The 138,529-nt window shown below is 52.3% G+C and overlaps 7 protein-coding genes, 1 non-coding gene and 1 pseudogene across 16 annotated transcripts; 4 read left to right on the top strand and 5 right to left on the bottom strand.

Moving 5' to 3' along the window:
• Positions 1 to 3,746: 3,746 nt before the first annotated feature.
• Positions 3,747 to 14,772, bottom strand: GSDMB (gasdermin B). The gene is given in 12 exon segments (XM_060291239.1): positions 3,747 to 3,819; positions 3,821 to 3,888; positions 4,325 to 4,397; positions 4,758 to 4,839; positions 5,223 to 5,272; positions 5,377 to 5,455; positions 5,458 to 5,534; positions 6,265 to 6,286; positions 8,236 to 8,322; positions 9,043 to 9,212; positions 11,033 to 11,210; positions 14,535 to 14,772. Coding segments are annotated over 12 exon segments (1,197 nt in total).
• Positions 14,773 to 16,921: 2,149 nt separating this feature from the next.
• ORMDL3 (ORMDL sphingolipid biosynthesis regulator 3) lies at positions 16,922 to 23,446 on the bottom strand. The gene is made up of 4 exons (XM_030839748.2): positions 23,309 to 23,446; positions 19,813 to 20,012; positions 18,947 to 19,098; positions 16,922 to 18,521 (listed from the first exon to the last, which is right to left on the bottom strand). Exons 2-4 carry the CDS (start codon positions 19,984 to 19,986, stop codon positions 18,386 to 18,388), a joined length of 462 nt encoding a protein of 153 aa, XP_030695608.1. The 5' UTR covers positions 19,987 to 20,012; positions 23,309 to 23,446; the 3' UTR covers positions 16,922 to 18,385.
• A 10,388-nt stretch (positions 23,447 to 33,834) lies between these two features.
• LOC115843625 (ribose-5-phosphate isomerase-like) lies at positions 33,835 to 36,622 on the bottom strand (annotated as a pseudogene).
• Positions 36,623 to 38,196: 1,574 nt separating this feature from the next.
• LRRC3C (leucine rich repeat containing 3C) lies at positions 38,197 to 39,063 on the top strand. The gene has a single exon (XM_030839806.2). The coding sequence runs from the start codon at positions 38,197 to 38,199 to the stop codon at positions 39,061 to 39,063; it is 867 nt and encodes a 288-aa protein (XP_030695666.2).
• A 21,196-nt stretch (positions 39,064 to 60,259) lies between these two features.
• PSMD3 (proteasome 26S subunit, non-ATPase 3) lies at positions 60,260 to 73,828 on the top strand. The gene is made up of 12 exons (XM_030840286.3): positions 60,260 to 60,658; positions 63,009 to 63,199; positions 64,841 to 64,978; positions 66,211 to 66,347; positions 67,260 to 67,450; positions 67,622 to 67,725; positions 71,086 to 71,200; positions 71,305 to 71,424; positions 71,567 to 71,670; positions 71,953 to 72,108; positions 73,130 to 73,180; positions 73,366 to 73,828. Exons 1-12 carry the CDS (start codon positions 60,439 to 60,441, stop codon positions 73,441 to 73,443), a joined length of 1,605 nt encoding a protein of 534 aa, XP_030696146.1. The 5' UTR covers positions 60,260 to 60,438; the 3' UTR covers positions 73,444 to 73,828.
• A 5,773-nt stretch (positions 73,829 to 79,601) lies between these two features.
• CSF3 (colony stimulating factor 3) lies at positions 79,602 to 82,845 on the top strand. The gene is made up of 5 exons (XM_030839941.2): positions 79,602 to 80,446; positions 80,560 to 80,714; positions 81,123 to 81,230; positions 81,377 to 81,523; positions 81,863 to 82,845. Exons 1-5 carry the CDS (start codon positions 80,434 to 80,436, stop codon positions 82,025 to 82,027), a joined length of 588 nt encoding a protein of 195 aa, XP_030695801.1. The 5' UTR covers positions 79,602 to 80,433; the 3' UTR covers positions 82,028 to 82,845.
• Positions 82,846 to 84,194: 1,349 nt separating this feature from the next.
• Positions 84,195 to 123,641, bottom strand: MED24 (mediator complex subunit 24). 9 transcript variants are annotated; one of them, XM_060290896.2, is made up of 28 exons: positions 116,890 to 117,094; positions 108,667 to 109,403; positions 108,063 to 108,273; positions 107,892 to 107,974; positions 98,160 to 98,198; positions 97,738 to 97,811; positions 97,141 to 97,373; positions 96,941 to 96,997; positions 95,386 to 95,497; positions 95,084 to 95,234; positions 94,679 to 94,792; positions 94,125 to 94,172; positions 93,634 to 93,716; positions 93,264 to 93,350; positions 92,714 to 92,825; positions 92,109 to 92,251; positions 91,302 to 91,339; positions 90,777 to 90,859; positions 90,255 to 90,433; positions 90,037 to 90,136; positions 89,543 to 89,718; positions 87,430 to 87,694; positions 86,954 to 87,135; positions 86,686 to 86,776; positions 86,276 to 86,375; positions 85,336 to 85,416; positions 84,934 to 85,082; positions 84,195 to 84,772 (listed from the first exon to the last, which is right to left on the bottom strand). In XM_060290896.2, the coding sequence occupies exons 3-28, from the start codon at positions 108,190 to 108,192 to the stop codon at positions 84,656 to 84,658; spliced, it is 3,027 nt and encodes a 1,008-aa protein (XP_060146879.1). In that variant the 5' UTR covers positions 108,193 to 108,273; positions 108,667 to 109,403; positions 116,890 to 117,094; the 3' UTR covers positions 84,195 to 84,655. The 9 variants fall into 9 exon arrangements, with proteins under 9 accessions (XP_060146879.1, XP_060146881.1, XP_060146874.1 ...); XM_060290898.2 differs by lacking the exon at positions 96,941 to 96,997; XM_060290891.2 differs by lacking the exons at positions 84,195 to 84,772; positions 116,890 to 117,094 and adding an exon at positions 123,502 to 123,625 and having other exon boundaries at positions 84,796 to 85,082.
• Positions 90,938 to 91,041, bottom strand: LOC115843831 (small nucleolar RNA SNORD124). Its single transcript, XR_004035890.1, has one exon. It is a non-coding gene; the product is annotated as a small nucleolar RNA SNORD124 (small nucleolar RNA).
• Positions 116,530 to 137,148, top strand: THRA (thyroid hormone receptor alpha). The gene is made up of 9 exons (XM_030839940.3): positions 116,530 to 116,707; positions 127,274 to 127,621; positions 130,447 to 130,514; positions 131,064 to 131,164; positions 133,103 to 133,250; positions 133,861 to 134,066; positions 135,075 to 135,221; positions 135,810 to 136,068; positions 136,664 to 137,148. The coding sequence occupies exons 2-9, from the start codon at positions 127,569 to 127,571 to the stop codon at positions 136,912 to 136,914; spliced, it is 1,233 nt and encodes a 410-aa protein (XP_030695800.1). The 5' UTR covers positions 116,530 to 116,707; positions 127,274 to 127,568; the 3' UTR covers positions 136,915 to 137,148.
• Positions 137,149 to 138,529: the final 1,381 nt, after the last annotated feature.

The raw sequence follows: 138,529 nt of genomic DNA, 5'->3' as shown, positions 1-138,529 counted from the left end.
AGAAGCCCGCACGACACAACGAAAGATCCCGCATGCCTCAAGGAAGATCCTGCATGCCGCAACTAAGACCTGATGCAGGGAATTTCCTGATGGTGCAGTGGTTAAGAATCCGCCTGCTAATGCAGGGGACACGGGTTTGATCCCTGGTCCAGGAAGATCCCACATGCCGTGGAGCAACTAAGCCCGCGAGCCACAACTACTGAGCCTGCACGCCACAACTACTGGAGCCCGCACGCTGCAACTGCTGAGCCTGCGTGCCACAACTACTGAAGCCCACACACCTAGAGCTTGTGCTCCGCAACAAGAGAAGCCATGGCAAGGAGAAGCCTGCACACCACAACGAAGAGTAGCCCCCACTCGCTGCAACTAGAGAAAGCCCACGTGCAGCAACAAAGACCCAACACAGCCAAAAAACAAAATTTTTGTTTTACATCTTTATTGGAGTATAATTGCTTTACAATGGTGTGTTAGTTTCTGCTTTACAACAAAATGAATCAGTTATATATATGCATATGTTCCCATATCTCTTCCCTCTTGCGTCTCCCTCCCTCCCACCCTCCCTATCCCACCCCTCCAGGCGGTCACAAAGCACCGAGTTGATCTCCCTGTGCTGTGCGGCTGCTTCCCACTAGCTATCTACCTTACGTCAAAAAACAAATTTTTAAAAATTAAAGGGCTTCCCTGGTGGCGCAGTGGTTGAGAGTCCGCCTGCCAATGCAGGGGACACGGGTTCGTGCCCTGGTCCGGGAAGATCCCACATGCCGCGGAGCGGCTGGGCCTGTGAGCCATGGCCGCTGGGCCTGCGCGTCCGGAGCCTGTGCTCCGCGGCAGGAGGGGCCACAACAGTGAGAGGCCCGCGTACCACAAAAAATAAAAAAAAAATAAAAAAATAAAAATAAAGACCCAATGCAACCAAAAAAAGAAGAAAAAACCTTTAAAAAATAAATAAAATTAATAAATCAAGAATAAATATAAGAATATCATGTTTAGTTGTAATAAAAACTAGAACTGTTAATATGGGTGTCTCAAGGAAGTGGGACTAGGTTATAGGGTTCAGGGGTTTGAAAGGAAACTTTTACTTAATTTGTTTATATTCTTCTGTACTGTTCAAATATGTCCTCATGTGCACATATTATGTTTTTAAAGTTTTTATTGAGCTAAAAACTCACAGTAAAGTGTGCAGATCTTAAGTGTTTAGCTTAATAAATGTTTACACATGTAAACATGGTTACACATCCATGTAACCACTATCCAGATCAAGATATAAAATATGTCCAGTGCCCCAGAAAATTCCCTCATGCCCCTTGCCAGGCAATACTGCACCCACTGAGATAACCACTATTTTTTTTCTTTTTTTTTTGGCTGCACTGGGTCTTAGTTGTGGCAGGCAGGCTCCTTAGTTGCGGCTCGAGGGCTCCTTAGTTACGGCATGTGGACTCCTTATTTGTGGCATGTGAACTCTTGGCTGCAGCATGCATGTGGGATCTAGTTCCCTGACCAGGGATCAAACCCGGGCCCCCAGCATTGGGAGCACAGAGTCTTAACTACTGTGCCACCAGGGAAGCCCCAGAGATAACCACTATTCTGACATCTACCACCATCATGTAGTTTTGCTTGTTTTTCACTTCATTTACATGGAGTTATATACTGTGTGTTTTTTTAAGACTTTTATTGATGTATTGAATATAATACACTTACAGTAACATATACTGATCTTAAATGTTAGCTCAGTGAATCTTGATATATTTCCAGCCAGAAGATTCCCTCATGCCCCTTCCCAGTCACTACTGTCCCCACTAAGATAACCACTATTGTGACTTTCTACCCCTATTGCTTGGTTTTGCCTGTTCTTGGGCCTCATATAAATGGAATCATACAGTATTGTGGTGGCCATGGAGGGTACCACCCAGATTTTCTTTAGGAGAACCTGCTGTGGGAAGCAGAGTTGACCAAGAACCTCTAGCCTACCCCGCTGTAGATCTGTCTTCTGAGCCCCAGCTCCCCGGGGCTACATCCAGCCAAAAGCTGAGTATGAGGTACTGGAGCCTGGCCCTTCTGCCTGATGGGGAGCCCTCCGGCAGACCACCTTTGCTCGGGTCGGCTTGGCTGAGACCCTCAGACTGTGCTGCCACCCGAGACCCTTCCTACTGAGTCCTTCCCTCCTCCTCTCCATTCCCAAGTTTTAGACCTTCATTGTGATTTGAAGGTTTGCCATGCCGATTCCTGCTCCCTCCCTTTATTCTTCATGGGCTTTCCCCCTATTAAGTCCCTTGCATATCTGATTCCATTTTGGCACCTACTTCTCGGAAGACCCATGTGTTTTTGTGTTGGCTTCACTGGCTCAGCATTCTGTCTGTGAGAACCATCCATGTTGTTATGTGTAGCAGTAATTTGTTCCCTTTTATTGCATAAGTGTACCTCAATATATGTATCCATACTAATATTATTGGACATTTGAATAGTTTTCAGCTTAGGGCTCTTATTTTAACGTTTCTGTACATGCAATCTTATGGTGAACACGTGCATTCATTTCTCTTGGGTATATGCCAAGGAAGTGGAGTTGCTGAGTCATAGGTATATGTTTAGCTTTAGTAGATACTGGTAAACAGTTTTCCAAAGTGGTGGACCAAGCTACCCTCTGACAGCACTTATGAGAGTTCCTGTTGCATATAATATTTTTACAAATTTAAATGTAAAAGTGACTAGTTCAAAAGATAGATACAAAACAAATGTATGCTATAGCATTCCTAGTTTAATGTTTAAGTTACCATTTTTAAAACTGCTCCATAGAAAAAATGTTCACATACCCCAAAATGTTAATAGTGGTTATATTAAAGGGAGAAGGGAGATCACGGGGTACCTTTACCTTTGACTTTGAGAAATATCTGAAATGCTTTACAACAAATATATATTTCTTTTGCTTTTAATTACATTGTCTTGAAAAATGTTACATAGAACTAAAAGGCTTATGATGAAAACCAGCAGTCTCCTCCTACACTCCTACGCATCCCTCAGTCCCATGCCTCCTAGCTTGCACTCCTATAATTGCTTCCTTGCTTCCAAAGATGTGTTGAAATCCCTTATCTGCTGCCTAATTCTCTTTATTCTTGTGGGTTTCTATCTTTTCCATCGCTTTATTGTCATTTAGTGAGATTTCAAGAGGGAGAGGAAATTAATATGATCAATCTGCCACTTTTAATCATACAATCCAGGCTGATTTTTGGACATTATCATGGTGAATGGGATGTATCAAAAAATAGCGGCTTGTTTTAAAGACATCATTCTGGTGATTGGGAATAGGGATGGTGAGAATGGACTGGGGAGGGGAGCACCCAGAGGCTTGTGGGGAGAATGTTAAAGAGCTGACAGGAGGGACTTCCCTGGTGGCGCAGTGGTTAAGAATCCGCCTGCCAATGCAGGGGACACGGGTTCGAGCCCTGGTCTGGAAAGATCCCACATGCCGCAGAGCAACTAAGCCCGTGTGCCACAACTACTGAGCCTGCGCCCTAGAGCCCGCGAGCCACAACTACTGAGCCCATGTGCCACAACTACTGAAGCCTGCACGTCTAGAGCCCGTGCTTCGCAACAAGAGAAGCCACTGCAGTGAGAAGCTCGCGCACCGCAACTAAGAGTAGCCCCCGCTCGCCCCAACTAAAGAAAGCCCGCGCACAGCAACGAAGACCCAACGTAGCCAAAAATAAATAATAAATAAATAAAGTTATTTTTAAAAAAGAGCTGACACGGTATTAGGAAGACACAGAGGTAGAATTCTCACCCAGCTGCAGCAGGATGGAGACAACAACGTAGAGGGCACAGAGTCCGTGCCTCAGGGTCACAGCCCACGTCACGGGGCTGCTCACCCTGGTTCTGCTCCAGGATAGGCTCCACCTGGAAGGAAACCCACCAGACTGTAAAATCTAGAAACAAGGAAATATGCCAGAAATGGCAAATATTTGGCCGCACTCCTTCATCCTGAGCCCATGGCAGACGTAGCAATCCACCACGGCACTCTTGCCTGGAGACCCTCAAACTCTCAACATAGTGACAGGCGCTGCTGATCCGTCACGATGGGGCCAGCTGCCCTCCTGGGACTAACAGTTCTCCAACCCCCTTTCTTGCCCATAGGCAAGCAACAGAGCCTAAAAAGCCCATCCTAAATTGTCCTGGAAACTATATATCCGGGGAATTGCCACAAACCAGCTGCATAGACAGCTGGCAGAGGACTATGAAGTAGGAAGGGACTGGTCACTGGGACTTCTGGATCCTTGAGAGCACAGGCATTCACTTCCACTAGGACCTGGGCCCTCAGCCCAAGCTGTCTTACCTTGTCCTTCAAAAGGGGCAGGGTCCCCTTAACTAGGGCCTCAGCAACAAGCTGCCCCTCCTCAGACAGCTCAGGGGGCAAAAAGGAGGGTGGCTGGTAGAGAGGCGAGGCACATAGTGGGACGGGACTTCACTGTCTGGTGAGAGCTGGGACAAGCATCAGAAGTTCCAGAGAGCCCCAAGGAGCGCTAGATGGAGGGTCTTCCAAAGGGCTCCTGCTTTCCTCTTAGCCTGCAGGAGGTCGTAGGGGAAGAGGAGGCTGTCCCTCAATCCCTGGCCTGGGAAAGATGGCTAGTGTCTGAAGTGGGAAGTTCTATGCCTCACAAAATGTAAAAGGCAGTGTATACCCCCTTCCTCCCAAGATTTGATTCCCCACAGGCCCCTCTGCTCAGCATTTCCTCCACACCAGCTTACATCCAAACCCCTCCTCACCCATCAAGTCATCCAAGAAATCCGAAATGGCTCCTGTGTGCTCCTCTATCAAGATCCCAGCAGCGTATATACAATGGAATATTACTCAGCCATAAAAAGGAACGAAATTGGGTCATTTGTAGAGACGTGGATGGACCTAGAGACTGTCATACAGAGTGAAGTAAGTCAGAAAGAGAAAAACAAATATCGTATATTAACGCATAAATGTGGAATCTAGAAAAATGGTACAGATGAACGTGTTTGCAAGGCAGAAATCGAGACACAGATGTAGAGAACAAACATATGGACACCAAGAGGGGAAAGCGGGGGGGGGGGGGATGAATTGGGAGATCGGGATTGACATGTATACACTAATATGTATAAAGTAGATAACCAATAAGAAACCGCTGTATAAAAAAAAATAAAATTCATTGTTTCAAAAAAAAAAAAAAGATTCCAGCAGCGTTAAAAAGGCTGCATGACAGAACCTGCTGGGCCTTCCATCTGTAGCTCCCCGGAGCGCCGGACCTCAGACACCTAGGACCAGGAGATGGGGGAGATAAGCCCAGTCCCATTATAGCAGGTTGTCTCCCCACTGGCTCCTCCCTCTCTCTGCCCCAGTTCTTCCTTGGGCCTCTTATTCTTCGCTCTAGATCCTGCAGCTCTTCATCCTTGCTGAGGCACTTGGTGAAGCAGCTTAGCACCTCTTTTCGCTCCTCAGATTCTGGAGGACTCGCACCATGTCCTGCATCCTCTCCTTCACGCTTGGGAAATCCTCCAAACTCAAGGACTTCCCAGTAGAGGCAGAAATTAAGAACCCCACCCACCTAGCCTAGCAATCTCCATTACCAAGGCCCCCGAGACCCCATTCTTTATCTATCTTTCTTCTGGAGACCACCTCTCTGTATACTCCCTTCTTCTACTCTTTTCCTGTTAAAGCATCCTTCTTCCCAGACGCCCACCAGCATTGCCTCCCGCTGACCCCACTTCCACCTCCCCAACTCACCCTCAGTCTTATACCAACCCCCAATTCTTCTCCATCTGCAGGAAATCAAAGCTTATGTCGTCCTTTCCATTCAAAGTGCAAGCTTTGGGCCCCAGCAGGAGTACTGAGGATTTAGAGGAAGTTAGAGCAGTGGTTCTCAGCCTTGACTGTGCATGAGAATCCCCTGGGGAGTGCCCAGACCCGATGCCCAGACCAGGCCACACCCCCAGATCACTTAAGTCAGAATTTCTAGAGGTGGGACTCAGGTATCACTACTTTTAAAGTTCCCCCCAGGTGATGTCTACAACCCATGAGAATCACTGTGTTTAGAGGAGACAGATGCACTCTCCAGACTGAAGTTGAAACCTGCTTTGGGCACTGTCCTACCCTTCTCCTCCCAACGAGCTCCACTGCCACACACACATATGCACACACACTCACACACACTCAGCTGCCCCACCTGAGCTGCACTTCTTGAGGGCAGAGGGCTCAAGAGTGAGGAGTGTAGCTACCCTGAACACAGCTGGCTTCCATCCTTACCTAACCAAGATGAACCGCCATCTTTCTCTGCAGAGGAAGAATAATCTCAGAGAGTTTTCAGGTCACCTCCACCCACCTGCAGACCTTCTTGTCCCAGTGGTGGAAGTTTTCAATTCTGGACTCTGAGCCCTCACTGCCCATGCCAGGGAGCCTGCATCCTCATCATTGTGTGTAAATGACAAAGCACTATATTTACAGACCCCTTCCTACACCCTCAGAGATAGGCAGGCATAGGATTATGCCTGGATGATTGAAGGAGAAATGGAAGCCCAGAGAGGGCCGCTCAGCAAATCTGGATCAGGGCAGGAACTGGAATCTATCCCCTGACTCCTCTGTTATGGCACTGTAGTCTCTTTTGAGCTAGCAAGACCTTGCCAGGACTGAAACTGAAACTTTTACAACTTCCAGAAATTTTTCTTGAATTTTCTGCTCCATCTAGACTTCTCGCTACTCCTTCACAAGGCCTTTTAGGTAGTAACAACCCTTATTGGATTCAGGGAAAGACTCTGAAATTCCAGAGGAAGCCACATTCAGAATCATAGGGATCTCCTGGTCTAATCCTAGTTTTTTTCTTTTGCGGTACGCGGGCCTCTCACCGTTGTGGCCTCTCCCGTTGCGAAGCACAGGCTCCGGACGCGCAGGCTCAGCGGCCATGGCTCACGGGCCCAGCTGCTCCGTGGCATGTGGGATCTTCCCAGACCAGGGCACGAACCCGTGTCCCCTGCATCGGCAGGCGGACTCTCAACCACTGCGCCACCAGGGAAACCCCCTAGTTCATTTTAACGTCAGCATAACCATGGCTCAGGAGGCTGTAGAGCTAGTGAGCGGCAGAGCCAGGACTAGGCCCTGAGACCGTCTGACTCCTAGTCCAGTGCTCCTTTCAGTTCTAGTGCTATTGTGTGAGAACTGGCCAGACAATTCAAGTGTGCTTCCTAGGCCAGTAACCCTTCAGTAAGGGCTGTGAGCCCAGGATCCAGCACACTGACCTGCACAGAGCAAGTCAAAGTTGGCGGAGCCTGGAAACCCTAGGTCAACATGCAATCCAACCTACTTCTCCAACAGGCAGATTTTTCTCCTGCCTTTACCACAGTTCCCACCTGGGTGCATCCTATTACATTCTTAGCACTAAGAACTCTATAATCCCAGGCCATTTGTTATCCTCTTTTTAAAAATAGTATCCTTGCCCATTCTGGAATGATGAACAGGAGGCCCAGAAGCTCACTCACCTTCTGGAAAGGATTTTTCTTTTCTGCCCGAGAAAACCTAATACCTAAACCAGTTTGTAAAAAGAGAAAGAGAGAAAGACCAGTTATCAAAAAGCTCCGTTCTGGGACTTCCCTGGTGGCACAGTGGTTAAGAATCCACCTGCCAATGCAGGGGACACGGGTTCGTAACACTGGTCCGGGAGGATCCCACCTGCCGCAGAGCAACTAAGCCCCGTGCACCACAACTACTGAGCCTGCGCTCTAGAGCCACGAGCCACAACTACTGGGGCCCCCATGCCTAGAGCCTGTGCTCTGTAATAAGAAGCTCACGCACCGCAACGAAGAGCAGCCCCCGCTCTCAGCAACTAGAGAGGGCCCGCGTGCAGCAATGAAGACCCAATGCAGCCAAAAATAATTTTAAAAATTAAATTAAAAAATAAAAAATTGATTTTAAAAAAGAAAGCTCAGTTCTCTCTCTGTAAGGTCCTCTTTCTCCCCAACCTTCCCACCCTGCCCTCCAACAGAAAAAAAAATACTGGGAGAGAGATGGGAGTTAAGGGAAGAATTAGTGTCATGCTGGGGCAAACCCTGGGTCAGTGGTGTCTGAGCAAGGACCCTTCATCACCCTTCTTCTCATTCCCTGGAACTTCCCCCCACCTTCCAGCTCACCAGGGCCCCTCCAGGCTGACACAGATCCCAGCTGAATCAACCCCCACCCTACTCATGTGTTCAGGCTCCCCCATCCACCCCGCCCCACCAGGCCTTGCTTACCCATACTTTCTGCGTTGGGGAAGACTAGCTGCTTTACTCGATAGCCCAGGACCTTCTGAGGGGTGATGCTCACTTCCGTTTGGTGCTAGGAAAAAGGAGCTCAGGTTGATTGATCCCTAAGTGCTTGACATAGTTATCTTGCCTGATCTCCCAAACAATCCTGGGAGGTAATTTTTATCCTCATTTTACAGATGAGAGAACCGAGGCTCTGAGAGGGTCAGCAGATGAGCCCGTTTCACAGCAGTAGAGCTGAAATTTGAACGGGCATCTGACCCCAAAACTCATGTTGTTTCCACTTCATTCAACAAATATTTATGGGGAATTCCCTGGCCATCCAGTGGTTAGGACCTGGCGCTTTCACTGCCAGGGGCCCGGGTTCGATCCCTGGTCAGAGAACTAAGATCCTGCAAGCCGCGTGGCGTGGCCAAAAAAAAAAAAAATTATAGAGGACAAAACATGCCCGTTTTGTTCCAGGCATCGTGGCTCCTGCCCTCCTGCCTCCTGGAAAGGGAGGAAGGCAACGAACAATCAAAAAACACCCGAGTAACTATGAACCGTGGGAAGCGCTATGAAGCAAATGAAGACAGAGCACCACTAGAGAGTAACAGGGGAGAGGCTGAGTGATGCCACACAGACTTTTTTGGGGCAAGAGGAGAAGTCGTAAGAAGGCCAAGGAGCAGGCAAGACTGCTCAGAGAGGTCTAAAGGAAGAGCTGAAGAGTGCGGCGGCTGGGCTGGCAGCCCCTGACCTGCAGTGGGTGAGCCGAGCTGGCTCTCCCACAGTCCCCACCTCCCAGGATCCTAATCTTGTGTTCATGTCGGAGGCCAAAACATTTCATCGGGTCCCAAAAAATATATTGCTTTTCACTTTTCAGGATTACAGTCTTTGTCGTCTTCAGAGTTTCCGTCACTAGATAAAGGTCTTCTCTCATTGCCTGGATTGATTGGAACATAGGGGTCAGTTTCCTCTTCAGCTTTCTGGAGGGAGTAAAGGGGCAATGAGAGGGGCCCCACCTCCCAGGGACATTTCTCCCTCTCCAGCAGCTCGTTTCTATTTGAGATTAAGTGCCTCTGAGGCCGGAAGACCACAGCACCCCTGTCCCAGTTCACTTTACCCACCGTGGGCGGGAACGGGGTGCAAATGGGAAGAGAACCCGCTAGCATTTCTGAAAGATTACAGTGTACCAGCGCTGTGAGATACTTCACGCGTCATTTCATTTAACCCTCACTGCCCCACTATGATGTAGGCAGAATTGCATCCATTTTTCATATGACGAAATTGAGGCTTAGAGACAGGTCGTGAATGGTTCAAGTTCACACAGCTAATAAGTGTATAACTGGGATACAAACCCCAGTCTGTATGAGTCCAAAGCTTGTGCCCTTCCCACGGCACTGCGATAGGTATCTGCCCAGTCCACAATACCCGCTTCTCTGAGAAGGGGCTCCAGCTCCCTGCACTGGTCTCTGGGGCCTGGTTGAATTGTCCACCCTTGGGGGTCCATGAGGCATCTCTGATTCCATAAAGAAATTCATTTGGTGACTTAAAACAGCCTGATGGGGGACTTCCCTGGTGGTCCAGCAGTTAAGACTCCACGCTCCCAATGCAGGGGGCCTGGGTTCAATCCCTGGTCAGGGAACTAGATCCCGCATGCATGCCGCAACTAAGACCCCAAGCAGCCAAATATAAATGTATGTATAAACCTCCCTCCCTCCCTACCTGATGGAACTTCTGGTATTTGCAACCAAAAGACCCCCAAGAAAGTCCTACATCCTTGCCTGAGCAGATGTTCCTCTACCTACCCTCCCCCAACAACTCTATTTACACATTCCACATAGCTTCACTCTAGAAACAACAGGCATGCTAGAAAAATGGAGTTCCCTCAGAAAAACTGCAGAAGCCCCCTCCCCAGCAATACCATGGTGGGTAGGGGTAGATCAAAGGACCAGTACAATTTCACTGCAAGGCTTTCAGTTTTTAATTAAAAAGGAAAAACAAAAGGCATCCACCGTGCTCAGGGAGGGCTAGCCCAGCAGAGTGGTGGGGCCCCTTCCCCCGACCCATCCACACTTTCCAACAATTGCAGCTAGGGAAGAAGACACCAATACCGACCACAACATGACTGCCGAGGAGGAAGGCTGGTGATATCCCTCTAAGTCCCTTGGAAGGACCATGCCCTCAGCTATCAGAACTTCTGTGGCACTTGATTGGTGCCACCCTGGTGGGGTGGGCCGGTGGTACTTCCTGTGCAGGAAATGTTCGACGGGGGTGCTTTGATTTCATTGGGCTTCACTTCAGCTCTCTTACCAAGTACTTACCATGTGCTGGGGATAAACAGAGAGGTTAGTAAAGTCAGTCCCTGGTCACAAGTTGTTCTGAGTGCAGTGAGGGGAGGGAACATGGAAACCACTGGCTTGCCGCAAGGCAGAGTGAAACAGGCACAAAACACAGATTTGAGCAGCACAGTATAGGAAAACAGAGGAGAGTGTGGCCTCTTGAAACCAGCCAGTTTTGGTCCAAGCCCAAGTAATCAATCACCCCGGAGGACAGCAGGGAAATGAGTGAATTGAGGACCTCAGAAGAAGGGCTCCTGGAGGCTGATCCTGGAAGAATGAGAAGGCTTCCTGAGGGTGGAGAAGAGGAGGGCATGCTTGAGTGAAGGAGTGGGGCGGGGAGAGCTGGGAGTAGGGAGTGGGAGGCTGCACCAGCCAGGGGCCCCCCACCTCAGATGCCCTTGGTGCCCAAAATGGGCTTCTCCCTCTCTCCCTCCCTCCCCCTTGCTGCCCGCAACCAGCCTCACTTGTTCTTAAGGGAATCCAGGAATTTCTGGAGTATCCAGGTCTTTGATAACTCGATGCCCTGCTCTGGGGACCTGGAGAATGTTATTCCCACGTCAAGTGTTTTTTCTTTGGGTAATTTCACTGTCAAACTTCCCTTTGAGTCTACGCTGTCCATAACTTGGGACTTAACCTTTTGACCTGGAAAGAGAAAGGTAAACGTCACATTGAGGCTGACCCCAAAAGATCTCTCTCTAGAAACAAACACACCATTGTAAAGCAATTATACCCCAATAAAGATGTTAAAAAAAAAAAAAAAGATCTCTCTCTAGAAAATCCTCCCTGGTGCACCCCGTCCTGGGCTCCCCTCCACGATCCCCTTCCCTTCTGAGGAATTCTTCCAGTTGTGGCTCTCCAGCCAATGCTGTTCTCACCAGAAGTCATCATGCCTGGAGCCCACTCTGCCACCTTCTTACCAAATGACCTTGGATAAGTCACATCACCTCTGAATCTGTTTCCTCATCTATAGAAGGAGAATTTTTTTTTTTTTTTGGCTACGGCCTGCGGCATGTGGGACCTTAGTTCCCCGACCAGGGATCGAACCCATGACCCCTGCAATGGAAGCTCGTTGTCTTAACCACTGCACCACCAGGGAAGTCTCTATAGAAGGAGAAATATTAATAGTACCTACTTCCCGTGCTTGAGGAAATTAATAAACTAATGCAGTTAAGCACTTAACAAAGTGCCTGGCACACATACTAAATGTTCAGTAAATGTGAGCTAGTCCTATATAACTATTTGAGAGGCTGAAATGAGACAAGGAAAAGTAAAGTGAAAGAATTAGGAGGCCCTGAACTTTAGGAAATAAAAGTTAAGCAGAGTTCAGTCTCTGTGTTTGTGTGCACTGTGCATGTGTAAAGTGAGGCAAGTCTGGAAAGTTGCCCACCCAAGTGGACTCTGCCCGGCCTTGCATAAGGGCGTGGACTCCAAGTCAGTTGCTGCCCTGGAGTTAGTGGAGCATATGTGGAGATGCTGCCAGGCTGAGTGCCCTTCTCTCAGACCTCCCAGTTCTGAGCCTACAGAGCAGGGAGAACTTCTACTGCTGGATTTGGGGGGCAGGGCCAGATTTACAGAGAAGAAATGCATTTTGAAACTGGTGGAAATATGACAGACCTAGAAATAGTGCCTGAAATCAGTCCTGTGTGTGGGACGCTAATGTCTCAGGGCCCAATTGTTTCTTGAGTAACGTAAAAGTTCGTGGGTACTTTATCAGAGAGAAAGAAAAATCAAACCTTATGCACACAAAGAATACAGTATGGGGGAATTCCCTGGCGGTCCAGTTGTTAGGACTCTGGGCTTCCACTGCAGGGGGCATGGGTTCAATCCTTGGGTCAGGGAACTAAGATCCTGCAAGCCACACGGTGTAGCAATCAATCAACCAATCAATAAAACGGTATGGAGGAGGGGCAGGGGGAAAGAGTAACTTGACAGTGGAGAAACCTGACAGGCAGTACCTCAGCCAGCTGACCAAGGTCAACATCAACAGTGATAAGTCATGTTGATAGTACATAACCTTGATATGATGTGATGGGGACAGCACTTTACCTCTGCAGTCTTCCTCCCCCAAACCCATTACCTAGGTCTATCCATAAGAAAAAAATCAGACAAATTCCAATCAGAGGGGTGTCCTACAATATGCCTGACCACTACTGCTCAAAACTGTCAAGGCGGCTTCCCTGGTGGCGCAGTGGTTGAGAGTCCGCCTGCAGATGCAGGGGACACGGGTTCGTGCCCCGGTCCGGGAGGATCCCACATGCCGCGGAGCGGCTGGGCCCGTGAGCCATGGCCGCTGAGCCTGCGCATCCGGAGCCTGTGCCCCGCAACGGGAGAGGCCACAACAGTGAGAGCCCTGCGTACCACACAAAAAAAAAAAAATGTCAAGGCCATCAAAAACAAGGCAAGTCAAAGAGGAGCCAAAGGAGACGTGACAACTACATGTAACATGATGTCCTGGATGGGATCCTGGAACAGAAATGGGACACTAGATAAAAACCAAGGAAATCTGAATAAAGTATGGACTTTAGTTAATTAAAAAAAAAAAAAAAACGATGTACACCATCTAGTTAAAAAAATAATAATCTGTTTGAAAAGGGAGCAGGCCAAGTTGCTGAAAATCAATTTAAATGACCAGTTCACCTCATTCTTAAGGACTTTTTTAGTTTGGTTTCATCTCTCCCTCTGAATTTTTTTATGCAAACAGATAGACTTTCCCTTAAAGCAAGTTAACTGACTTAGTCAAATTTTTTTTTCCATAATTAAACTTGCCCCTGCCCCCTGGGGAGTAAGATGATCATTGCAAAACATTCTAGTCTTGCTTTAAAGTTTTCTTCTGCTTCCAGTGAACTTGTCTTTTTTTTTTTTTTTTGAGAATTAGCTTTTAGTAAATTGACTCTTGGCAATTCTCGTTTCAGAGAATTGACTCAGAGTCTTTGAAAAATACTAATCTGAAAATTTCCCAAAGTCCCTTGCTTACTTAAACCCCACTTGTGGAAAAGCCCACCACCTCAGAGCATTCTGTGCACTGCACTTGGTCACATAACAGCAGTACCAGGCACGTGGCAGGTGCTCTAAAACTATACAGTGGTGGTGTTAGAACTCTTTTCCATCTCTCGGTGAGACCCAAATGGGCTTTGGCAGAGATGTCGGAGCTGTAAAACTCCTCACCATGAGGCGTGAGATGCTGCAATAATTCTCCAAGTGAGGGTTCATCAACACCTATCCTGGGGCTTCTGAAACCCAAGAAACCCCAGGAGTCGCTGAGCTTGGAAGCAGGGGGATGGAACAGACTTCTCTACTGAGGCCTTTGAGCCCTTAAGGGAGCTCTGCTCACCAGCGACTTCCCATTCAGCCATGATCTCCAGGAACAGGAAGGGATAATAATAATAACCGCCACCAGTAGAATGACTGAGGCGAACTTTTATTGAATGCTCCTTCTTGCATGCACTGTGGTAAATGATTTATGTAATTTATCTCTTTTGATTCTTGCAACAGTCTTCTTCAGTTGATAGACGAGGAAACAAACTTAGATGAAACCACTTGTCCAGAGGTCACCCAGCTGGTAAGTGTGGCAGAGCCAGGTTTCGAAGGCAGATGCCCCCAGTTCTAAAGCCTGAGTCCTTTCCTAACCACTAAGCTAACTGCCTCCATTTAATTATCCATTTAAATGATAAACATTATAAACACATGAGAAGACCTCAGCTAATTTAAAAGCGAATTGTTTACAAAGGAAAAAAATAGGAAAGACGACTATTAAAGAAGAGTTTCCAATAAAAATAAACTTCCATTTCCCCTATTCCCTTCTCCCCATGCAGCTCTCCCGTACATTTCTTTAATTGAGGTGTATGGACGTGTACATACAAATACCACGGTTCCTTTTTTGACTGGCTGACCTCATTGATAGCAATGGGGTGTTGACAGTGGGGTAGCGTAGGCGTAGACAAAGTCCCTCACCCACCTCATACGGACCTTGGAGCCCAGGAACCAGCTTATCAAACAGCCCTTCACCCTTGTCCATCTCCAGGATGTCCTACAGGGTGAGGTCTCTCTTATCATATTGGTATCCAAAGAAACGTCTCCTCTCCTTCACCAGATAGAAGCTGTGGAATCTGTCAGCATCAATGAGGCTTCTGACAGCGATCATATCCCCACCAGCGTCCACGTGTTGGACCACAGCTCTTGCAATTTTCTCAAATACCGCGAGCATGGTGCCTGGACCAACTGGGAAAAGGAAGCCCATTGCAGTTTGGGGGAGGGAAATATTAGTTCAGGTTTTGAAATCTTCTACCTTTGGCAGCTTGGGGTCAAGAAAGATCCAAAAGTTCTAGGCCAACCAGAACGGTTTGCCTTCCCTGTTCCCAGAAGGTGTGGTGGTCACTACACACTAAGGTGGGATGGCCATCACAAATGCTGGATTCTCCTCTGCCCCTTGTGGAAACTTTCTGGAGGAAAGCTGGAGTGGTGATTGCCCAGAAGGAAAGCGAGATCTGTTTTCTGCATCTCCCACAGCAGAGTTGCCCCTTGCTCAGAGGGGCCTGATGGGTGGGAAGGTAGGCTCACCATCCCCAGCCAGACCCTCACCAGTGCTGATGAAGAGGACCCAGGAAGAGATGAGGGGCATGACTGCCGGACCTCACATTACCAACCCCAACAGATGACTCGCTTCGCTCTGACCCCTGGGCCACCCCCCCTTTCCTGTTCTGCAAGGCAGTTGGATGTTGCCCCTACCAACCATTTCCCAGTGAGATGGTCATAAACTGGCCTCAGAAGGAAACAAAAGAGAAAAAGTAGTGCTCTACCTTTGTACTCAAGAGTGGCTTGGAGCTAGGTGCTCTGGACAGCCCCCCACCCCCAAGTCCTGTCTCCTCAGTTTCTGGTCAACTTCTGAAGGGTCCCCTTATAATTGGTAAAATAAAATGAGTCCCAAAACCCCGCCTGGGGCATCTCCCTCCACCCACTCTCCCCTTCACCCTCTCCTGGTCTACTTTTGTCTCCGTCTTGCCTGCCCTGCGGGACGCTCCACAGGCCCACCACGGGGCCAGCCTGACACAGCTGCTCCTCCCCCATTTCTGTTCAGCAGCAGCTCTTGTGTCCCCACCACGTTGGACCCTTCGGGCTCTCTTTCCTCCAAATCCTTCTTACTCTTTCCCCTTCCGTCAATCATTCCGCATCTCCTTCCCTTTCTTCAGGCTCCTCTGTCACCCTCCTGAGGCAGATCACCCCTCACAGTCTTCCTGGCCAACTTCCCCTAAGTCCCTTCTGGCTAGCCCAGGCACCTACTCACCCATGCTCCCTTCTCTGCCCCTGCCCCCATCATGGTGGCCAACTCTCCACTCATTCCCCACCTAGGAATTCATCTGGGTATATGGAAAGGCTGTGCCCAGGGCCCACAGTCCATCTCAGGGGCCACCCTCTTTTTTTGTCCTCAGCTACTCACCAAAAATGGAGGTTGAAAGAGTCCCCTCTGTGTAAGATCTCTGCATAGTTCCTGGCCACTGTGTCTCAGGAAATTATAATACGGGAATTGAAAAAAAAAACAAAAAAAACTGGAAAGCTAAGTGCCCCACCTGTCAGGCTTTTAGATAAGCCACATTATAGCTGGGGTGGAGGCAGACAGGCCAAAGGTAAGAAACCAACCCTTCCCTCCTCCTGGACCCAGGGAGCAGGTGGGAGATAGATGATAGACATACACAGATGATATACACAGATGATAGATATACACAGGTGACAGATATACACAGATGACAGATATACAGATGACAGATATACACAGATGACAGATATACACAGATGATAGATATACACAGATGACACTGCACTGAACGCGCTGTAAAGACTCCTCCCTCTCCTGGCCATGTGAGCCTCAGTAAGTCCTATTCCGTCCCACTCACGCTTATGGTGGGGAGAAGGAAGCAGGAAGATTCCTCTGAAGACACAAAGGCCAGGAGGAGATGCAGCCCTCCAAGCCAAGAAAGACAAGTGAAACAGGGCAGGAATTCAGAGGAAAGGACTGGGCACCCCTTGGGGCTCTGCCTTCTACATGAAGCCATTGCTGAACTGACCTCCTCCCTGGCCGTGTCACAAGCTATCCCTCTGCCAGCCCAGCCTGGCTGAAGCCCAGAGGTGTAAGTTCTGTCTGAGGACCAGCCAGGCGAAGTCCCAGAGCAAAATGCTGCTCTCTGGCCGGCTTACTGCCTCTGCCAGTTCCCCGCCAGCCCCTCCAGCTTGCTCTGCTGGAGGCAGCAGGAAAAGCAGAGGTCCCAGGGGCCCTCCCACCATCCAGGCAGAGGGTCAGACTGATGCTCCACACTGCCCCGTCTCCGCCCCCTCCAGGAAGCAGAGGCCAAACTCAGGGGAAATAGGAACACACTGTCCTTTATTTGTGTTTCTCAGAATACTGTACAAAGGGAGTAAAAATCCTATTCACACTTTGCTTAGAAAGATTTTGAGGTCAAAGTTCCTTATGATACGTGGGGCGGGGGTTGGGGGGACCAGGATGCAGAAAACAGGGCCAGTGACGCCACCACCGCCGCTGCCACCGCTCCCTCAGCGCCCTGGCACCCACACCTTCTCAGAAGTAACACGGACCCCAGTCAGGCTGGGGAGGGGAGAAGGCGGCTCCTTCCCGCCCCTGCAGGTCACCCCCTGCGCCTGCCACTGTCCCGCTTGAGAGGGACCATGCGGGACTCTGAAGCCCACCAAACCCCTTTGGAGGTGGCCTGATGGCCCCAAAGGTGCATGCCACACGAGAGGCCCTGCCCCAGCGCAGTCTGCACAAGGAGGTTACCGGGTGAAGGGCTGCAGGAGGGCCCCACCATTCATCATGTCTGTCCCATGTCCCCGCAGCCCTCACACCACTGCAGAGACGGGCGTCAAACTGGACCTGTGCTTACGATGACGCACAGGCCCCTTCCACCCATCTCCACCCCCTCATGCCAACCCCGGAGCTTCAAACCCATAGCCGCCTCCCTTCCCATTACCCCCACCATGCTGTGGGTAAGTGACCCTCCAAGACTGCCCCCTTCCCTGACCACTTCCCAAAGAATGAGGTTGGGTCTGTTCCCCCCACCACCCCGCATCTTACACGAAACCCCGCTGCTCTGCGGCCCCGTTGTTTTCAGTCTCAATTCACCCTCCCCACCCCTGCCCCCAGCCCCCTCCCCACCTCCACCAGGGCCAGAAGGCTGCAGCCCTGGCCCCCCACCTCTGGGACCAGGCCATGCACACTCAGCCCCATCCCCCCACATCTCCTTACCCTCCCCACCCGCACCTAGTACCCTGGGGGGTGCTGTACGGGAGCTGTCTGACTTGAATTAGACAATTCTCTACCCAGAGGGATGAGGCACGCTCACATAACTGCTTTCGTATAGATAAGCACACACTAAGTGTCATCCTAAAGACTTAAGAATTAAAGTGAAACAAACTAGAAGCTGTACCGTTCCCTCTGCCCTGCTCACGGGGGTTAAAGTGCTTTAGCAGGCCAAGGAGGCGCAAGCGAGCAGGGGGCTGCCCTGGCCTCTCGTCCGAACCTCATAGGTCTGTGTTCAGCCCAGGAGCCCAGCCCATTCCAGGAGCACCCCCATGAGGCAAAAGGAAAAGATCAAAAGAATCAGGAGGGGTCAGAGCCCCGGGGGGGGGGGCCCGGGGGGGCCCACCCCAAACTACTTCAAGTCTGCTACTGTGGGAAGTGAGGGGGAAACTAGGGCGCAGAGGCTCAGCCCCCAGCTCCGGCGGTGCCCGGCGGCTCCTTCTGTGTTCAGCGTCGCAGCACGGGCTCCTACCCCTCCCCTGCCATCCCACGCAGGGGAGGGGCTGCACCCTCAGTACTTATTGATTCCAAAAATCCGGACTCCATGGAGCTGCGGCAGCTTGGGGATGAGCACGCTCATCAAGGACACAGTGTTGAGGATGAAATGGATCTGGTCGTACTTGGTGTAGAAGCTGGTGAGGAAGTACCTGGGTGGGGAAGGTGGGGGGCAGGTATAAGACGCTGTTTGGAAGACGCCTTTCTCCCTCACTCCCTGGTCGGGGGAGGCAGATTCCTGACAGCCGAGGAGTTATGGGAAAGACCCCCCCAGAACAGAAGTAGGGTGGCAAGATCTGTGCAGCTAAAGAAGCCCCTGCTGACCCAGTCCCCTTGCTCTACCCCAAGCCCATGGGCCAAACTCACTGGCAGGAAGGAAGCCCCAACCGAGGAAAGACAGGACCAGGGAGGCACAGCCTGAGCCCAGTGTAAGACCCAGGCACACCCCAACCTTCCTTCCCTTGCTCATTCCTATGCCAAGAGCCACAGCTGGCGAGGGGTTTAAGCCTTGCAGGGCCCCAGGGTCCCCCAGGCCTCGGCCTTCCTGCTGGCGTCCCCCTCTCCCTAAGGCACTCACAGCACGATGGGTGTGATGGTCAGGAATTTCCGAGATGCCGTGAACTGCACTCCATAGTCCATCTGCTCCCAGTGGGTTAGCAGCCTCGCCTTGCCCTGGTCTGGGGTCTCAAAGGGGGTCCCCTTCACCGTGTGCAGGAAGATGTACATGCCCTGGAGGGAGGGGCCTTTGTTAGAGGACGCACAAGGCCGAAGGCCCTCCAGCTCAGCTCCTCCGCCCCAGCCACAGACGTGGGCTCCTGGCGATCTGCAGCCCCCTCCGCTGGGCAGGGGGATGCGGGCTGGAGGTCAGGTGGGAGGAGCTGGGAGCCTGGCCAGAAAATAAGGGGACCCACCGGGTGAGAGGGCAGGCCTGGCATGAGGAGAACTCCTGGGGAGGTGTCAGCCACAGAACCAGCATGGAGACGCCACCCTTCCAGCCCAGGGCTAGGCTCCCTGTGCCTGCCAGCTGGCAGGGGGCAAGCAGATGGGAAGGAACGAGGCCCCTGCTTGCCCACCAAAAGAATACCAGGGAGCAAGCAGGCAGCGAGGGAGCAGAGAGGGGCAAGAGGAAAAGATGCTCTGAGATCCTAACTCGGAAAAGAGGCATTTCTGCCCCAGGCTAGGACCTGGGTCCTCTGGACTCTTTAGGGCCCTTAGTTCAGCTCTCCGTGGCCCATCTTCCAGGTCCACAAGTCACCCCATCCTAGAGGTGTGGACCTATCTGCAGATTTTATTCCAATAAAGAGGAGTGGGGCAGAAAGAAGAGGGTGGGGTCCGGGCTCTGCTGACACGTGCCGTCAGCAGGTCACCCTGACGTCTGGCCCAGGTCTGGCGGGCTCCCATCCTCCCCAGCCCCAGCAAAGGCAGGCAGCAACAGGTCCTCACCATGTTGTGGATGAGGTTGGTGAGGGTCCAGACGACGGGGACGCTCACAAAGGGAATGCTGAGCAGCACGACGTGGAGGAGCCCGATGGCCAGCACGTAGGACAGCCAGATGCCACGGCTGTTCATCACCCGCGTGTTGGGGTTCACCTCGCTGTGTGCTGTTCCCACATTCATCCTGCTGCCCCTCTCCTGCCACCGTTCTGCAAACAAGCAGCACAGGTGAGACAGGTCACACCACTTTCCCTGCCCTCTCACACCCTCCAAATCCTGCAGGGAAGGAGGCTCTGCTCTCCCCGAGAACTCCAAGCAGGTCTACCATTTTGATTCTCAAGCGAGGAGGCCAGAGAAAGTCCATGTAGACTTAACTCTATTCATTTCTCACTGCTGGGTTGGGATGAACACCAGGCTGCTCCGCACATAGTCCGATCAGGACAGTGCCCTTCCAGGCACTGGGACTGCCTGGGTGGATAGGTCATCAAGAGGCATGGAGCCCCAGAGTCAAGAAACCACTGCCCATCCCGCAATCTCACCCTCCAGAGGGTCCTCTTCCCACGAAGCCCAGGGGAGGGGAGAAGAGGCCTGTGCCCTTAGAATCACTCGGCATAACCCCTGCTGGACTCCGTCTTGCTGAGGGTCTGATATAAGACACCTCCACCCCTGAGCCCCCCCCCTCCCGTTACAAGGAATAAAAGGAGATGAGAACAGTCAGTAGTGGATAAAATATTTAGGGGGTCATTGCTTCTACCCATCTCCCCTAATTCTCCAATCCTGGGTATGACTGGCAGCGTAGAAAGAGAGGGAAAGGGAAGAAAAGAGAAAACACACTAGAGACGAACTTTGCCCAGACCTGGAAGCTGCCTTCTTGGTGACACAAAACAACCCGTCCAGATGTTTCATCCATTTGGCAGCCACTCAGGCTACCCCTTCGTGATGCCACCCATTTTGCTGCCAAACTACCAGGGCCCTTTTCCCCACCAGAGGAGAGGCAAGGATAGAGAACACAGCCAACACCTACAGCTCCCACGGGTGGCTGGAGCCCACATCAACATACCTCTCCCAGGGACACAAAACCACACCTGTGGCCTCTCTCCTACCCCCCCCCTTTTCTCTCTGCCCACCCATCGTCACCTGGGCCTCCTTTCCCAGCACCTGTTTCCAGGTGTAAGTTAGCACCATGCCTTCCCCTGCCCAGCTCTAAGGGCAGAAGCCCTGCAGCAGGAGGAACCAGGAGGGCTGCCCTTGATGCCCATGAAACAACGCAGCCCAGCTGCATTCCTGGATGCAGGTAAGGAGGGGAACGAGCAGCCCCATGTCCAGAGCTGAGCTGTCCCCAGATCCCTGAGGGCCCTGAGGGCTCTGTGACCAGCAGGAGGTGGGGACAGATGGCACCTTTGTACTGGCTCTCCTCCCTAGCTGAGGGAAGATCCTGCCTGATAAAGACCCTAAGGTCATCACCATGATAACAGCCCCATCTTTCCTGGGGATACAGATGAGGGCATCCTGGAAGTGCCCAGAAGGTCACCTCCCTCACCCTGCTGCAACAAACCCCCTCAGAATCGGTTGCCCTCTATCTCTGGCTAGGATCACAGAGTCTGCAAAGGAGCCGATTCTCAAGAATCAGTTCCCTACTTCCAGGATAATGGGAACAAGTTTCCTCCTTTCAGATGGCTCCAAGCTTAAAGACCTCAGGGGAAATGTGACCCACAACACACTTTCCCAACATACAAACACATGAGATGGTCCAGGGTGCATCCAAAAGTAGCGATGCTCCTGGGACCCACCAGCTCGACCCATCAGGCTGGATCACTGGGCCTAAGAGAAACCCAAGGAACCAGAAAACCAGGAGTGGCTCAGGTGTTTACCTTCCGAGGGCCTTAGGGCTTCAGTTACCCTACCAGAGCTCCTGGGACACCTACTGCACAAAAGCCTCCACCTGGTGGACAGGGTGGTCGGGGAGACTTGGCTAGGAAGTGAGGGCTCTGAAGGACTTCATTACTGACGAAGGAGAGAGAAAGAATTCCCCAAGTTGACCAGACACTGCTGCCCCTCCCCACTTCTCCCTAACCTAGACCCTCAAGGGTGTAGGAGTAGCTAGACCTCTAGTCCTCCCTAGTGTTTTGTCCAGGAGTGCTAAGAGCCTTGCTGAGTTCCAGATCATCCTACACTCCTTTCTGGCTGTATCAGGGCATCCAAAGAAGCCTGATGAGTCTAGGAGGGGCCCAGACCTATGACTTAAATGACACCCTGGGAAGCTTCTTCCTGAAACCTGAACACTAAGTGCCCTGAGAACAAAACATCTCAGGAGCCCACCCCCCCAAAAGAGGCCCCCCCCCAAAAAAGAAAAAAACAGAAGAGGTCAATAAACTAAGAAAAAGACTGGAAGCAAGAAGCACTCTTGAGACTTTTGTGTGACTAAGGGTACATATCACCACTGCTAGTGAAATAAGCAACTCCCCTGGCCCAGAAGGGGAGAAATGGAGAGAAGAAGCTGTTGGAGAGAGAGTAGGCGCACAGCAGCTGAGCCTGAAAAGTTCTGCTGCCACCGCTGGCAGCGGGCAGGTGGCTGCCTGTGTCAGTCCCTGATGTGGTTTCACAACCTGCCTCAAACCAGAGCCTGCAGCAACTTTGTTCTGTTAACTACTTTCTTGCCGGTAACTCTTTCCTACTAATTCCCTCCCTTCCTCTCTGGCTCCGTATACAAATATCTCTGCCTAGCCAGTCTGTCAGACACCTAAGCCGAGGCCACAGTGCCAGCAGCCAGGTGAGCGCTTCCTAATCTCTCCCCCAAGTAAGGGCAGCAAATCTTTCGCCTTCTGGGGTGAGAAGCACAAAGCCTGCAACCTGGACCCCAACGGGGAGTCCCCGGCAGCACGCCACAGTGCCATTTTCATTCCGCCCACCCCACAACCCGCAGGGCCACAGTCGTTCACCTCGCAGCTCCGGCTCTGCCTCCCGGACTCGGGGTGGCGGTGGGAATGGAAAAACGGCGAGTACAGGAGGGAACCCACACTAGCACGGGGAGAGGGTGAAGCGAGGAGGCGGAGTTTTCACTATTGTTGGGGTTTTCTGAGTGGGACTTCAAGCCGAAGTGGGGAGCCTCCGCTCCGTTCCCCAGCCTGGGACCTCGCACTCGGAGCCTGGCCCGGTCCGGAGCCCCACCTCCACCCCCACGCGTTCACCCAGCCCTAGAAGCGAACAAACCTTTATCCCCGAAGCCCAGCCTCTCCCCGCCCCCCACCCCCAGACCGAGCACTCCTCTTCTACGCCCCATCCCGGGCCTCCGCCCGCACTTTCCCCTTTGGGCATCCCTTCGACTGATGCACGCCCCCCCCCGCCCCCCGCTCGGCTGACGCACCCCCTCCACCTCCGCTCACCCTGTCCCGGTCCCCTCCAGCCACGGGCGCCTCCCCAGCAGCCCCCACCTCCTTTCCCGTCCCGCCTCTAGCCCCAGGAGGCTCCCGGTTTGGCCACTCCGAAGCCGCCCGTCCGAACTCACCGTGCGCGGCCGGAGCTCGAGGCCCGGGAGGGGTGCCCGGGGGCGAGGGCCGCGGCTGCTCCAGCAGCTGTAATAAGCCGCGGCGGCAGCCACCCCGCTGGCAGCTCCGGCCGAATCAACGACCCGCGCCGGCCCCCATTACGTCACCGCCCAGCGCCGGCCCGCCCGCCGCCTCCTGGGAGTTGTAGTTTTCTTTTTAACCCCTGCTCCAGCCCAGGCCTCGCTGGGGCCGCACGGAGCTTTCAATAGCAAGAGAAACAAAGATCAGATGGTATCGCTTTGGCGCATGGCAATGCCTGTTTCGGCGTCTGCGCGCTGCTTGTGGGGTTTACTCTTGCCCGATTTTGCTGGCGAGGAAACTTGGAGTTTTAAGTAGCTTGCACAGCCCCTGGCTGGGTCCCCCCAGAAATTCTGACTTCAAGTCAGAGTTTTTCATCTACACCTCGCTGCCTCTGCCCTGGCCCTCCAGAAATCGACTGGCTCAGCCGGTGCTGGGCGCTCCTGGAAGCGGGCTTTTCACAACGTTGCTTAGGATGAGAGTCTGCAGGGCAGAGAACGCAGTCCACAGCCTGTCTGCTCCTCAGTTACACCTGACCCAGGCTGGCCTGGGCCAGGTCCCATCCTCGGCCTCCCCACATTAGAAGTTGGAAGAGGACTTGGGAAGACGACCTGATGAATAGCCAAGACCCTGAGTCCCAGCCCCTGGTCAGATGTTTGGCTTTGGGTGGGAGGCTCTCGGATCTGCACTTTTCACCTCTGCATTCTCTAAAGGCAAGGGCCCAGATTTTCCTGTCAGGTAGACTTAGCAGGCACTGCTTCACCAGCAGTGTCACCCTGGGCAAATAACTTGTCTTAATCTCCAATTCCATGCCTGTGAAAACCTACCTCCGAGGTTGTGGGAATTCAGAAGAATGTATGTATAGCAGCTGTTGCGTGGTAGGAAGCTGTTGCTCTAGGAGGTTGAACTAAACGACTCTTGAGGTCTCCTGGGTCACTCCCACTCTCCATGTCACCAAGAGTGCCTTGTTTGAGGAGTTTCCAATCCCCCGACCCAGGTTCTAAGTCCACTCTATGCACAACAGGGCTGGAATAGCAGGGTCAGGTGATGTCATGACACGCCAATCTGACTGGCTGTAAACACACACTGAAGGTGAGGGGACAAAAAGGAGAATACTGGCCCAGCGAACCTGGGGAGCACTCCTCTTGTGACCTCACCCACCCCTCCCCAAGGGGGCTTCCAGGGAACAGCTGTCACAAAGCAGGAGTGGGGCCCCCAGAGGCACCTAGTGGCCACCAAGCAGGTGGATATCTGAAACACTCAGAGCAGGACAGGCAGCTTCTCGAATATTTCCAGGGACAGTAGCCCAAGAGCACTCAGCCCAAGACCTAAATGGTCACCCCAGAGTCTGAAAAATTTTTGCTGTGTCTTACAGAAGTTCCTACTGGTAGGGAGAGGCCCCTTTCCTTACAGTCAGCCTTGTGAAGAAATAAGCAAAAACTGAGTATTGTCCTTTCCTTAGAAGCCTCCCCAGTATTGAGGCAAAAAAAAAAATCTCTTGGGCTTCCCTGGTGGTGCAGTGGTTGAGAGTTTGCCTGCCGATGCAGGGGACACGGGTTCGTGCCCCGGTCCGGGAAGATCCCACATGCCATGGAGCGGCTGGGCCCGTGAGCCATGGCCGCTGAGCCTGCGCGTCTGGAGCCTGTGCTCTGCAACGGCAGAGGCCACAATAGTGAGGCCCGCGTACAGCAAAAAAAAAAAAAAGTCTCTTATTTTTCCCAAAGTGAGCCTACTTGTCTCCTTCGACTTTTCTCTGGGATTCTTCCGTCTTCCCCGAAGTTGATCAAGCTCTCTGATCTTTGCCAGTTTCCTCACTCTCTGTGAAGTTCAGTGACCCAGACTGGATCCATGTCTCAAATAAGGGTCTGACTAATGCATAGTCTTAACAGAAAGATTATTGGACATGCCATGCCCTATTAATAGCTCCTGTTATCAAGGGTTTGTTGTTTTTTATCTTTCACAACAGGAATGAACAGAGTACTGACTCACTCTAGGTTTGTGGTAAATTGTGGATCACTTTCTGCTTAATTTAGCCTGAGTCCCGGTCATCATCTTTCTCCTCTAGCTCTCTGCCTTCATAATTATCACGTCTTCACCAAACATCCTTCAGCCTTGAATAGGCCTAAGTACTTAGAATGAGTGACAGCACTCTTGTGTGGTGCTGGGCATGCATAACCCCTTGGACAGACACTTGGTGATCTGTGCCAAGAGGCTGAACGATTGTTCAGGCCTCAGAGCCATGATTCCATTTCTGGTAGCATATTCTAAGGAAGTACGTACCATGCACTATGTGCGAAGATCTTTATTCCAACGTTAGTTATAACAATGGAAAACTGAAAGCAACCCAAATGCCCAAGAAAAAAATAATCGTACTATATCCATTCGGTGACATAGTAGGAAGCCATATAATAAGCAGTATAGGAAAATGTTTGCTAAGTTAGATGAAAAGATCAGGATACAAAATAGCATGAGCTGGGAGTTCCCTGGCGGCCCAGTGTTTAGGACTTGGGGCTGTCACTGCCATGGGCCCGGGTTCAATCCCTGGTCAGGGAACTAAGATCCCACAAGCCCTGCCCCACAGGACGGCCAAAAAAATATATATGTATATAGCCTGAGCATTCTCCAGGGGTGCAGTCAGCAAAACAAACACAATTCCCTTATTAACAAATAAATTGGAAGAAAAAAAGGAAAGGGAGAGACTTACACTTAAAAGAAATTAAGCAATCTGTCAACCAAAAACCTTATCTGGGTCCTCATTCAAGCAAACCAACTTTTAAAAATATATATATTTTATTAAATTATTGAGGAAATTTGAACACTAACTATTCAAATTGATGATCTTAATGAAATATACATTTTAAGGCATGATATGGTGCTGTGGTAATTTTTTCAATAAAAAACCTCGGGCTTCCCTGGTGGTGTAGTGGTTAAGAGTCCGCCTGCCAGTGCACGGGACATGGGTTTGAGCCCTGGTCCGGGAAGATCCCACATGCCGCGGAGCAACTAAGCCCGTGAGCCACAACTACTGAGTCCGCGAGCCACAGCTACTGAGCCCGCGTGCCACACTACTGAAGCCCCTGTGCTTAGAGCCCGTGCTCCGCAACAAGGGAAGCCACCACGATGAGCAGCCTGCGCACCACAACGAAGAGCGGCGCCCGCTTGCCACAACTGGAGAGAGCCTGCGCACAGCAGCAAAGACCCAATGCAGTCAAAAATAAAATAAATACATTAAAAAATAATAATAAATAAATAAATAACCTCCTTATCTTTTGGAGATAAATACTAAAATATGTGTGGATGAAATGATATGATGACTGGATTTGCTTCAAAATCATCGGGGCTGGGAATGGGGGAAGGGATTAAAAGAAACAAGTTGGGCCATGAGGTGATAATTATTGAAACTGGGGGAGGGGAACATGAGATTCTGTTTGAAATTGTCCATAATAAGTTTTTATAAACCTGCATATGCATTAACGATTCTGATGAGACAAAATAGAGTAACACTGGTAAGATCCTGGCCCCAGACTGCCAGGGTTCAACTCCCATCTCCTGTAGTTACCAGCTGTGTGACCTTAGGCAAGTCACCGAACCTCTCTGTGCTGCCGTTCCTAAAAATGAAGGATGTTGATGATCATGGTGATACCCACCTCATGTTGTTGTGAAGATTAAATGGGTCATTAAGTGTGAAGCATTTAGAACAATTCCTGGCACACAGTGAGTACTCTATATATGTATCAACTTTTGTTAATCCGTTCCACATTTGAGTGATATTTGAGCATCTACTTTACTAGGCTGTGGAAATTCAATAAAATAAAAACAGATCTTGTGTTAGGATGGAGGGTTTGGGGGTGATCTTTTTCATTCTCTAGTTTCAAACTTTGTGTAATGTGAGATTATTCGTTTTAAATTTTTTATGAAAACTGTTTGTGTTTTTAAAACAGAGTGAGTCACCTTTGCAGGCTCTCCCAGCCCTCTGGGAGCTCCTTAGTCTGCTCAAGTAGACGTGTTCCCAGCCTTGGGGTATTTCCACCTGGCAGGGTGGTGTGGCCTCTGCTTGCCATAGATACACTGTGTGGGCCAAGATAGCAAACACGGGCAGGGTAATAAGCTGGGAGTACATTCCTGGGGTGATGGTAGTGGTGGGAGGTGAGGAGGTGGGGCATCAAGAAACAGAGCCCCTTCTTCTGACCCCTGGGGGAATGAATGGCACCCCTCCATTCTTACCACCTCCTACTCCGCTCCAATTCACTCTTGCTACCCTCCGGCTCCCCCCACCTCACCTCCCCCCTTCCCAAAGGGGAGGTTTTGAGGTCACACCCAGAGCAAGTGCGACGAAGCAAGGAGCTGTTTATTTCGTTGGCAGTTGTTTTTATTTGGGTGGGGGTACCATGGGCGTGTAGTGGCAGCGGAAGGGAGGGGGCAGTGATTCTGAGCAGACAGAGCACTGAGAGCTACCAAGCTGATGAGAAACAGGAGGAGGTGCCGGGACGGGCAGCATCGCCAGTGGGCACTCCGCTCTCCTCCCCTCGCCCAGCCCTGTGGTTAGCTATTTTGGGCTGCAGAGGGAAAGAGTCAAGCCTGCCAGGGCCTCCAGGGCCAGAGCCAAGGCCAGAGAACCAGAACCTCCCTCTGGGAACCAAGAGCAGCCTGTTCTTTAGGAACCCCTCAATCTGCATATTCTCTGATACAGACAATTGAGATTTTCTCTCATGAAATAAAAACAGTTTAGAAAACTGTAAATATTACAGATCAAAAGGGCAATGGATATAAAAACAGTAGCTTCAGGAAAAGCTCCCCTCACATCCTTCCAGTCGCATTACTACCCTTAGCAGGCCTCACCTCTTTAGAAATTCTGGGCGGTCACTGCCCCAGATCAGCTTCCTCCTCTTCCTAACACAGCTCCTCCTTCAGTGACAATCACAGCCAACATTATGAGCGTTTGCTGTGTTCCAGGCACTGGGCAAAGGCTTTTACGTACATAAGCTCTCTTAATCTTTAAAACGGCCCTGCAAAGTAAGTATTTTTATTATCTCCACTTTACAAATGAGGAAACTGCCGTACAGTGAGTTTAAATATTTTGCCGAGGGTCACACAACTAGGAGTGGCATTTCTCCCAAAAGTCAATCCTGGACACAAACACACTCCTCCAACCATGAGTCCCTCATGTTTCCACAGGTGCCCCGTAAAGACTTCTCTCCCGGGCTTCCCTGGTGGCGCAGTGGTTGAGAGTCTGCCTGCTAATGCAGGGGACACGGGTTCGAGCCCTGGTCTGGGAGGATCCCACATGCCACGGAGCAACTGGGCCCGTGAGCCACAACTAGTGAGCCTGTGCGTCTGGAGCCTGGGCTCCGCAACAAGAGAGGCCGCGATAGTGAGAGGCCCGCACACCGCGATAAAGAGTGGCCCCCGCTCGCCCCAACTAGAGAAAGCCCTCACGCAGAATGGAAGACCCAACACAGTCAAAAATAAAAAAAAATAAGTAAATAAATAAATAATATTAAAAAAAAAAAAAAGACTTCTCTCCTATACTGAGGGTGCTGTATTTAAGTTACCTTTTACACATCCGCTTCCCCTGGAGGCTGCCTGCTTCATATTTCTTACTCATATTTGCACTTCCTGCATATACTGAGTCCTCAGTGAACATTAGCTGAGGGAGGTAATAGACCCATACATCCCAAACTACAGTCACACCAAGCCCCTAACCATTCTCAGAACACACCTTACTCTTTCTTGCTCGTGTCTCAGCCTACAATGCCTTCGTCCATCTGGTAGACTCCTACTTGTCCCGCAAGGCCACCCCTCACCTGTCACCTTCTCTGTGAAGCCTTCCCCAACTGTCCAAACAGAATCCACTGCTTCTCCTCTAGGCTCCTCCGACGCCTGCAAACACCTCAACTAGAGCCCACCCTAGGCTATCAGGGGGCTGTGTTTGTGCTCACATCCATCTTCACCATTGTCTGGGGGCTGTTCTACTTCTCTCTGCATCCCCAAGGCCTAAGGAGCCCAGGAGGTGTGCGTTGAACAAATGAGAGAGTACATCGGAGGATGGGAGCAGGAGATGTATACACCCTTGTCAGTTTCCGCGAGGAACAGGAATGGCAGAGGCCTTTGCTGCCCCTCCAGCCCACACTGCCTAGGAGACTGGCGTTAGATGGGTCCCTGGCTGACATGATGGATAAAGTAGCCAGCCCTCCTGCTTTCCTTTTGACCCCCTTCTACCCATGCTGGATCTGGGAGCTTCCAACATCAGGCAGATAGGGTCCTAGAAGCCTGCTGAACTTCCTTCCAAGGTCACATCTTTGGGGCATGGAGTTACTCCCCTTGGAGGAAGGAGTTGTGACTCAGTCGGCCCAGGGTGGGGGCCTGAAGGACCTACTTTCTGGGACCCTGAACTTGGGAGCCAGGCCCTGACGTGCCTCAACCTCTTCCCTGTCCCACCATCATAGACACATTGAACATCAGGCTGGCAGGGATCTCAGAGGCCATGAGGTCCAGAGAACCGAAGGCCCAAGGGGATTGGGAAGGGATGTGCCCAGTGACACAAATGTCTGATGATCTTGGGCTCCTCCAGGCATAGCTCCTTCAGTCCCATGCTCTGGCGTCCACCCAGGCCCTCATCACCTCCCACCTGGACTGTTGCAGTAACTGGTCTCATCACCTCCCACCTGGACTGACCCCTGGGGGATCAGTCACCTGCATATGCCCTCATCACCTCCCACCTGGACTGTTGCAGTAACTGGTCCCTCTTCCACCAATACATCCCTCACAGAGCCAGCAACGTGATCCAAATATCAAAGGTAATTTTAAAACCCTTCAATCGGGCTTCCCTGGTGGCGCAGAACCCATGCTCCGCAACGGGAGAAGCCACTGCAGTGAGAAGCCTGCACGCAGCAACAAAGACCCAATGCAGTCAAAAATAAATAAATAAATTTATTAAAAAAAAATAACCGTCAATCCATCAGCCATAGAACCAAGTCCTAAATCTTACATGGTGTATAAGACCACAGGGATCTGGTCCCTTTCCACTTTAACTGCAGCCTTTGACACCACCCCTTCTGCTCTACTGTCTAGGAGAAGCCAAGCCTTCTTGTGCTCCCTTGACCCTGCACATACTCTGCTGCTTCACCTGATGAACCGAGCCTTAAAGACCCAGCTCAAATGCTACTCCTTGGTAAAGCCTTCCCTAACATCCTGGAAAAGTTAGTGTATCAGGTAGGAATGCTCTCAGTTAAAAGCAACAGAAAACCCAAGCAAAGGAATTTTTGTGACCCTAGGTTGCCATCAGAATCTCTTAAGGATCTTTAAAAAGTCCCATCACTGTACACATGCCAGATCAATTTAATCAGAATCTCTGAGGTGGACCCAGGCATCCGTAATTTTCAAAACCTCCCACATTCGAATGTGCGGCCAAGTTGAGAAGCACTGAAAGAAGCAGGAGATTATTTTTCTCACATAGTGAGTCCAGAGGTGGGCAGCTGCCTGTGTCGGTTGAGCGGCTCAGCAATATCCAGGCCGATGTCTCAGTGATACGCTTCACCTTTCCTTTTGGCTTTGCTGCCTCGAGGTCACAAAAGACTGTGGTTGACCCTTCATGTTCAAAGCCTAAAGAAAGCTGTACAGAGAAGGGGAGGGCCCAAACCACCCTCTTTTATGAGCAAATCAAAGACTGTCCTAGAAACCCCTTTAGCAGACTTCTGTTTAGACGTCATTGATCACAGTGGACCACGCCCAGCTGCCAAGGTGTCTGGGAAAGTGGACGAGATTTCTGACAAACTGAGAGGACCAGTCAGCTCTGTCATGAGGGTCGGAGCACATCGCTACTCCCAAAACACTGTGTGTTATCAAGGAAGGAGCTTAGGAATGGATACTGAAGGGTGGCAGAAGACACCACCCCAGGGGCTTCCCTGGCTGTGCAGTGGTTAAGAAGCCGCCTGCCAATGCAGGGGACACGGGTTCGAGCCCTGGTCGGGGAAGATCCCATACCCCGTGGAGCAACTAAACCCGTGCGCTACAACTACTGCAAGCCCATGTACCTAGAGCCCGTGCTCCACAACAAGAGAAGCCACTGCAGTGAGAAGCCCACGCGCAGCAACAAAGAGTAGCCCCCGCTCGCCGTAACTAGAGAAAAGCCCACGCGCAGCAACGAAGACCCAACACAGCCAAAAATAAAATAAATTTATAAAAAAAAAATACACCACCTCAAAATATGCCACTTGGGCTTAAGGATTATTTTGAGCAGATGCAAGAAGAGCATTCTAATCTCCCCTTTTCTTTCAGAAAACAGGAGACCAAACTCCCATGTGAAAGATGCCCTCCCTGTATGGGGAGAAAAGAAACGTTCTTCAATGGAGAATCAAAGCCAAGAGAATTCTGTACAAACAGGCCTTGTTAAAATAGTTTTTCCCTTCCTTTAAGCTCCCCGTATATTTTAGTCACTTCGCTACAATCACTGCTCTTTATTCAACCTAGTATAAAAGTATTAATGTTTTGCCACTTCCCTAGGTCTCCATTTCCTTATGAGGGCTCCCGTGTCATTAATATAAATTTTTTAAAAAAATTTTTAATTGAAGTATAGTTGATTTTTTTTTTTTTTTTTTGGCCGCACCACACACCTTGCAGCATCTTAGTTCCCCGACCAGGGATGGAACCCGCGGCCCCCTGCAGTGGAAACGCAGAGTCCTAACCACTGGACCGCCAGGGAAGCCCCATTGAAGTCAAGTTGATTTACAGTGTTTCAGGTGCACAGCAAAGTGAATCAGTTACACACACAGTAGGACTTTACAGTAGGACCTTGTTGTTTATCTTTTTTGTATATAGTAGTGCGTATCTGTTAATCCCAAATCCCCAATTTATCCCTCCCCCTCCAAGACATAGAAATGTGTACGCTTTTCTACTGTTCATCTGTTTTATGGTACTTTAATTCCCAAGCCCACCTGAAAAGCCCTAACTGGGTAGAGGTTAAAATGTCGCCCCCCCGTCCCCCAACAACACTAGCAGAGTCTGCCACAGTGACTTAACCTCTCTCTGGGCTTCACAGCTCTGGGCTTCACACATTGGTTCTGGCAGACATCACATTAAAGGCACTGTGCGGACGTGTGTCCACACGTCCACGTCTCCCTCTAGACCGGCAGTTCTTTTTTTTTTATTCTTTCAAAATGGCCCCACACTGTTTTATTTCAGCCCTCAAACAACATAAAGAGGTAACACCTTCTGATGCCATGCAACTAACAATAAAGGAACAAAAAAATATTTTATTTTATTTTTTTATTGGAGTATAATTGCTTTACAATGTTGTGTTGGTTTCTGCTGTGGAACAAAGTGAATCAGCTATATGTATATATATATCCCCTCCCTCTTGGACCTCCCTCCTCCCATCCCACCCCTCTAGGTCATCACAGAACATCGAGCTGATCTCCCTGTGCTATACAGCAGTTTCCCACTAGCTATCTTTTTTACACATGGTAGTGTATATATGTCAATGCTACTCCTTCAATTCATCCCACCCTCACCATCACCCCCTGTGTCCACAAGTCCGTTCTCTACATCTGCATCTCTTTTCCTGCCCCGCAAATATGTTCATCGGTACCATTTTTCTAGGTTCCACATCTATGCGTTAATAGACGATATTTGTTTTTCTCTTTCTGACTTACTGCACTCTGTATGACAGACTCTAGATTCATCCACATCGCTACAAATGACCCAACTTCGTTCCTTTCTATGGCTGAGTAATAAGGGAACGAAAAACATATTAAAAACGCAGTCTTTGAAAGGCTGCTCACAGCAGTAGGTTGGCAGCAGTGGTAAGTATTTCTGGCCAATGGCTTCCAACAAGAGGGGTCTGAACGAACCCCCTCATCTCAGCAAAAGAGCTCCCACACTTTCCCTCGATAGTTTACACACTCTGCGTCACGAGTGCCACGCCACTACACTCACCAGACTTTTGGAGTTCACATCTTTAAACATGTTGTGCATAATCGCAACAAAAACTGAAAACAAAACTGTGGCAGAAAAGTAAACAAATCCAGTGTTTCCAGTAAGGCATCAGGGAATCACTGCTGGCTGCGCCCTTCATTTCACCAGTTTAAAGAAAAGTTTGATTTACGTCTCTCAGCAAACCCAATATTCAGAAGCTTAACCAGCAGCCTCAAGTTAAAAGTTTAAAAGACAGTCCTCCTTTCTTTTGGTAAATGGTTCATATACAACATGAAATCAAGTTCTACTTTATTTAAAAAAACTGAGTATTTTTAACAGCAAAAATATATATGTTTGTTTGTATTTCTCTTTTTTAAAAAGACATTTAATAACAATAAGTCAGAGGACAGGATTTAACCTTCAACCCCCCCCCCCACCCTGCCAAGCTGTCTACATGGCACAGATACTTTAAGGCAAAGGCTCCTGGAGAGGCATGTCCGCCTCGGCGGTGGGATGGGGACGTGAGGGGAACACACTCCGCTCCTGCAGGGCCGCTTTAGAAAGGCTTCTCCCTCATGTTCACCGAGCCGTCCTGCATCCCAGAGTAGACTCTCTCCGCCATGCTGATGAACAGGCCCGTGTCCACCGCACCTGGGATCACTTTGATAGCTGTGTTCCCTTCACTCCATTTGTGGACCCCGTCAAACTTCCAGTCCAGGATAAAATTCCCATTACAGTAAGTCCCCTACGTATGAACCTTCAAGTTGCGAACTTTCAAAGATGCGAACGTGCGTTCACATGTCCAATCACGCAAGTTAGTTCATGTGTCTGGCGTACCTTGTCACATGCGCGCATCCTCTGCAAGTTGTTGTGCTTTTGTGTACTTTACTGTACAGTGCTGTTGCTATGCAACATGAGGAGCTTACTAATGAAGACCTGGTGGAATTGGAGGCCCAGAGAAAGGACAAAGAGAGACAAGAGGAAGAAGTAACTAAAGAACCGAAGAGAGTCGGGATGCAAGAAATGGCAAGGGGATTTTCTTTATCTGAGGAGGTACTGTTAGTTATCGAAGCACAGGACCCGAACGTAGAAAGGTTCACGAAGGTTGCAGCTGCCGTTCAGGATGCAATCCAGTACTACCATGTCATCTATGATGAGAAAAAAAGAGCTACTACCCAGACATCATGGATCATTTTTTCAAGAGGGTAGATAGAATTGAATCCAGCAAGGAATCAGAACCTGTGCCATCCATGTCAGGCGTGAGTGGAATTGCAGCTCGCCCTCCGCCTCCTATTGCTGACGATCCTTCAGCTCTACCATCTCCCACCTCCTCTCCCTCCTCCAGTCAGCAACTCTTCTTGCCTGTTCACTCGATGCAGCCCCTGTATGCCAGCTGTTGTACTGCACTACTGTACTTTTCAAGGTATTGTACTGTAAGATTAAAAATGTTTTCTTTAATTTTTGTGTTTGTTTTTTATGTATTATTTGTATGAAAGTATTATAAACCTATTACAGTACAGTACTATAGAGCCGATTGTGTTCATTGGTACCTAGGCTAACTTTGTTGGACTTATGAACAACTTGGACATATGAATGCGTTCTCAGAACGGAACTCGTTCATATGTAGGGGACTCACTGTTACCCATCACCAAGGGATTTGCCTTGTTGATGGCCATTCGAAGTTCAATCACGCCCCCAAACTTCTGGGTCACAGCTCGGCTCACTGGGACATAGGCCATCGGGATGACCTTGATGGGGGTTCCCCTTGTGCCACTGATTCCCTGAGGTTCTTTGAACCTTTCCTGAAATCGGTGATCACGATGAAGCAACTGGCATTGCCAGCCACGATTTTCTCCTGAGTCAGGAAGCCTCTACTGCCCTTGATGAGATTGAGATCAACATCTACCTCATCAGCACCATCGATGGTGAGGTCAGTCTCTGGGTGTCGGTCCAGGTCACCGAGAGTTCAGCCATACTGCAGGATGAGCTGACGGGCCTGGAAGGAAGTGGGAATACAGACGGGGTTCAGATTCTCTTGTTTCACCCTTTCAGCTATTTGCTGCACTGCGTGGACAACTGTAGAACCATTCCCAATTCCCAGCACTTGGTTATTCCTCACGTGGTTCTCCACCGCTGCACGGCCTGCCAGCTTCTTGGCCTCCTCAGCCTTGGACGTGACGGAGGGGGCCAGGCAGATGCTGTTAGCGTCCCCGCCACCAGTACTTGTCTAGACCGGCAGTTCTTAACTCAGGCTGCACGTTAGAAATAGCTGGGGAGCTTTTTAAAATGCACCAGGGCCTAGACCCCACGCACAGAGATTTTAACAAAATTGGTACAGGTAAACCCAAGCATAACTAATTTTAGAAACTCCCCCAAGTGATTCTAATGTGCAGACTGGGTGAACCACTGGGTTAACCACAGCCATCTGAGACCCTCAGAACAGGGGCTGAATCTTGAGCACAGTACTACTTATAACATGGGGCTCACAGGAAACCCTCACTGAACGAATGGATGAATGAATGAATAGCAGGGAAGAACTTCTGCTCCAATCTTGTCAACCCCCAGTCTGCACTGTGCACCGTCCTGAGTGTGGTTCCTCCCTCCTCTCTGTTCTCCCTTCTCTACTGAGCACTGCACTTAACCACCCTCAATGCACCACGTCCATGAGCCAGCTGGACCCTCCTAGGTGAGCAGACTTCCTACTTCTCCAGCAGCTGCTGTGCTGGAAACCCCAGTCCCACTCTTTCCTGGTAGCTGGCCTAGTCGGAGAAGGAGATAACTCACCTCTCGTGCCTTAGTTAAAGCCCCTGCCCAGTGTGACGTGAGAGCAGTGGGAGGGGTAGGCTTCCACATGCTTCCTCTTCTGCTTTCAGGCCCAATCCCAAAATGGACTCCCAAGTATTCAGTGGCAGAGTGCCTGGCCTAACTAACAAGCAACCACAGACAAAATGTTCACTTCTCCTGTCCAGGTGTAAAAAGTGTGTCTTATCTCATTCCTTGGACAAACGGGAGTCTGAGAAATGACCCTGTTGATGTCACCAGAATGAGTCAGTGGTAAATACATGCCCACAGATAACATCATCCAGTATCCTACCCTCTGATTCTGGCTTCCATCACGCGTCTGAAATTGCTCGTCCAAAGGTCACCTACAGGGCCAGCTTCAGTGGCCTGCGACCTGTGCAGTCCCACAGGGCCTCATGCCCTGCATTCAGAAGGGCCCTGCACCTGGTTTTACGATGTGCTGTTGTTGCCGTCTTGAAATTCTTAACAGTTTTGAACAAAGGAGCCCCACATTTTCATTTTGCACTGGGCCTCACTTCTGTTGTCCGATTCTGGTCACCCATAGTCTCTTACAAAATCCAGCAAGGTTTTCCTTCTCAGAAAGGTCTCCATAGCGTATGACCTCAGGCTCCTTTGTGCAAATCTCTGTGACACCCAGTTTTCTGTTCCCTTCCTTTACATTAAAAAAGGGTGGTGTGATGGGGTGGCATGGCTGCACATGATGGTAGGGATCAAAAGACCCTGGGGAATAAGTCGTACAAGCCCTCCTTGACTCCCGGGCCTGAAGGAGAGTTAACAGTACCAACTTGGGAGCTCAAGGCCCCAGCAAACTAAGAGAATCTCATTCAGCTCCAATCCAGAACAGAAAATCAGCGTGAAAACTTGTAGATGACCGTATTGGACTTCAGAAACCTTGAAGAACCCCTTCCAACTCCTTGAGGGGCCATCTACCAACAGTGCAGAGAACTAATGCAGTGCCCCCTGCCAGGCAAGGAGGTCGGGTACCCTGCGAGGAGCCAGGAGATGAGGTCCTCTGCAGAGAGAGAGACAAGTTTTCCAAGGAAAAGGCTGAGGAAAGTTTGTTCACCATGGGAGACGGTGCACTGTAGGAGGGCAGAAGGGAGGTATGGAGCTGAAGGGAGATGAGTTCAGGAGACAGTGGATGTGAGAGGGGGCCCACCCCAGTTCTGCCCCCCAAGCCTGCCAAGCAGGGTTCCCTCTGCTCAGCCAGGCTCTGGGCAGAGGGCAGAGGTTCTAAGAGGCAGAGTTTCAGCCCCGGCTAGGAAAGGAAGGATGGAGGATAGCATGTCAAGGCCTTGGAAGGGGAGTCTGAGGCAGGGAATGGAATTGGGGCCCAGTCTTCCCAAGGCAGAGCTCATCAGGGTCCGGGATCTGCCCTCTCTTGGCATCGCCTGGCCAGGCCATGGCTCAGGTATCTGACACCTGGGGCCTGGAGTCATATGCCAGGAAACCCAACACTCTTGGGCCCCAGCCCCCAACTTCCAGCAGCTACAAGCGAGCGAGCAAGGCTTCTGGAGGAGGAAGCGGGTCTCCAGAGCCGAGCAGCAGGGAGGCTACTTCCGGGGAGACGGCAGCACAGGAGAAGGCTCTCCCACCAACAGGGGTGAGAGGCTGGGAGGAGGAAGGAGAGGACAGGGGGGAAGAGTGGGGCGGAGAGGACAAAGCCGGGACGGGCAGAGGGGCGGACGTTCCAGGAGAAAGGGTGAATGGGTACAGAAGCTGGGGCCTGAATCACCTAGCCTGCTGGACGCTGCAAAGCCCTGTTGCTGATCGGGCTCTCTGGGGCCTACCTGGCCCACCTGGCAGCCATCCAGGTAGGCTGGCAGGAAAAGCCTGTATTCCAATGAAGGAAATCAATACATGAGCAGAAGCAGACACTGAGAAGCCCCCAGACCCAGAATGACCAGTAGGGCTTTGGACCAAGAGACTTCATAGATTAGCCTTCCAGAATCAAAGAGACCCTAGAAGAGTCTCAGGCCCAGGGGACTCTCTACCCAAAGGGCCCAATAAGGAGTCTTGGACCCCAAAGAAGCAAAAAAGCCACGCAGGCCTGAGAGAGCTCCCAAAGGAGAGGCCCCGGCCCAAAAGGAATCCACAGGGGGACTTCAGGAAGAGAATGCTGGCCGTGGGAATGGAATTCTCTGGACTCATTCTTCATTTACGGGGCTTTTTCTTCCCCAGATCCTACTCCACTCCAGGACTATGCCAATCTGCGGCCATGCTCCCACCAGCTGGTCACCTCCTGTCCCTGCTGCTGGTGATAGGAACAGGGGGGACTGTGCCCAGCCCCCGGCTGTCTCCCCAGGGCTGCTACGTGGCAGAAGAAGCTGGGGAGCGGACATTCCGCTGCAGCCAGGCAGGCCTGAGGGCTGTGCCCACCGGCATCCCTAACGACACCCGCAAGCTCTACCTGGACGCCAACCGGCTGGCGTCCGTGCCGGCTGGGGCCTTCCAGCACCTGCCTGTCCTGGAGGAGCTGGATCTATCCCATAATGTCCTTGCCCACGTCTCAGGGGCCGCTTTCCAGGGCCTGGCGGGCACGCTGCGCCACCTCGACCTCTCTGTCAACCAGCTGGCCTCGGTGCCCGTGGAGGCCTTTGCGGAGCTGCAGATCCAAGTGAACCTGTCTGCCAACCCGTGGCGCTGCGACTGTGCCCTGCAGGAGGTGCTTCGGCGGGTGAGGTTGGCACCAGGCACTGAGACGGGCATCGTCTGTGGCCCGGGAGCCCGATCAGACCTCGTGGGGCAACAGTTCCTGCCGCTGGTCGAGGAGGAAGAGCTGTGTGGGACGGGGCGGGGCGGGGCCCGGCACAGCACCGACGTGGCCCTGCTGGTCACCATGGGGGGCTGGCTGGTGCTGGTGGTGGCTTATCTGGCCCAGTACGTGTGGGAGAACCGGGATGGGACCCGACGTCCCCTCAAGCGGGCCCCCGTGCCGCCTGTGCACTCTGAGGACTCCTCTACCCTCAGCACCGTGGTCTGATGACCAGGGCTACTCTTCCGACCCTGCACCCCACACCCCTGCTCCTATGCCCTCTCCTCTCCTCCCACCCCCTCTGCCTCCTCTGCAGCCCCTTCCCACCCCCCAATTCCACCTCCTTCCTCCTCTGTCTCCCCGAAACACCTGATCTCTCTCACTCCTCCAGCACCATCTTTGGTGCCTGGGAGTTTTGACGCCGACGCTGGGTCTGGGTTGTGCTAGACTCAGAGACCCAGAGCTTCTGAGTCCACAGTGATGGGGGGACCCCAGAACAGAGAACGATGGTAGATGGTCACGTATGCCAACTTGGAGGTAGGAGCAGGCAGCTTGAGAGCGTGGCGGAGGTGATCTCAAAGGCTGCGCCGTATGGATGTTTGAACTGACTCTGCGAGAATGTGGGGGGCTTGGGGCAGAAGAGGGAGGCCCCCAGCTGAAAGACGGTGGACCAAGACGAAGAAGATGTTAAACAACTTCGAACGTCTGAGCAGCGGCAAGACATATCTGGGGGCTGGAGAAGAGGGCGCACAGAGGGGCAAGGGGATGGCGGGACCAAGCTGGCAGTGAGGTCAGAAAGGACCCCGTGGGCTCTTCCTCTCTTCTCCCGCGCCTCTGCCAAAAAGCTCCCCTCCCCGCCCCCTGCCCCATGCTTCTTGCCTCTCTCACAGCCCCAGGCTCTTCTCCCTGTACCTTCTATTGTGACCCCCTGGCTTAGGGCTCCCTGCTTCCTTTTCCAGAGATTCCCTATCTCTCTGCTCTCTCCTTTTTACCCAGAAGGGCTTCCTGAACCCCTTCCCTTGGGGGAGAAGAACTTTCTGCTCTGCCTGAGCTGGGGATGGGTCACTAGAGAGCTGGAAGGGAGGTGGGGAGGTTTCCCATCCCCAGAACATCACTGGACAATCCAATAAAGCCCCTTTATTAATGCCCCGATCTCTTTCTTATCATTCAGTTTGTTGAACACATGTGGCCCCGCAGTGAGGAGAGGGAGGGTGTTGAGACCTTCTCTGCTACCTCCACCACCCCTTTGGTGCGGGTGCTCCCACTGGGCTGCGTGCCAGCTCCTTTCTCCCATGCTACCTCCCAGCTCCTGACACCAGAGCCTGTCTGCCAGGCATGCCAGGGCCTATGCATTAATGATGATGGAATGGAAGAAGGATGGGGAATGGAAGGGGACATGGAGGGAGGACAACAAGGGAGGAGGGAAGGAGGCCAAAGCCCAGGCATCAGTCTCCAGCCTGCTCGGGGTGCACGGGAAGCAAAGGAAGAGGGAGCCGGTACTCTCTTAGCTGTCTGTCCCTTCTCTCAGCGGGAGTCTGAGCAAGGGGTAGGGAGAAACTAGATGTGCCCAAAGTTAGTAAAAGAATTCCTGGGCAGAGGGGGAGGGCAGAGACCAGGTTGGCTGAAGGAGGGGGCCATACGAGACATCCCTATCACCAAATAGGCTTTTCAAGGGACCCAAAGGGGCCAACACTCCCTGTCCCTTGTCCCTGTGAGGGTGATACATCACGTGGCTTCCATGGAGGAAACAGCCACTTTGGGAAAGCTCTTGGAACCCATAGTAGAAACTGAAGATAAGAACCACTGAACCAGGGTTCCACCCAACTTACGGCAGAGCCTGGGGCAGAATAGGCGGCCACTCAAGGAGTGGCAAAGAGGAATCCAGTCACCTCCCCTTGTCCCTCTGACCCATCCTGACTTCCCTGTCTCCTTTCCAGCCCTGCCCCCTCCTCTCTCGATCCCTGAGGCTCTTCCCACCACTCCAACGCTGAGCTTCCTCACCTCATCCAGGAAACCTCAACTTGACTCATCTCAGAAGAACATGGGACAGCCCCCCATCTTCTTTTCTCAGGGGACATGGGCCTCCCTCTTCATTTCCAGAGGTGCTCAGGGATGGAGGAAAGAACTTGGATGTGGGAAGTTTCAGGCTGTACCTTTGACCGTCCACCCAGCCACATCCTGGCCTGGGCCTTAGAATCCTGGCCCCATCCCTATCAAACCCTCCGTCACTCCCTCCCCTGCCACTCTCAGAATCTGTCCCACTCTGCTCACCCACCCCCTTCTGGAATCAGGCTGGGACTCATCTCCCTAGGTTCTGGGAAGTAGATTGTGGAGACCCATGGGGGTGGGAGGGTGGGGGTCGGGTGGGGCACCGTGTCCCTATCGTTGATGCCCATTCCTGGAGGCTCATTCAACTTCCTGTCATCCTGAGCAGCGGAGATAGCATCTTTAAGGTCTGCAGAGAGTGCGTTCCCCTACCGTCATCCCTAACCCCAATGCTCAGAGGTAAGTTCAGGATGGGAAAGGATCCAGGGAGGGAAGCTTTGCTTGGAGCCCGGATCAGGAGGGGTCCTGGAGCCCTGGATAATAAACGTCCCACCAGTTATCATTATGGCTCCCCTCTGGCTCAAATTTCTTTCCCTCTCTGGAGCTAGGACAGGAGGGAAAGGAGAGGGAGGACAAGTGGGGCAGAATATGGGGGGGCAGGGTAGGGAGGTGGCAGACAGATGCTTCACCGGCTCTCCTCCCCAGGGAGAGACCTCTTCGCCCGAGCCAGTTGGGGTCTCTGAGTCAGAACTTGGTGTGAGGGGGGTGTCCAACGCAGTAACTTCGGCTCAGCCCATCACAGGAGACTGGGCAAAGTGGGGCCGCCACAGCCTCAGAGAAGCTCCTGCTAGGACACCAGTTACTGAACCCCTAAGCCCTACCATCAGCACCCTGGCCTCTGGGTTGTTTTTGTCCTCTGGGCAGGCAGGAAGGGGTGACAGAAGTGGTTTCAGCCCCATCCTTATCTCTGCCGGAGACCAGTGATCATAGGACCAGTGTTCCGAGACGCCACGTGGGCCCTGGCAAGGCAGCTGGATGGCCTCGTTTCGGTTGCCTGCTTCTGGACCTTCTGCCTGGTACAGAGGAAAGGGGGACACGTTATGTCAAGACCAACCTCTCCCATCGGGATGTGCTGGAGCCAGGAACAAAGCTGCTTCCCTGGTGGAGCAGTGGGTAAGAATCCGCCTGCCGATGCAGGAGACACGGGTTCGAGCCCTGGTCCAGGAAGATCCCACATGCCGCGGAGCAGCTAAGCCCATGCGCCACAACTACTGAGCCTGTGCTCTAGAGCCTGTGAGCCACAACTGCTGAGCCCGCGTGCTACAATTACTGAAGCCCGTGCGCCTAGAGCCCGTGCTCCGCCACGAGAGAAGCCACTGCAATGAGAAGCCCGCGCACCGCAAAGAAGCGTAGCCCCCGCTCGCCACAACTAGAGAAAGCCCGTGCGCAGCAACGAAGACCCAACACAGCCAAAAAAAAAAAAAAGGCTGCCAGCTACCAAGAGAGCCCAGCCACATGCCTGGTCCAGCTCTGATGCAAGAACCCAGGAAGGCAGATCCTGGCTTGTCATCCATGGGCAGCACCCTGGAGCCGGTGGTCTGTGGGTGGAGGTGGGAGGAGAGGAGAGTCCCTCACTCAGCCCTTCCACCACCAGCTTCTGGAGCAGCAGAGAAAGCAGACGCTGCCCTCAGGGAGCCCCAGTCTGAGGAGGAGAGCTATGACCCTATCTCTCAGGGAACCCCCAGACTAATGGAAGAAATAGGGTCCTTTCTCTTTGGGGAGCTCTGATGCTGGTGAGACCAAGACATCTCCCAGACACAGAGACTGAAGCACGTACAAAGCCTAATTATCTACTAAAGGAAGTGGAGAGAGAACAAACCGAGTACAAGGGAGCTGAGGGAGGCCCTTAAGAAGTAGTGTCCCACCCTTCCTGTCCTGGGCTCCTGTGCAGACATTCCAAGTGCAACCCTGAATGAGGGGTGTCAGTATCAAAACCAGGAGAACCCAGGCAGCTTCTTCCAAGTACCTCCCCCATTAGACTATGGGGAGTTCTAACCAGAAACAGTTTCCTCTCGTTTCTCTGGGGTCCTGTTATCAGTAACCTCGGTTGCCTGTAAGGCATGATTTCCCAAACCAGGAAGGCAGAAAACCAAGCAGACAGAGCAAGGCATCTTAGCTGCCAAAGCGCATGCCACCACAAGTCCACTGGCTCATTCAACAAACATTTATTGAGTTACTACTACATACCAGGTGCTGCAGATTCAAAGATGAGGAAATTGTGGTGCCCATCCTTGGAAGACCTGACAGTTAGTGATGACAGTCCGGGCGACAGAGGTGTGCGCGGGGGCCACGTGAGCCCAAAAGGGGCATCTAAAGCAAAGGTTCAGATACTTTGTTCACAGGAGCACTCACTCAGAACCCATTTATTTCGCCTATGTTTTAAAATCTTATTTTACATAGAGTTCTAATAATCTTGGAACTATGGTTTCCTTGATACAACAGGTTAGAAGCAGTATATTTGAAGTAGGAAAAAAGTTCACTACAGATAGAATAATAGCAGGGAGTATCAACAGCCTGAGAGCAGGGAGAGACCTTCCTAAAAGTATTTTTAAAAACTCAAAAAGCAATGCAGTAGGGCCCTGTAATGTCTTCTTTTTTTAAATTTATTTTATTGAAGTATAGTTGACTTACAATGTTTTGATAGTTTCTGGTGTACAACAAAGTGATTCAGTTATACATGTATATACGTTCTTTTTACTTTTTTAATATTTATTTATTTATTTGGCTGTGCCGGGTCTTAGTTGTGGCACGTGGGATATTTTTAGTTGCAGCATGCAGGATCTTTAGTTGTGGCATGCAAACTCTTAGTTGCGGCATGTAGGATCTAGTTCGCTGACCAGGGATCAAAGCCTGGCCCCCTGCATTGGGAGCACGGAGTCTTAGCCACTGGACCACCAAGGAAGTACCTACATTGTTTTCCATATTCTTGGCCATTATGTTTTATCACAGGATATTGAATACAGTTTCCTGTGCTATACAGTAGGACCTTGTTGTTTATCTATTTTATATATAATAGTCTGCATCTGCTAATCCCAAACTCCTGATGCATCTCTCCCCCACCCCTCCTCCTCCTTGGCAACCACAAGTCTGTTCTCTATGTCTGTGAGTCTGTTTTTATTTTGGAGATAAGTTCATTTGTGTAATATTTTAGATTCCACATATAAGGGATATCATATGATATTTGTCTTTCTCTTTCTGACTTAGTACAATAATCTCTAGGTCCATCCATGTTGCTGCAAATGGCATTATTTCATTTCATTCTTTTTTATGGCCGAGTAGTATTCCACTGTATATATGTACCACATCTTCTTTATCCATTCATCTATTGATGGACATGGAGGTTGTTTCCATGTCTTGGCTATTGTAAATAGTGCTGCAATAAACATTGGGGTTCATGTATCTCTTCAAATTACAGTTTTCTTCAGGTATGTGCCCAGGAGTGGGATTGCTGGATCATATGGCAACTCTATTTTTAGTTTTTTGATGAACTCCGTACTGTTTTCCATAGTGGCTGCACCAATTTACATGTAGTGTCTTCTAAATGACCCTGTGTGGACAAATTATTCTCCCCGCCTCTAAGGGGCCTATGGATGTTGGCAAAATGCATACTATTAATCTCACTGACTTTGAGTTACCTGCAAAAGAGGTCAAATCTTGGAGTGTCCACTTTCAGGGACAGGGAGCCCGTGATGCATTTGAGAAAGTTTCCCTCCTATGAGGGCAGAAGTAAATAATGCAGAAAGACTATTGGAAAAATGCTTGTTCTACAAGGGCTGCCTCCTTGTTCCTTCCTCCATGGGACCAAGATCTGCCCTGAGGCTGTGCAGAGCAGCCCAGTCTCTCCTGGAAACGACAGCCCTTTGAATGGGTGAAGATGGCTCTCCAGCACCTGATTCAGCACATCATGGCCCTTCTCTGTTCTTGTCTCTCTGTCCCCAATTAATGTCCCACAATCACCACCACACCCACACACCTGCCTCAGGTCCCTGGAAAATCCAGCTTATCTCCTCCCAGTCACAATACTCATTTCTGCACTTATGATGATTACTCTCTTCCTCTTTTAGAATGTTTAAAAAAAAAAACAAAAGGGCTTCCCTGGTGGCGCAGTGGTTGAGAGTCCGCCTGCCGATGCAGGGGACACGGGTTCGTGCCCCGGTCCGCGAAGATCCCACGTGCTGCAGAGTGGCTGGGCCCGTGAGCCATGGCCGCTGAGCCTGCGTGTCCGGAGCCTGTGCTCCGCAACGGGAGAGGCCACAACAGTGAGAGGCCCGCGTACCGAAAAACAAAACAAAACAAACAAACAAAATAAACTCAAGTCCCCACACTAAAACTAATGTCTGAAGTCAGCACTCAATTTTTATTCATTTTAGGGGTCGGGGCAATTTATCATGCAGAGTCAAGCCATCAGTGAAGGTTCTCTCAAAGGATGTATGGGAACAAGCACAATGGCATGGTGTCTGTCCTGGAGAACCAAGAAAAGACTCCAAGATCACCAAGACTGCAGTCGTAGGGCACCTGGTGAATATCTCTGTCACAGTCAGCAGCAAATGTCAAAATTCCATGGACATCCAAAACCTCAGCATTGTGAATGATCTGGAAAACCTAAGAAGGGGTGAGCTGCTGACTGAGGTGGGGAGGCAGGTTGAGGATGCCAGGCCAGCCAAGGGGGCTGGCACCAAGGGGTATGCCCCCACCCAGAGGGGTTCAGGCTATCAGAGATGGCAGGGGTCTTCACTTTACGAAAAGGCCCAGAGAGGGATGGTGAGTTGTCCAATGTCACACAGGGAGTCAGGGAAGAAGCAAGACTAGAACCCACAGGTCCCCTGTCCCTCTGAGACACACACACACACACACACACACACACACACACACACGCTTCCTTCCAAGGGAATGGGCTGAGGGAAGGGTAGACCTAGGGGTGCCACTGAGGGAGCTGGACATGGATCAGAAGAGAGCCTCACCCACTCAGAGCCAGCTCCACCCCCGCAGCACAAGAAGCTAAGAAGCTTCAGGAGCATGGGGAAAACCTGTCTGTACATGGTGACCGAGGCTGTGAGATGCTGAGGGAAGCCACCCTGGAGGAGGGGAGCGAGACTGGAGGGGCCATTCCATCCCCCTCCTCACTGCTGCTGGATTCAGAGTTGGGAACCTCCAAGATACTTTCCATGCCCCACCCCATCCATACACACGCTTGCCCCCACTCCTTCCCTCCCACAGCCCTTGAATCTCCCCTGCATCCTTGCCCATCATTAGGGCATCCTAATGTACCTCTCTCCCGTCCATACCTGCCTCTCATCCAGTTCCCCTAATAATGGCGTCTTCATCTTTTATAATACCGCTCTTCTCTTTTCTAAGGATTTTTCCACCTATTATTTCACATGAGATAGGTAGGCTACTTGCTATTGCAATCCCCATCTCACATGTTTAGGAAACTACCTCGGAAAAGTCCATTGGCTCACCAGCTACTCAGTGGGCAATCTGTGAGCAAACCCCAGGCTTTAAGACTCCAGCCGGTGCTTTTCGCTCACAGCTCCAGCCCCTGCCAGAGTTCTCACCTCCCTCTGCGAAGTTCCCCTCTCTTCATTTCTCTTCCATCTTCCGCCACCACCACCTGCCCCTTGACGACCTGTCTTTCCCCAGGGCTCTCTCAGTCCCAACACCACCATCAGCCTACCCCAAGCAGTAGTCACTGGGTAGAGCGGGGGGTGCCCTGGATGGGAGCCGGGTGAATGTGAAGGAGAGGAGGGGAGGCAGACAGCCCAGGGTTGGTCCCCCAGTCTCAGGGCTGAAATCTGGGCGGTGGGGGTCTTCCATTCCTCTTTAGGCTCTGCCCCCCAAACCAACTGATGACCCCAGCCCCTTCCAACACTTTCTGTGCAGCTCCCTAAAGCATACACCGCTCACCACTCCTCCCCTCTCGGAGACCACACTATGTGGGTGTGTGTGGTGAGGCGAGCTGGCCAGGAAAGGCAAGGAGGAGTTGGGAGTCAGTGACAGCCAGTGCCCCATTTCTGAGCCCTCACAGACATCCTCGCGTTCAAGGACCAGAACCTGAAGCTGTTCCCCTGCGAAGGTGAGAGAAGCTGAAGGACTCTTCTTCCCTCCACATCCCATAATGTGATCGGGGCTGGGGAAGGGTGGACAAAGTCTCAGAAGGCGAGAGGGACACAAAGATCCTCCTTCTCCAGCAAAGGAAAGAAACCGGTCAAGTGAGGAATTCAAGCCCAGAGCCCTTTCTCAAAACCCTGGGGTGGTGGTGGGTGGGATGCAGAGGGGTCTCTCAGGGTGCAGTGATGACAGGCATCCCAGCCACGGGTTTCCTGGGCCTTTAAGTGCATCCTACCCCTGCCCCAGGCTCCACCAGGCTCTTCTAGGCAGGATGAGGCTGAACCCACCCGGGGCTGCACCAGCGGTCAGGAGGACGCCTCTTCCTTTAGGGCTCTCAGTCCTCCTTCTTCGGCCACAGTCACCCGTGGAGTCCCTTTCCTCTCTGCAGGGTCCTGAACGTCCATCAAAAAATACTGTAAGGAGCTGAGCTCCCCCGTCACCCCACACCAGACCCTGCCCTGATCCTCTTTCCCTGGGGAGGGGCACTTGAGGGAGACACAGGACACCAAGCCTCAGAAGGGGGCCTCTGTGCCTGGGGGTGGGGGGACCCTCTGGGTGAAGTTATGTGAAGGCAGACAGAGCAAAGTAGGGTCCTAGTCACCACTGTCCCGTCCTCATAGCTCTGTCTGGGCCTGAGCCGGTGCCCCGGGAGCCCACGAGGTTTCGGGAGCTACAGGCTTAGGTGGAGGAGGAGCTGCTGGTGCTGAAGGGCCTGACCCGGAACAGCAGACTGCCGGGCTGAGGGAAGGATTGGCGCTGCTGGGCCAGGGGCGGAGGCTGCAGGAGCTGTGGGACACGGCGGGGGCGGGGCTGGGGCTCCTGGGGGCGGGGCCGGGACGGAGTGGGCGGGATTGCGGGAGGCTGGGGGCGGGGTGATGAGGGAGTTCCAGAGCACGCTGGAGTGGTGACTGCAGGACTGAGGGGGCGAGAGGCGGGGCTTAAACGGCTGGCGGGGGTCCCTGGGAGGGGAGCTAAACTGGTGATGGCTAGACTGTCCGCCGCGGGGGCGGGGCCGGATGGTGAAGGCGGGACTACGGGAACGAGGGGAGGGGCTTAACATGGCTGGGGGCGGGAGTGGGCGGCCTGGGGCGGGGCTACGGGTTGCTGGGGCCAGATGCAGGTTGGATGGGGCGTGACTGGCCTCCTTCAGGGATATCTCAGCCAGCACGTCCACTCGAGGGAGGATTCTTTATGCTAAGGGAGAGACTAGGCTCCTGCCCTGAGGGAATCCTCACTCTGAGTGGGGAGACCTGCTCCCTCTCCCTCGGGGAGCTCTCTGTCTCACTAACTGCAGGAGTATCTAGCTGATCACTTCCCATCTCTCTGCCAGGTGGATGGGGCCCTGGATTTTAACAAGCCCGAGGTTCTGGGAGTCCGAGGGGCGGGCCCGGTTACTCAGTCCTCGAATGACTACAGGAGACTTCTAGCAAACTCCGTTCCATACTGGCTGGATACATCCTCTACGTGCTGGAAGTTCTTAGTGATGAGGGTCGGGAGTGGGGATGGGGTCAGTCTCCGATGTGACTGATGGGCCTACTGGGTTGGGCCCAATTGCACCAAGAAGGACCTGCAACGTAATTTACGAGTCCCACTGCAAAATGAAAAATACAGGGCTCCTTGTTAAAAATTTATTAAGAAATATTCAAGATGACAACAGCAGAGCATTAAACCAAGCATGGGACCCAATGCAACTGCATAGGTTGCGTGCTGTGGTACCAGCTACAAAGCAGAGTGTCTCAGGGTCCAAACCCAGGTGTCACCTCCGAGGAAAAGGCAAGAAGTGCAAGCCCTTCTACCCCAGCCACCCACCCATTTTTCCTAAAAGAAAGGGGAATGTATCCTCTTAGGAAACTTCTCTTATCCTCTCCTGGAGGGGATTGAATCTGCTGTCCCCCAACACACACACACACACACACACACACACACACACCCCAACTACCAGAGCTGCCTTACAATCCGCTGCCCACCAGAGGGAGAGAGTGTGCCCCTGTCCCTCACGTGGTCTCTACTCCTTTACCCTCTGCAGAGCTGAGCAAGGAGCAACAGCAGCTACTAGCCACGTCCATGGAGAAAGTGTTCCTTCCCCAACAGACACAGCTGATGAGGATCTGAGGGTCGCAAGATGGGTGTCAGGGATGACAACTAGGGTAAAATTGAACGCTAGAAACGATGTGGGAGTGCATCCAGCTCCACTCCCTCTCTCACTGATGAGCACTCTGGACCAGAGAGCAGAAGGTACTTCTCCGGGGCCACACAGCAGGCTCTTGGCAGAGCTCTCTACAGAACTCAGGTTTCCAAATTCTTAACCCATGCCTATTTTTCCTCTTCTCTAGCACTAATGGGCAGAAGGGGTCAAGGATGGGGGCAGGGGCTGAAATTTAAAATTTTACTGCAAGGACTTCCCTGGTGGTCCAGGGGGTAAGACTCCATGCTCCCATTGCAGGGCACCTGTGTTCCATCCCTGGTTGGGGAACTAGATCCCACATGCACGCCGCAACTAAGAAGCCCACATGCAGCAACAAAGATCCCACGTGGGGGCTTCCCTGGTGGCTCAGTGGTTGAGAATCTGCCTGCCAATGCAGGGGACACGGGTTCGAGCCCTGGTCTGGGAAGATCCCACATGCCGCGGAGCGACTGGGCCCGTGAGCCACAACTACTGAGCCTGCGCGTCTGGAGCCTGTGCTCCGCAACAAGAGAGGCCGCGACAGCGAGAGGCCCGTGCACCGCGATGAAGAGTGGCCCCCACTCACCGCAACTAGAGAAAGCCCTCGCACAGAAACGAAGACCCAGCACAGCCAAAAATAAATAAATAAATAATTTATTTATTTTAAAAAAAACAAAAACAGGAAAAGATCCCACGTGCCGCAACTAAGACCTGGCACAGCCTAAATAAATAATTTTAAAATAAAATAAAATTTTACTGCGGACCACCTCTGAAGTTGGTAGCTCCCCAAATGCAAAGCACCTTGTAATGTTTATTCTCTACTGTGCAGGTGGTGATCATCCTGGACCAAGTTTTCCAGGGGGATGCAGTGCTCTTCTATCTTCACTTCAAGCTACTCAGGGGCTTTTAGGGCGAGGAGCTGAAGGTCACCCAGCCCTAGTCGGACTCTGCAGCCTTGACATACAAGGGGATGGACACCATTATACCCGGGACCCCAATGCCTTGTCACCATTCTGCGCCCTCCATGCCATCCTCGCCGTATTTCAGGTGTGGCCAACAACACCTGGCTTTCCCCAACCAGAACTGGGGAAAACAGAGTGGGGCTTGGCGCAGGCCTGGGGGAGCTGGTGAAATGGAGAGGAGCTTCAAAGGCTCCATCTGGGACCCAGTCTCTTCAACAAGGATCTGGGACCTCTGTCCCATCACGAGGGCCTAGCAGTCACAGCTGAGAAGGAAAGCTTCTCTTTCATCAGCTGTGAGTGGACAGGAGCTCCAGCACCTGGCGCAGCTGCATCTTCAGCCTGACTACGGGTAGGGGGCCTGGCAGCAGAGGGCTAGGGGCAGCGAGGGCTGGCACCTTGTAGTTTGACCTTGAGTTTGAGGTACTTCTTCAGTGATTCAGCACAATTTTGAATAAGTGTCACAAGCCACTGACCAGTGTCTGCTCAGCCAGGATTTTGGAGATGTCTTAGGCTCTAAAGCAGATTTGAGAATTTGGGAAGAACAATTTTTTAGGGGATAAGAAAAGAGTCTGGGGGTTTTACTCCATTCAGAAAAGAAGTATAGTTTATTTATGGAAGTATAGCTCACAGTCGGCAATGTGCACCCCAAAACTTCCAACCTCCCATGAGAGATCTAATTTTTTTTTTTGGCCTCGCATGGGGGATCTTAGTTCCCCAACCAGGGATCGAACCCGCTCCCCATGCTGTGGAAGCGCAGAATCTTATCCACTGGACTGCCAGGGAAGTCCCCCATGAGAAATATAAAACGCAACGCCCTCACAGCACATTCTTCCTGCTTCTCCACCACTCCAGCCTGTCTTCATCCCTAGCTAGTCCACCTCCTTTTACTCAGCAAAGGTCTGGGAGTATGTCTGTGCGGGGGGTCCCTTCCCCCAAGTGCTCCAGGCTTCCCACACCCTACAAATTGGCTCTGTCTGCTACAGGCACGTTCCTTAAGCTCCTTCCTGCCCTCATAACTCCCAGGGTGTCAGCTTCTTCCCATTCTTGCCAGGATCAGTGCCTTCCACCCTCCTGAACTTCAGTAGCCTACCCCTCTCTCCTTCCTCTTTGGCCCCTTCCTGAGGAGAAAATTAAGAATAATAAAGAAGAATAACCCGGCAGTCCAGTGGTTAAGAGCCCACACTTCAAATGCAGGGGGCACAGGTTCGATCCCTGGTCGGGGAACTAGGATAACACATGCCACGCAGTGTGGCCAAAAAATAAAATAAAATAAAATCTACAACAGAAGGAAACCCCATCCCACCCCCCAAAAGAAGAAAAAAAACTGTAAAAAAAAAAAAAAAAAGGAGATTAAAGAAGAAAATGGGTAAGTAAAATAAGTAAATAATGCACCGTCCCAATGTCTGTGTCTGTCTTCAGAGTCTGCAGTGTACTCTGTGGGTCAGCGTCTTAGAGAACAGGTGGCTGGGGCTTCCTCTTCTAAGTCGATTCCCTTGCCTGACCCCCATCTCCTAGCAACCACACACAAATCACGAGATTGGAGCAAAACTCGGGGATGATTATCGCCCATTACCTCCCTTAACTGACCACCAGAGGGAGATACAGAGTAAAGCCGGTTGCCTGCATCAGCACCATGCCCTACCCAGGCTCCTGTTTCAATAAATCACTATTAATTGACCTGAAGAGTACTTACACATTAATCCAACTTAAATTTCCTCCAACACAATTTGAATTATGTCCCAGATTCCCCTGAACATAAACAAGGACTCTGAGGAAAAGAAGTCTCTGGACCCTAAAGTGATTCTGTGGCCTATCCCTAAGGACTTTACTGGAGGTTTTCTTGAGGAGCTGGTGCTGAATGGGGTAGAGGGTGACAAAAAGACAGGATATGCTGGGTGGGAGGAACAGCACTGGGACAAGCCTGGCATGGATGTTTTTATTCCAAAAGCACAAGACCTTCCAACCTGACTGACCTCACAAGCCCTTATTTCTTCTCTGTGCCTTGAACCCTCAAAGGCTCCTGCTTGGAACACCATCATGCAGTTGGGGGGATGGTGCGAGGGGGTGAAGGTGGGGTGGGAGCAGGACAAGGAGAATAAGGACAGGTCTGGTAGAGTTCAGAGGGAAGGAAGGAGGGCAAGAGAAATAAAGTAGCAAGATTTCTAGGTCAGAGGAGAGAAAGCTGGCTTGATGGACTTTCTGGGTCCTCAGGAAGAACAGAAACAGGTGTGACTTTTTTTTTTTAATATTTATTTATTTATTCTTGGCTGTGTTGGGTCTTTTTTTTTAATAAATTTTTTTTTTTTTTTTTGGCTGCATTGGGTCTTTGTTGCTGCACGCGGGCTTTCTCTAATTTCAGCGAGCGGGGGCTATTCTTCGTTGCAGTGTGCGGGCTTCTCATTGAGGTGGCTTCTCTTGTTGTGGAGCACGGGCTCTGGGCACGTGGGCTCTAGAGATCAGTCTCAGTAGTTGTGGCGCACGGGCTTAGTTGCTCCGCGGCACGTGGGATCTTCCCGGACCAGGGCTCGAACCCATGTCCGGGCAGACTCTTAACCACTGCGCCATCAGAGAAGCCCCTGTGTCGTGTCTTAGTTGTAGAACACAGGATCTTTTTGTTGCGGCACTCGGGCTCTCTCGTTGAGGCGCGTGAACTCAGTAGTTGTGGCACTCAGGCTTAGTTGCCCTGTGGCATGTGGGATCTTATGTCCCTGACCAGGGATGAAGCCCTCATCCCCTGTGTTGGAAGGCGGATTCTTAACCAGTGGACCACCAGGGAAGTCCCAGGTGTGACTTCTTGAAATCACTATTCTCCAAGTCTTTGGAGGATGAGCTGAACTGGAAACCTTGGCTTGCAGTCAGTGGGAGGAAGGTAGACACTAGGAAGAAACTCCCAAGAGTCTGGCTGAGGCAATGGTGGGCTGGGAAGAGGGTGGGGAGTGGAGCCGCCTTCTCTGGAGCTGATTAAAGGATGGGAGACTGCACAGCCCAGGACCACATGCTGGATTGCTGTCGTATCACATCAATGTGCTGAATAAGAGATACAGAGAGGAAGAGATGGAAATCCAGGAAGAACCAGGAAAAGAGAGATGGAAAGGTTATTACACAGACACACATTTCTGCATACATGTGCAACTGTGACAGGAACCGCGTGACTAATGGCAGCCTTCCCCCACGCCCAATCTCCCATCCCACCGCCTAAGGAGAAGGGATGTTTGTTGAAGGTAATGGTTAGAGCTGTCGAAGGAGGAGGTATTAGACAGCTGAACAAGACGAGCCCAGGGTGGATGGGAAGGGAAGTGAACCAAAAGATGGGGGCAGGGACCAGAGGCCCAGCAGGGGCAAAGTCTTGTTTTGTTTCAAGACAGGGGAGAGAGATTTGGGAGCAGCTGTCATACTGAATGAGACTTTGGGGACAGAGGAGGAACAGTCAAGTTTTTAGGACTTTTGCTGTGTGTTATGTGGTCTAATCTCCCCCATTCACCACCAGCCCTTCAAGAAAACCTCCAGTAAAGACCTTGGGACTTCCCTGGCGGTCCAGTTGTTGAGTCCGCGCTTCCAATGCTGGGGGCGTGGTTTTGATCCCTGGTCAGGGAACTAAGATCCCGCATGCTGGGCAGTGCAGCCAAAATAAAGAAGTCCTAACTGACTGTTCATAGCCTTCAAGGTCACACTTCATTTTTGTTGGGTGATACTGAGGAGACCCTAAAGGTGAGTGTATGAAGGCTCAGTGGTATTCAGGTTATACATACGGATGCGCAGACACACATCCCAACACCACAGGAGCCTTGCTTGTAAATGTCTTGGTTTGTCATCTAGAGATCCGCCATGTGTGTCAAGTCCCCTTTAAAATTCCTTCCAGGCAGGGATTTAAGATAAGAGCAAGACCTTGGTAGGGAGGGATAAATTAGGAGTTTGGGATTAGCAGATACAAACTACTATATATAAAATAGATAAACAACAAGGTCTTACTGTATAGCACGGGGAACTATAGTCAATATCCTGTAATAAACCATCATGGAAACGAATATGAAAAAGAATATGTACATATATGTATAACTGAATCACTTTGCTGTACACCTGAAACCAACACAACATTGTATTGGGTTGGCCAAAAAGATCATTTGGTTTTTTCTGTAAGATGGCTCTAGTAGTGCTTAGTTGTCTTTAACTTCATTCAAAACAACTTTGTTAGATTGTATTGTGACAGCTGTCACATCAGCGTGCATTTAAAAAAAAATCAAAATTGGTGAATTTTTAGAATTATTTATTTATGGCTGCGTTGGGTCTTCATTGTTGCGTGCGGGCTTTCTCTAGTCGTGGCGAGTGGGGGCTTCTCTTGTTGTGGAGCACGGGCTCTAGGCACCCGGGCTTCAGTAGTTGTGGCACTTGGGCTCAGTAGTTGTGGCTTGCAGGCTCTACAGCGCAGGTTCAGTAGTTGTGGCTCACGGGCTTAGTTGCTCCGCGGCATGTGGGATCTTCCTAGATCAGGGCTCGAACCTGTGTCCCCTACACTGGCAGGCGGATTCTTAATCACTGTGCCATCAGGGAAGTCCAAAATTGGTGAATTTTTGTGTAGCCATTTTAATATTGAAGATGGAAGAAAAACAGCAACATTTTCTGAATATTATGCTTTATTATTTCAAGAAAGGTAAAAACGCAACTGAAATGCAAAAAAAGATTTGTGCAGTGTATGGAGAAGGTGCTGTGACTGATCGAACGTGTCAAAAGTGGTTTGCGGGGGCTTCCCCGGTGGCGCAGTGGTTGAGAGTCCGCCTGCCGGTGCAGGGGACACGGGTTCGTGCCCCGGTCCGGGAAGATCCCACATGCCGTGGAGCGGCTGGGCCCGTGAGCCATGGCCGCTGAGCCTGCGCGTCCGGAGCCTGTGCTCCGCAATGGGAGAGGCCACAACAGTGAGAGGCCCGCGTACAGCCAAAAAAAAAAGAAAAAACGAGAGAGACCCTGGAAGTGGAGAAGTTGAGCCCAGAAGGGAAGAGCTCCCTGCTCAGCTCCCTCAGCAAACTCTTAGGGAAGGAAAAGGAGCTAGAAGACCTGGAGCTCACGGTGAGGACCCAAGGGAAGGGTAGGAGATGCAGAAGAAGGAAGGCTTTTGGTGGAGCTGTGTGTGGCTATCTGACGGATCTGGCAGAAGGTGGGCAGTAGCTAGAGGAATCGACAGTGGATGCCTTCCCCAAGGCTGGTCAAGTGTTCCCCAGGCTGCCAGGGTCGCCACTGCTCCCCGTGTCCCTCTGGAGAAGGGCAAACAGTGCAGATTCCCCCGAAGCACATGCTCCCTCCTCATGGACAGAGGGTAGGCTCCCCCTCCGTTGGAAGGGGGCTGGACCTTTCCTTTCCAGAGTCCAGGGCTCAGACACCAAGGAACCCAGGAGTCCAACACTTTTCAGGGCTTGATACCTTGAAAAAGAAACAAGGAAATGGAGATAGTTAGCACATCTCAAGGGAATGCTATGTGCCAGGCACTATGCCCTTTAACTGTGTTATCTTGAATAGTAACCCAACTTTCCCCACAGCTTGAAGGAGCTCTAGACAAGGGACATGAAGTAACCCTGCAGGCACTCCCAAAAGATGTCCTAGTCTCAAAGGAGGCTATGGGTGCTCTCCTCTATTTCCTTGGACCTCTAACAGGTAAGTGGGGAGTGAGGTCTTCATTTATATACCTATTCAGTGGTAGGAATGAGTCACTAAATGAATTTCCAGATGAATAAATTAATGAATGAATGAGTAAAGAAGTAAATGTCAGGCAAATTATACTACAGTTAAGTAGTTTATATCTACATTTTAAAAAGTTGGTTTCATTCCTAAGGATTCACTTGGTCATCATAGCCTAGTCTTGCTAACAGAGGTTGGGAAATAACCCTAGTTTTATCAGCCATATATTTAAAACTTCTACATATATCTAAGCTCATCACGTTTATATCGATATCTGTTAGTTTTAATTCGAGGATAACATCTTCTGATCTTGCCCCTGAATTCTCTTCTTCCCTCTGCAAGAAACATTCCCCCACCTTGAAAAACTCTCTGGACCTTCACGTGTAAGCTGAGGTGTTTGTTCCTTCACCAAGCCTGCCCTCAAACACCAAGACCAAAGTAGACCCTCAGCTATGGCTCCTGTAACAGCCTGATTATAATTGCATGTTATTTTGTCTTCTCCACTAGACTGCAAGTTCCTTGAGTGAAGAGAGGATGATTTTTACCTAACACATCCAGCAAAGGTGCCTGGCCTAGAGCAGGCATTCAACCATGGATGAATGTATGAATCAACGGATGCCAACATTCTGGAAATACACCCACTGGGAGCCTGTAGTCCCCTTTGCACCCACACATCTCTTTCTCTGCTTTTCTTCTCCAGAGCTAAGTGAAGCCCAACAGAAGCTGCTGGTACAATCCATGGAGAAAAAGATCTTACCTTTGCAGCTAAAGCTGGTGAGAAAAAATGGCAGATGTTGGGAGAGTTTGCGAGGGAGTCAGCTAGAACCAGTGGAAAGATACAATTTCGCCTCATGACAGAACCATCCTCCAGGGCCTCTGTCTTATCCCAGGAGCTCATGCCCACTTCTCATTTCTCTCCATGTTTCTTCCTGTTTGCTATTTCACAACTAGAGGGAAAAGAGTGCCCTTCTGGGCAACTATCTGGGTTTTTCAACCTGATCCTAGTAGAAGAGACAGAAAACTCTGACTTGGTTTATTCCTAACCAAGGGATGTGAGAAAATCTTAATGTCTCTGAGTCTGCCTCAATTCACTCCTCTGTCAAATGGAGCTAAAAACAAATTGCTGCTCATCATTCAGGGTTATTAAAAGGCCCAGACAGAGTTGTCATGTAATGTAACAAAAGGGGTTATAGTAAAAGAACGGTAGCCCTCTTCATGGTTTTTTTGAGTTAGGAAAAAGGAAGAGAGGTTTCTAGTTCTTCCTTTTCATACTACTTTGGTTCCTTCCGGGTGGAGAGCACAATGGAATGGAATTTCCTCCAGGATAAAGAGGGTGTTTTCCCCCTGCAGCCTTAGCTGCTTTCCTCTCTTGGGGAAGAGGAACTGACCCTCACAGAGGCCCTAGTGGGGCTGAGTGGCCTGGAAGTGCAGAGATCGGGCCCCCAGTACACATGGGACGCAGACACCCTTCCCCGCCTCTGTGCCCGTTACGCTGGCCTCTCCCTCCTGCAGCTACTGACCAAGGCGTCCTAAGTTGCCTTTTCCATTGGCTTCCTGCTCTCCTAAGGCCTTCCCTACTTTATTGTGCCCTGTCCTGACATGCAAGGGCGTTTGGGAGCCAGCAGGCTGAGGATGATGGAAACCTTAGCTGATTACCCAAGATAATCAATTTCCACTTGTCCAACTCTGTATGTCCCCCTGCCCCATGGCTCCACAACCCATCTGCTGATGCTTAAGTCCTCTAAAAGTGGAAACACTCAAACTTTTAAAACTATGACCCATTTCAGCAAAACCAAAATTAAACAGTTTCCTAGCCCAACCCCTACCCCTTTAGAACCCCCTATCTAATCAAATATCTGAAGTCCTCTTTTTCTTTATACATTTTAGGTGTTCGTCCATTTGTTTCACTGTTCCACTGTGCTAAATATTTAGCAATGATTATAATCTATGGAGTGTGGCTATGGACGTTTTTCCCCCATATGATCCAAATCATAAGACTGAAAATGTTCTCTCACCTCAGGAAATGGTTTATCCAGTTGTAGATCTTCCAGTGCATCATCTGGGTAAAACCCCTACCGCTTATGATTCCAAAAATCAAGCTTTACTGGAATTGATGAAAAAAATATTATTTCACCTTGGGTGAAATGTCTTTTGGTGTTTTTCTTTGAAGAACCTATCCTAAGGAAATTCTTAATTTGTGCCAGGAAAAAATAAATAAACATTATCATACTACATAGAGATTACATGTACATGAATACTATCATGTGGTCCTCAAACCACCTGGAAAATGCTTAGAGAAGAACTGTGAGGGTGTGGAATATGGAGTCTAGATTCTAAAGGCAAAAGATGGGACTTCCCTGGTGGTCCAGTGGGTAAGACTCCACGCTCCCAATGCTGGGGGCCCGGGTTCGATCTAAGATCCCGCAGGCTGTGCGGCGCGGCCAAAAAAAAAAATAATAAAATTTCTTTAAAAATGCAGATAATAAAAAAAAATGCAGATAAGTAAAACTAAAAAAATAAACAGTACCCAAGAATTAGACTGATGCCAAACTTTAAAAAGAAAGTGTGATATTATCTTCTCATTTCACCTTTCCTTCTTCTGCCCCCAATTAGCGTGGTTGTCATGTGGGTAGGTTGGCATGTGGAAGGGCTAATACAGACATTCAGTGTCATAAAACTGCTGGGTTCATACCAGCCTCCTCTGCCTAAAGCTGGGTTTTAACATCTTCCACCATTCTCTCTTAAAATAGTTTTATGGGTGGAATAACTTCTGCAAGGTTTTTGGCCCCAGGAGTCAGACTCTCCCCATTCTTAGCCACCCCCTACCCAGGCTGCTTCCCTCACTCACCAAGAATTCATGACCCACTGACAAAAGTTTTGCGTTAAGCCATCCTCCCCCATTCTGGGGCATCTTCCAAGGCCTCGCTATATTGCTCAAGGACATACTGGGTAGTTATCTGCTGACTTGATTATTTTTCCCTTGTGATGTAAACTTAACAATGAAGTGAGCTAACACCGTAACTATCCAGAAGGGTAACCTCATGAAGATGAACAACAAAACCTGTCAGTTTTTTTCCTTTACCATTCTCACGCCCACCTTCAGTTACAGATATGGTGTTACAAAGAAGAGATTTTCATGAGTTTATTCCAGTGATGATTCAAAAGTCCTGTTATCCTTCTCCCAGTCCTAGGGGGCAGGGGGACAGTTAGGGAGGAATTGGCCAAGGCATTTTTCCCCTAAAACTGGAGCACACACTTTTCCATTGAGTAAGTGGCTGTTTAGTGCAAGGAGCTATTCGCTGCAATAGTGCAAAAGGAGGAATACAGAGAATACCCTTTCTCTGTATAAATATAAAGGAGAATATAGTCGAAACATATTCTCTGCCCTCTAGGACCTTACAACAGGGCTAGGTTGTCTTGCAGGGTCTGACCTGGTCTAAAACTTAAAACTTCCATTTATGGAAGAGATAAAAGTTCCAAGATAGGAAGGGAGTTTTTGTTTTGTGTCTTAAGAAATTGGAAACTGTATCCTCCTCCTGCAGAATCGCTGGAGGATTCCTTTGAAAGATAAGTGGCCAGGGTTTCAGGTCCAATTTCTTTCCCTTGGAGGATTCTTAGGTGCTCCTTAGGTGTACTATTATTCTGTTCCCCCATTTCACTACAGTGTCTGTCTGGATGCATAAAGGCGCCCCAACGTACCCCCTGAAGCCTCTCTCTTTCCTCTGGCCTCACAATACACAGCAGCCCAGAGCAAGGCTTCCAGGAGGCTACATTCTGGCGCTGTTTTTTACCCTCCCCCTGAATGTGCTAGCCCTGGGCCTCACAGAGTGGACCCCTAAATTTTATTAAACTTAAGTAATCACACACAAATGCACTCTGCCCCCATCCGCACTCCCAGGCTGCAGAGATTTTATGCCTTATTTTCAGCACGAGCTAAACTCGGACAAAGAAGTCTGAATCCCATAAGGTTCTTCCTTGTCTCCAGTTTGGTTTTATTTTAAGTCCAACAACCTAGCTCCACATCCCTTCGGGCGGCGGTTGAAGACCAGCCTCCTGGATATCAAAACGGACCTCTTGCCAGGCGCAAATTGAGCGAGTTTAGGCATGAAACCCGCCCAGCAACTCGTGGCGTCATCACGCCCTACGTTCCGATAGGCCCTACCCACTCCACGCGGGGTGGGTTACTCGCGGTGGAGTCCGCGGTAACCCAGTTGGAGCCTGAGGTGACCTCTTGTGGACATATACGGAAATGCACTCGAGAGGCGCAAGAAAAAAAATCAACACACTGGAGCACTCCAAAGCAAGCCCCGCAAATTCATAAAGGCTCCTCCCCGCTCTTTCTGCGAAGATCCGCCTCCATCCTGCATCTCGGCGGTTGACTTTTTTCCCCTTTGATGACTCGGCCATCGGCCAGCCCGGCCTGGCGTTTCCCAGAAGGCCCAGCGCCGGGAAGGGGTTTGCAGGTGCTCCGTCATCGTGTGGCCCGACGCGAGTCCGCGCTCGTGTGCAGGCCCGGCTCTGTTCCTGGTCTCCGGTGCGAGGGTTCACGCGAGGCCCCGGCCTCGGTGCCCGGACTAGGCCGCGACCCCGGGCGCCATGAAGCAGGAGGGCTCGGCGCGGCGCCGCGGCGCGGATAAGGCGAAGCCGCCGCCCGGCGGAGGGGAACAAGAACCACCGCCGCCCCCGGCGCCCCAGGATGTGGAGATGAAAGAGGAGGCGGCGGCGGGTGGCGGATCAACTGGCGAGACCGATGGCAAGGCGGCGGCTGCGGCGGCTGAGCACTCCCAGCGAGAGCTGGACACCGTCACCTTGGAGGGTAAGAGAGCCCGGGCCGGGGACGTGCCATTATCACGGGTGACAGCGCAGCGGTGATCCACCCTCTCCTTGGGATGCCAGCGCAGCCTCTACCACCTTGACTTGAGGGTTCCTTGCGATCACCCAAAATGCCTGCCCCCACTACCCTGACACTCCCGACCCCAGCCCGGATAACTGAACGTTTTCTCTAGGCTCAGGACTCCTCCCTTCGCACACACCACCCCCCACTGGGGATTGCATCTAGAAGTAGGTCTCACTGGGCCCATAGACTCTTCTGAGTTTTCTCCTCTGACCTTATTACTCCATTTACATCCCACCGGACTGATTCTAGCGACCCCAGTGCACGATTGATCTCTCTAAAAACCAGTGTCTGTATTTATGTTTGAAGGGGGTCAGAATGACGCCAAATACTGGCCCCTGCATTTTAAGAATGGTTTCTGTTGTCTTAACTACCTTTAGCAAACTCCCCTAACTCCCCCTTTCTACCTAGTATCTTGCTTCCTTGTTGCTGTAATTGAGGTGCCCAAACGATCCCAATGCTCTTTTTCTCTTCCTGCAAGCACTTACTCCTACTCTGTTTCTAAAGAGTTTAAACACATTACACACTCCAACTTTTTAGGTGTCGGATGTGTGAGTTCCTAATGTTCACCTTCCACGTAAACTATATACCAATCCCATTTCTTTTCTCCTAGGTGCCTGTTCCCTGTTTCCTATCATCCTCTTGTTCCTCCAAGTTCATATTTCACTTTTCCTACTTAGAGCATCCTGTCTGCATTTGGAGTGGGTAGAGTGAGAGCTTCCCACTGTGACCCTGGTGCTCTTTTCTGGTTCTGGATCAAGTAGGACCGGACTATTTATCGGGTTTTCTCTCTACTTAACTGCATGAGAAACTAGCTCGAAAACATTGAAATAAGCAAAGTTAGGCTCCTGGGTGGTGCTTTGAGGATGTGGTAGCGCTGACTGCATCAGCTTCTACTCTGAAGTTGGATAGCAGGCTCAGTGTCTAATAAAGATCATTTTACATGAAATAACGATAGTCAACCAGTGGCAAAGGTGCCATTCAGCATTACCTACTGGGTATATACATATGTTTCTTATAAACATTTTAATATAGGAGGTCTAAAGTAGGGGGGGGAAAAAACCCAACCGTGGTTGACGTTATTTCCTATGAATTTTTGAGCTGCTCTCCCATAATTGAGATCAAGTTTATATATACAGTTTGGAACAAGGCATAACTAAATACAGATGATGTTGTGTGCCTTCATGCAACATATCCATAAACAAAGCATTCAATGTATTCCAGAAACATTTATTGAATAACTGATATAATGGCTAAGAATATACGCTCTGGGATTAGTTTCCTCATCTCTATAAATGCAAGTAATAGTACCTACTTAATTGGGTTGTTGTGAAGATTAAAATGTTTACAACTGTGCCTAATACGTGATGAAAACATAGTAAAATCCTCCATAAATATTAGCTGTTATTATTATTACATCGTTAATGTGACCCCAGCACCCTATGCTAAAAATACAAAGGTAACTGAGAAACGACCAATTGATTGCATTCCCTTATTACTGGATATTTAAGTTGTGTCTATTTTTCTCTGTTACAAATAGCTTTGCAGCCGTCATCTCTGTGCCCAAGTGTCTGATCTACCTCTATAATTATTTCTTCATTAGAGATCCCTGAATTGAACGGGTATTTACGTTTGTTTTTAAGGTTTTTGGTAGTTACTGTCCAGAAAAACTGTACTGATATACATTATACGAGCAGAAATGTCTTGCTCACCCCTGTACTCTATATGTTATCATTTTTTAAACACCACTAGAATGGTAATTGAAAAATGTTTTCCCTTGTGATTATTTGAATACTAGTGAAATATACTTTTCACGTCTGTTATTTGTCATTCCTCTTTTTGTATTGTCCATTCATGTTCATTTTTATTTATTGTAATCCTTTATACGAGCTCCTTGTTGAAAAACAATATGAATCTCTGGACACATGTGTTGCAGATATTTTTCTTTTGCTTACAGTTCTCAGAAGAATTTTAGAAGTCTTTTCCTATTTGACGATACGCTAAATCTCCACGTGTTTTTGTTTTTCATTGTTTTTTTCTTTTTTCTGTCACCCTCTACTCCTTCCCCCACCCCAGCTTTATTTTTCTTTGTCTCTTGATTATGTCTTAAAATCAATGTATGGCATCCATAACTATTGCTCTTAGGGCAAAAGCGGTGATTGGCCACATCCTGCCATTTGTAAGAGGCTCCCTAGGACTGCTTGGCTGGAGTGGCGGGGGGTGGGGGCAGTAGGAGTTGGAATTAACATTTTTCTCCCCTTGTCCTCCACAGACATCAAGGAGCACGTGAAACAGCTGGAGAAGGCAGTCTCAGGCAAGGAGCCCCGGTTCGTGCTGCGGGCCCTGCGGATGCTACCTTCCACATCACGCCGCCTCAACCACTACGTTCTGTACAAGGCTGTGCATGGCTTTTTCACCTCCAACAGTGCCACTCGAGACTTCTTGCTACCCTTCCTGGAAGAGGTAAGTGAGTCAGGCCAGGGTGAAGGGTGCAGGCTTGGCTTGACACACACATTCCACCCTGTGTAACTGTTTCCTATCCTGGAGACCTGTCTTGTTACCTGCCATAGCAGAGTCATGAAGCAAGACAGCCCCTCTTAATACTCATGTGCCCTCTAACAAGGCGACCATCCTTCTGCCCTGTAGAGTCATTCTTCTGAGTCAGGAAGAAGAGCCAGGAATCAGGACCCTTCCAGCCACACTCATTTCCCACCACCCCCAACAGGGGGCCTATTCCACTGCCTTTTTGCCTCCGAAGCTTCACCATGAAGGATGTGTAGAACAGTGGTTAAGGGAATTCCCTGGCGGTCCAGTGGTTAAGATTCCTTGCTTCCACCCCTGATTGGGGAACTAAGATCCCACAGATCCCACATGCCACATGGTGCGGCCAAAAAAAAAAAAAAGCAACAAAAAAAGGAACAAAAGAACAGTGGTTAAGAGCACAGGTTTTGGAGGGGGTGCTGAATTTGAATCCAAACTCTACCATTTGGTATCTGTGGGACTTGGGCAAATGACCTAACCTCCTTGTGCCTCATTTTCTTCATTTGGTAAATGTGATGAACAGATTTGGGGGGGGGCGAGGAGGAGGGGGAAAGCTCTTAGAACAGGGTGTGGCACAGAGTGCATGTTGATGAAGTTAGTTTGCTGGTGGTAGTGGTCTCCATGCCAGGAGAAACCTGTCCTTTTCCTTTCTGGCTGTAAAACTCCCCTTATCATCCATGATACAGTTCGGGTCCTGCCCCTTCTCAAACCTCACTGGCCCTTCAGCCACCTTCATCTCCCTAAAATCCTGTATGCTTACAGTCTGTTTCATAGATGTAAAAACTCAGAAAATCCTTGAGGTGGACAGTGAAGACTTTACTGTCTGGGAAAAAGGAAAAGCGCCCCCTCTCCCAGCCCCACCTGGAATGTTTTTAACCTTTACATCTCTAAAGTAACCCACCATGATCGTCTTTTGATCTATTACACATTATTCCAGTTTTGGTGACTAGATCTGAAGGTAAGTACTATGTATATGTCAATTTCTCCCCAAATTCCTTTGTTCCCACCAAAAAAAAATTTTTTTTTGTTTCATTATTCTTTTTTTTTTTTTTTTTTAATTTTGGCCACACCGCACGATTTGCAGGACTCAGTTCCCCAACCAGGGACTGAACCCAGGCCACGGCAGTGAAAGCCCAGAATCCCAACCACTAGACCACCAGGGAACTCCCTGACTCATTATTCTTGATCTCATCTCTAGAATTATATCCCTTTATTAACCCTGCCTGATAGAATTCGCAGTGGTTCCAAGTATGGTGGTTTAATCTCTACTTAGATTGTAGGCTCTCCGAGGGGTCCTTACATCATCCTTTCTGTCCACATTATATTCTGTAAGGATGTTATACTCCTGTAACCCTTTTCTGTATTTATTGTATTGCCAGCCTCCTTGACTCCCTTCAGAAGGAGACTGTGTCATCTTTATTTCTGAACCCCCAGCACCTAGAAAAATCTTGGCGTGTAGTAGACACTTATTAAATATTTGTTGAAATACATAGTGAGTGCTTAATAAATTCTTGGTTGATTGATCTGACTGAGCTCTTCCACGGTAACTCATGTCCTCTCTAGCCCATGGACACAGAAGCCGATTTGCAGTTCCGTCCCCGAACAGGAAAAGCTGCGTCTGCTCCCCTCCTGCCTGAAGTGGAAGCCTACCTCCAGCTCCTCGTGGTCATCTTCCTGATGAACAGCAAGAGCTACAAAGAGGTAGCCGGGGCCCGTGCAAGTGACGGACGCGCCCCAGGCGGGGTGCGGGCTTAGTGGGGGAGGGTGCCTCTAGTGAAGAAATAGACAATCGCTGGGTTATTAACTGTCCCCCAGGCTCTTCCCCCGTGTGGGAATGCACCCAGCCCCACATCCGGGGAAGACCCCTCAACTCCTGCTCAGGCTCTGGGAAAGGGCTGGCAGTGGCCACTCTGTACCCGTCTGTGGTGCGATCCCAGTATAGTGGATGCTTTCGAGAAGAGTAGGTCTGGAGACAGAAATACCTGGGTTCAAATCCCGTTTGTACCTTAGGCACGTTAATTTCTCCCAGCTGTGTGTAAAATGAGACAAACTGCCCACCTTACAAGATTATTGTTAGTATTAAATAAAATAATATATTTTAAAAATACTTAGCACAATGATCTGCACGTAGTAAGCTTTCACAACATTTTAATAAATGGTAGCTATTATTATGAAACTGAAAGACTCCATTTTGGATAGCACTCTTCTACCACGCCTTCCAGCCGGGGCCAGCTCCTTTGTCAGGCTTAGCTGCTGTCCCAAGAGCATGCCCCAAAAATGACAGGTCTCCTCAGTCCTCTGTTCTGTGTTTTCCTTGCTCTGCCACTGGTTGGCTTTCATTTGGTTGGTTTTTAGGAATAATTCACTCCCTTGAAAATGTACAACTCAGTAGTCTTTGGTATATTCACAAGGTTGTGCAACCGCCCTCACTATCTAATTCCACACCAGTTTAATCACTGCCCCCACCGAAAAACGCCATACCTATCTGTAGTCACTCCTTGTTCTGCCCTCACCCCAGCCCAGTAATCTGTTAATATTTTGTGTCCCATGGATTTTCCTATTCTGGGCGTTTTATCTAAATGGAATTATATAATATGTGCCTTTTGTGTCTGGCTTTTTTTTGTAGCATGATGTTTTCTAAGTTCATCCATGTTGTGGCATATATCTGTACTCTGTTCATTTTTATGGCTGAGTAAAATTCCATCCTATAGATATACCACATTTTGTTTATCCATTCATTGGGTGATAGGCACTTGAGTTGTTTCCACGTTTTGGTTATTGTGAATGATGCTGATATGAATGTTCGTGTGCAAGTTTTTATGTGAACGTGTGTTTCCAGTTCTCTTGGACGTATGCCTAGGAGGGGAATTGCTGGCTCCGTGTTTAACGTTTTGAAACACTGACGCTTGATTCTCTTTTGGCTGCCTCCCCAGGCACAGAAGATCTCTGATGACCTGATGCAGAAGATCAGCACTCAGAACCGCCGGGCCCTGGACCTTGTGGCTGCAAAGTGTTACTATTACCATGCTCGGGTCTATGAGTTCCTGGACAAGCTGGATGTGGTGCGCAGGTACTGTGGCCAGCGGTCTGGCTCGCGGCCCGTGGGGTCAGAGACACGGTCAGGCACTACCACAGAGCTGTGGACTTGCAGGGGGCTGTGGGCTGGTAGATGTAACGTGCCCAGCAGGAAGTGGGGGTAATGGGTGTGCAAGGGTTTGAGAGCGAGGGTTTGAGGGCGAGGCTGAGACTAGATGAGGAAATGGAGACGACCACTGGCCTGTTAAGTCCTGTCTCCCAGGCTCTTCCCTTCACCACACGTCAGGGGAGGACTCATTAGTGGGTCAGAGGTGCAAGCAGGTTCAGGCCGGAAAGCCTTTCGCTCCTCTACTTGAAACCTGCAGCGGCTTCCCGTTTCCCTCAGGGAAAAGCCAAAGCCCTCGTGATGTCAGCTTGTAAGGCCCCACGGGGTCTGGCCCCCGTTACTGCCTCCTTGACTTTATTTCCACTGCTCCCCCGACGCTGGCCGCCTCGCTCTATCGCGGGCACGCCAGCGCACTGTTCCCTCGGCCGAGAACGCTCTCCTCCCTGCCTCTTTCAAGCCTCTGCTTAACTGTTACCTTCTCAGCGAGTCCTACGCTGACTGGGCTGTTTAAAGTTGCAACCCCATCCTCCTCTCCTTCTGCGGTTCCCGTCGTACTTACCCTGCTTTCGACGTCACCCCACCACCTTTTGTTGAGCTGCATGGTACGCTTATTCATCGTGATGGCTGTCTGTCTCCCCCCACTAGAATGCAGGTTCCCTGAGCAGAGTTCTGTCCTTCTGTGCACCTGGACTAGTGCTTCATTTGTTGAGTATTCAGTGAATAACCAGAAAAGCAGTTTGAGTCACTTTTTTAGGAATTGAGAGAGAATGGAGAGGTCAGAGGCAGCTTGAAGAGTTGTTACGTGAAGGCTTTGACCTCCCGGTTCTTTCCTTCTTGAAGCTTCTTGCACGCTCGGCTCCGGACCGCCACCCTGCGGCATGACGCGGACGGGCAGGCCACACTGCTGAACCTCCTGCTGCGGAACTACCTACACTACAGCTTGTACGACCAGGCCGAGAAGCTGGTGTCCAAGTCTGTGTTCCCCGAGCAGGCCAACAACAATGAGTGGGCAAGGTACCTCTACTATACAGGTGAGCAGGGCCCGGCCCCCAGCCGGAAGGTGTCTCGGGCTCACTCGGTGCAAATTTGCTAAGAAAGTGGTGCCCTTGGTGCATAAGAGCGCCCATTTGGCACTCTGGTTTGCGGGGGGCCGGAGTTTGGATCACACCATCCTCTTGATCAGTTCTCTTCTTCACACCCAGGGCGCATCAAAGCCATCCAGCTGGAGTACTCAGAGGCCCGGAGGACGATGACCAATGCCCTTCGCAAGGCCCCTCAGCACACAGCTGTCGGCTTCAAACAGACGGTGAGCGGCAGTTCTCACCCCTTTGACCCCCTTACTTGTCTCATACCATGTTAGTGCCGCTTCCCTATCTGAGGGGCCCAGGAAGTCCTTAATCTTCTTACCCTGAAGGTGGCATCGCATGTCTGTTTGCACGTGACGCTGTTCAGGGCGCGTTAGGCAGACGCTACCTGTACCTCGGGCAGTTTCTGTTTCCAGTATTCTCCCCGGTACGTAGGTTTAGAATATTCCTCATTCCCCAGAACCCCCTGTAGTCATTGCGGGTGAGGGCCTGGATTGTGTTGATAAACCCCAGGCTCTTACCTGGTCCCTCACATGCCCCTTCGGGAGCAGTGTTGTCTGTGGCCAGGGAACCCAGAGCTCTCCCTAAGGCTGTCTGACTCAGGTGGAGGTAAACCTTGGCCGTGGCAAAGCTGTCAGTCACCAGGTAGTTTTTTGAGTACTGACCTTCACGTTAGGCACTATGAGGGATAGAAAAGAAGAATAAGAAATGGTACTTGCCCTCGAAGAGATAGATAAAGAACATTGACTCAGAAAGGCTTGACGGCCTGTGTAAAGGCACAGAGACTGGTAGCCAGAATTAGGACCAGCTTTCCCAGCTACAAACCTCTGCTCTCACATTAACACATCCACCTCCTAGTGCCCTTGAAAGAGAGCAGGGTGAGCACGTGCAGTGATTAGCTCAGTGTGGTGGGAGGTTTGTTTTGTTTCAGTTCAGAAGTTCAGAGAACGGCAGATTCAGTTGTGGTCAAAGTAATCTTAAATAGTTAAATTTGATCTGGGTTTTGAAAGATGGGTAGAATTTTCATAGAAAGGAATGGCTTTCCAGACACATGGGGTACATTGCACAGTGAGAGATTGCTTTTACAACGTAGGACACACACTAAGGCTTCTTCAAAAATTCACTAAAAATACAGGTAATTAACATATAGGCTGTGTTGTGCACCAGGGAGAGGTCTCGTGGGGTAAAGCAGTGTTTTCAGACCAGGTTTTACTGTGGATGGGTAAGGTTTCACAGTTTTCTGTGGTGGAGCCAGGTCGCCAGAAGAAGGAGCAGAGGGCGCTGGAGTACGGTCTTTGACCTGTAGACTGTTGGCCAGGGAGCCAGGAAGGAGGTGGGAGGGTTGCCTGAGAGGGGAAGGGGCAGAGTTGGGGAACTTGCCACCCAGAGAGACTTAAGCAAATAGGCGATGGGCCAAGGCCTTGAACAAGGTAGGAGGAGTGGGATAGAGAGCCCACATGGAGAAGCCAGCTTTAAGTAAAAACAGGGAGAGTGAGGATGGGTAAAGAGAGACATCGAATTTAACTTGGAGTCCACAACAGAGCATGTTGAAAGTATCCATCTGTAGAAAATCCCCATTCTCGCCTTGGGTGATCTCATTTGCCTTCATGGCTCAGCTGTGACCTCCATGACGCTTCACCAAAGTCCGTTATGAACTGTCTTAATCTGCTCGGGTTGCTATTACAAGACTGGGTGGCTTAAACAATAGAAATTTATTTCATCACAGTTTTGGAGGCAAGAAGTCCAAGGTCCGGGTGTCAGCATGGCTGGTTCTTTCGAGGGCTTCTCTTTTGCTTGTAGTTGGCCATCTTCTGACGTCTTCAAATGGTCTCTCCTCTGTGCATGTCTGTATCCTAATCCTTCTTATAAGAACCCCAGTCGTATTGAATTAGGGCCCACTCATATGACCTCATTTTACCTTAATTACTTCTTTAACGGCTCTATCTCCAAATCCAGTCACATTCTGAGGTACTAGGGGGTTAGGGCTTCAGCATATGAATTTGGGGGTTCACAGTTCAGCCCATAATACAAATTCTAACCCCTTTCATGAAGCCAGACCTGCAAATCCGACTTCCCACCACGCATCTCTGTGTAGAGACTGCCTGATTCCTCACGCTCAGTTTGTCCAGACAGGCCCTTCTGGGCACCCCTCACCAGTCCTTCCTCCTGCCCTCCTGATCCAGATAGGAGCCGCCGGGCCATCTTGGACTCCTCCCCACACCCCCTTCACCATCGCTGAGTCATCTGTTGATTTGCCTCCATGGCTTTTGTATTCATCTCCTCTCTGATGTTACCAGTGCCCTTGTTCAAGCCGCTGACCCTGCTGGTCGCCATCCTCCCCTCCACCAGCCCAGCTTCCGCACAGCTGCCTGACTCAGCGGAGCTCCAGGCCCGTCTGCATGGCCCGGGAAGCTCGCATTTCTCCCCATTGCCTGCCCAGTAGAGTATTGTAAGTCTTGTGAAGTAGGCAAGCCAGGTATTATTGTTGTTGTTAGGCCCATTTTAGGGAGGTAGAAACCAAAGACTCAGTTGCTCAGCGTTTCCTAGCTAGCAAGTACAGCCTAGCTAGTTCTGTCTCCAAACTCAGAACTCACCCTGGCATTCAAAACCGCACGTCCCCGGACGGGCCCCCGCTCATCTCTCCAGGTGGCCCCACACACACCCCCTCCAGTATGCCGGCCTCTTCACCAGCCTGTTCCCTTGTCTGAAACGTCCTCCCTCCTTTTCTGCTTCATCAGAATCCTTAAGGCATGTGTTAGCTTCTGCCGTCGGCATGGCTTTCCCCTCACTCGTGGGGTACGCCGAGGGCCAAGGGACAGGGCAGCCTCGTGGGTGTGGGTGGAGGAGCGAAGGAAGGGTCCTTGCCCAGGGGTGGACACCATCAGCCACCACCCATTTTAACCCCTTACCTCCCTCGTGACACTTGCTGTCACGTGGTTTAGCTGTCTGTGCTCCTGTCCCTCCTGCTTGGTGGGAGGCTCCGTAACTGCTGGGCATCGTCCCCTCCACCGTAGTCGTCCTCGCACGGTGCTGAATCCACGGGAGGCGCCCTTGAGAAATACCCACAGTGGTATTTGGAGGAGGAGGGGCCCGATTTTCCAGCCAGCCGGCTCACTCGCTGAGGTGCTGCAGGCCCTTCCCTGAGCTGCTGCCTCTACCCAGATAACTAACTTTACACATAGTTCACCTCCCTAGCAGCATCTTTGGCTGACTCACATTCCATTGCCTAGGCCTCTCGGCCCTGCTTCCTCACCATTTCTGAGCCACAGAACCTACCCATCTGCCTGTACTTTAGAACTTTGCCATTTCAGGGCGCTGTGCACCGATTGGCCAGATGAAATGCAGCTGAGGACCTGGTGTGGCCAAAGGGTCAGAAGCTCACAAGGCCTGTCTCCCAAGGCAGAGCTTCAATTCCACGCCCAGCACAGCTTGAGGATTTTTTTCCTCTCTCTGTGGGCCTGGTCCCAGTGCCACGTTCCCTCTTTCCCTGTGTGTCTGACTGAATTGAAGCCCCATTTCATTCTCTTCTACCACCCGGTGGGGCTCCCTGCCCACTGTGTTCCTCTGTCGCACTCTGCCAGGTGCACAAGCTTCTGATTGTGGTGGAGCTGTTGCTGGGGGAGATCCCGGACCGGCTGCAGTTCCGTCAACCGTCCCTCAAGCGCTCGCTCATGCCTTACTTCCTTCTGACCCAGGGTAAGGGCTGGTCCCCTCCCAGAGCTTGCCGGACCCCTGGCACTGTGGCCCCTTTTTTGTGTGCACCCTGTGCAGCATCTGATCCACTCCTCTCCCCACTGCAGCTGTCAGGACGGGAAACCTGGCCAAGTTCAACCAGGTCCTGGATCAGTTTGGGGAGAAGTTTCAAGCAGATGGGACCTACACCCTCATCATCCGACTGCGACACAACGTCATCAAGACAGGTGTGGAGCAGCGTCTGAGGGGCCCCTGGCAGAGCAGGACCCGGACTAGGCTTCTCCAGGGGCAGGGACAACCCTGTGGGCGCCTGGGCGGGTGACGGGTCTGTGCCCGCCCCATCTTCCCCACCGCTCCTTCCTCTCCCAGGTGTGCGCATGATCAGCCTCTCCTATTCCCGAATCTCCCTGGCGGACATCGCCCAGAAGCTGCAGCTCGATAGCCCAGAGGATGCAGAGTTCATTGTTGCCAAGGTGGGCCTGGCTCGGGGACCGCGGTTGTCACCTTCCTGCCTTATTTCAGAGATGGGGGTGGGAGGAGGTTGACCAAGGAGGGGAATGGGTAAAGCAGTGGCATAGTCTTTTCAGGGAGTGCCCGTCTTGCAGTGAAACCAGGAAGTTGCCACAGAAAGAGAGAGGGTGTGTGTATGCAAGTGAGTGTGTGAGAGATCAAGGAGGACAAAGAGATGGGACAAGATGTTCTAGGACTTAGAAGATGGACTTTCTGGTGACTCTTCCTACCTTTGGGGCCTGCAGGCCATCCGGGATGGCGTCATTGAGGCCAGCATCAACCACGAGAAGGGCTACGTCCAGTCCAAGGAGATGATTGACATCTATTCCACCCGTGAGCCCCAGCTAGCCTTCCACCAGCGCATCTCCTTCTGCCTGGATATTCACAACATGTCTGTCAAGGTGCGGAGCCCTGGGCTGCAGAGGCGATGCTTGGCAGCAACGTGCCCCCCTCCACACCCACGGGTTCTTCAGGGAAGACTGGCTTGGTTTGGGGCACAGTTCCCAGACGATCTCTGTAAAACCACTGGGTGTCCGGAAGGGGCAGAGGACTGCTTGTGGGACCACAGCACCTTCCCTTTGCTCTTCAGGGGTCTGGTTGCCAGGGAGGGTCAGACAGGGATTCAGAGCGCAGTGTTCTGGATTTGGTTCCAAGTTTGAGTCATTTACCTTCTCTGAGCCTGTTTCTCCTTCTGTGAAGCGGGTAATGAGGTGTTACCTGCCCTGCCTGCTTCGCAGGGTTGACGGGATTACATGAAATCACTGTCTTGGGGCACTTAGCGAAGTCTGAATTGTGTAAAAGGTAGGGCTGCCATCTCATTCCACAAAAGGCTCTTAAGCTCTTACCCTGTGTCAGGCGCTGGGTTAGGTGCTGGTACTGTTGGGCTGCCGATTTTTTTCCTGCTCTCTTCCCCCAGGAAACCAGGGATATAGCTGCACTTATAACCAGGCAAACGCTGTGCTCTGCTAGACAGGAAAGGCCCTTCGTGATCTGGTCCCCGGCGTCCCTGGCCTCCCCCCTACCCAGGACCTCTCCGCCGACCCCCCTCCTCCGCCCCCGTTGGCCCCAATGAACTCAGGCCGGGCCAGCTCACACCCTGAGTCCTCTGCCTGCAACGCCTTTCCTCCACTCCCACAGCCCGTCCATTCTTCGTCTTCCTTCTCACTGCCAGTCCCTCTCCTGGCCCGATCAGGAGGGTTAATCATTTATACCTCTGGCTTCTTCTAATTCTCCATCTTCAGCACTTATCCTGTGGTGTTGTAGTAATGAATTAGTCTCCATGCCTGGCTCCGCCACTGGACTGAACTAGGGAGTGATCACCTATCCCGCGCATACCCTGGCGCCTGGCACGCAGGAGCACGATGAGTGGGTGTTACATTGATGCCTCCTCTTCACCTTGTTCCTCTCTCTGTTGTGCTTCAGGCCATGAGGTTTCCTCCCAAATCGTACAACAAGGACTTGGAGTCTGCGGAGGTAAGCTGCCTTCTGCTTCGGGTAAGACTGAAAGATCAAACTTCCCTCTAGAAAGGGGAGAGGGGAGCTTTCTGCAAGGGCTGGGGCAACTCCGAAGCTTGGGCGGTCTCTGGCCCTGGGTGGAGACGGAGTGAGAGAGCCCGACCTGTCCTCAGCAGCCCGGCCCTCGCCCCCTCTGTCCCCAGGAGCGGCGGGAGCGGGAGCAGCAGGACTTGGAGTTTGCCAAGGAGATGGCGGAAGATGACGATGACAGCTTTCCTTGAGCTGGGGGGCTGGGGAGGGGTGGGTGAGTGGGGACTGGCTCTTTATCCTTCCCCATTGGGGGTCCCTGCCCAGGGAACCGGCCCCTTTTCCCACACGCTGCACACAGACTGCATATGTGCAGGGGCTGAGGGGTGCAGGGAGCCAGTCACCCCCACCTCATCCCAGGGCCCCTCCCCAGCCGGCGACGTAGCACACGTGGGCAGGAGGGCGAGCAGGCAGCCTCCCCAGGGCAGGGTCCTGGCTAGCAGTGTGGGCAGCAGGATGGGAGGGACTAGCCCTGTGCTCTCCTCCAGGGAGGAGGGCACTGGAACTGGGACATGTGTTAGGTTGTATGTTTTTTGAAGCTTCAGTTGTGATTTTTAAACAATAAAAAGTTCTCCAGGACCCTTTGTGCATCAGTTAATTACTCTTATTTCACTCTCACATGTGCAACGTTAACAGGCCCAGAGTTTTTTCTGGCCTGGGAGGGAACGCAGCTAGGAGAGGCAGAAACCCACGAGGCATCGTTCTGATAGCAGAGCTCGCTCAGCAGGAACGAAGGGTACGTGTACGGCAACGCCCCAGGTGCCAACCAGAGAACATCAATGATGCAGAGGACCCAGTGTGGGGAGCATGACCCGAGGACCCGAAGCAGCTGTAGATGAAGAGGAGGCCGAGGGCTGGGTGGAGAGACTCTGATCTGGGATCAGAGGGCCTGGGTTTACTCTTTCATATCTAACTGGTTCTCAGATAACTGGCACCTCCAAACTTCTCAGGCTCCTTTCCCATATCTGCCAGATAAATGATTAGACTCAGTGACCTCCTGGCTCTAAAACTGGGAATCTGGGCTTCCAGTGGATCAAACACAAGGTGCGAGTCTGACCCTCAGGTGAGGTTCACAGAGGAGAGAAGGGTCTCCTGCAAGGCTCCAGCGGGTTGAGAGCAGGGTTCTGCCCAGTGGTCCTTATGGAGTGGGGGATAGGCTCCTCCCTGAGAGCAGAGCGGGGGTCAGGCGAGAGGGGGCTCCCTGTGGATGCCCAGCCCACCTTCAGCTGCATGTGGTGGGAAAATGCACCTGCCAGGGTCTCTGTAAGTCTCCCAGTCGCTGTCAGCAGTGCTCCCCACATTGGGTCCTTCGCATCATTGATGTTCTCTGGTTGGCATCTGGGGCGTTGCCGTACACGTACCCTTCGTTCCTGCTGCGCGAGCTCTGCTATCAGAACGATGCCTCGTGGGTTTCTGCCTCTCCTAGCTGCGTTCCCTCTCCTGTCGAGCTCTCGCTCTGCACCTTGCTGATTGCTACACATCTTCCAGGCATCCTGCCTCACAGTGATTCAACTCCCTGGCGTCTGAACCACTCACTGGATAATCAGATTCTCTTAGGAGGTTGTCGCTGTGAAAGCCTTATCCTCCCAACTAGATTGTAACTTCTTAAAGAGCATGAGGCACTTCTGTCCCCCCGGGGCCTTGCCCAGTACCTGGCACACGAGCTGGCTAACGTCTTGTTTGTGAGGAAAGGTACGCCATGTGTTCATCACCAACTGCTGATTTTCATACCCCGATAGCCCTAACTTCCATCAAAGGCATGTTTTAGACTGGCCTTGCTTTGGTTTCTGATCCCACCCCAGCCTCGGTGTGACTTGGTATTGCCCACTTCCTTTAAGCTTTTGTGAAACCCAGGTAGTGAAACTTTTTTTTTTTTTTTGGCTGCATTGGGTCTTCATTGCGGCACGAGCTTTCTCTAGTTGTGGCGAGCAGGGGCTACTTTTCGTTGTGGTGCGCGGGCTTCTCGTTGCAGAGCACGGGTTCTAGGTGCGCGGGCTTCAGTAGCTGTGGCACACGGGCTCAATAGTTGTGGCTCGCGGGCTCTAGAGCACAGGCTCAGTAGTTGCGGCGCACGGGCTTAGTTGCTCTGCGGCATGTGGGACCTTCCTGGACCAGGGCTCGAACCCGTGTCCTCTGCATTGGCAGGCGGATTCTAAACCACTGCACCACCAGGGCAGTACCTAGTGAAACTTTTTAAAGTTTGCTTTGTGAAACAGCACTTTTTTTTCCCAAGCTCCCCCCTTGATCTTTGTGGAAGATGTTATTATTCCAGCATCCAAACTTTCCATTATTTTTTTTTAAAGGATTCAATCTTTTCCCCATTTTACAGGCCAATTCGAAAATCTGATAGGAGATCTGTTTTTTAATTAATTAATTTATTTATTTTTGACTGTGTTGGGTCTTCGTTTCTGTGCGAGGGCTTTCTCTAGTTGTGGCAAGCGGGGGCCACTCTTCATCGCGGTGCGCGGGCCTCTCACTATCGCGGCCTCTCTTGTTGCGGAGCACAGACTCCAGACGCGCAGGCTCAGTAGTTGTGGCTCACGGGCCTAGTTGCTCCGCGGCATGTGGGATCTTCCCAGACCAGGACTCGAACCCGTGTCCCCTCCGTTGGCAGGCAGATTCTCAACCAGTGCACCACCAGGGAAGCCCCTAATAGGAGATCTTTAATTCCCTTCCAGGAAGGATGGGGACTAACAGTGAGCACCCCTCTGTGCCCCTTTCAGGCTCGTGAGGACAGGCTTAGGTGGGACTTGAACACTGGCCTACGTGATACCAAGTTCAGGTCACGTTCTGTAGGCTGTGCAGCCTTCTCCCAGCCTCAGTCTGTGGCTCTGTTATCTGGTTGGTTGGTTGGTTTTTGTCCCCACATGGCTGTCCTTCTGGCCCATGACCACTTTACCTGACCTCTAAAATGACTTTCTTTTTGAGTGTGTGATAATTAGTTGTAATTACTGTTATTCCCAATGACAAATCTTAAAGTCAGCACCCAGCCCAAAGTGCCCCATACCCTTTCCTGGTTGGTAATGGATTGGAGAGTCTATCATCCTGTTACACAGAGTTGGGGTCATTTGTCATGATTTCCTGGTTCTCAACCACCTTGAGTCTATAGACCATTCTTCTGTTTGCTCACAGTCTGGAAGTTTCTTATAATTCATCGCCACTGGCTTAGCTTTCTTTTCCTGGAGAAGTTCAGTGTTATTTTTATGCTTGGAGAGTTCACTGTGTTCTCTACCTTCCAGTTTTGTTTTTTAATTAGAAAACTACAGAGAAGTACAAAGAATAACATAAGAAATACCCATGTACTTTCCACCCAATTTTAATAAATGTCAACCTTTTGTTATCATGTCAAGTTTTTTCATGCAAGATAAAACATGACAGATAAGTTAAAAGCCCATCTTCCTTCCCCAGGCCTCCTCCCTCCTTCCCTAAAGGCAGCCACTCTGATGAATTCAGTGGGTATCCTTCCAGTTTATGTTTTTATAGTTTTACTACAAAATATAGTATTGTCTTGAGTTTTTAAATCTTTGTTAATGATGTATCACATGAAAGTAAGTTCCTTTTACTCAGTATGGGTTTTGAGATCTAATCATGTTTAAACCCGTGCCCAGCACTGTTCTAGGGACTAAGAAAAGAACTGAATGAAACGAACTGCTTTCGTTGTGGGTTTTCTATTGTGGAAGGATGGAGAGGCACATGTGGTATGAATGTGCCACAATTTATTTGTTCATTAATTTATTGGTGGCCACTGGTTTACTGTTACAAACAACACTGCAGAGGACATTTCTGTATGTCCCCTTGTACATATGTCCTGTGTACTAGTTTGCGAACTTTTCTTAAAGGGCCAGATGGTACGTTTTTTAGGCTTGTGAGCCATGTGCTCTTTCACAACTACTCACTTCTGCCCTTCTTGAAAGGGGCCTCACATAAACAATATGTAAACAAATTATTTATGAACACTGGCTTTTCATGATTTTTACCTGTGCTAAAATATTCTTTTGGGACTTCCCTGGCAATCTAGTGGTTAAGACTGTGCTTCCACTGCAGGGGGCGAGGTCCCTGGTCAGGGAACTAAGATCTCGCATGCTGCGCAATGCAGCCAAAGAAAAAAAATCTTTTGATTTTTTTCCAACCACTTAAAACATGTAAAACCGATTCTTAACTCAGGGTGTACGTATCTTGGCCCACAGGCCAAGTCTGCAACAAAGGCATTACGCCGGAGCCTTCATAAGGACACTCCAAGCCCAGTTCCAGATGAAAACAGGAAGTGTGAGTGGAAGCCACTCACCCACTCTGGCCATTGAGAAATAACTGGGAAAGCCTTTAGGAAGCTGGAAGGATGAATAACAGCTAGTGGGGGGTCTCTGGAGCCAGGACCTTTGCCAGATCGTTTCAGTCTGGCTCAGCCCGCATGTGTCAGGACTGGTAACCGGGCTTTCTCTCTGCCTGGTCTTTATTCTCTCATGGGTGGGGCTGAGATCTGGATTGAGCCATCATCCAAGAAGTACATACAGCTCTCTGAACAGGAAGATAGTGTAATAGGAATGACGGGGGCTTGGGAAGGCTGATCACAGATCCTGCCTCGCTCTGCCCCCGACTTGTTCTGTGATCTTGGGCCTTTCGGTTCTCTGAGGCTGTCCCTTGTCTCTAATGGGAATAGTCCACACTTGGTTGATAGGATGAAAGACAAAAGTGTAATGGAAGGTGCCTGGCATATAAGAGGTGTCCGGTAACTGCCAGCCAACATTCGGATTTTCCCTCTATGGAATGGAGGCCAGAACACCTCCCTGGTCAGGCAGTTCACTTCCTCTGGAAGTAGCCCACTCCATCCTCCAGCACCTCTGGCAGTTAGAAAGCTCTTTCCTTGAGCTGAAAGCTGGCTAGCTGGGCTTCCACCCCCTGCCCACTTCTAGCCCTTGAGACCACACAACAACCTCTCCTCTTGACCAGACAAAATGGTGTGTTTTCTTCAAATCATCATCGCAAGTCCTTTCACCATTCTGGCCACCCTTGTTAGAAGTAGCATTTTCTGAGCCAAACCTCTGACACACTTGGACTGTAAGTGAAAATTAAAGTTTGGGTCTAGAGCTGGCCTGGTTATGGTTGAGGAAGGCCAAACATTGGTCAAGAGATTCAATGGTGGGCACTTCCGTGGTGGTCCAGTGGTTAAGAATCCGCCTTCCAATGCAGGGGACGGGGGTTTGATCCCTGGTCAGGGAACTAAGATCCTACATGCTGTGGGGCAACTCAGCCCTGTCCCTCTAGAGCCTGCACACCGCACCGAAATACCCTGCATGCCACAAGGAAGATCTCGCGTGCCACAACTAAGACCCGACGCAGCCAAATAAATAAATAAATTTTATATAATTAATGAATGAATGAAAGAGATTCAATGGGTAAGAGTTTAAGACTCTGGCACAGTGCAGACCTTGGCTCTGCTAGTTTTGGGCAAGTCAACCTCTCCAAGGTCAGATTCATCTTCTGTAAAAGGGGAAATGGTTCTGATACATTCCTCATAGGCTTATTGAAAGCAATGCATTTGCCAATGTACAGGGCATGCTCTGCACAACATCCGGGGCGGGCTGGGTCCTCCGGAGGTTCTTAGTGGGAAGGAGAGGAGGCATGTTTGTGAGAACCTCTGCCATCCCGCCACAGTTCTGTTAAACCCACCCCTCTCCTCCCATGGAGGTGGGCGCAGAACTGGGCTTAATAGGGGCATGGTGGCCAGTTGCCTGGCCTAAGGTGGAGCTGGGGGCCAGGGCTGCCCGGCAGGACCAGGGACCAGAGGCAGGACGTGAATTGATTAGCAGGTGAAGGCCCTGCCAGCTGTGGCCACCAGGGGGCACCCCCGCCCCAGAGATGGCCTGGCCCAGTCAGACACACCCACTCCTCATCCGAAGAGACTCTGTTCTGGCCCGTCCTGGGGTAGAACAACGTTCTGTTGGGACAGAACATGACAGTCTTGCGTGCAGTTGGTCAGACTTCCCCAGGCAGGCCCCATGGCCTGTGGAAAACTCTCAGGCCCAAGGCAGAGGTCTGGATTATAACTCTGACTCTGCTACCCATGACCTTGGGCAAGCCTCTTCCCTCACTGGCCCAGTTCACAGGGTTGGAACAGACTCCAAAGTCCCTTCCAGCGCTAAGAGTACGTGGTTCTCGGGTTTGAAGCCGGGTGGTTTCTTTTTGCTCACCCTAGCGCTTCTCCACTCAGGGCAGCACACACATGCCCGCTGGCAGTGAACCTGGCCAGGGAAGCCACCTGTCCCAGACCCTCAACTCCAAAGCACTGCGACACTAGGGGGGAGGGGTAGTGCGGGCGGGTTGGGGGGGGGGTGCGGGGAGGAGGAAGGGCAAGGTCAGGTGAACCTGAACCGAGAGCCTCAATGGGTCTTGCTTCATTCGGGACAGACATCCGGTTTCCTCTGGTCTCTGCCAGGATTCCGGGGGCTTAAAGGAATGAGTCATGGGGGGGATTGGGGAGTTCCCAGCTAATCAGTTCGGGACAGGAACCAGGGTGATGCCTCTCAACATGTGTGGTGGGGACAGGAGGCAAGACCCCAGTGTTCCTATCTCAGGCCCCTGGCCCCTCAAGAGGGCACTCAGAGAGGCAGCCTCTGGGAATTGGGGGGGATAGAAATAGGGCAACTGGTTTCTTCCTTCTCAGAATTGGGGGCCTAGGGAGCAGGTGGCTTGAGAATCCCAAGGGAGAGTGGCAAATGGGGCTGACCCAGGAGATGTGCCAGGGGAGGGTGGGAGGGAGGGCCCCAAGGCCTAGGCCTGCCTCTTCCCCGGGGTTGACCTGACTCCAGCCTCCCCGGCTTTTATCATTGGCTCAGCTTTGGTTCAGCGGTTCAGTTCAAACACTCTGGGGCAATTCAGACCTGGGTGGGGCTGAGGGGAGGAAGGGAGTTTGAGGGGGGCAAGACGTCAAAGAAGAATCAGAGATTCCACAATTTCACAAAACTTTCGCAAACACTTTTTTTTGTCCCAACCCCCCTGCATTGTCCTGGACACCAAATTTGCATAAATCTTGGGAAGTTATTACTAAGCCTTAGTCGCAGCACCAGGTAATTTCCTCCCAGGCCTCCATGGGCTTGTGTATAAAGGCCCCTGGACCTGGTCCCTGACAGAACCCAGAACCTACAGACCCATCCAGACCCCCGGCTGAACCTGCTGCCCAGAGCCCCATGAAGCTGATGGGTGAGTGTCCGGGCCCCAGGAGGGGAGAGCTGCGGGGCCCGGAGTGGCAGAGGGCAGGGTCCCTGGGCTCCCAGAGAGGTATGCACGTCTCCTGAGCCCCCGTCTGCTCCCAGCCCTGCAGCTGCTGCTCTGGCATAGTGCACTCTTGACGGTGCAAGAAGCCACACCCCTCGGCCCTGCCAGCTCCCTGCCCCAGAGCTTCCTGCTTAAGTGCTTAGAGCAAGTGAGGAAAATCCAGGCTGATGGCGCTGAGCTGCAGGAGAGGCTGGTGAGTGAGGGCAGCCTGCGGAGGGACAGGGAGGGGACAGAGATACTGCAGCAGCGGGCAGGGAGGAAAGAAGGTGTGCGAGGCAGAGCTGAGGGGAGACAGAGAAGCGGAGGGAAGCAAAGGGAACCACGGGGAAGGGACATGGGATGGGAGAGGAGAGACTCAGGGGAAATGGGAGGAAATTAGGAGAGGCAGAGCCCCAGCGGCTGGTGGGGAACTGGGGGAAGAACCTCTTGGGGACAGCGCTGGGAGGGGCTGGCTGGGGGTTTGGACGGAGGAACAGGGCTGAGAAGCCTGGCGGGACGTGGAGGGAGGGAAGATGTGGATGTGGAGAGATGGGGGCACTCGGGAAGGAGGAGCCGCCCGGCTCTGCCAGTCCCCCTCACTCAGCATCCTTCCCATCCCCAGTGCACCACCCACAAGCTGTGCCACCCTGAGGAGCTGGTGCTGCTTGGGCACTCTCTGGGCATCCCCCAGGCTTCCCTGAGTAGCTGCTCCAGCCAGACCCTGCAGCTGGTGAGTGTCCGGAGGGGAGAAGGGAGATGAGGGGACAGGCGGGAAAGGATGACCTGGAAGGCTCCCCAGTCCTCCAGGCTCCATGCTGGGCCCCTGAGGGGAGCAGCCCAGGCAGCGTCCCCTGACTTTCCTATCCCATCTCCCAGACAGCCTGCCTGAGCCAACTGCACGGCGGCCTCTTCCTCTACCAGGGCCTCCTGCAGGCCCTGGCGGGGATCTCCCCAGAGTTGGCCCCCACCTTGGACATACTGCAGCTGGACGTCACCGACTTTGCCACCAACATCTGGCTGCAGGTGAGCCTCTTCCGGAGCAGCAAGCGTTAGGGCCCCGGACCGAGCTGGTCCTCAAAGGTGGTGCTGCCAGCCTGGGGACCCCGGAGTTCTCTAGGGCTGGGGCAGAAACATTCTCGGTGGGCTGGATGTAGGGAGCTACCACCTCATCCCAGGACCCTACCCCATCCCCCCTAGTTGAGGGCATGAGGCGGGGTCACTGGACCTTAAAGAGACCTGGGTTCGGTCCTGGCTCCACCATGAACCCTGGATCGTCTACAGCCCATCAGCCCTTCGCCTTTCCTCCCCGTGCTAACTACCCACTCAGCACGGCCTGATTGCTGACCTCACCTTCCCCCACAGATGGAAGACCTGGGGGTGGCCCCTGCCGTGCAGCCCACCCAGGGCCCCATGCCGACCTTCACCTCGGCTTTCCAGCGCCGGGCAGGAGGGGTCCTGGTTGCTTCCAAGCTGCAGAGCTTCCTGGAGCTCGCGTACCGTGTCCTGCGCTACCTGGCCGAGCCCTGAGCAAAGCCCTCCCCATCCAGTGTATTTATCTCTATTTAATATTTATGCTTATTTAAACCTAATATTTAAAGACGGGGAAGACAGAAAGGAGCCCCGGACTCCTGGATCCTTCCCTCCACCCCTAAGTTTCCTTCTCCCGCCTGCAGCAGGGAGAAAAACTCCCGTCTTCCCGTCCCCTGGACTGGGAGGGAGTTGGTAAATACCAAGTATTACTTCCCGTGACTCCTCCCTGCCTGGCTCCGTGGTGGGCTCTGGGGAGAGCCACAGCGAACCCCTACCCTGAGGGTGCCTACCTCGGGACCCTTGGAATCATCGGGAAGTCTCCCACGTGGGAGATGAGACAGCCCTGTTTAATATTTAAACAGCAGTGTTCCCCAACTGGGTCCTTGCACCCCTGGCTCTGCCTGACTTGGCTGCTTCCCTCGAGTCCCCTTTGCCTCGGGCACGGAGCCCATCAGAGGCAGCCGAAGCCGGGACGCTTGACCCTGGGGTCCCGCGAATTTGCTGGGGAATCGTTTTAAGATTTTTTTCGGGCACGTTTTGACTCCTTGTGTGGGGAGCCCAGGCAACCATCAGCGACGCCTCGTTTTTCTGGATGCGCTATAGACACCATCAGTCTAGTGGCGCCTGCCCCACCCCGCCGGGGTCAGGGTCGGGATTCTGACTCCTTTTCAGGCTGGGCAGTCGTGTCTCTGCCTTGCTGGGTGGGGCTGGGAATGTGGGAGGGAAAAGATGAGGGGGCTCGTGTGACGGGGTGTGAGAGGGACGCTCGACTGTTCACCTTCCCCCTCGGCGCCCACTTTCTCATTGTAGCCAAACTTCATGATAATAAAGTGTTTGTCTCCAGTAAATGTCCTTCCTCCTTCTTGAGTCCAGCTGGTGCCTGGCCAGGGGTCGCGGGCAGGGAGTTGAATGGAGGGCGAGGCCCAAAGGAGGGGAAGAGGAGGTGCACCCACTGGGTGCAGACACTGGGCCGGGTGCTAGCACACGGCAGTGAATGAGGCAGGCGTGGTCCCTGGCCCCGTGGAGCCACCGCCTAGCAGGGAGGACAGAAGGTAGATGGGTCACCCGTACCGGGGGAGGAGAGAGTAGGGTTGGGAGAGGGGGACTGGGGGGCTCAACAGTCCAGACACAGATGGACACGGGCCCGAAGCGAGGGAGGATTTAACATGTGCACAGGGCTTCAGTTTACCACCTTCCATAAACCTTCACCCATCCATGCTCACAGCCACCCACAAACACAGAATTATGAAGGGCCTTTTACAGATTAGGAAGCTGAGGTCAAGGTGACAGCTTGGGTTGGACCCCACATTCCAGGCTCTGCACTTCTGTCCCTCGTCAAGCACTGCCTCTGATCTGGCGGGGAGCCCGCAGCCTTCCTACCTGTCTCGGGGCTAATGGGCTGAAGAGGCCTGAGCTCACACCTGGGGAGACCGGAGGCGCCGCTTCACAGCTCAGATTCAAGACAAAGCTCTCTGTGCTCTCAGCTGAAGACGCACGTATGCTTCCAGGATGCCACCACCAGACCAAGGACGTCCAGACGGCCAACCAGTCCCCAGGTCCCCTCCCAAGACTTCCCCATCCTCAGCTCCTGAGTCACTTCCCACTTCCCTTCCCCATCTGGTTCCTTAGAAGCAGGGTCGGGCTGAGTGGGGCTAGAACCCCCAGCTGCACGGCTCAGGGTCCCCCCTCTCTAGTTGGTCCTGAAGAACCGGGGCTTGGAGACGACCAGGCAAAGAAGGGTTAAACAGAGTTCCTGCCTCCATCCCCCCTCATGCCTCAGCCCCTCACCCCTCATACCCCCCAAGTCCTTACTGGAGAGGAAAGATCCAACTCCGGGCCAGTCAGACTCTGGGTGGGGCTTGGCCGGGCTAGGGAACATCAGAACAGGACACCCTACCCCAGCACCAGCGGGGCCTTTAGCCAAAACCTCTCCCTTTTCGGAGTACGTCTGACTTTGCGAGGTGGGGGGAAGTGGCAGGCGGGAATGAGGAAGGCAAGCTGCTCCCGCTGCCCTGCCCCACCCCTACTGAGCACACAAACAGGGACCCTGTGCCCAGCCCTCCTCTGCGCCCTCCTGCTTCCTCCAGCTGGGCCTGCACGGGTCCAAGGCGGAGCCAGCCGTTCCCCACCCCCATCGGACACAGGCACCAACAGTACCAACAGGCACAGAGGGATCCACGAGGTCTTTACTTACAAGCCAGCCGAGGTGAACACACCCATGTAAAAAGAGATTATATATATATATATATATATACACACACACACACACACACATATATACACACATACCCTGCACCTGTAAAGTTCCCCGGAGCTAAATCCACTCTTGGAAGCGGGAGGCACGCACAGGGGTCGGGCGGGAGGGCTGCAGTGAGACCGCCCAGAGTCAAGGAACCAGGCTGCTCACACGCATCAGGTGCTGGCAGTGGGAAAGGAAATTATGAAAGAAACTGGGAGCCGTCTTAGAGGTCAGAAGTCAGGAGCAGGGGAAAGCTCTGGAGACCGACGGAGGGCAGTTACATCATGTGGATATGAGCAATGATGTCTCATCTTTCCACACGTCCTTTTCTGAGGCGCCCGGGGCTGGGACCCTGCCTGCCAGCCCCTGTGGTCACTCCAAGCCCCTCAGAGGGCGGCAATGGCTTTGGCGGCCACCTGGCGGCCCAGGGGCAGGCTGAGGTCCGTGATGGCCAGAACCACCTTGGGGCTGGACATGGCTGACACCTTCACCAGTTCCGATACCTGTCAGACAGACAGACAGCTGCTCAGCAAGGTGATGGTGGGTGTGACGTCCAGGAGGAAGAAGCCCTCCCTCCTGGCCGCTGGACCCCAAGCTCTCCTGCGACGTGCTGACCCGCTCTGAGCTGGAGGGTGGGCCAGTGGCCCGGGGGCGCGGCACTCACGGTGGTAAAGGGCATGAACTGCAGGATGCTGCCTCGGCCGCCCTGTTCCAGGCAGTCCACGCAGCCCTCCATGAACCACTGCGCAAACTGCGTGTGGGGGCCGGCGGTCCGAGAGCCCAGGATGGAGGAGATGAGCAGGAACAGGTTGGCTGTGAGGAAAGGGTGGCGGGGGGAAGGAGAACTCCATGAGAAGGGTTTGGGAAGAGGTCAGATTCTGGGAGAAGAAAGAAGTGCTAAGGGTGTCCCCCCAAATGGGGACGTCAAAAAGAGAAAGTACAAAGGAAAGCTGGGGGCGAGCCAGAGAGGGACGCGACGGGGGCCTGGGGGAGACAGGAGAGCTGGCAATCGGGGGGACGGAGGGCAAAGGGGAGGAGGGTGGGGAGCGGGGCTGGGAGGCCTCACCCAGGACTCGGTTCAGCGGGTCTCTCATGTTAACCGTGTGAAGCTGGGAGGCTGACAGGTTGCTGCTCATGGACCGGTCCGCTGTGGGGCAAGCGAGGGGCACTGAGCCAATGGCCTCCTGAGTTCCGAACCGCCGCCCACGGGAGCCCTCGCCTGTCGGGGGTGGAGGGCCCGGCCGGAGAAGATGATTGGGTCCAGTCACACGGTCCCCAAATACAGGCTTCCCCACAAGCAGGTGAGAGAGAACTACCATCTGGTCACCGCCAGGTGCCAATCTGCGGGCTGCGTACGGCTGAAACCGCTAATCCTCACGTCTCCGTTTTACAGACGAGGAAGCTGAGGCTGAGATTTGCTAAGTAACTAGCCAAAGGCCATGGCAGCTTTCCTCTGTTCAAGTGCACAACTGGTCCCCTAGTCCCTAAAAGACCTCAGAGAAACTTCTAGGCTCAGGAGAAATCTCTGGAAACAGGAAAAATTAAACGCCACGGAAGAGCCCTTAGCACGGAGAGGCGATGACATCCAGGGAAGCAGGTGGAGTTGGGGTGCTCTCCAGGCAGGAAGAGTGGGGAGCAGTCCCAAGTACCAGCCCAGGCCTGCTCCAGGTCTCAGGGCCTGCTTCAGGGGAAGGAAGGTCAGAGCTGTGAGTCAGTGGCACAGACTGTGCCCAAGGCAGTGAACTCACTGCCGTGAGGCGTGGGGAAGGGTCAACTATGCACCCCGGGCTGGGATGGGATCTGGGCAGAAGAGCTTCAGCCCTTAGGGAGTGATCCACAGCAAGCTTTGGTGGCTCGAGGAGAGGAAGCAGAGCATCCGTAGGGGACAGAATGGGGCAGACTCCTACCACAGCCTCTCCGACCAGCCAGCGAGCTGCAGAGCAGCTCTCAGGAGGAGTGAGTTCCCGGGAAAGGAAACAGCCCGCCCGGCCCGTCCACACACTCACTGGGACTCGAAAGGATATTTGCATCTTCCTCATTGGAGCTCAGCAGTCGCATCAGCTTCGAGGGCTGCATGTCATCCAAGGGGAAGAGGCTGATGTAATCCTGGGGGGCAGGAGAGCCACTGTTACCCACAGCTGCATCCCCAGATCTTCCAGGACTGGAGCTCAGTTTGGAGTCAAGCCCCCACAGGCCACAGGCAGCATCTCCAGGGGGTCAGCTTCCCTCTCCTCGCCTCTCCCACTACCCTAGGGAGAGACCCTCCCACACAGTCACCCCTGACACAGTGGCCCAGAGGCAGGGACCATGCCTGGCTGCCTGTGCCCGGGAAGGCGCCTCTTACCAGAAGAGGCTCAGTGAGCATCTGCTGAACAAGCACAAGGGCAATGAACGGGGGAAGGGGCCCCTACCCTACCTCGATGTCTTCGCGCTGTCTCTTCTTTTGGCGGGAGGACGCCTGCCCCTTGTGGGAAGAGTAGGAACTCAGGGCACACCAGACGGCCAGCCTGGCAAAGGGGTCCAGGAAAAGGGGGTAAAATCAAAGAGGCCCCGACGCGGCTTCTGTGCCCATGCTGATCAGGCCCCACCCGACAGGGCTTCCCCACAGCCCAGCTTCCTGGGTGGCCCAGGCAGGGTGCCCCACTCCAGGCTGGGGGGACTTAAGGCTCTCCACAAAATCCTACTTGGCGAGAGCGGTGCCAGGGGGGTCCATGAGGCTGTGCCACTTGGAGGAGTCGGTGAGCAGACCAGGCAGGATGTGGCCCAGCAGGACCAGGGTCACTTGCTGCATGTCCAGACAGAAGATGGAGTAGAGCAGCTCCACCGCCCGCAGCGTGTACTCCTTCCGCGTCTCCTTCAACAGCTCCTGGAAGGACGGGGCAGAGGAGGACCGAGGAGCTGAGGGCCCTCAACGTGGGCAGTGACATCCTGCAACTCCCTTCAGACCCCAGGAGCTCCCGAGGCGAGGACCGGCCTCTGGAGTCCAAGGAATCTTCTCTGCATTCAGTGGGCCTCGCAGAGAAGCCCGGCCGACTGGGCTGGGGGTTGAGAAGCCAGAGGACCAGATCACGCTTGGTCCCGTCAGGCGTTTTCCCAGCTGTCTCCGGCGGTCTGAGGACGCCTGTTCCCCCCAGCCCACCCCCACCCCCGACCCCAGTACCTTAATCAGGTTGTTGCAGAACCAGTAGACGCCTCCCATGTGCAGCAGGGTGTCAAAGATGTGGATGGAGCGACTGTCCACCCATCCCTTCTCCAGCACCTTAGCAAATATGTCCGTCAGCACCTCCTTGATGGGTCGCTTGGGGGGCAGCAGGTTCCAGTAGGGCATGGTGTCCATGCCCGTGGATGGGAACTTGATCTGTGTGGCCGTCTGCTGCAGCACGTCCGCACACATATGCTCCAGGATGGAGCTCATGATCACCACCCTGATGGGGGGAGGGAGGCGGGAGGGCCTATGGTTCAGGCAGCAGCAGGTTCAATAGCTGGGGTGGGGGCAGGAACAGGCAGGCCCGACCCTTCCCAGGACTCGGGTTACGGAATTAATCCCATTCTATGCTGAGGGAGGAGACAAGGGGAAGTTGCAAACCCCTAGGAGACCTGACCCCACGAGTCCTGCCCCGGCACCAGCCTATGGGGGGCCGGGGCACTTGCCTCCCCCAGGTCATTCTAGCAATATATTCATTCATACTTTCTCTCACTCTCTCTCTCCAACTTCCTCCATCCCCCAGGCCTGGGCCCTGACAATCCTCTGGCATAAATAAATACAGTCACTTCCCTCTAGGCTGAGTGCTTGCGGGGGTTCCCCACCCAGCCTTGGCCTCCTCCCAAAGTAGCTGTTACTTCCAGGACAGGGGCCCAAGGACTGCCCCACAAGACTTTTCCCGGCCGTTGGTAGCTGGGCAAATATAGATGTATATCCAGGGATTTTCTCATGAAGAGTCTTCGACAAGGAATGCAGGCCTGGGCCTGAGCGCTAACCGCTCGGGGAACACTGGGTGGCTCTGGGCAAGTCACCATGACTTTCACGGCCGCTATTTCCACCTGCATGATCGAGCCACAGATCTCCCAGACAGGAGTCAGGGTGCTTAGAATGGATTACGTCACAGAAAACAGTCCATGACTTCTGCGGGGAGGACGCTGAGGGAGGGGAGGAATAAAGAGGAGACGGGATTTTACAGATCCTCCCAACCTCATTTCAGCTCAGTGTTTCCACTTCTCTTAAAAGACATCCTGATGGCTACCTTGTGGGTCATCGCTCATAACTCATTGCTTGGCGCATGCCCACGTTCACAGCAGCACTATTCACAAAAGCCGAGAAGTGAAAGAAACCCACGTGTCCATCAACCAAGGGATGGATAAGCAAAATGTGGTATATACATACGATCCAGCCTTAAAAAGGAAGGAAATTCTGACACATGCAATGACATGGTTGAACCTTGGGGACATTACACAAAATGAGATATGCCCGCCACAAAAAGACAAACACTACATGACTCCACTTACATGGGGTACCTAAAGAAATCAAATTCAGAGAAACAGAAAGTAGGACGGTGGTTGCCAGGGGCTGGGGGAAGGGGTGTTGTTTAACGGGTCCAGGTTCAGATTTACAAGATGAAAAAGTTCTGGATATCTGTTTCACAACAGTGTGAATATACTTAACACACTACTGAACTGTGCCCTTAAAAATGGTTAAGGTGGTAAACTTTATGTTATGTATTTTTTACCATATTTTTTTTAAAAAGCTTATTGGATGGGCAAATGAACAAACACCACTGAACTCAACACAGCTGAAGTCGCTAGGGAGGTCCTCCAAGTCCCTGAAAAGCCCAGGCAGGAAAATGGTACAGAAGATAGCTGGGCCTGGAGGGGCAAGGTAGGGAGGGGGTGGACAGGCCCAAGGCCTATAAGATCTACAGATGGGCTCACAGTTCCTTAAGAGTGACAGAGCTAAGATAACCATTCCGTTCTGGCAAGCCAGCTCCCCAGGACTCGAGCCCTTCAAGGGCAGGAATCATAGCCACGTGGGGTCTGTAGTTCCGGCGCACACACAGCGGGTGCTGGGTAATAACACTCCCGGCACAGAGACACACACTAAGTGTTGCTGAGTCAGTGAGTGAAGACGTGATTGAGAACGTGAGTGAGTGAGGAAGAGACTGAGCAGGTGAGCTGCATGTTTGGGAAGGTAAGAGAAGAGGAAGAGAGTGGTTTCCAGAGGCGCTGGCTTCTCAGGACAGACCTGCAGAGTTCCAGAAGGGAGGGGATGGGCCGCTGACCTCTCGTTGTAGAACTGCAGGGTGTTCTCGCTGTACAGCGGCCCTGCCAGCTGGCGGATCATCTGCAGCGACTTCTCACGCTCGTCCAGCCCCAGCATCCGCACGTGGGCCACAAGCCAGGCCACAGCACACACTGCCAGGCTGCACACCTTCCCCTTGATGTTATCGGTGATTTTCTGGGGGGGGAGGGGGGAAGGGTGATGGGGCCACCCTCTCCCCTTCCCTGGCCACCACCTGCCCCGGCCTCCGTGGGCAACTCAGCGCGTCAGTGGGATCCAGGGCCGTGTTCCATGCCTCTTTTCACCACAGGCCTGATTTTCCCCAAGTTCCCTGCGGGGGACGGAGCAGCTAACACTATGACCACAAGAAAGATCAAGAGCCACACACAGGCTCCTGGATTAAGGGCCTTTTCGTTCTTACGAAATCTAACAAGCTATCGAAGACTGCCTCTGTGTCTCAGGGAAGAGAGAAGGCCGCTGGAAAGGTGGGGCTACCTGGATGGACTCAAAGGCCAGCACCCCATTCTCCCAGGCATTGAGGATTTCCAAGATGGCCGCCGAAATGTTGAGACAGGCTTCATGCCACTTCATCTGCCTACGAGAGGGTGGGAATGGGAGAAAAATCACCACTGGGGGGCGTGGGATGGGCTGAGGGAGAGGGTCTGGGCCCTACCCGCACTACCACCCTTGGAGTGGGCGCCCAGGCCACTGACACCAGCTTTATCTCCGAGGAATTGTTGAGCAGAGCCACCAGGGACTCCACTTTGGTGGAGTCGGGCCGGAAGCAGGGGTGGTCAGGGTTCAGGATTTTTCCCTCCTCGGGCATGCAGGTCTGCATCCAGGTCTCAAAGAAGAACACCTCTCCTCCCGTGTTTGACTCGGACAGGATCACCTGAGAAAGGAGGGGGTGGGGAGGTGCAGCACCCCGCACCTCTCTTCCTGCCCAGTGGCTTCCCCCGCTCCCAGCCTGAAGAACTGGGGACAAATTGGTCTGAGGGGGAAAGACAGGGGCTATGCTGCCACCTAGTGGTGGGTGTGGAACTGAAGGATTCAGGACATGACAAGGGGGCATCTATTGACTTGGGGCGGGGGCATCTGATTTCTGCAGCCAGGAGAACTAACTGGCTTGGGACATTGACGGGGGTGGGGTAGGGGTGTGAGGTGGGGAGACTTATTGGTTGTTACCTTCCCCTTTGTCCCAAGTGCCCCAAGCCTGACTGCTCCCCGTCACTCACCTCTGAGCCATAGGTCTGGGCCACGTGGCACAGCATGAGAAAGGAGATGTCAAAGAGCAAGGCTCGAACTGAGGCCGCCTTGGCTGTGGAGGATGAAAAGGCTGACCCCCAGCCTAGGGCAGGGGCCCAAAGGCCTTGTCTGGGTCGGGAGGGGCTCAAGATCTGCCTCAAGGAAGGTCAGGGACCGAGTGGCTCCTTCAAAGCTCTGAGGCTCAGAATCCTTTTCTTGAGTCTCAGTTGGAACATCATCCCTTCCTTGGAACCAAAGACTCCTGAACCCTCCTTTCCCCCAACACCTGACCAAATCGCAAGAGGGGATGGAGAGAGGCAAAGGGTGGTTTGGGAAGAATGCTTTTCCCAGCATGACCCTCTTTCACGGCTCCCCAAAAGCTTCAGTCAGTCATTCCTAGGGGAGAACACAGCCTCCCCAGGATGAGCAAAAGTGTCCTCTTCCCTCCCCTGTTCTCTCCCTCCACACCCCTCCTTCAGCACCACTGGGCCTGGGGGTGTGTGGAGCTGACTTACTGCTTTCTTCGCTGCGGTGTGTCGTGAATTCATTCAAACTGCAGAAGGAATGGAGACAGGTTGCATCAACCAGGGCAAGGGCTGGGCAGCGGCTGGGGTCAGGGGCTCTGCCCACTCAGAGAGGCGGTCACTAGAGTCTGAATTATGGGTTCAACTTAAAAGGAACACCATTGCTACAGAAACAAGAACTCTTTCTATTTTTAAAAGATTTCCAAGGCCTAGAGAATGGCTCGCTGAATGGAACAACATTCTACACATCAAATTCCAGGTCAATCCAAAAAGTCAGCAGAATTTGAGAGTCCCTTATTAATAAGTGGGTATGAACACCATCCCTCCACACCTGCTATCCAACACCTCGTCACCTTGCCAAACAGCTGCACTCCATCCTCAGCTGAAGAGAAAACAGCACTTCATGTCCAGAGAACGGGCCCTTCCCCCAGGTCTCCAGCTGGGATGCTCTGCCTTGGCATCTCTGGGGAGACTCAGACCCCAGTGCCTTGCCCTTATTCTGCCACCTCCTCCTTTGTTTTTTGCTTTCTTTCTTTTTAATATTTATTTATTTATATTTGGCTGTGCCGGGTCTTAGTCGCGGCACACGGGATCTTCACTGCAGCACGTGGGATCTTTCAGTTGCGGCATGTGAACTCTTAGTTGCGGCATGTGGGATCTAGTTCCCTGACAAGGGATCGAACCCGGGCCGCCTGCATTGGGAGCACAGAGTCTTAGCCACTGGGCCACCAGGGAAGTTCCCACCTCCTCCTTCACACGTGCCTCCCAGACCCTGGTCAGGGGCTCAGGCTTCCTTACTTGATGAATTTCCGGGCAAAGGACTTAAGCTTCCCAGTGGCCGCAGCAGCAGCCAGCAGCAAGTCCAGGCTCTTCCCAGACAGCATGTGGCCCAGGACCCCCAGCAGCCCCTCCGGGGACTTGGAGTGGTCTGCATCCATCGTCTGGGGACAAGACAGGAAACCAAGTCCTGAAGAACACTGAAGACCCCCCCAGGTACAGCCTAGCCACAGTTTCTCTCTCTGCATGTCTCCATTAAACGGGATACCAGGACCTGCCATTTAATCGACATCTGACTCCAATCTGGAAAGCCGTTCCTTAAGTTCTTTGCTCTCCGATCCATTCCTCTCGACTAAACTGGGATGGACGATGGCGCTGGAGTCAGGATGGGCGAGGTCTCTGCTGTGCGATTCAGCGCTGTTTCCACACCCACCACAGCGCCTGGCTGACCAGTGAAGCTCAACAAACACTTGTTTCCAGGGGCGCTTCCCTCACCTTCCCCCTTTCTCTACTTCCAAAGTAACCAGAAGAGAGAGAGGTCCGTGGCCTATTTACTTATCTGGAAGAAGAGGGAAACTGGAAAGAGGGAAGGTATGCCCCTGGTGGCAAGGGAACAGCGCACTCACTTTGAGGATGTTGGTGACGGTGGGCTCCGCGCGGAGGATCAGCCCGGGGTTGGGCTGGATGTTGGCATTTTCATCTGATTTCAGCTGGGGTGCGTGCTCCCGGTCTGCTTTGCTGTGGCCACAAGAGAAGGTAAGGGAACAGAGATGAATTCCTGACACGCTCCTTAGTCCAGGCCCAGGAGCAGAGGCACAGAGAAGGCGCGAAGCACATAAGCACCACGGGCTCGGGTGATGCCTATGAAAGTGCGTCCAGTATCGCAACTGCTTCAAATCGTCTCTAGTCATCACACCTGTTTTGAAAGTTCATTTAAGACTGAAGGAAGTCTTACAATTTCTACTTCGATCACAAAGGAGGGCGAGAGTAAAGCCCTAACAGTGCAAAACCCTGGTCTGCAGAAATCAGTGTCTCCTGTCCCTGGTAACCCTAGGTGTGGTTCCCATCACCCACACTCAAACCCTCGACAGGAGGGAAAAGGCACCCAGCAGCCCAGTCTGGACATGAGGCGGGTGGTCAAGGGGCCCATGGGCCAGCCCAGGAGTTCATACTTACCGCTTGGCCATGAGGTTGTTCGTACTGGCTTCAGACAGAAGCCCCTGCTTGCTACATTCTTGGAGTAGGAAATTTGTACAGTCACAGCTGTGAGGGAAAAAGATGATGGGGGGCCTAGGCATACTGCAGGGATTATGGAGGGCGAGCCGTGAGGCCCTGCCCAACATCCTCCCTCCTTTAGGGTGAAGAACATTTTGAGTGCCTGAGGGGAGGCAGAAGGGCTTGGGCACTCGGCAACCACGGGGCTGCTGCCTCCTGCCCCTGCCGAGAGGAGGAACGAGGAGCCGGTCCCCGGTGCTGATCTGGCACAAAGAGCGGGGAAGAGCCAGGACTCCTGCCAGTACAGTGAGGTGAGCAGGGGACCTCATACTTGCAGCGCTGGTCGGCTTTGTCCAGCAAGGGCGTGAGCTTCAGCAGGAACTCAAAAGCAGAATTGACATCCTCGGTGAAGTCCTGCAAAGAGACAGAAACTGCCTTCTGGCTTCCAGGTCCTCCGCCCACCCACGGCCCGTGAGGCAGGCTCACAATGACACCCCGCTGGGCACAGCCGCCTACAGGTCGGCCGTGCCCACTGCTGGCTTCCAGCGACTGGACGGGGACAGGATGGGGCATCACTGCTCCCTGCCATCTTGGCCCTGGTCATCCCGGGCACCCTCGCCTCTGGAGCAGCCTGGCTGCCTTCTGTGCGTGGGTGCCCGCGGATGCTCGGGGGATACCCCCGCTTCCAGCCCTCCCCAGCACAAGAACGCACTACCGCCCAGGTAGGGCCAAGTGACCCTTCCCTTGCCCTTGTTTCTCCAGAGCTGTAACAAGGATTCACCTGTTCCCATGCCAACTCCCCATCTCATTTCTTTAACTTACCTTGTCCCCATGGGAGTATTTCTTCAACTTCACCAAAACCTGTGGAATCTACAGGGTGAGGCAGGGGGAAAAACAGGCAGCTCAATTTCTTCTCTCTTTCACCCAGAACGAAAGGCATCCCTTCCGTCCCCCTGCTCTGGGTTGAGACAGGAACACTCCTGCCCTGGAAGTGAAGGTGCTCAAAGAGCCAAATGCGAAAGCTGACGTCTAGCCACGCGCCCGCTGCCCTCAGCCCGCAGGGCCCAGGAACCCCGCACTTCCATGGCTCAACAAGGAAACGCTCTAAGTGAAAGTGGGCTCCCGGAGCTGCCCCGTGCCAACATGGCTGATGACCAAGCTCCCAGCACCTGTGGGCCAAGACATGGCAGAGCCTGCCAAGCAGGCTGAACAGCCCTGGGACCTTCAGGGAAAATCAGGGCAACTTGTGCTGGGGGACCTGGCAAGCTGGGCATGAAGTCAGCGGGGAGAAATGTGGGGCAAAGGCCCAGGGTGTCTCCGCTCTTCCTGGGAACCATCCTGAGACTGGCCCTCTGTGGCTCCCACGTCCCAGGTACCTTGAGGAAGGTGAAAGCTGTCCACTTGAGCTCCCCCGTGCCCTCAGGAGACTCGATGAGGCCCACGAAGCAGGCTTTCCAGATCTCCAGGACAAAGAGCGGGGTGGGGATATGCTGTGGGAAGACCCAAGGGAGAGCATAAGAGGGCGCCCACCCCCGTCCCGTCTCCTGACCCCGGGGGTCAGTGGGTCACAGGAGGGCAGCACAGGCACCTCCCCGACTCTTGTGCAAGAACCAGGGAGAGCAGGTGACATGGCAGAACCATTCCACCTGACAGAACCATGCACGTTCCACCACGAATTAGGAGAAACCCTATTTCTCCCCTGAAAGACCAGAAGAATCCTCCCTCCCGCCCCCACACAGCCGGCCCGCCCCGGGGACAGAGAAGCAGCGCTGGCCTCCTACCTGCATGCGTTTCACCATCATCAGCTGCTCCACCAGGGGCTGTGTCTCGCCGGTCAGGTTCATGGTGCCCTCAAGCAGGACCACCGCGTGGACCGTAGGGAAGCCAGTCTTGTGCAGCTGCTCAGAGTGCACGGACAGCATGGTGGGGATGCTGAGGGGACACAGAGGGGACAGTGTGCGGGCGGTAAGGGAGAGTCAGAGAGGAGGGGAGAGCAGAGGGGTCAGGGCCAGAGGCCACATCTTCCCCCCCATACCCGGGCCTTTCCTCTCTCCCTTCACCAGATCACCCTGGGAGCAGGTACCTCCTAATGAGCGTGCCACACTGCTCAGCCTGGCTCCGGAGCTGGGGGCTGCTGAGATTGGCCAGGATCTCCCCAAGCTTCAAGAGACAATGCTCGATGGCAGTCCAGGAGGCTGGCAGAGAAAAGAAAATGCAGAGAATCATGGGGAGCAGAGGAGAGAGAGAGACTGGCCCCAAACTCCTTGACTTGGCACCCCCTGGGCCCACAAAAACCACGCAGGGAGGCTTCCCCCGAGGATGGCATGGAAGCTAGAGGCCTGAGGGCAGCATGCACTGTTTCCAGAAGGGGGGTGAGCACCAATGATGAAGCCACTAGAAACGATCCCCAGAAGCCCGATTCCTTAGGGGTCGCCCACAGCTGACTTCAGAAACTAGGTACGGCAGAAGACAGGCAGTGACAGAGAGAGGCCCAGGGGGCTTGCAGTCCAGTGGCCAGAACAGGGAGGTGACCACAAACCATTCCGAGAGTGGGCCAGCTTTGCAAGTGGCCACCGCTCTCCACCGCAGTCAAGCTGGATTCCTAAACAGCCTTCTGTGTTCACCTGCTCCCTGTCTGGGCCTTTGCTCTCGCTGTTCTCCCCTCTGAAAAGCCCCTCCTACTCACCTTCTCCCCTCACACTCTCACTACCCTGCGAGTCTATGTTCAAGCCCCAGCTCCTTTAACAACTTACCCAACTGGTCCAACCCACTGACCTCTTACTCCTAAATGCCTGAACTCATGGTCTATACCACACAGTTTGGCACTTATAAGTCACTTATCCTAGTTACACTTCCAGAGGGTCAAATGATGAATAATGGCGCCAACTAGCCCATTAACCTCCATGTAGCATAGGGGAAAAAAACAAAAAGATAAGACCTGAGATCCAATAAAATTAAGTTAAAAGTTCATTCATTTTTCAGCCAATAAACATTTGTCAAGCGCTCAAAATAGACAAACTGTCAACATAGCCCACTTTTACGTAGTGATCATCTTTCTGGACTTTTCATAGCCAATAGCCATATTTTGAGAAGTAATAAATATACTAATCCTGTAACAAGTTCTTCAACCAGGTCCTAGAGACCTGGGTGTAACCCACCCCAGCATTCTCGTTACTGGAGAACAAGCGATCCTTAGGTGGCCCCGAGCCTCATCAGCAAGACCGTGGCCTTCAGGCCCCATGTCCAGAAATACCCGTCTTCCCTCCCACCAGGTGATCTGTCTGATCCCGGGCTCTGGAGGGTTCCAACGTTTAACATCCGCACTTGAGTAGAGAGGCGTATGGCTCAACAGGCCTGGCAGCAGGCAGGCACTGCATTTAAAGGGATGTTTTAGGCAGCACTCAAACACAGAAGTTATCTGCTTTCAGATGAGTAACATGGAGACAAACACAGCGATGGATGGCGTGCTTGTCTTGACCTCTCGTTTTTTCCATGTATATTATGTACTAGCCTTGCTCCCCACTAGCACGTACACTTGTTGAGGGCAGGGACCCTGCCACATGCCCCTTCGGTAGCCCCCCGCCCCCACCCCCAGCACCTGGCACAGTGCTGGGTGTACAATAATGCTCAGTAAATACCTGTTGGTTGATTGGCTCGGGTGCCACCCTGCCCAAGTCCCTGGGATGTATGCAATGCTTATGGGGAGAAAAAAAAGGAAGTGGGATGATTTCAGATCCTCCTGGAAAAAAGTGGGATGGCAACCTGCCTCTCCCCTCTCAATTAAAGAACCAGCTATGGGAGCAGTGACGGGTGGGGCTCAGGGAACCAGGGGACATACAGGCCTCCTCTAGTTTGGCGATGTGGAGCAGGGCCCGGTTCTTGGTGCTGCTGAGGGTCTTCTCCAGGCGCTGCAGGCACATGGCAAGCTGCTTCTCACCAGCCGCTGGGGTGCCGGCCTCCAGCCCCTCCCGGAGCCGCTCTGCAGAGGCTGCGGTGCAGCGCAGCAGCCAGTGGAGGGCGCTGAGAAGGGCCCGGCACAGCCCGATGCACTCCTCTGCTTTGCCGTGACAGCTACCAGGAAAGGATGCAAAATCTGTCTTTGATCCAAAGGCTGAAATCCGACCCACACCCATGTTCCCCAGAGTGCCTGGCACTCCCTTACTAGGGAAGAAAGTTGGGAAGCTTGCAAAGTCCTGGGGAAGACTGCCCTGTTGGCTTTCACTGGATAAGATTTCAAATGAGTTACTCCAAATAGAGAAGAGGCACTTTAGTCCTAAGGGAGTAAGTAGAAAAAGACGTGGATGGGTGGGTGCAGACGAGCAGGTGGGAAGAAGTGTGGGAACCAACAGAGGTGGTCTGAGCCTATATGCCGGGAGCTTCTCCTTTACACTAAGGTAATGCTGGAAGGTGGTGAGCTCCTCATCCCTGCCATTACCTCAGTCGGTCACAAAACATGTCCATGATATCCAGCAAAGCCTGGACACACAGGTCCCGGGAAAAGTCATCAAACTGTGGAGAGAACAGTGGCGATGCGACGGGGTGTCCCAGTCACCCCCCAGTCTCAAACATGAGGCAGTTGGCGCATTCACGAGTCCTGCTCATCTTTCCTCCAACCCCAGGTTTCAGACTCGGCAGCCTTTCAACATTGGAAATTGGCTCCTAATTGCCAGTGCCCACTTCCTAGGATCCCCCTCCCTCTAATGGGAGGCAGCCATGCCAGCCAGAGGCATGCTGTGCTGCCTGCCCAGCCACAGAGGTCACTCTATCAGAGCAGTCAAGGAGGTGGGGCCCCATCTGTCACTACCATATCTCTGTCCCCCCATCCCCCATCTAGCTTGTAAGTATCTATGGTCATACCTTACTGATAGCTGTGAGGACGGAGGAGTAGGACACCATCTGGAGGGAAAGAAGAAAGATAAAGTTCAGAAAACTGGTGTCTGAGAGGAACAACACAGTTGAGAGGAACAAAACACAGACACTTAAAGTCGCTCCTAAAATCTCAACCCCTTCAAGAGGCCTTCCACAAGCCCCGAAGCAGTAACACCAGGCACTGTGCCCATCCCTGCTTCCATCAAACTCACTATGATTGACAGCACCAGCATAAACCCACTAAGAAGATGATTTGGGAGTATTCAAAGGGGCCATGTCTCATGTTCACCTGCCACACACTGTCCACCGTATAGTACAAGGTTTGACTGCTGGTGGGCAGAAGAATGGACACGAGTGAGGTCAGTTACTCTACTCCTGCAACTCCTACCAAGGGTGATTTTATCTGGACAAGAACTGGAGACATACGAACTGCTCTTGCAATGAACAGGTAGTAACTCCACTTTGAAATAGGAAGTGAATTTCAATACACATACTCATTCTCTAGGATACCTCCAGGACACCACCCAAAGCTGAAATCCTTTCTCGGTGCTCCAAGTAATCCCCTTAGACCCATCATTACACAGTGGGTACCTGCTGCCCCCACCAAACTAGGAGCTCCTTGAAGACAAGGGTGCTTAGGGAGAGTGGGAGGGAGACGCAAGAGGGAGGAGATACGGGGATATATGTGTACATATAGCTGATTCACTTTGTTATACAGCAGAAACTAACACAACGTTGCAAAGCAATTATACTCCAATAAAGATGTTAAAAAAAAAAAAAGACAAGGGTGATTTTACTCAGTGACCACCATCAACTTGTTAATGTTTGTAGAATGAATAAGTAAAACACAACTTTAGATCAATATTTCTCAAAGTAGCTTCCAAAGCTGCACTGTCCAATAGGGAAGCCACTAGCCACATATGGCTGTTTAAGTTTAAATTAAATAACATTAAAAATTCAGTTCCTTACTCATAGTAACCACATTTCAGGTGCTCAACAGGCTCATGGGGCTAGTGGCTGCTGTACTGGACAACGCAGATACAGAACATTTTTATCACTGTAGAAAGTTCTATTGGGTGATGCTGTTCCAAAGGGTCCTCAAGATGTTAAAAACTTTTACACATGCACACACGTACACAGAGCTTCTGTGTGATATGAATTTGAGAAACCCTGAAATAAACATACACAGAGAGCTTTTTTTTAAGGGTTCTTTTAGTAAAGAGCTTTCTTTACTGTAGGACTGCTCTTACCCATAATAATATACTTGTATACAATGAGACTCTCTAAGATCACTGGAGATGAAGCAAGCAATATTTTTCCAATTTACTTGACCAAGGAATCTCATTTAACTAGTATCTGCAAAACACATTTCGCAAAATGCCATCTGAACAGCAAGATCCCTGAGAACAGAAATAGTGTTAAATTTATATGTTTCCCTAGAACCTAGTCTGGGGCCTACCACATAGTAGGACTGCTTTGGTTTGATGAATTCTAGTAACTAGCATTCTGAAAAAATTTTTACCGTAACACAAATTTCTATTAGCAAAACCTATTATCACCATTATAAGATTGGAGATGTAGTTCAAAAGAAATAATCTGTCCTGAATGAAATCAAACCTAACAGAGAGCTTTTAAGTTGTCATATTTTTAAAAAATAATTATAGTGGGCTTCCCTGGTGGCGCAGTGGTTGAGAGTCCGCCTGCCGATGCAGGGGACACGGGTTCGTGCCCCGGTCCGGGAAGATCCCACATGCCGCAGAGCGGCTGGGCCCGTGAGCCATGGCCGCTGAGCCTGCGCGTTCGGAGCCTGTGCTCCGCAACGGAAGAGGCCACAACAGTGAGAGGCCCGCGTACCGCAAAAAAAAAAAAAATTATAGCATGCTGATCAAATATGAATAATACTATAGAAAATAGTTACAACTCTATACTCAAAATCAGTGGCAAAATATACCAAAATAAAAAGCAGAATACAATGCCAGAAACTGTCAGGATAATCATCTGCCTCATAGGTTGTCTTCACTAGAGGAAAAGAAATTTCCAAAGATTTAAGAAGAAAGCTAGGGCTTCCCTGGTGGCGCAGTGGTTAAGAATCCGCCTGTCAATGCAGGGGACACGGGTTCGAGCCCTGGTCCAGGAAGATCTCACATGCCACGGAGCAACTAAGCCCGTGCGCCACAACAACTGAGCCTACGCTCTAGAGCCCGCGAGCCACAACTACTGAAGCCCGCGAGCCACAACTACTGAAGCCTGTGCACCTAGAGCCCGTGCTCCGCGGCAAGAGAAGCCACTGCAATGAGAAGCCTGTGCATCGCAAGGAAGAGCAGCCCCCACTCGCCGCAACTAGAGAAAGCCTGTGCGCAAACAACGAAGACCGGACGCAGCCAAAAATAATAAATAAATTTTTTAAAAAAAAGAAGAAAGCTAAGTCACCCTCAGTGACTCAGTATGGCAAATTTTACATGCTTGGCAATGCCTTCCATGTATGATTTCTCCCTCACATGAACAGGCTGCTCTCTGTTCAGACATTTTTTAACCAGTATTCTTGGATAAAGAGGAGCAAAACACACAGAGGACTTAAATACACAATTAGTGTTTAGTGCCACTCTCAGCGGGTCACGCTGTGAAGCACTAGCTGGTGTCTGACAGGGACCAGAAAGTTGGGAGCCTGCCTGGCAGGATGACCATAGCATTCCAGGCGAGTGTTTGTTTATTAATAACTGATGTCCCCATAGCAAGAGCTTGGAAGTGAACCGAACCTTGCTGGATACCAACCTGAAGGGGGAGCTGCATGTTTCCACTAGAAACTGACCCCAAACTACCACAAGAGAAAGCCCCAATTCTGTATGTTCTAAGGGATGTTGTCAGTTACTATGAATTTATTGTCTCCAAATTCAGAATTGTGTTCAGTGAATTTCTGCTAACAGTATCGATAAAGCCCTCTACTCTAAAGACCTAAAAATACTTTCCACATGGTGAACTGTTTTTCACAGCAGGACTTATAACTTATCTCAGTCCTACTATATCTATCAACGTAGAAGCTCTGAACTACCACCAGCCCCCAAGGCTGGAGCCCATTGACGCAGCCCAGTGCACACCTGGCCAGCCCAGAGAGACCCTGCAGCTGCTCTCTAATCCCCCTTCTCTTCTTCATATTCGACGCCTTCAACTACTCCTAAGGGCTCTCTACACGCACAGCACTGGACCAAAGAGCCTCTTGACTCCGAAGGAAGAATAAATTACTAATTTTGCACAGCACTTTGCAAGTCATGGAGGTCTTGCATATATATTTATTTCTCACTCACTGGTACTTCAGCCTCTTCCTCTCTCTTGCCTTTGCCACCAGTTTACACATCTCAAGATTCTTCTCTTTTTAAAAGAAACTCCCGCAGACCCTATACTTCCAATTAACCACCACGCTCTCTTCACAGTCATAGGAGTTCTCTACACTCTACCTCCCCACCTTCCATTCACAATGCGACCCACTCCAATCACTTCTGTCCTTCCCACCACATGAAATCTCTCATGAAGCTCATCAACAAACTTGTTAAACCCCATGGATACTTCTCAGTTCTGATCTCGCTGACCTCTCAGCAGCATCTCACACCAGGAAACACCTCCTCATCCTTTGGTCCTCTCCTCCCTGGGCTTTTCTTTTTTTTTGGCCACGTCTTGAGGCATGCTGAATCTTAGTTCCCCAACCAGGGATCGAACCCCCGGCCCCTGCATTGGAAGCACGGCGTCTTAACCACTGGACTGCCAGGGAAGTCCCCCCTGGGTTTTTCTTGATACCACACTCCCTTGTTTTCCTTCTCTCCTCACTGGCCCCCTTCTTTTCAGACTCCTATGAGGAATTCTCTTCCTATGTGTGTTCCTTAAATGTGACTGGTTCCTTAGAAACATGGTTTGGGTCACTTCTTTGCTCCCTCTGCACGCTCTCTCTGGGTAAATCTCACCCATGCCCATACCTTCAATTACCACCTGCGGCTGACAACTCCTAAACCGTAGCTCCAGCCCTGACCTCTCCTCCTGAGTCCCAGACATCGATGTTCTACTGCCTACTGAGTGTCTTCTCTTTGACAGCCCACACAGGCGCTTTCCACGAAACAAGGCCAGAATCAAACAAGGCATCTCCACCCCTCATCTGCAATGCTAACAACAGTCCTGCTCTTCTCCCACCGTCTCCTTACGATCCCATCAGCCATCCGGATGTCCAAACCAGACACCTAGACACTGGCCTTGACTTCTTCCTCTCGCTCACACCTTTCATCCAGCTAATCACCAAGTCCCCGCAATGCCACTTCCTAATTTGTTCTTGAATTCACCTTTTTTTTTTTCTGCTGCCACTTCTCAAGTTTATGCTGGTATCGTCTCTTACCTGAATCCCTGCAACAGCCGAAATCAGGGGCTGGAAAACAACAGCTCGCGAGCCAAATCCGGCTCATCACCTTTTTTGTAAATAAAGCTGCATCAGGACACAGCCATGTCCACTTACTTCTATATCGCCTACACGCTATAGGCCTGCTAACAGAGACCATACAGCCTGCTAAGCTGAAAGCATTTATTATCTGGTCCTTTACAGAAAAATTGTCTCCCTGCTTTCTGTCTTACCTCCCTCCAACTCATTCTTCAAACTGCAATCAGAGTGATCTTTCTAAAATTGATCCACAAATCCACAAAGTCAAGGAAACCCCAATCAAAATGCAAAAGGTCTTTTTAAGGAACTTAAGTCTAAAATCTGTCTGGAAAAGAAAATGCCTGAAAATAGCCAAGAAATTTTTGAAAAATAAAACAACTAAGGGAACACTTCCCTAACAAGATATCAAACATACTATAAAGGTATAGTAATTAAAACAGTAAAGTACTGGTACAAGAAAAGACAAATATGTCAATGATATATACTAGAATGTCAAGAAATAGACCCTAGTCTATAAGAGAATTTAAGATATGACAAAGAATGGCCTATTCAATAAAGGCAGTTGAGCCAACTGTCCATCTATTTGGAAAAATAAATAAATTTGGATCTCTTCCTCACACCAGAATAAGTTTTAAATGGATTAAACAAAGTGAAGTGTTGGCAGAAATTAAAGACTATATTCTGATCCTTGGAGCAGGGAAGCCCTTATGCAAGACAAAAGCCATATAGAGGAAAAAATGGTTAAACCTGACAACAAATACATATTTAAAATTCTGGGGAGGGACCTCCCTGGTGGTCCAATGGTCAAGAATCCGCCTTCCGATGCAGGGGACGCAGGTTCGATCCCTGGTTGGGGAACTAAGATCCCAAATACTGCAGGGCAACCAAGGCCGTGCGCTATAGAGCCCGTAAGCCTGAACTAGAGAGAAGTCCATGCCCACAATGAAGATCCTGTGTGCCGCAACTAAGATCCGATGCAGCCAAATAAATAAATATTTTAAAAGTTAATAATAAAATAAAATTCCGGGGAATTCCCTGGTAGTCCAGTGGTTAGGACTCCATGCTTTCACTGCCGAGGGCCTGGGTTCAATGCCTGGTTGGGGAACTAAGATCCTGCGAGGCACACTGTGCAGCCTAAATAAATAAATAAATAAATAGAATTCTGCATGCTAGAAAAATAAAATGATAAAGTAAGAAAGTGATAGAAAATTTAAAACATAAAAATCAGACAATGATTACAAGACAGAATACACTAAAAGACTGAAAAATCAGTAAGAATTCTTGGAGTGATGAAACTGTTCTAAATGTGGTGATGGTTGCACAATTCTAAAGATACTAAAAACCAGTGAATCGCACACCTTAAATGGGTAAGCTGCATGGTATGTGATTTATATCTCAAATAAAGCTGTTACTAAAAAATTTAAGAAAACAAACTAATGACAGAAAAATGGGCAAATGATATTCATAAGTAATTCATACAATATACACAGAGAGCCAATAAACATGAAAAAATACGCTCAATATCACAATCATGGAAATACATCTTATAACATGTTGTAATTTTTTGCCTCTCTAGAAAATAATCTTAACAGATTCAACCTTGGCAAAGGTGTGGGGAAACACTATCAAGCACTATGGGGCAGGTGTAAACTGATACAATCCTTTTTTTGAGGGCAATCTGCAGGATCTACTATAATTTAGTATGTGTGCACTCTTCAAATCAGCAATTCCATTTCTAGCTATCTATCCTAGGGAAATAGTCCCAGATATGCAGAGGCAAGTACAAGAATGTTCAGTAAAACATTGACTATAACAGTAAAAAATTTAAAACAACTTAAATTACACTACATATGGAACACTAGGCAGCAGTGAAAAAGAAAAAGGTAGGGACTTCCCTGGTGGCACAGGGGTTAAGAATCTGCCTGCCAATGCAGGGGACATGGGTTTGATCCCTGGCCCAGGAAGATTCCACATGCCACAGAGCAACTAAGCCCATGTGCCACAACTACTGAGCCTGTGCTCTAGAGCCCGCGCACCACAACTACTGAAGCCTGTGCACCTAGAGCCCGTGCTCCACGACGAGAAGCCACCACAGTTGAGGAGCCCATGCACCGCAACAAAGAGTAGCCCCCACTCGCCACAACTAGAGAAAGCCCGCACCCAGCAATGAAGACCCAATGCAGCCAAAAATAAATAAATAAAAAATAAATAAATTTATTTTAAAAAAAGAACAAGGTAGATGAATATGTGCCAACACAGAAAGCAGACTTGATGCCAAGAGGAAAAAGGAAGCATAAGAACCATGAGCCAGCTGAGGAATACCACTCAGCAATTTTTTTTTTTAAGATTTATTATTTATATTTATTTTTGGCTGCGTCGGGTCTTAGTTGCGGCACACGGGATCCTTGTTGAGGCATGCAAGATCTTTTGCTGCAGGTGTGCGTGCTTCTCTCTACTTGAGGCATGCAGGTTTTCTCTTTAGTTGTGGCGCACAGGCTCCAGGGTGCGTGGGCTCTGTAGTAGTTGTGGCATGCAGGTTCCAGAGTGTGGACTCTGTAGTTTGCGGCACGCAGGCTCTCTAGTTGAGGCATGCGAGCTCAGTAGTTGTGGCATGCGGGCTTAGTTGCCCCACAGCTTGTGGGATCTTAGTTCCCTGACCAGGGATCAAACCTGTGTCCCCTGCATTGTAAGGTGGATTCTTTACTGCTGGACCACCAAGGAAGTCCCTACTCAGCCATTTAAAAAAAGAATGAAGGCTTCCCTGGTGGCACAGTGGTTAAGAATCCGCCTGCCAATGCAGGGGACACGGGTTTGAGCAACCAAGCCCGTGAGCCACAACTACTGAGCCTGCGCCCTAGAGCCCGCGAGCCACAACTGCTGAGCCCGTGTGCCACAACTACTGAAGCTCGCACGCCTAGAGCCCGTGCTCTGCAACAAGAGAAGCCACTGCAATGAGAAGCCCGCGCACCGCAATGAAGAGTAACCCCCACTCGCTGCAACTAGAGAAAGCCTGAACACAGCTACAAAGACCCAACACAGCCAAAAATAAATAAATAAATAAATAAATTTTTATAAACACACACACACAAAGCATCCCATTGCTTTAAAAAAAAAAAAGAGTAAAAAAGGCAAATGACATCTTAGTATTTTAAAAACAGTTTTGACCTCACAGATCCCCAGGGCCTCCTGGACCATATTTTGATAACTGCTGGGTTAGCACTTCAAGGAGGAGAATGGTTTAGAGAGAAAGACAGAGGTTAGGTCATAAGTGACCTGTGGGTGATGCTAAGGAGTTTGGACTTTACCTTAGGGTGATGAATAATCATTTAAAGGGTTTTAAGTGGAGGAATAGTGTGATAGGATTTATATATATATATATATATACTACTTAACGTGCAATAAAACATACAGCTTTTAAGATTAATTCATTGAGTTTTAGTAATTGTGTATACCCATGTCACTAACTTCCAAAATAAGATACAGAATGTTTCCATTCTCCCAGAAAGTTTCCTTGTACCCTTTTCTAGTCCATCTTTCCTTTTCTATTCCACTAAATGTTTTCTATCACCATAGATAACTATTGCCTATATTTGGATTTCATAGAAATGGACTCATATAGTATAAACTCTTAACGCTATCTTTTTTTATTTAACATAAATGTTGCTGAGCTTTATGTTGTGTATGTCAGTAGTTCATTCTTTTTTTTAAAATTAATTAATTTATTTATTTTTGGCTGCGTTGGGTCTTCGTTGCTGCGCGTGGGCTTTCTTTAGTTGGGGCGAGTGGGAACTACTCTTGGTTGTGGTGTGGTGGCTTCTCTTGTTGCAGAGCATGGGCCCTGGGTGCACGGGCTTCAGTAGTTGTGGCACATGGGCTCAGTAGTTGTGGTTTGCGGGCTCTAGAGCACAGGCTCAGTAGTTGTGGTGCACAGGCTTAGTTGCTCCGTGGCATGTGGGATCTTCCTGGACCAGGGCTTGAAGCCGTGTCCTCTGCACTGGCAGGTGGATTCTTAACCACTGTACCACCAGGGAAGCCCCCCTTTTTTACTCTTATTCTCTCACAATTGTACAGTGGAATGTCCCAGAGGCTCCATGACATGTGATTACACTATGTAATTAAATGTGTCAACAATTAGAATATCTATATAACTTAGTAATGGATATTTACCAAATGACCAATTCACAATTTATAAAATCAGGCATGGGTAAAAGATCTATTCAAAGCGCAAGAGAGAGACCAATGGATTTTAATGTAACAGAGTATTAAAAGTTCATTGATGTGATTTCACATCACCTATTGAACTTTAGTGGAATGTCAAAGAATATCTACATTTATCTGAAAGGCTTATTAAAATGTTCTTCCCTTTTCAAACTAAATACCTGATGTGTGAGCCCAGATTTCCTTCATATATTTCAGCTGAAACAGCCTACTGCAACAACTGAATGCAGAAGCAGCTATGAGAATTCAGCTGTATTCTATTAAGTCAAAGTTAAAGAGATTTGCAAAAATGTAAAACAATGCCAGCTTCCTAATTTTTTTGTTTGTTTTGTAAAATATGGTTATTTTTCATTAAAATTTTACTTATATTAATATATAATGGGTTTACTTTTTATTATTTTTAAATACATAGTTTTTACATTTCTCAGCTTTCATTTTTAAAGTGGTAAATATGAATAGATACAATCTAAACAAAAGCTCTGTAGGAGACTCAATTTTTAAGAATACAAAATGTCCTGAGACCAAAACTGCTACTCTAGCCATACCACATTATTTTCAGTTCCTAAACATCATGTGATGTTTGTCTCCCAGCCGTTGCATATGCTTTTCTCTCTGCTTTGTACACACTCATCAATCTGCCTGGCTAACTCCCACTCAACACTCACGTCTTGGTTTAAACATCACTTCCTACCTGGTTGCTCAAACTGGATTAGGTATCCCTCCTATGTACTCCCATAGTACTCTGTCCGAGCCTATATCATAGTCCCATTCTGTGACTGACTGCTTATTTACATGACTGTATTACCCACTATATTCCTTGAGTGCTTGGATTAGACCTTGTTCACAGCTAAATCCCCAGAGCCTATGGCACCGTCTGGCACATACAAGCATCTGTGAATATTTCCTGATAGAATAAGTTAACGTAATATTCATCATAACCAATGAAGTACTATTATTTTCATAAGAAAACTGAGGCTCAGAGAAATGATGTGTTCAAACAAATTCACCTAGAAAGTGTGAGCTGACAACTGTATTCCAAGTCTTTTACCTTCAAACCCTCATTCTCTGGCATAGGTGGAAGAGTTTACCTGGGAACTAATGGCATACTTCAGGTAGGACAGGATGAGAGGATTGGGGGAAGGTCCAATCATGGCCTGCTCCAGTAGTGCTTCTGCAAGGGGAATAACAAAGGAAGACTGAGCGGTTACAACAATTTTGGGTTTAGCCCTCCCATCCTTCCTTCCTACTTCACTTGAGACCTGCTAGGTTGAGAATGTCCCAGGTGGCTCCTTTGGGAAAGAATTTCTTCATGTTGATTGCCCACTGGTAGTCACTCCATCGCTCCTTCCAAGCTTGCAGAATGGCTTGCTTCAGGTTCACCACCTTCATGATTTTACTCTTAGGAGGCGGGGCCCGTGGCGGTCAGCCTTGAGGTGGGAGAAGTCGAGCTAGAGAAGGGGCTAGGGGATTCTGAGGAAAAGAACGGGGGGCAGGGGTGCAGCACAGAGTTGAATGGAGAAGATACAGGATGATTAAAGGGAGGCAGAACAAAAATGCGGAAAAGGAGAAAGGAGAAAGGGGAAAAGTAGGGATCCTGTCAGGCTTTTCCCTCCTGAATCAACTTTCTCTAAACTGGAGCGCTAAGAAGAGGGTGTCAAATGGGCTTAATACGAAGAATAAATGGGTACCAAGGGGTTAAGCCAGTTCCGGTTGCCTAAATACGCCCTTAGCTCTGGCTGCGTCCCTCAGCCACTACCATTCCAAATCCAGATTCCCCCCCCGCATTCCCTCCACCTTCCCCAACCCTAAAACTATAATTCCCTCTTTCCTTTTCATCCACCACCTCCCCAAATTTAAGCCTACCGGATAATCCAGTCCTAGATCCTAGGTACCGCCATTTTGGCACTTATCAAAGAGCTAATTTTCTATTGGCTGGGAGTAACAAACATGAACCAGTAGGAATGCAGCAAGAGACCGCTCATGCCACGATGTCTTCTGGGAGTTGTAGTTCCTTGGACTCCGCTAGCGAGGACGCTAAGCGAGGAACCCAAGAGACGAAGCTCGTCAGCTCGCATTGTTTCTCTCCTTTAGGAAAAGACTACTAGGAGCTGAGGCATCCCAAAGACTCGGGGGGCTTAGGGAGAAAGGCTCTCGAAAGGTCTCCCTTTTATCAGGCATCGTCCAGTGACGTCACTATCGACCGAGCATTTAAATCACTTTCCGACACCCTTCCATTACCCGTAGTTAGTAGGCACACCAAAGGTGTGGTATACGTTCAGCAATAGGTTTTCTCTTTCCTGGCCTCCTTTTGTTCTCCTAAACCCCTGGATCTTCCTGAGTTCTTCTCATTTCCACACCTGTATTCCAGAAGTGACACTGAGTCTCTGTCAGTTGTACACACCTCACCCACTACTTGACCCCCAAATCTGGAAGTCCTCTCAGAATCTCTTGGCCCAGAATACTGCTTGACTACAGGGAGACATAAGGAGGAAACTGAGGTTTAGGATATAGAAAATAAGGAAAGTTTGAGAAACTGTTACAGTCAAGAGGACCTAAGGAGACACGATGACTAAATGTAACTTGATATCCTGAATGTGATCCTGAAACAGAAGAACATTAGGTGAAAACTAAGCAATCTGAATAAAGCGTGGACTTTCGTTAATAAAAATGTATCAGTATTGGTTCATTAATTGTAACATGAACCATACTAATGTAAGAGGTTAAAGGTGGGGGGTTGGGTGTGGGGTACATAAGGACCCTCTACTATCTTCAATTTTTTTCCTATAAATCTAAAACTATTCTTTAAAGAAATGTTTATTAAAACCAATATAATGTCTCGCTTTATCCTATGGACCCATATCGTAGATAATTATGTCCAGTGTTTGGGGTATTAGCCCTTCTTCCTCCCTTCCCTGCAGTGAGAAGCCAAAAGCAAATGCTACCCACCTCTGACTCCAACATCTGGGCCTCATCTGAGCTTCCCTATACACAGGCCTCATCCCTGTCCTGTCCCGTGGACAGGTCATCGCTAACATTTACAACCAGAACAATATGGAAGCCTCCAGCCAGTGTCCTGCTACCCCTATTTTCAGCCCCCCATCCCATACTGTGAGGAGCCTCATATTCCCATCCATGAGTCCAAGCTCCATCCATATTTCCCAATAACCATGCTTTGGTCATACTTTCAGTGGCAAAATCAGTTCTCAGAGGGATGACTCTGGAAGAGCAGTCCACTAAGGCCCTGGAAGCAAACATGAGGCCCTCAGGGCAGAGAATCACAGGATCCTGGGTATCTGGAGCATAGTCTAAACAGGGAGACAAGAACTCCTGTTCTGAAGAGGAGAGTGCACCTGGAGGAGAGCCAGATCACATCCCTCTAAGGTCATGACTGCCTATGGCCTTCCTCCATCCCCATAACCCACCCACAACCCCTTCCATTCTGCTCCCTTTAGTGCCTGCCCAAGTGACACCACGGGGAAATTATGTTTATACAAAACAGCTGCTAAATATGTGTAGCCAAAGCTTCCAAAGCAGGAAGGAGGGAGAACCCAGACTCCTCACACTTAACCTCCAAACTCGCCCCCCCACACACACACACATATACTGGAGACAGCCACAGACCCTTTTTCTCAGCAGTCCCTCACATATCTGGCTCCCCTTCTTCTCCCAGGCCCCTCACTCTACCTTTGCCTCTTCCCTCCTCTCATCTCTTTGCTGTTACTGCAGCTTAGGGCTCCCCACCTTGACCCATCCCTGAATCCTGCAGCTCCTTTCCCATCCATCAGAGCCCAAACTGCCCTCTTGGAGAAAAACTGTCAACTTTGTTACTGCTCCTGACTTAGTAGGTATTTGGTCCAGTCCACATGGGAGTGGAGAACGTTTGGGCCCTGAGGATAGTGATAGTCTGAACTCAAATCATCCCCTTCTGGGCTTCCCTGGTGGCGCAGTGGTTGAGAGTCCGCCTGCCGATGCAGGGGACGCGGGTTCGTGCCCCGGTCCGGGAGGATCCCACATGCCGCGAAGCGGCTGGGCCTGTGAGCTATGGCCGCTGAGCCTGTGTGTCTGGAGCCTGTGCTCTGCAACGGGAGAGGCCCGCGTACCGCAAAAAAAAAAAAAAAAAATCATCCCCTTCTTTCAGGAAGCTGGCAGATCTCCGGGGGGCGCCTCCTCCCCACTTTACAGTGGCAGGGAGGTGGCTTCTGTGGTGAGACAGTCTGCCTTCCCTATCCCCCACCTGTCACCAGCAGCCCTTTCTCTTGGTTTGGCAGGGTTTCCCCAAGGACTGGACTCCTAAGGGTGTAAAAGAACTCCCTTATTATTATTTTTATTATTATTATTTTTTTGGCCATGCCGCATGGCTTGTGGGATCTTAGTTCCCCAACTAGGGATTGAACCTGGGCCCTTGGCAGTGAAAGTGTGGAGTCCTAACCACTGGACCACCAGGGAATTCCCTAAAAGGGCTTCCTTAGTTCTGGGCAAGGGCTATTTCCAATTTCTCTACTTTGGCCTGACGCTCTAGTCTGTCAATTTCAGAGACAGCCTTTCTGTACACCACTGCTCCCCTTCAGCCCAGAATAGCTTCCTAGGACTCACAAGCTCTTGGCTTGCCCTCCACAAGGACAGGACTCCATGATAATACTCCTGTGGATGAGAGAAGAGATGCCAACATCCCCTTTGTGTGTAGAAGGAAACCCGCCCCACACACAGCCCCTCTTACATATTCCACTTTCCTTGGCTATCCTTTCCTTCTCCCTCAGCACTGATCCAGACTGGGCTCCCACTTCTGCTCTCTTAGCCCTGAGCCCCAAGCTTTTCATCTTGTTGCCTGGTCTGCCTGGGGAAGGGGTCTGGCTGGAGAAGAGGGGCAGATAGAAGCCAGCCAGGCAGAGTGACATGGCGACACTGGAGCAGTAGCAGAAAAGGAACTAGGTCAGAGTGAGGACTTGGGGTGGAGTAAGAGGCTGTGAGGAATTGGGGTTTTGGTAACCAAGGACATGGAAACATTCCTCACCTAGGCTGTAAAGAAGTATAAGGAAAAGTGGCAAGTCTAGACCCAGAAACACTGAAATACTTGGTAAGCGTACAAGCACAAAGGGTTTCATCTTCCCTTCTCTCTATAGGGTAACTGACTCGTGTCCCCTCCTCTAACTGGAACATTTTCCTTTGGATGCTTGCCTGGGTCCCCCCACTAAGGGGAGTTAATTGGCAGCAGGTGGGTGGGAAAGAAAGAGAGTTGTTCCCACACACTCATACACAGCTGGCTCCAAACCAGTTCCCTCCCCCCACCAGTCCCCACCTCAGAATCCCTGCTCTCTGTCTATCTGGGGAAGAGGAAGATGGGGGAGAAGGCTACGAGGTAGTTCCAGGGACAGCTCCTGGATGCCCACAGTTCCATCTCTGTCTTCCCACTGCCCCCAGGAAAGGTCCAGAAAGAGACAAGCCAGGACAGTGAAAGGCAGAATTTGAACCAGTCCTTGGAGTTGTTTCCTCCCTAACACCCTGAAGGATGCCTTCCCTCTCCACACCCTCCAGCGCGGAGAAAAGAGTGCTGTGATCCTGAATCCTGGACAGGCCAGCTGCTCCTTCCTCCGGGCCCTGAGAGCCACTCTGTACTCTTGGCCTCCACATCAACCTGTCCCATCTCTCCTTTAACTGAAGGGGGAGGGCTGCAGTGTGGTAGGTAAAGGAGACTGCCCCATACCCCTCCCCTCCTCTCTCCTCCTGCCAAAGCAGGACGAAGGGGATCCACACGGCAGAGAGACCAGAAGCTGGGCACATTTAGGGAATCCAATACCTGGCATGTATTAAATGTTCAAAAAAAAGTGTCAAATGAATGAATAAAAGTAGGAGAAACTCTGAAAGACAACCTGGAGAAGGTGTCAGCTTGGTTTTCCATTTCTATCCTCAGATACCAAACGCAAGGCTCAGCCAGGCCCGAGTCCCTTCGCTGATTCTTTTTTGTGACCCATAACCAGGGCACGTGATGGGACAAATGTGGTCGATAGGGGGGCATTAAGTGGCCACTTTACTCTTAGCAGGACAATTGTTTGCTAATTTCCCAGTCTCTCATCTCTGCCAGCCACTTAATCCCCAATTCCCATAAACTGACCCCCCTTTCTTTCCTCCATTTCCACCATCTTTTCTTGATTAAAAAATTGGTAAGAGGGAGAAATACCTGGGTTTTAAGTTCTCTTAGTTGGTGATACCTCAGTTTCCTCTGCTTTCCAGAGTCTTTCCAGAACTCCCCAATAAGTGGGGCTGTGTCTGCAGAGTCAAGGGGTGTCTGCTGGACACCTCATCACTTGCTGACATCACTCAGAGCCCAGGAGGTCAAGATGAGATGGGGAGAGGAATTACTGAGGCCCAGGCCACTGAGCTAGTTCCAGGACAGGCTGGCAGAGGGCTTGTCCCCTGTTCCCCCAAACTGTTTGGGGCTTCTTGGCAGGGGTGGAGAATGCTGTGTGGGGTCTTGGCTTCCAGGCTTTTGGGGAAGCTATTCAGAAAGCAATCTGGATCCCCTGGCTTCTAGGGGTGGGACCCTTGAGAAATCTTGGGGTGCTTCCTAGCAACAGTCTGGGAGGGAGAGAAGGAAAGAGAAGGAAGAGAGGGAGGGGCCTGGGCATAGCTATTCCAATGGGAGCCCAGAGAACAGGCTGTTCTTGCTGCCTCCTTGGCAACCAAAGTCTAAGAGGGAGGGGGCCGTCAGATGTATCCCCTTGCGGGGTCTCTATCCATCCTCACTCATGCCCCACCATTCTGTTCTCCCCTTGGACTCAGCGCTGAAGCAGGGGTGGCGGGGATGGTCGGAGCATCCCGGTAGAGGTTTCATGGCAAGGAGGGAACATGAGTTGGGGATGAAATGACCATGAGGCGAGCTATAAGCTTCAAGAAATGGGGGTAGGCAGGGTGAGTGCGGTGGGAACGGGAGTGATGCAACACAGGGCCAGGGGCTATAAGCACAGACTTGGGCTGGATCCTGGCATCTGGCAAGATGCCTGCTTTGGAGGCAGTATGCCCTTCACTTTGTCCTTGCCCAGGTCTGTTACCAGCCCACATCTGGAGCCAAGGAAAGGGAGAGAGGTAAGGAGAAGATAAGAATGGTGAACTTTCATCTTTGAGTTCAAGGTGCTCACTCTGGCCCTGGGGAAAAAAGATGGATCAGGAGACACTTCATTTTCTATGGCTCTGGGTCTAGGATTTCAAAAAGTCTCCCTCATCCAATAACTTTAGGGCCTTTCATCAAAAAGATGTGGTGGGGGGCTTCCCTGATGGCGCAGTGTTGAGAGTCTGCCTGCCGATGCAGGGGACACGGGTACGTGCCCCGGTCCGGGAAGATCTCACATGCCGCGGAGCGGCTAGGCCCGTGAGCCATGGCCACTGAGCCTGCGCGTCCGCGTCCGGAGCCTGTGCTCCACAATGGGAGAGGCCATAACAGTGGGAGGCCCGCATACCACAAAAAAAAAAAAAAAAAAAAAGATGTGGTGGGGAAGCCAGAATGGAGGGGAGACAAAAACCATAGCACTTTCACCTTCTCACTCTGGACTCCATCACCCTGCCCTACCTAATCCAGATTGCTGCTAGACCTCTCCACTGCCTCCTGCTTCTGGCTGATGGATGCAGAGGACACATGCACCTCATCTCATAAATGTATCTTATGTACTGAGATTATGTACTGCCTAACTCCTTGGGCAGCCCAATCCCAAGGGACTATCTCCATACATGGTACAGCCTGCACCCTAAGCACTGCACACCGCGGCCCTGCCCTGCGCCACCCCCACCCCCCCACCCCCACCCCCCACCCCGCCAATCAGCCAAACCCGATCACTGAGGAGGTGGCATTGATTGGCAGACAGCCACCATCACTGCACCTCCCCCTGCATGCTGCCCTGACCCTGCGTGATCAGCTTCCTGCCCCATATTGCAGCTGTTGCATGTCCACCGTGAGCCCAGGCTGAACCCACAGGTTCATTTACTGCATGCTGACACTGCACACTGCAGCCCCAATTCCCCACTGCAGGCTCCCTTCCCCCACTGCAAACCCCTAATCACCACCACTCCACTCTGCATCCCATGCAATTCTCATCCCCTTGATTCCAGGGGGTCCCAAGAGAGTCACTCTCGCCTCTCCCATGCATTGCAAACCCCAATACCCCCTAAAAGAAGTGGTTCCAACAGAGCTGAGGATGCAGGTGGCTGAGACTAAGAAGACCAAGGGCAGGGCTCCCCTGGTGGCGCAGTGGTTGAGAGTCCGCCTGCTGATGCAGGGGACACGGGTTCGTGCCCCAGTCCCGGAAGATCCCACATGCCCTGAAGCGAGAGGCCCGCATACCGCAAAAAAAAAAAAAAAAAGAAGAAGACCAAGGGCAGCCCAATTCACATAGGCTGTTGGTCAGAACCCCACATTTGACAAGTGATTCAGTACAAACTGGGCAACTGGTAGAACAGCTCCCCTTAACACACACACACACACACACACACACACACCTCTCCAAGAGCAGAGAGTGGAGACAGGGCCCCGCCCTGGGAGCCGTGGGAAGGCTATGGCCCCCATTGGTAAAAACTGAGCTAATGACAGCAGGTGAACCGGAGGGGTAGGGGAGGGTGCTGGGGTAATTAGGGCTCTGCCTGGTGCTGGGAGATCCTGAGATGAAAGGATCTGGCGTCACTGGGTTGGTTTTATGTCCATGAATGCAGGGGTGTGTGTGTGTGTGTGTGTGTGTGTGTGTGTGTGTGTGTGTGTGTGTGTGTGTGTGTGTGTGTGTGTGTGTGTGTGTGTGTGCGTGAGGGGTGGGGCTGGCATGATGGAGACCTCTCCTTTGGGGAAGGGGATCCATTTTTACACAGCCCACCCTCCTCCTTAGACTGGCCCTGTACATTTGGATTGGGGGGGCAAACATGGGAGGAAAAACCACCTCTGTGAAGCTGAGAGTTGATGGGGTAGGGCAAGCCTTACCCCCTCCCCAGCTCAGCAAGAGGACCAGATTGTTGAGGAAGTGACTGGTGACAGTGAATAGAAAGAGCCTATACTGGAGGAGGGTGACATTTGAAAGAGGAGGCAGTGGATCAGGTAATGATGTTAGAAATGAGCCTGCAAGGGAGGTAATGGGGAAGCATACCTCCAAAAGGATTAAAAACACAGGATGATTGAAGTTAAAAGGACCTCAGGGGTAACCGTGCACAATCCTCAAATTTTAAGGTTGAGGCAGCTCTGCCACCTAGAGCGGTGGCGATTTGTTCAAGGTCACACAGTGAGTTACTGGCAGAGAAGGGACCCGAACTCAAAACAAACTCTAAACCTCCTGGGGTTTGGTATTTAGACTTTCCCCCCGACTTCTAAGGTGCAGGCGGCTCGCCGATAAGCCCTTCTCCATCCCCGTGGTGCATCTCCCCCAACCCTGCAATTCTTCCAGCAAGGGAAGGCTATTTTCTAAATGACATCTCTTCCAAAATATGTCACCAAGTACCACTCCCGCCGGAGACGCCTGGAGTGGGGCGGGCAAGTGCGGGCGGGGCGGGGGCAGAGGCGGCCGAGGGGCGGCTGGCCGGGGTCCCGGGGCGCGGCGGGGGGCGGGGGGCGGGGGACGGGAGGCGGGGGCCGGCGGCGGCGGCGGCGGCGGCGTCTAGGCGGCCTGCAGGGAGCAGCCGAGAGCCGGGCGGGCGCGCAGAGCCCGAGCCCCAGCCAGAGTGGGGCGGGGGAGGGAGGAGCTAAGAGCGGCCACCGCCTCTGCCGGAGGAGCCGCGGGGCCGCCACACTCGCCCCCCGCCCCCCCGCGCTCACTCGCACTCACACCCGGGCGCAGGAGGCGGGCGGCCCGGGCCCCACCGGCCCCCCATGGACGCCCCCGGCACGGGGCGCTGAGACCCCCGCGTCGCTGCCCAGCCCGGTCCAGCGCGCCACGCCGAGGTAAGGGGGAGGGAGCGAGGGGGCATTAATATGCAAATGCATCGCGATTGATTATGCAAAGCCGCGGGGCTCTCTGGCCAGCTCCCAGGTGGGCTGGGGGCGCCCGAGGGGTACCCGCTGCCAGCCTCAGCTTTCCTGGACGCCCCGGTGACCCTGTCACTGGCCGGGAGCTTGCAACTTACGCCCTGGGGAAGAGAGGCGTTGCTGGGAGGTCGGTGGGCCCCGGGGTTCGCCGGCGGAGATGGCGTCCGGGCCTCCCCCTCGAGGGCCCGCCCGGCCTCTGTCCGGCCCGTCCGCTGCGCATTCCCGGGCCCGGCCCCGCTGCCGGCCGCCGGAGCTCCCCCGCCCGCCGCGCCGCGGTTTGTTTACGGTGCGCCGGAGGCCTGCCCCCCCAGCTCCCACCCCTAGCCTCCCAGGCCGAGGCCGAGTGGCCTTTGCAAAGCTGCCTCCAGCTGCGGAGGGCGGTAGGAGTGGGGTGGGGGGTGGGCTTGCACTGGCCCCGGGAGGAGGAAGTCCCCCCCCTTCACCCGCCTCCCCAATTGAACATGGCTCTCTGGTTGCAACACTCCTAATTGCAAAAACGCGACTGGTTGGGGGGGTGTGTGTGTGCGGGGCGGGGGGGTGTATCTGAGGGTTCCTAGATGATTAAGGGAGTTGCAAGCTAGGGCGGTTAGGGAAGAGAGGGAGGAATGGACCCGTGTTGTGTGTGCCACCCGTTTCCCTCCCCTTGCAACGTGTCTCTGGTGCCCCTTCTCTGCCTGGGGCCTTCCCTAGTCCAGTGTGAAGGAAAAGCCTGCGGGGTGGGGGATGATAGGGGCAATGGAGAGAGCCACGCGTTTCCAGGGGTGGAGGTTGCAGAAGGAAAGTCAGTGAGATGGGAGCCCACCTCTCAGTGCTGGCTCTGGCCCCAGGAGGGGGAAGGGATGAAGGGGGCTGTTGTCCAAGATGAGGGGGGAAGCAAACGTGACATGCAGACACACAGATGTGCCCACATAGACAGCCACATGCACACCCGGGGACACCCAGGCGGATTCAAGGACAGGAGCTGCTGGACACACCCACATGGGGACAAGGGAAGAGGCTGGCTGCCACTGCACAGGGGAGCTCAGAGGGGTGAGACACACCCACAGGAGACCAAGAGCAGGGAGACCAACCCATGCACATACCCATGCACAGGGTCACATGGAGATGCTGTCACACACAACAAGGAGGAGTCGCTGTCACCCACACAGAAAAAGTCACTATCGCACGCTTGCATGAACACAGAGCAATTGCACACAGCCGTACATTACAAAAGACCCTGTCACTCACAGGCACACACGTGCTCGCATGAGCCCAGTCACACAGGCATCATCTCCTTGCCGTATCAGTCGCTGTCACTCAGTCAAACGCAAATGCAGTTACACATCAACACACGGATACACAACTTAGCAACAAGTATTTTCCTGGACTCTTACTGTGGCTCTCTGAGGTTCTGTATACCACAAAACCCCTGCTCCCATAATGGTGTAAGGCATGCATTCACGATAACATTTTCCACCTCTTTCGCTTGTCATCCCCCCCTCCCCCAGATGGTGAGCTCCTTGAGACCTGGGAGAATCTCTGGAATTGCTCTGGATCCCACCCAGAGCCTAGCATAGGAAGTGCTCTGTAAATACTTGTTAATTGATTGACTGTGGGAACTCTGGACACAGGTACACTCATTTGCACACAGTCCCAGGGCCTCAGGTGCAGAAGGCACTTACAAGGCTCCGGCCCACACAGTCACAGGTCTACAACTCTGGATGCGCACGGTGTAGCTGTGCAGTCAGGCACACCCCTAGATGGACATACAGTCATAGACTTTTCTCCTCAAGCTTCCTCCTGTCTTCTTTTTTGACGTTCTTTTTTTTTGAGGGACAGAGAAATTAGAGCAAAGAGAGTAGGGGGTAGGGGAGTTCTAGAGGGCCGAGTCATGGACCTGAAGCAGTGCTCAGTGACTTCAGGAGCTGAGATGATCCTGGTTGCTGGGGGGAGGGGGGTCTTGGGGAAACCTGGCTCCTAGGAAGCAGCCTCTATCCCCACCCCAAAAGCAAATAAGGAACCTAGCCACCCCTGCTGGGGTTGTTTGAGCCATTCCTGGGGATGCTCACGGGCCCCCAGCTGAGTTCCTGCCTCCCACCGTGAGTCTGGCCCCTTTACCCACCTCTGCCCTCCTGTCTAAACTTGGAAGCCTGCCGTAGGAGGCAGTATGTTGGTGAGTGTCTGGGTGAGTGATGTGTATTTTTGACTTGGAATTTCGCTCCAACGCTGTCTCCGCTGTGTCTCCTCCCTCCTCGCTTCTCTGCTAGTCTGTAACTCTCACCTGTCCCTGACCCCGTCGACCCCTGTTCTGGTCTCCGTTTCTGCCGCAGCCTCCTTGCTCAGAGCTGGGAACTGGTGGTGAGGTTCTTCATTCTTCTCCAGTTGTTCATACTCAAACCCCGCCCCTCGGCCCGCCTGCCCTGCCTCTGGGGTCAGCGGGAGGTTGGGGTGGGGGGCAGGGGGCTCAGCTGGCTGCTCAGGACATCCTGCGCTTCCTCAGTACTGCAGCTGCGGCCAGCGAGTTTGGGGGGCTGGGAGTGGGGGGGAGAAGGAAAGGGGGTCGGCCACTGCCCATGCTGATCTCTCAGGCTGGCAGGCTCAGCCAGGGGACACCAGCTGGGTGGAAGGCCTGGGTGTGCAGGCCATGGCTAGCCAGCTCCCAAACAGGCCAGAGAGGGGGCTCCCTCCACACTGACCCGCTGGAAGATAATTGCCCCCGGGGGCGGTGGCAGGAGTTGGCAGGACCCGGCTGAGCTGGGTCTTTGGCAGGACTCACAGTGGCCTTTCTCCACACCCCTGGCAGCTGAGACCCACCTCTGAGATGCCCAACAGCTGTGTCTGCTTTGCCCAGCCTCAGAGCCTGGTTCTGAGGGTACAGCTGCCCAGACTTCGTGAGGCCCTCTCCCATGCGCTGGCCCTCCAGCCCAGAGTGGCAAGTCTTCCGGAGAGGGAGTTTGAGCAGGGGACATCTACCATTTCTGGCCATGCTCCCCTCTAGCTGTGGCCCAGACCATGGATGAGGAGACACTGGTAGGGATTCTACCATAGAGAATCCATGGCTGCTACTGAAAGGGAAACTGAGGCTGGGTCACAGGGAACACATAGCTGGATGAAAGAACAAGATATTGTTCCTCTAGCAGGTGATATGCTGTAATGGTTAAAAACAGGGATATATATATATATATATATATATATATAGGAACTAGATCACCTGGGTCTGAATCCCAGCCCTGCCACTTGTGGGCTGTATACTCCTGGGCAAGCGATTTAACCTCTCACTTGCCTTGTCTGTGAATTGAGGAGGATAATACCTACCTCATTCAGCTTTTTGAGGATTAGAGGAGTCAGAATACATAAAATGCTTTAACAAGTGCCTGGTGCCTAACAAGCACTGGATGTGTTAGCTGTTACAACGAGGAAGTCTGTAGGTCACTTCTTGGAGAAGCTCGGTGGAGAATTGGATCTCCTAGACATCACAGGAATAGGATGGGGATGGGGGTGGTAGGGATAGTGGGTCGCTAATCTCCAGCCTCCTCAGCCTCCACGTCCCCTCTCTCTCCCTCATGAGTTTGTGCAGGCTGGAGCCCCTCTGCCTTGCCCTCCTCTGATCACCTTTTAGCTGCTTCTTAAAAGGAGCTCTTGACATCTCAGCCTGGACACACCTCCCCAGTTAGGGGCAAATGCATGAATGTTTGGGCATCACTGCATCTCTGGTTAGGACAAGTCTGAGCACTGGGAATGGGGGAGAGAAAAAACAAGGAAAGCAGGCTCTCTCCATACCCCTGCTCCTTCCTTATGAGTAGAGTACGGCACCCTTCCTCTCTCCTGGGGACCCAGCATCTCAGCTACCTGCCATTGATCAATCAACCAGGACCCAGCCCGGCTGACAGATTCCCCACCCCTGCATGGAGGGGGCATTAGTGTGGAGGACAGCGGCAGTGAATAAGGAGGGTGTTAGGCGTGGCACCTCGAGACCCAGGGTCTGTCCTGGGTTGCCACCTTTCTTCTGCATCTGGTGATAGGACTCCTCTCTCCCCCCAAATTCCTTTTATGCAGCTCCCCCAGGACAGTGGTGGGCCACTGGGGAGCCTCTGGAGTAGGGAGCTCATCTCAACCCTGGTTCTCATGGCTCTAAAGGTGCTTGGGGGACTTTTGTGCCTCTTGGGGAGGGAGGCGAGCGTGACCATGGCGGGAAGAGCGCGGGCTGGGAGTTGGAGGCTGGGTTTTCACCATTTGCCAGTTTCTGACTCTGGGCCTAGGTTTTCATAATCTGGAGACAATGATGCCCACCTCACGCAGAGTGAGGGTAAATAACATAACGTGGGGTGACACCTGTGGTCAGTCGGTATTGCATCCTGGCACTGGCACGGCAAACAACGCCTGTGGATTCTCCTCTCTTCCCAATGCCTGGAACGCTCCAGGGTGCGGATACACACGCTGCTTGGAACCAGAGACAGTTCTCCGTCTCTCACAGAGGCATCTGGGGCTGCTGGAGGGAGGGGAGCATGTGGTTTTCAGGCATATGGTGTCGCCTGCCTTCCTGGCAGGCCAGGGCTGGGGCACCAAAGGGGACCTCCCGCTTGCATGCCATTGTGTGAGGTGGTCCAGAGGGAGGGGTCAGAAGTTCTCTGGGTAGACAAGGGGAGCAAGATGGAACTTATTGGTGCCCAGAAAATGCTATCCTTGGTCCCCTGCTTTGGAGGTGGGCACCCAGCACTGGGGACTGGGGTTAAAGGTTAGGGCCAAAGGCACAGCCACACCTCCAGCAGTGGCAGAGCAGCGTGATTGGCCCCAGCCCCCAGCCCTCTCCCTCCTCTCTTACTCTTGTAAGGAAGAGATGAGCTCTTGGCTCCTAGAGCCTTAGCTGCCTGTTTCATTTTCTCTTTTACCCAGGCGCGTGGGGCGTGGGCGAGGGAAGGGGAATGGGACCTGAGGCTTTGGTGGCTATCAGCGTCTTTGTACACATCAGTGAGTGGGTGTGTTGTGCGTGCAATCCATGTATGCGTGTTTTGGGCATGTGTGGGCTGGGGAGGGCTCTGAATATCTGCTGGAATGGGGTACCCAGAGCCCGAGGCTCTGCGCATGCGGGGTGAGTGTGTGTGTCTGCACGTGTCCGTGTGTGTGCGGGAGACTCAGCTGCATTTACTTGCTCGCTCTCGCCTGCTCTCTCTCCCTCGTATGCGCTCCCCTCCCTCCCTTCTCCCTTCTCCCTCTCTCCCTCTCTCCCTCCCTCCCTCCCTCCCTCCCTCCCTCCCTCTCTCCCTCTCTCTCTCTCTCTCTCCCTCCCCCCCTCTCCCTCTCTCTCTCTCTCTCTCTCTCTGTGTCTCTCTCTCTCTCTCCCCCCTCCCTCTCTCTCTCTCTCTCTGTGTCTCTCTCTCTCTGTCTCTCTCTCTCTGTCTCTCTCTCTGTCTCTCTCTCTGTCTCTGTCTCTGTCTCTGTCTCTGTCTCTGTCTCTCTCTCTCTCTCTCTGTCTCTCTCTCTCTCTCTCTCTCTCTCTCTCTCTCTCTCTCTCTCTCTCTCTCTCTCGCTCTCTCTCACACACACACACACACACACACACACACACACAATTTTCAATCTCTCTCTCTCTCCCCATTCCCTCCCTCCCTCTCCTGGCTTCTCTCTCCCCGCTTCTCTCTTCGTCCCTCTCCCCCACCTCCCCTCCTCGGCCAGTTCTGCTTGGGTGGGGGCTATCTCCCGCCTCTCTGGGGTGCCTGGGAGAACATCCCTGCTTTTCTTTTCCCGTCCACCATTCCCTTCCCTCCTGGGCGTGCTCCCCAGGGCTTGCAGACTCCTCTCTGCAGCCTCCTCCTTGGAAGAGGGGAGTGGGGAAGGGAGGACCCCAAGCCCTGTGCCCCTGATGCCATCTGCACTGAGCGCCTTGGCCCTGTGACGTTCATGCCTCCAGCCTTCAGCTGCCCCACCTCCCAGCTCCGATTACCCGCTGGCTGCTGGGGGGAGGGCAGGGAGAGTATGCCCAGCTTGTGGGTGCTCCTAACTCTGCCTTCTTGGCTATTTGGATCTCCCCCTCCATTTCTGGGGGGAACTGGGGCAGGGGGCACGAAGTTCTGTGGGTTGACAGGGAAGGGGCTGAGCTCTTGAGCATGGATGTGGGCACAACCATCGTCAGTATGCGTGGGGGGGATGGAGGTGAGCCCTAGACTTGGGCGCCCACCTTAATGCCTGACTGGAGCTGGCCTGGGGTGGGAGGAGGGACAGGAGAGCAGCAGGTGGGTGAGGTTATGGTGGGGTTGGGCGGGAAGCACAGTCTTTGATGTTAATACTGGGCATCTGGCCCAAGTCAAGGCTACTGTTTATGTCTTTCTGTCTGTGCCTGCAGGGGGGAATTTCCTGTTATATTCTTTTGGAGGAGAGGATCCTTTTGTTTAAGTAACCTATCTCCCCCTTATATTATATCCCCCAACCCCATCTCCCATTCTCTAGCCTCCAAGGCCCCACAGTGGCTAGGAGATCAGACTTAAGGGTCACTGCCCTTACGCTCCAGAATCCATCTCATGGGGGCCCAGCGAGAGCCCACCAAAGAGGCTGCCTCAGCCCCTGCCCACCCACGCCCCCCCCGCCGCGCTTGCCAAGCTGGTGCCTCTGTCTGTGTACTCCTCTGCCATGTCACACCTGCCAAATAGTACCTCCCTTCCCGCCTTCACTCCTCCTCTCTCTGCTGGCACTAGGATAACAGCAGGTTGGGTGGGGCAGTCCCCTTCAGTCCATACCTGAGAATAGAACGGGGGGATCTGGGAGAGGAGGAAGAGGTCCCAGCCCCGAGAGGCATCTACTCCTCAACCTGCGTGCCTGTGTTGCTGCCGCAGCCTACACCATCTCCAGACTCCCGGGGCTGTTGGTGTTTGTGGCTTTCCATGGGAGCCCACGCTGGCACAGGCGGCAGTGTCTGCACACAGATGCCTGTGTTTGCCTGTGCATGCCCGTGTGTGTGTGTGTGTGTGTGTGTGTGTGTGTGTGTGTGTGTGTTTGGGCTACAGTGGCCACCTGGCCACCCTTCTTGGCCCCCATGGTGTGGAGTCAGGGCGTCAGTGCCAGATAATTGGGAGTGGGGGAGAAGTACCTCCCCCCACCCTAGCAGCAGGCAAAGGGGAAGGGGAGAGGGAGGTGTGAATCTCCCCACAGCACTATTAATAGCCCACATGCCAGGCCACCAAGAACCAGCTGTCACCGTGGAAACCATTTCTCTTCTCCCCTCCCCCCAGCCTCCATGAAGCACCCCCCACCCATCTTTCTTTGTTACCTTTCTGCCTTTGTCTCCCCTTCCCTTCTCTGTCCTCTTTTCTCCCTCACCCTTCTCTCTCCACTCCCATCTCCTTGCTGCCTTTCTTCCTCTCCCTTGGCTTCATTGTCATCCCTGCCTCTGCCCCCACCCCTGCCCATCTCTTTGTTCTTGCCTCTCCTCATCCTTCTCCCCCTCTTCCCCCATCGTCCCTTTCACCTCTCTGCTTCTTCTCTTTCTCCCATTTTCTCAGCCCCCCTCTCTCTATGTGAGTCTTTCCCTCTGTGGTTGGCAAGGAGGAGGGCTGGGCTTTCCGTAGAGCATTAAGGACAAAGTTCACGGGCCCTGACAGGTGGGGCCAAAGCCAAGAGCAGACACTCAGGAGAGTGGTGGGTACAGAATTGGGGGCTGGATTCTGGGGCAGAGAGTCCCCTCTGGCAGCCCTAGGAGTCCTTCCGGGGAGTCCCTTGGGTCCACAGGACTGCGGAGTGGGACAGTCCAGCAGCAGGAACATGGCATGGTGCCCATGGATGCCGCATTGGCCTCTTGTCTCAGTCCCCCCATTGCAGAAGCACTTAAGCTTAATGAAATGCTTCCCCCTCCGCGGGCACCTTGCCCACACTGCCACCAGGCATCTCTTATCTGACAAAGAGGGAGTGGGTGGCCAGGCCAGCCAACAGGTGGGCCTTGCCTGCCGGCTGTCCGGCCTAGTCTCAGAGCCCCATAGCTCCAGCCCTCTGCCTCTTGGGGGGATGCTGATCGTCTTCCTCTGCAGGGGATGTGCCAGGCTGGCACTGGGGGAATTGAGGAGGACTCCAGGAGGAGGGGAGAGAGGCTGCCCTTCAGCATGGGTATCTCTGCCCCGCCCCCCTGCCCCACTGCCCACAGCTAACACAGGCACATGTGCTATGTGCCTCCCCGCATGCTGGGCCCTCTGCCTGCCCTGTCGCCTCAGAGGCCCAGGTATGTCCCCAGAGAGATGACAAGGACTCCCCAGGGGTTCCAGCCTCCTGCTAGGTGCCAGGCAAGGGTGCCCTAAGCAGTGAGGGCAGGACCTTGCTTCCCTGCCCACTACCAGGGGCTCAGTGGAGCCTGGGTGGCATCAGGCACCGTTCGGCTCAGCATAGAGGTGAGGCAGAGTGGGGGCCTCCTCCCTCCACCCCCTGCAGCAGGCACGTGCAAGCCCTTGGCAGTGCCCAGCCACATTTGGAGTTAAGGCCAGGCTGGGTCGGGGGAAGGGAAAAAAAACATGGTGGCTTAGGTTGGCACTGCCCCAGGTGTGCCCTGTAGCAACTGGCGGTAGCAGAAGTCAGGGGGAGGGGTCTTCCAGAGCTGTGGCCTGGGGCAGGAGCTGCCCATGCCATGTGCTGCCGCCGGTGCTCCCTGCCTGGTCTGGCCCGTAGCCGCTGATACCCATTCCCACACACCCCGGTTCCCTTCACCTGCCTCCAGGGCCTGCTCGCGCGGCTGCCCCTCTCTCAGCATGCCCACTCCTGTGCCTGCCTCCTCCCCTCCCCGGGGGCACTCGGGCCTCAGGCTGGCGAGTGGATTTTTCCAGCTTCTGTAAACAAGTGGTGGCAGTATGCCAGGTGGGCAGGAGACGGGCGGGGGCAGCACCGCAGCCAGGGTGTGCCAAGCACCGAGGCACAGTCTTGGGGGGTGGGGGAGACAGGGAGACACCCAGACCCAGAGAGAGAGAGAGAGAGAGACATTCAGATGCAGACAGACAGACCAAAGGAAGCTTCACTGGGCACAGATAGAAGTGGAAACAGAGGCGACAGAAAATAGCCCTCTATTGTCCAGCCCAAGGCCCACGCCTGCCTCAGCCCCCAGCCCCTCACTGCTCTGGCTGAGAGCAGCAGGCCCCTATGCCCAGGCTCTGGGCATCCCCACCCACTCCTTCTCCCCCCATCTCCACCCCTTAGGGCTGGCTACGCCATTATAAATTTATAACAGGAATTTCTCCGCAAGCCAAGAAAAACTTGACCTACTTTCTTGACGGCTCCCTGGGCTAAGGCTCCCTGCTCGCACCCCTCCACCCCATGTCTCCTGTCCAGCCCCCAGTGCCCAGTTCTGGTCTGCGGGGGCATCGAAAGCAGAGTAGGCCACCCTTCTGTACTACTGCCCTGCTCCCCAGGATGGGGACTTGTCTGAGTGCAGAGGCCCTGTCCCATGGTCCAGCCCGGTCCTACCCTGCCCAGTGGCCTGACTTATCTCTCCTTGCCCCTCCCACCCTGGCTCCTTATCAGTTCCTAGGGGTGGGGCCGGGGGGGCCCAGGGGCAACGACTCTGGTGCAGCAGCCACTCGATGGAGGCTGTGTGCGGAGAGCTGCGCCTTCTGTCCCCTCTCACGTGCCCACACCTGCCTTGTGTGTGCAGACACAGAGCCTCGGGTCTGCAGGCTGGGGTCAGCGGAGCAGCATGGGGGGAATGGTTGGCCCAGGTGAGCACTGCCCTGGACCCCAGATAGCAGGACAAGGCAAGCATCGGAGGCAGGCTGCTCACTAGCTGTGCCAACTCGAGTGAATGGTCGGGCTTTCTGAGGCTTTATTTCCTCACCTGTGCAGCTCTGATACCAGAGGGCCTATATTCTCTATTCCATTAACGCGGGTTAGTTTCCTTTCCCCTCCTCTTGCCATCCTGGTGGGTGGCAGCTCAGCTAAACCGACTGGGAAGTCTGGTCCTCAGACTGGGAAGTGTGATTCGGGACCTTGTATGGGAAGCTCCTTGGGAGGCCGGGATTGGGGAGTCGTAACTGAGCCAGCAGCCGGGGAGGTCGTCTCCCTACCATTTGCAATGCCCCTCTCCGTGAAGGCACCCACGTGGGCATTCAGGATCCCTGCATGCTGCCCCCACAAACCACACTTCCTTCTCCAGTACCCCCCATGCCTGGGCTGAAGCTGCCCATCTCTGGTGGCCTCTTGCCCTGTAATACTGATAAGTTTTAGGGAAACTGGGGGGTGGTAACAATAGCTGATGTTTAATAGACGCCTGTTAAGGGCCAGGCACTTGGAATGTGAGGACTGAGACGAGGTACATGGGTGACCTCATTCTTTCCCTCCATCACTTTCCATGTCTGGGGAGCAGGATGTGGCTCTCCAGTCTTGCCTGCTGTCTGTTAATCTGAAGGGTTGTCCTGGTGCCTGCCCTCCATGACTACCACCATCTCGTTACGAGCCCCCAAATGTTGGCACCAAAGGAATCCTATTCACCCAGCCCCACCATGGCGCCGCCTTATCCCTGCCTCTTTCCTCTCTCTGCAGGGACCTCCGGACAGGACAAGATTCCGAAGCTACTCCCCCAGCCCAGGACCCCCCCACAGACCCGGCTTCCCCCACAACCCCACTATCTGCCACTCCCTGGCCCCTCTCACCGCCCGCCCCCCTTGGGGCACAGGGCATGGTGTGAAAGGCCAAGTGCTGAGGCGGGCACCATGGGTGCTGGGCCCTAGGGCCTGGGTGGCGGGGGGTGGGCGGCCTGTGGGCGTGCCGGGGGGGCCAGTGTGCCCACCCCAGTCTCTTGGCGTGCTGGAGGGCATCCTGGATGGAATTAAAGTGAATGGAACAGAAGCCAAGCAAGGTGGAGTGTGGGTCAGACCCAGAGGAGAACAGGTAATGGGTCTGGCAACTAGGTCGTGCCAACTCCTAGGCAACAGGAAGGGTCACCTGGCTGGGCCCGAGAGAGTGGAGCTTGGGCCTTTTAAGCACCTCTGGGGGGATGGGCATGAGGCCAACAAGCCTGCTGCCTACCTTTGCCCAGGAGATGAGGTCATGTTCCCATGCGGCAGGGAATTAGGCACCTCAATGGAAAGATGCCCATTTTGAAAGGGGGAGGTGATTCAGAGCAGAGTAATTACAGGCAGCAGGCACGTGGCCCCTCCCTTGACAGTGCTGGGAGTCTCCAATGCCCCCCAGTGTCCCCTCAGCCACCCTCACCTGAGCATGTGGAATCCAAGCCTTGCCATTTCCCTCCTCTCCCTACCAGGTTGTTCACTTCTGACCACCAGCGTGTTGTCCAGAAGCCATGGTGCATGTGACATGACATTTCAGGGCACATGCACCAGTAGCTGTTGGTCACAGCTCACGCTTATATTTGGAACCTATTGGGAGCCTCACAAGCTCTTCCTTGTTCATGGGCAAGGGCGGGCATTGCCATGGGGCTCCTCCCAGGAAGTGAAAGTGAATGCCAGCTATGAAGGTTTTGCTCCCACGTGGAGGAGGCATCAGCCCTGCACACGCAACTAGGGATGGGTTACCTACTATCTGCATTGTGCTTCAGGAGCCCAGAGGGTCTCTGCCTCTCCCATCAGCTCCAAGTGGCACAGAGCTCAGTCTCAGTTGGCGTGGTGCCCTGGGAGCTGGGTACAGCCTGTGCCTATGGCCAGGGAGAGGGTGGGGGAGGGGGTGCTCTGGGGAGTAGTGTGGCCGTTGCCTAGGAGACCAGATCCTGAGCCAGGAGGCCGGAGGCCTGGCCCAGCAAAGCCCTGGGGCCCAAGACTGGGTCCCTGGAGGGGTAGAGGAAGTGGATGGGGCTGGCAGCTGGGTAGGGCAATGGGGGTATCCCCCCAACCCAATCCCCACCCCTGGGGGCTCTGAAAAAGATTTAACCTGTCATTGCGTAGCTCTCACTTACAGCCTCTGTACCTCCCTGCCCAGACTTCTGTGGATCTGGGAAAGTCTGCTGCTAACTCTGAGAAAGGCGGGAATGCCAGTTCCTGGTCCCCCAGGACTGCAGCCCCTCCCCTGTCTGCCTCCCCTCCCCCATGTCCCTGCGCCACCTTGTGGCTGTCCCTGGGACTGCACCCAGAGGCTGTGAGTCTAGTTAATTGCTGAAGACTGCCAGCTCGACTGGGGCCTAGGTGGCCGGGGAGTTCCCCCCACACCCACCCCTCCAGAGGCAGGAGGGAGATTCGACCCTCGAACTGTTGTAGACATCAGACAGGGGTAATCCCCAGGGCGTGTGGAACACAGAGTTGTCTGTGGCTGTGACCCTGGCCAAGGTCACTGTGTCAGTGTGTTGGGAGCCGCATCAGGCCCCAGGCGGGTGGAGAGAGGGCGGAGGACCCTGCAACATGCCACACACAGGGTGGGTGTGGGAGGTTATACAATCCGTGCATGCATGTAGAAAGCTTATGTAACCTGTGTGTGCCGAGGTTATGTAACATGTGTGTGGAGAGGCTGGCAACATATGTGTGCAGTGGCTGAGGGTTGCTAATACCTTACTTGGAGGGGCCCAGCATCCTTGTCCTGGCTCTGACTCCAGCCACAGTGTCACCAGCACAAGTGGGGCCTAGGTTTGCTGCTCTGTTAAAGGGAGGCCATGGACTGGGCAGCTCTGGGAGTCCCATCCTTTTCTCATATTCTTGGGTCTAGGTTCTAGTGGGCCACTGTGGTTATTTAATTTACTTTTATTTTAATTTTTGGCTGGTGTTGGGTCTTCGTTGCTGCACGTGGGCTTTCTCTAGTGGTGGCGAGCGGGGGCTACCGTTCGTCGCGGTGCGTGGACTTCTCATTGCGGTGGCTTCTCTTGTTGCAGAGCACGGGCTCTAGGCACGCGGGCTTCAGTAGTTGTAGCACGCGGGCTCAGTAGTTGCGGCATGTGGGCTCAGTAGCTGTGGCAGACACGCGGGCTTCCGTAGTTGTGGCTCGCGGGCTCTAGAGCGCAGGCTCAGTAGTTGTGGTGCACGGGCTTAGTTGCTTCACGGCGTACGGGATCTTCCCGGACCAGGGCTCGAATCCGTGTCCCCTGCGTTGGCAGGCAGACTCCTAACCACTGCGCCGCCAGGGAAGTCCCACTGTGGTTATTTAGCGTGTGTGCATGACCTGGAAATCAAGTCACATGTTCACTGGGGGGAGGGGCATGGTATTATTAGGTGCCCGTCTAGAGGGTTGTGTAACATGTGGGCATATCCTAGAGGTCATATAACACATTTGAGAAAGCCTTGAAAGTTGCATAGATATAGATGGTAGAACCTGCTGCTTGTTTACCGTGCCTGGGTTTGTACTGAAGGCAGCAGAGTTGTTCGTGTGTGCTGGTCTTATGTTGCACACATTTGTGTGTATTCTAAAGGTTATATAGCTTTAAGCATGTCCTGAAGATTCTTTCTGCATATGTGTCATGTACTGAAGGCTTGAATATGTGGCTATCTTATAGATTATGGGCGTGCTCGTGTGTGTGTGTGTGTGTGTGTGTGTGTGTGTGTGTATGTTGGGGCCCTAGAACATGCTTGTGCCCCAGCCAAGCCCTTTATCTCTCTCCCCAAAGCTTCCAGATAGCTGGACCCTTCTCAGTTTTGTCAGTTGACCTGGGGGTGGGAGGTAGGATGAGGACACAAGAAGGAGGGAGTCAGGCGTGGGGGATGACTTCAGCCTATGGAATGAGAAGGGGGGCTGCCCAAGGACTGCTCTCTGATTCGGCCCACTTTGCCCCCATCCAGTGCCAGGTCACCAGATGGAAAGCGAAAAAGAAAGAACGGCCAATGTTCCCTGAAAACCAGCATGTCAGGTGAGCCTGGCTGCGTGTGGCCTTCCTTCCCACCCTCAACCCGACAGAACCAGGCCGGGACAATTCCAGGGCCTGGGCCTATACCAGCAGTTCCTGTGTCCCACAGGGAGAGCCTCCTGGAGAGCGTGGGATGGACTTGTCTGGGGTGAGAGGGTTGATGTGGGGCACGCTCCAGCCTTTGAGGATGGATTAGGTCAGGAAGGGCCTCTTCCCTTCCCCCATAACTCCCTTGCCCGAGGTCCCCAAGATGAGCTGCTCTGACATTTGCTTCTCCTTCTCCCATATCCCCTGCCCCTGGCATGCAGCAAGAGAAAAGCCCTGAATGGGGCAGTCAGAAGAACTGGATTCTCCATATTCTTAGGGAAGGGGATGGACAAGGTGACCTCTGATGTGTCTCCAGGATTATACCTGGAGACAGAGAACCCTTCAGGGAGGTTGGGCTAGGGGATGGGCCAGGAAGGAAAAGCTGGGGGATGGAGAAAGTATAGGAGCCTCTCTGCTGGGGACCCAAGCCATGCCTGCCTGCCTGCCTCCCTTCCTCCCTCCCAGGGTATATCCCTAGTTACCTGGACAAAGACGAGCAGTGTGTCGTGTGTGGGGACAAGGCAACCGGTTATCACTACCGCTGCATCACTTGTGAGGGCTGCAAGGTATGGACCAGCCAGCTCCTGCCCCTCCCCCACCACCTGAGCTCCACCCTCCCCCCCTGCCATCACATTCCCTTTAAGTCCCTCAGCACCTGGCACAACAGACAGCTCTATAAACATGTAAGCTGAAGCGCACCTGTTATATCCTCATTTCTCTTCTCTTATTCATTCATTCATTCATTTGTTCATTCATAATCCCTGCTCAGCCACTCATAGGTAAGATGCCTAATCTCTCTGAGCCTCAGTTTCTTCATCTATAAAATGGGGATAAACATACTACCTACTTCATAGAGTTGCTAGAGGAATAAAATGAGATAACGCACATAGAGTACTTAAAACAGCACCAAGTACAAAAGAAGCACTCAATACATGTCTGCTTTCATCCATCCATTCAGTGTATTAAGCGTGAGATGTGCAGTATGTGTGCCTCCCTCAAGTTGCTCACAACCTACCAGAGAAAGACTGACATCAGTTAAACAGCATCAGTGTTTCTCAAAACGTAGTTCCTGGACCACCTGCAGTACTTGTTAAGTGCAGATCCCAAGGCCTCATCCCAGCCCTACTCAATCAGAATGTTTTGTGGTGGAATCTGCCTTGGAGTGCTTCCACTGCACCTGAAAGGGTGAGAACCAGTGCTGGGGGGCATGGCGGAGGCCAGAGAAGAGGATGGCAGAGTCTCCCTGGGCAGAGCGGGTCTCTGGCTTGAAGAGGCTTCATTAGATCTCACTTTGGACACATCAGCCTACATGGTTTTCCCAGGATCATCACTTCCTGACAATGTAAGACCTTTCAAGAAACAGAAAGCTTTAAGAATGTGTCAAGGCTTCAAGTTCCTCTCTTTCCTGGTGTCGTCAATCAGACCAAGACCACCAGGGATATAGAGTCCCCTAGCAGTGTTCCTGCAAGCAATGCCAGCAGTGTAATATAGAGCCAGGAACCTCACCCTCAAGGGCATCTGAGTCCCAGCGGGGCATCCCGAAAGGACAGAGATGCCTTCCCACTCCTAGAGAGCCTGATGTTGTAGGTCTAGCGTGAGGCCCGCTAGCGTGAGGCCCAAGAGTCTGTATTTTTGATGGCTGCCCAAGGTGATTTTAATTGCACCCCAGAATCTGAGAGCTCAGACCTTGTGTCTTATACCTCAGGTCCAGTTCTGAGTGTCTGCTGCCATTTAGCCATATGACTTTGAGCAAAGTGCTTAATCTCTCCAAGCTGCAGTTTCTTAGTCGGCAAAATGGAGATAATAACAGTTCCTACCTCACGGGGTTGACGTGAGCGTTAAATGTGATGATACAGGAAAGAAAAGGCTTATAAGTGCCCGACACATAGTAAGTATGCAGCAGACATTAGCTCTTCATATTATCACTGCCATCTTGAGTCTTGAGGTTTTTCCTTTAAAGCAAAGACTAAACTCTGTATATAAAATTGAAAATATTCTCTTCATGCTACTAGAGTTCATACCCAATGCCTTTTCTTAACTTTTTGACCCCCCGCCCCCCATTTCACGAATTCCACCTGCATGGGCAACAGGCAGCATGTATGAGAATGGTTTTGGGGCCAGTGTTGTTTTTAGAGTCGTTTAACAGGATGGAAAATCAGGTATTAATTGGTGTCCAAAGCGGCTATTCCTTCAGGCCTCTGAGCACCTCACACCATCCCAGGCTCAAATCTCCTAACTGCGGTCACCATCCTTAACTCTGCCAACGCCACTACCCATGTACCCCGGCCCCTAGGCAGCTGGGGGGCTGAGGATGTGTATTTCTAAGTCCTGGCAGAGCCCAGTGATGCTGGGCTTGCTGTGTCGAGAGGATGCCAGGTTCCCTCACTAGCTCCCCAGCCCGCCGCCCCCCACCCCCGCCAACCCCAGAGAACTGCACGGTTGATCCAGGAAGGGAGGGTTGTGATCACAACATGCTCCGTCTCCCTGCCCTCCCCCAACTCCAGGGCTTCTTTCGCCGCACAATCCAGAAGAACCTCCACCCCACCTACTCGTGCAAATATGACAGCTGTTGTGTCATTGACAAGATCACCCGCAATCAGTGCCAGCTGTGCCGCTTCAAGAAGTGCATCGCTGTGGGCATGGCCATGGACTGTAAGGGGATGGGTGGGGGAAGCGGGCCAGGCAGCTGTGGGAGGGGGGTGCGTTCAGACACGGCAGCTCCCTTCCAGGTACCCACAGAGCAGAGGGACAGTCTGGGTCAGGCTGGTGGCAGAATGAATGTTCAGAATCTTGGTCCCTGCTGCCCTCATCTCTGAAGAAAAGGAAACAGGATCCCTCTCTGGGCTCGGGGCATGGGCCCCAGTGCCTGCCTGCCTTTCACCACTCCAGGGCCTTAGAGTTGTTGGGTAGAAATAAGTCCTGAGTACCCCCCCCCAAGAGCACAGTGTCTCTGACTACTAGAGAAGGCACCCCACTTCTGGGTGAGAGAGGGCATTTTTCATTAGCTAGGGATTGGATGGTACAGTCTTCTAGTAACTACTGTCACCATAGCCCTTTAGATCAGAACATGGTCTTCCTCTGCGTCAGCCCAAATTGGAGTTGATGTGGTCTCAGTGATCATTCAGGATCCAGGTTGTGCCACCCGACTGCTAGGTGATTTGGGAAGTCACTTAGCCTCTCTTGGCCTACTGGGAAGCATAGTTTCTGAGTGGGTTACGGAGCGTGCCATGCAAAGGGCATCGTATCTGTCTGTTGTTGACAGTGGTTCTAGATGATTCGAAGCGGGTGGCCAAACGCAAGCTGATTGAGCAGAACCGGGAGCGGCGGCGGAAGGAGGAGATGATCCGATCACTGCAGCAGCGACCAGAGCCCACTCCCGAAGAGTGGGACCTGATCCACGTTGCCACGGAGGCCCATCGCAGCACAAATGCCCAGGGCAGCCATTGGAAACAGAGGCGGAAATTCCTGGTAAGGAGAGAGGGAGCACGGGGGAGCGGCAGCCAGGTAGCCAGGAGAGGAGAGTGAACTCAGAGTCTTGCCTCCTCTGGAAAGCCTTCTTAGTTTAGTCTGACCCAAGGCTGATAGTCTCCACGACTTGACAGTGCTGATTCGTACACCTGTGTGTGTGTCGCTGCTATCAGGGTCCTGCCTTTTCCATCTGACTGGGAGCTCCATGAGGGCAGGGCCTTGCCCTCCTCATCGAATTTCCAGTGAACGGAGGTGAGCTCTCCTCTTTTTCCCGCCCACAGTGACTGGGAGGAAGGGTGAGGACACAGTCATGTAACAGCATTTTGGGGGACCTCTTGGTTGCTGGGCATTGTTTTAGGCCCCGGCAAAACTGAGTGCCAAGAAAATGGCCAGCTTGGGAGGAGACGGATAGTTGGTTGTGTATGGTGGGGAAGGCAGAAAACTCCTGGCGGAGTGTGTCCGCATGCGGAACAGTACGCTGTTAGGAGCACTGACTCTGATCCCAAGCGCGTGTGTGCGTAACTTGTCGGGGATCAGACTGCCCGGGTTCAAATCCTGGTTCTACCACTTACTAGCCACATGACCTTGGGCTTATTACTTAGCTGCAGTCTGTCTCAGTTTCCTCATCTGTGAAATGATGGTAAGTATAACATCAACTAATGGTGATAAGTCGTGGTGAGGATTAAATGAGATAGTATGTGTAAAACACATGGCTTCATGCCTAGTTACATGTTAAATATTCAGTAAATCTAGCTTCTATTGTTATGACATTACCTCTACTGCTATTATGATCCTTGTGATTATTAGCCAACTTGGAGCTCTGATGCTGGTGTATTCTCTGCCCCAAGATGGGAGAAGCCTTAGACCTGGGTTGGGACACAGCTGTCCCCAGGTGCTGGTGGCCCCGCCTCCCCAAGCTGCCTTGGAGCTCCCCCTGGTGGGCAGGGAGCCTCTGTGAGAGGTTGAAAGGGGTCTGCAGCCCCAGCTGACCCCCATCTCTCCCTCTAGCCGGATGACATTGGCCAGTCACCCATCGTCTCCATGCCGGACGGAGACAAGGTGGACCTTGAGGCCTTCAGCGAGTTTACCAAGATCATCACCCCGGCCATCACCCGCGTGGTGGACTTTGCCAAAAAACTGCCCATGTTCTCTGAGGTGAGTGGCAGATGGGAGGAGAGACACGGTGCCACGCTGGAGGGAGACCTCGGGCTGCTCCCCAGATCACCCAGTCCCAACTCGTGCTCATCTGAAGCTCTCTGGATGGGGAGCAATTCCTGTAGGTCAACACAGCCAACACACACGCACGCACACATGCACACACATACACGCACAGGGTGAGCTGATCCCTAAAGAACCAGCAGGCTCCACGGGCCCAGCCTCCCCAGCCCGTCCCTTCCTGTCTCCCCTGAAGTCTACGCAGCCATCCTGACTCTGGAAGTTCTCCTTACTTTAAAGAGCACTGACTCTGGGAACAGGCTGCCCTACTGGCTTGTGACCTTGGCCACGTGGCCTAACTCCCTATACCTCCCTTTGCTCATCTGCGGTGGGCATGGAGGTACTGACGGAACCTAACTCAGAGGCACGGTTGGGAGAGTTAATGAAACAGGGCAGATCCATCGCTCATTGCAAGAGAGCTGTTCAGAGCACACGTTCCTGGCCCGTGGTGGCCTTGCGGCTCCCAGGGGGCCCCCGCAGGCGATGCTTACGGGGAGGGGCCTGCTGAGTGTCCCTGTGGTTCTGCAGCTGCCTTGCGAAGACCAGATCATCCTCCTGAAGGGGTGCTGCATGGAGATTATGTCCCTGCGGGCGGCTGTCCGCTATGACCCCGAGAGCGACACCCTGACACTGAGCGGGGAGATGGCTGTCAAGCGGGAGCAGCTCAAGAATGGCGGCCTGGGTGTCGTCTCCGATGCCATCTTTGAACTGGGCAAGTCACTCTCTGCCTTTAACTTGGATGACACGGAAGTGGCTCTGCTGCAGGCTGTGCTGCTAATGTCAACAGGTACCGAGGCCTGGCTGGGAGGGCTCAGGAGCGTCCAGGGGCCCAGAGTTTGGCTGGGCCCTGGGCCTGTCACGCTCCTTCTTTAACCCCGTGGTCTCTCTGCTCCACAAAGCTACCTCTCTGTCCCCTGCTCTTTCACCCACCCCCACTCTGTTCTGATATCCAGGCCCATCTCTTACCTCCCAGTCCCTCCTCTCCTCCTATTCTGGCTTCATTTGTTCTCTCTGCCCCCACCTGCTCTCTGTCTCTCCCAGACCCCTCTGTTCCCCATCCCCTACTCTGTTCCCATTCACCTTCTCTCCCCCATCCCTCCTCTGTCCTCAGTCCCCCTTTCTTGCCCCTAACTCCCTCTGTATTGCTCTCCCCACCCCATCTCTCTGTCCGCTAGTCCTGCCCTGTCTCCAGGACTCCTCTCTTTCCAGGCCTACCTCTTGCCCTCTGTCCTCTTTACCTGCCCCTCCACCCCCCGGTCCCCTCCCTCTGCCCTGCGGTTGCCCCTACACTTGCCCAGAACGTGTTTTTCTTCCCTCTCCCCCAGCCTCTCCGCCTCTGCCCCCCTCCGCCCACTCACCCGCCTGCCCCTCCTTCCCCGCAGACCGCTCGGGCCTGCTGTGTGTGGACAAGATCGAGAAGAGTCAGGAGGCGTACCTGCTGGCGTTCGAGCACTACGTCAACCACCGCAAACACAACATTCCGCATTTCTGGCCCAAGCTGCTGATGAAGGTGACTGACCTCCGCATGATCGGGGCCTGCCACGCCAGCCGCTTCCTCCACATGAAAGTCGAGTGCCCCACCGAACTCTTCCCCCCACTCTTCCTCGAGGTCTTTGAGGATCAGGAAGTCTAAAGCCTCAGGCGGCCAGAGGGTGTGCGGAGCTGGTGGGGAGGAGCCTGGAGAGAAGGGGCAGAGCTGGGGGCTGAGGGAGACCCCCACACCTCTTCTCTCCTCCCTCTCGTCCTCGGATAGATTCAGCTCCCCACACACACACACACACACACCCCCCGCATTGCCCCGTCCCTCCTCAGAACCTCCAGCCCTGGGGCAGGGCAAACAAATGAACTTGCTATGAAAAGGACAGTGTGGGAGGTGGGGGGGGGGGGTCAGGGGGCAGGGGGGACCGTGTCCTGCAGTTCCCAGGACCCCGTCCTCCGAGAAGGTAGGAGAAGGGAGGGAGAGCTAAGAGGGGACAAGCCATCTTGACCGTAGGGGATGGAGGGATGGGGGAAGATGCCCTCAACTCACCCCCTGCACACATGCAAGAGAGAGCCCCCCGCCCAGTCTCTTGGCCTAGGTTCCCCCTCCAGGCTAAGGGCCTCTCTGCTTCCCCAGATGCCTGGGTGCAAAGAAAGGCTTGGCTTGGCCCCTCCCCTGGAGGTTAAAAATTACAGTCATTCTAACTGCACTTTGGAAACCAGGCACGGAGACAAGATAAATGAAGAAGTACTAGACAGAAGAAAAAAAGAGAAAAAAGAGAGAGCGAGCGATTGATAGAGAGATGATATTAAGTTATTAACTGAGGCTGGCCAGAGGGGAGGACCCCCCCACCCCCAAGCACTTTGAGAGCTGCCCCTCCTCCCCCCACATCAGAGAGAACTGCCCCCCGCACCAGGTCCCCAGGGGTAGGGCTGCCGATCAGAGCTGTGAGTTAATACAACAGGGTCCTGGCCACCCCCCCTTGCCTTGCCCCTCCTCTGTGCCCCTTTGGCACCCCCGCGCCAGTACTCCCTCTGCTCTCTGCCACTCGTGCCCGCTGAGTTCCATCTACCTCTCACGCTGGATGCCAACTGGCCCCTCACCAGCCTGCCCTGCTGCCCGCACAGCTCCCCTTTCAAGTGCCCAGCCCCAGGTGCCTCTCCCTGTGTCCCCCACCAGCTCCTTCCGCATCGTGGCACCCACACAGGAAAAACTGTGGCTCAAGGTCCCGCCCTCCTCACATCCTGCAGTATTAGCTACGATCCAGATGCTGCTGCCCTGGGTGGGGGGGGGGCGGTGTGCGTGAGCTTCTCCGAGAGCCTCCACCCCCCTCGGCCCCTGTTTCCATCTGTCTGCTGGGCTCTCTCTAACCCCTGCCCTCCTCCTTTCCACTCCCACTCGATGCACTATCCCAGACTCCGGGCAGGCAGGCACCGGAATGGGGGTGCTTAGATAAGTGGCACTTAGTCGAAGCCCCGGGGGAGGGGGTGGTTGGTGCTCCTCCTCTTTTCTTTGAAGCTCTTCAGGCCAGCCGCCCCTGTGCCCCCGGAACCCCTTTCCCCTCTTCTTTTCTCTAATTCAGGGACTTTGGCTTGAGCCACCTCCCACCCTCCTGGTGAGGAGTGCTCTGTTGGTCTGCACTTGGGTGAGCTGCCCTCCTCCTCCCTTTGGCTATCGCCCACTCCGCAGGCGAGAGAGGGAGGGAGGAGGTAGCCCTCTGAGGGTGGGGGGAGGGGAGGGTGGGGGAGGGACGGAGCAGACCAGAGGG

The sequence above is a fragment of the Globicephala melas genome, chromosome 20 (assembly GCF_963455315.2).
Source record: "Globicephala melas chromosome 20, mGloMel1.2, whole genome shotgun sequence".
Lineage (NCBI taxonomy): Eukaryota > Metazoa > Chordata > Mammalia > Artiodactyla > Delphinidae > Globicephala > Globicephala melas.
Note: the sequence above shows the minus strand (reverse complement) of the source record. Positions and strands in the feature narration are given on the sequence as shown.

What these genes read in the sequence shown, in the direction of transcription:
- MED24 (XM_060290893.1), bottom strand. Translation starts at nt 108,192, where the DNA reads ATGAAGGTGGTGAACCTGAAGCAAGCCATTCTGCAAGCTTGGAAGGAG. An exon ending in TTTGCCCGGAAATTCATCAA is followed by an intron (nt 91,340 to 92,108) that starts GTAAGGAAGCCT and finishes TTCCTTCTGCAG; the next exon opens with TTTGAATGAATTCACGACAC. An exon ending in GACAGCGCGAAGACATCGAG is followed by an intron (nt 86,376 to 86,685) that starts GTAGGGTAGGGG and finishes CCTGCCCCCCAG; the next exon opens with GATTACATCAGCCTCTTCCC.
- PSMD3 (XM_030840286.3), top strand. Translation starts at nt 60,439, where the DNA reads ATGAAGCAGGAGGGCTCGGCGCGGCGCCGCGGCGCGGATAAGGCGAAG. An exon ending in CAGAGTTCATTGTTGCCAAG is followed by an intron (nt 71,671 to 71,952) that starts GTGGGCCTGGCT and finishes TGGGGCCTGCAG; the next exon opens with GCCATCCGGGATGGCGTCAT. An exon ending in TTCACAACATGTCTGTCAAG is followed by an intron (nt 72,109 to 73,129) that starts GTGCGGAGCCCT and finishes GTTGTGCTTCAG; the next exon opens with GCCATGAGGTTTCCTCCCAA.
- THRA (XM_030839940.3), top strand. Translation starts at nt 127,569, where the DNA reads ATGGAACAGAAGCCAAGCAAGGTGGAGTGTGGGTCAGACCCAGAGGAG. An exon ending in TGTGGGCATGGCCATGGACT is followed by an intron (nt 133,251 to 133,860) that starts GTAAGGGGATGG and finishes TGTTGTTGACAG; the next exon opens with TGGTTCTAGATGATTCGAAG. An exon ending in TGTGCTGCTAATGTCAACAG is followed by an intron (nt 136,069 to 136,663) that starts GTACCGAGGCCT and finishes CCTTCCCCGCAG; the next exon opens with ACCGCTCGGGCCTGCTGTGT.
- LRRC3C (XM_030839806.2), top strand. Translation starts at nt 38,197, where the DNA reads ATGCTGGCCGTGGGAATGGAATTCTCTGGACTCATTCTTCATTTACGG.
- ORMDL3 (XM_030839748.2), bottom strand. Translation starts at nt 19,986, where the DNA reads ATGAATGTGGGAACAGCACACAGCGAGGTGAACCCCAACACGCGGGTG. An exon ending in CCAACCTCATCCACAACATG is followed by an intron (nt 19,099 to 19,812) that starts GTGAGGACCTGT and finishes CCCTCCCTCCAG; the next exon opens with GGCATGTACATCTTCCTGCA. An exon ending in ACCATCACACCCATCGTGCT is followed by an intron (nt 18,522 to 18,946) that starts GTGAGTGCCTTA and finishes TTCCCCACCCAG; the next exon opens with GTACTTCCTCACCAGCTTCT.
- CSF3 (XM_030839941.2), top strand. An exon ending in CTGAGCTGCAGGAGAGGCTG is followed by an intron (nt 80,715 to 81,122) that starts GTGAGTGAGGGC and finishes TCCCATCCCCAG; the next exon opens with TGCACCACCCACAAGCTGTG. An exon ending in CCACCAACATCTGGCTGCAG is followed by an intron (nt 81,524 to 81,862) that starts GTGAGCCTCTTC and finishes CTTCCCCCACAG; the next exon opens with ATGGAAGACCTGGGGGTGGC.